The sequence below is a fragment of the Hyperoodon ampullatus genome (assembly GCF_949752795.1).
Source record: "Hyperoodon ampullatus genome assembly, chromosome: 13".
Taxonomy (NCBI): Eukaryota; Metazoa; Chordata; class Mammalia; order Artiodactyla; family Ziphiidae; genus Hyperoodon; species Hyperoodon ampullatus.
In genome coordinates this window covers 25,983,974-26,128,152 of record NC_136926.1, presented here as the reverse complement: position 1 = coordinate 26,128,152, position 144,179 = coordinate 25,983,974, and the positions used below count along the sequence as shown (strand labels likewise).

The following is a 144,179-nucleotide window of genomic DNA, read 5'->3' as shown; positions in this document are numbered from 1 at the left end:
CTGATTACAGTTCATCTTTTCCTCTTTTCCACTGCCACCAATAGACTTGAAATTCCATGAGAACATGGACCACGTCTGTCTAGGTTCACCATCATATCTCTAACACCAAGCCTGGTAACGTAGTAGGTGCTCAAAAAGTATTTGTTGAAGGAATGGATGAATGAATATATCACCTTGTTTTATAGATGAAGAAGCAGAGTCCCAAAGAGGTTGGGCTTCTTAGTGACAAGGCTGGGACAAGAAGTCAGGTCTCCTGCGTCCCAAGTGGGTTAGCATCCTTTCTCTTGGGTTGGCCAAAAAGTTCGTTCGGGTTTTTCTGTAACATCTGATGGGAAAACCCAAATGAACTTTTTGGCTGACCTAATATTTTCCTTTGCGTTCTGTCAGTATTGGAGTCTAGTCCAGCCCTTTTGTTTCCAAATGGGAAACTGAGGCCCAGAGAGGGGAAGGACTCACCCAAGGTCACAGAAGCAGGCACCGGCAGAGCCAGGCCTAGAACTCAGTTCTCCTGACTCCTAAGCTAGTGCTCTTTCTTTGTAAAGGCGTAGAAAAAACAAAGCTGGATCGGGCTTATTGCCAAGCCCCTGTAGGAGGTCACATAGCCGAGCAGCTCTCAGAGTTCCTTGTCTATTCTTAGCCTGAACTTTTAGTGACTCTGGTCTTCAGCAGCCTTTTCCCCCGTTTTCCTTTGCATTTGGTTTTTTGTGTATATGTGGTATGTGTTTTAAATAAATGTGCTACGTGTAGGAAATGGGCTTCAGCACCGTCCTGCTACAGAGGCCCTGAAAAGAATGAACGTGAGAGAGGGGACCTGAGAAAACAATTAGCGTCCCTCTTCTGAAGTGACCCCAGTGCCCCAGAGCCACCCTCTGTGTTGCCTCTCACAACTGCCAACATAAGGCTAAGCTCCTCACACAATAAGAAGGAAATTGCCAGAAAGAATTTTCAAGGAGGACTGACTGTTAGTATTAGCCGCTGATGCATCACATAGGTGAAGTCCAAAAATTAGCTCTTCCCAAGCTATAGTCCCTTTTCTAACTTCCATGTCAGTTTCCCACCTCCAAGTCATTTATCCGTCAGCCACCAGATATGAACTAAAAGCCCATTTCTGCACAAAATTCTAGCCTCTCAAAACCTCTTTCTCTACTTTGCCAAATACTTGCTCTGAACAGGGACACACAAGAAATTTAAGCAGCTAGTGATCTTGGGTTACTTGGAATGGACCAGAAACACAGAGGATAGAAGGTAAGTAATGTTGCAAAGGTATAAAATGACCAGTGAGAGCAGCTCTACAAGTTCAAAGGAGGTAGAAGTTGCTTTGGGCTAGGCTAGGTGAAAGAAACCTCAGGGGGTAGTTTGAACCAGGTCTGTGTGTTAGTTGTCTGTTGCTGTGTAACAAATTACCTCAAAACTTAGTGGCTTAGAGCAAAAACATATATTATCTCACAGTTTCTGTGGGTTAAGGATTGGGTCCAGCTTAGCAGGGCGACTCTGGCTCAAGGTCTTTTGTGAGGTTGTGGTCCAGCTCCCAGCCTAAAGTCTCAACAGGACATAGAGGGGAACCCAGTTTCAAGCTCACTGAATTGGTCGTTGGCAGGCCTCAGTCCCTTGTGACACAGCCTCTCCACACGCTTCTTCAAGCCTTGGTGCTGGCTTCCCCCAGGGTGAGAGATTTAAGAGAGAGCAAGAGTGACCAAGATAGACACCACAGCCCTTTTGTAACCCAATCTCAGAAGTGATGTCCCATCATTTTTGCTCACTCAGTGGACGCAAGTCACTAGGTTCAGCCCACATACAAGGGTGTGAATACCAAGAGGCAGAGGTCATTGGGAGCCATCTTAGAGGCTGCCTACCACTCCTTGCTGGATGGATAGGATTTAAATAAGGTATAAAAAGCATTCCAGGTAGGGAATAAGCGTGAAAGCACAGAGGTTAGAAAGGTTTGACTGGGGTGATTTGGTTGGCGCAAGGCATTTCAGTAGGAGTGTAGGCGGTACCTGGAGAGGTTGTCTGGGCCCAAATTAAACTGGGTTTTCAAATGCCAGGCCACAGAGTTTTATTTCTATCCTCTGGCTCTTGTCTCTATTCTCCCACTCAACTGTAAGCTCTGTAAGTACAGGAACTATGTCTATTTTATTCTTTTTTTTTTGTGGTACGCGGGCCTCTCACTGTTGTGGCCTCTCCCGTTGCGAAGCACAGGCTCCAGACGTGCAGGCTCAGCGGCCATGGCTCACGGGCCTAGCCGCTCCGCGGCATGTGGGATCCTCCCAGACCGGGTCACGAACCCGTGTCCCCTGCATCGGCAGGTGGACTCTCAACAACTGCGCCACCAGGGAAGCCCCTATTTTATTCTTAGTATATCTCTGAGATTTACAATAGAAGTTGGCATGTAGTAGGTGATCAAGAAAATTTGTTGAATGAATAAACCTGTGAAGTCAGTGTGTAAGGAGAATACAGAGTGCCAGATTTGTCATTTTCATTCTGACAGGATTCAACATAATTACTTGTGGAGCTCCCAATCAAGATTCAAACATTGTCCCTTATTTCTAAGGTACCACTATTCAAATTGCATAGCACACAACAAAGAGGAAAGTTGAGCTTTAATCGTGTGCTACATCCTTCCCTTGGACTAAAAGCTCTTTAAACAGCTTATTCTGTTGAGTCTCAGAATCTTGGTACATAGGCAGAAGAAGACAAACTTGGTATCTAAGAGCAGACAAAGATGGTTTCACTCACTCAGCAGTTCAGGGACATAACCCACAAGTAGACTGGGCAAGCTCCTAACACCTGGTCCTGACTACTTGCCATGCTGCCTCCTCCCTCTGCTGGCTTGCTGGAATGCCTCTAGGAACCACTTTTGTGTATTACCCTTCAGTGTGAAGGGAGAATCTGTTCTGGGGAAAGTAGTAAAGGCAGCAAAACTATTAGGTGGAGTGTTAGTTTGCTCAGGCTGCCATAATAAAATGCCACAGCCTGAGGGGCTTAAACAATAGAAACTCATTTCTCATAGTTCTGGAGGCTGGAAATCCAAGATCAAAGTGTCGGCAAGTTTGCTTTCTCCTGAGGCCTCTCTCTGTGCTTTACAGGTGGTTGTCCTCCCGCTGTGTCCTCACATGGCCGTTTCTCTGTGTGCGTACATCCCTGGTGTCTTTTCCTCATCTTACAAGGACAGCAGTCCTGTTGGATTAGTACCCCATCCTTATGACCTCATTTAACCTTAATAACCTCTTTAAAGGTCCTATCTCCAAATACAATCACATTGGGGGTTAGGGCTTCCTCATATGAACCTGGGGGGACACAATTCAGTCCATAACAGTGGGCAAGGTTTATTATACATGTGCCTTATATCCTGTCATCCATGTTCTTCTAAAGGAATGATAAACTCCCATTTGCAGAGATGGTGATCAATGATTCTTAAAGGTTCTTCACAGCCACCATCTCACATGATGTTACAGGAGTCTCCAAGTTAGTAGAGGTGGTATTATCTCTCCTCTACAGAAGGGGAAACCCACCAGGAGGGTTCACAGGTCCCCCCAGTCATGAAGTCTAGAAACCGGTTTCCAGATCATGGGCCAGCTCTCCCTATGCCCTACCTTGGTGTAATCTGCTCTTGACCACTCAGGACCAGCCCCTGCAGCACCACCACCTAGATTCTAACTGCCCACTTCTTCCTACTGCCCCCTCCATCAGAACTTACCCCCCTTCAAGGTCCTTACATTTGATTTTCAAAGTGACAATTAGCTGGCTGAAGAAAACTGTCATTAATAATCCATGTTGATTTGTTAGTGTGAGATACTCAGGAGGGATCCTAGCCAAACAGGTTAACAATCTGTGATACTTTATAGCTTGTAAAATATTTTCTTCATATACCATATCTAACTTACTTTCACTCTAACAAGAATTCTCTAAAGCAGATGCTATTATTATCCATACTTTTTAGACTCAGATAAGGTAGTTAGCCCCAAATCACACAGGTGAGTGGCAGAGGTGGGACTTGAACCAGATACTGTGTGCTCTTTTTACTCTATCTTACTTCACTGCCCAACTTTACTAGTTAGTTCAGAATAGTATTTTGTTACACTGATGTTTTCCTCTAAATATTCCAATATGTGGCTCTTTCCCTTCCCTGTCTATCTGTCCTGATCTACCCTCTATTGAGCTCCCACAGGGTTGGGACTTGAGACTCAGCTCCATTCTTGCTAAGCTGGGGTGACCACAAACACATGTGTTCCCTTCTCACTAGGCTTTTGTTTCTTCATCTGTGATGAATTTCATTGACTGGGGTCATTTTCCAGTTTTAAGACTCTAATAAACTGATTCTCTTTACCTTCCATTTCATTCATTCTATAGTTATCGAATATCTGGTATGTGTCAGGCATTGTGCTACGTGCTTTTTTCCATTTCTTTTAAAAATAAACTTGGATCTTTGGGTGTGTCCTGCCAACAGAAAACAGAGCAACAAAAGAGAAAACCCAAAAGAATAAAAAATAAAGAAAGAAAAAAAAGAAAAAAAACTTCTGCAACAAGTTCTTCCCCCTCCCCCTTCCCCCTTCCCCACCATACGAATGTGTAGACCTGGGGACTACAGCAGGTTTACAGAATGCAGTATACAATCCACCATAACAAGACAGACACGGACCCTGCCGCAGGGTGTGTACTTTCTTACATGCCAGGATTGCCCCTTGAAAGCATCTAGTCAAGTACTTTTACAGAAAAGAAAAGTTGAGCCATGTGTATGAGCAACTTATAAAGCAAAGAAAGGGCACAAAGCAAGAAGTGGCAGAGAGGAAGTCTGGGAAGCTGGGTCTTTTCATTCCTAGTTTGGGTGTTTTTCTTCCACTCGTATTGTGAGTTCTCCCTTCTCAGCTTGCTAATGACACTGTGGCCTCTCTGATGGGTGTTTTTGCCTGAGATCTGGCCCTATGCTGCTGCTGATGGTGGTAGCTGACAACAGGACTCATGGGGTCACCATTTCAACATCCTAAAGGAGAAACTCTCCAGTTTCCACTGAAATTTAAGACACAAGAGTATAAGAAACAAAGCCTGATGCTCAGGGTATGAGACAACTCATAAACAGGGCTTCCTTCTTGTTCTTTTCACGCTGCTGGGGCCAGTCTGTTAACTACTAGAGGATGGCACGTTTTTCTGTCCCACTCACCACATTTCTACCCACTGCTCTTCTCCAAATTAGGACCTGAAGCAGCTGGCTGTAGATCTAGGCTCTGCTCACTCTGTATTCTCTAGACATTTGCTTAAAAAAACCTTCACCACTCCTTGCATCTGGTTTCTCAAGGAGACACCCTGAGATTTAGGCCAAGTAACTTACTGAGGAGGCAGTAAGCACTGTGGGATTAGCCCCCGTGTTACTTTCCAAATGGAAGCACCCTCATCCATGTGGTTTTTTTTTTTTTTTTTTTTGCGGTATGTGGGCCTCTCACTGTTGTGGCCTCTCCCGTTGCGGAGCACAGGCTCCGGACACGCAGGCTCAACGGCCATGGCTCACGGGCCCAGCCGCTCCGCAGCATGTGGGATCTTCCCAGACCGGGGCACGAACCCGTGTCCCCTGCATCGGCAGGCGGACTCTCAACCACTGCGCTACCAGGGAAGCCCCATCCATGTGTTTTTAATAAAACCATGGTGCCTACATGTGGAACACCTGTTTGCACTGCAGGCCCTCAATAATTGTGAATTTCACCACACTCATTTTTTAAGTTATTATATTTTATCAAAGTTATACAGGCATGTAATTTATGTTTTCTTATTTTATTTTTTGGCTGCGCTGCAAGGCAGTGTGGGATCTTAGTTCCCCAACCAGGGGTCGAACCTGCGCCCCCTGCAGTGGAAGCGTGGAGTCCTAACCACTGGACCTCCAGGGAATTCCCTATAGGCACATAATTTAAAAAGTCAACTTCTACAGTGCTACAAGGTTTATTAAGACAAAGAGTGGTCCTCAGCTTCCCTCCACCACCCTACCCCCACTTTTCCTTCTCTAGAGAGACCATTTTCAACTTGTTTAGCTCATTCTTTTACCTATCTATAAATAACATGTTTGTATTGCTACTTCCTGATTTTTCAGTTCAGGCATTATCTGTTGACTTCCCACCATGGGAGATGAGGATTCAGCTCCCTTTTCTCCACTCACCCCCTCTACACATGTTATACTTCCTATGCCCAATATAGTTCCCAGTATAGTTATAGTGTAATTTTGGTTAGATCAGTAATTGGTGCACTTGTCATTATGACAATGTAAATCCCGTTCACAGCTAAGCAATGGAGTCAACTATGATTGATTTTCCTTCCCAACATATCTTTTTGTTTTGATTATCTTGTTTTTTCATGCATTTAGGTTTCTAAGATCTTAGCACTAATTAACCCTAAACTCTGCCAGTTATCCAGATCTCTCAATATGTTCTTGGGACAGTCTCTTGGAGGCTTTCTTCTCTCCTGTTCTGGGGGTACTGCTGCCGTCTCGGGAACCCCTCCCCCATACTGTCATCCAAGGAATTCCAAATTCCCTTGCTTCTTTCCTGTCTTGGATCACCTGTTTCTGGATCCCATGTGTTCTCATTTTTTTGCTTCCTTCCCTCTTTTTGATGACTTATATTTTCTAGAACTTCTGAGAGTGCATGAAAGGGAAATTTTTTGAAACCTTACATGTTGATTAAGTGTAGGGCCCTAGGTAAGAGTCACTTGGTAGTGTGGCTCCACGGTCTTCTAGCTTTCAGGACTGCTGTTGAGGCCATGCTTTCTTTGCATGTGGGCTGGTAGGACTTCTTAGTCCCCAGCATAAGAAATGTCACGAGGACATACCTATGGTGCTGGCCACTTGGTGGCCCTTTCAGTCTGAAAGCTCATGTCCTTTGATTCTGGAGTGTTTTCTTGAATTATTTTATATGCTTCATTGTATTTCTAAAACTCCTGTGATTCAGCTATTGGGGTTAATTTCTCATCTGTTCTTTCCTAGTTTCTATCTTTGTCTTTTTATTCTACTCTCTGGGAAATTTCCTCAATCTGTCTTCTAATGGTTTTGTTACATTTTTATTTCTGATGTCATATTTTTCCTTTCCAAGAGCTCCCACTGGAGACTTTGCCCTAAAAAAGAATCCTTTTTAGTGGAGTTTTAGATATATTGAAATGAGACACGTGTTTAATCCACTATTTTTACTCAGTATCTCTATATACATTGGCTATTAATTCCTGCCTTCTATTTGAATCAAATCCTTTAAGCTTTTATAATGGTTTCCTATTAGTTAATATATTTGACCCTCACAGCCTAGAATGTGATATCTGGATGGAACCTTGGGGTTGTCTAGTTCGTCCCTATCAACTTACAGAGAGAATACCCAATTCTCAGAGAGATGAGGTGTCTTCTTGGAAAACACTTGTTTCTGTCAGAACTTACCAGAGGTGTGTGAGATGGGTGATTTGGCAGGCACACTGTACTCACGTAGCTTTTTTTTTTTTTTTTTTTACTCTTCCAAAAAGTGTTATTGAGGTATAACTGACATATAATAAATAAACTGCACATATATGAAGTGTGTGATTTGATAAATTTTGATCCATATATATATATACTTCTGAAACCATCATCATAATCAAGATACTGATCACTCCCCAAATTTCCCCATTTCCTTTGTCATTCCTCCCTCCTGCCTCCCCCCAACCTGCCCAGGCAACCACTGATCTGCTTTCTGTCACTGTAGATTACTTTGCATTTGCTAGATATAAATGGAATCATAGAGTGTGATCTATTTTTTTGGTCTGGCTTTTTTTTTTTTTTTTTTTTTTTTGCGGTACGCGGGCCTCTCACTGTTGTGGCCTCTCCCGTTGTGGAGCACAGGCTCCGGACACGCAGGCTCAGTGGCCATGGCTCACGGGCCCAGCCTCTCTGCGGCATGTGGGATCTTCTCGGACCGGGGCACGAACCCGTGTCCCCTGCATTGGCAGGCGGACTCTCAACCACTGCGCCACCAGGGAAGCCCGCCTGACTTTTTTTACATGTAGTTTTTCTGTGTGCTTTGGAGGCTGCACCTGACTGTCTAGGTCAAAAGGCTTCAGCAGCTCCACCCCCTCTACATCCTTTCTCTTCTGCACGCTTCCCATCTTCCCTCTTATAGCCCCAGGGGCTGCGCTGGCAATCTTCTAGCCTTCTAATCTCCATCCGAGCCTATTGTCAGGAAAGGACCAATTTATTTCATTCACAATGAGGTGACTGATACGATTTTATGTATGCTTTGTGTGATTGTACAAAAGACAAAAACTCACATTTGGCTTGTGCCAAAGAAGTAAAGCTCTAATGATGGATTTCCAAGCATGAGCAAATAAGTTTGGAAGAGATTTTTGGACAGAGGCCTCCCCTGAACCTCTGGAAGTGCACCCTGTGTAATAGAATCCCAATGTAAGACTGACCCTGCTTGCAGACAGGCAGAGTGAATTGAAATCCCCTCTGGTCCCGTTCAGAATTTTGGTTTCCTGAAATGTCAGCCATTGAGAGGCTAAGAAAAGAACTAATGTCTTGCTGGCCTTCCTTCCTTTTGGTCTGTTTGTCAGAGAAAACAATCCTGTGTAGATAAAAGGTCACTCAGGAGGGCAGCGTTCCTGTGTTTAATCCCTGTGTCTCTGGTCTGGGTGAGAGGAGGGCCACGGGCAGCCAGACCAAAGTCTAAGCTGGCAGTGGCCCGAGGATCGCAGTCGGGAGGGCCTGGCAGACCAGCCTGGCTCTGGAGATGCCTTGCCTGTCTCACTTCTCTTCTTACTTGTTTTCACATTTAATCTTTAATTCTTAATTAATTCACATTTAGTTCTTAACAGTACTGTGAAGGGAGGAGAATGGGAAATATTTCTACATTTTAAAAATGAGAAGAGAAGTAGCGTAACCTCAACTTCGAAGCATTTCTCAGTGCCAGCCCTGTCCGTGGGGAACCCCAGGCCACTGCCCTTGCCAGGGAACATGGTGGTGTGAAACCTATGGGCAGCAGCAGAGGAGTCAGGGCAGGGAGCCAAGTCCCCGGCCCATACAGTCCCTCCACTGCGCTATGTGACCATCTCCCAGGTTTATCAGTGCTCCCCACAGGCCTGTTGGAAAAAGCACAGAGCCTGGGAGGGGAGGGCAAAGGCAGTGGTTCCCAAAAGCCTGTGGGAAGGGACCCATCAGACGTCTTCCTTCTGAGCAAGAGGCCCAGCTCTGCACAATGCACCTGGTAAGGGAGGGATACACGGGCAGTACCTTGGCTCAATTCAGCATTTGCTGAATACGGACTCTGCCAAGATGGGGCCAGGCATAGTTTCCAACCTCAGGGTCCTTATACGTCTTACTTAAATAGTGGGAAACCTAACGGTGGGTAGAAGGGGAGGAGGTGGAACCAGCAGCCCTCCCTCAGTAACCCAGGAAAGATGTAGTGAAGCCTAGACCAGGAGAAAGGGCACAGGGAAGAGATTTTGAAGACCAACTTGGCTAACTTCAATATTTTGTCAGGGCTGGCTGGCCCTGCCTCCAGGAGCCCCAGACTGCCTGCTAGTCTCCTGTGCAAGAGAGCTGAGTGGCACAGAGGTGACAAGGCAGATGAGGTGGGGAAAGGGAGTAGAGCTTCCAGAGTCCTGCTTCAGGTATAAGGCCAGCACCCTCCACTCCACTACCATGCTTCACGGCAAAATGCTCTACATCAAATCTCTTTACAAATTGGAAATCCCATGATCTCTGTAGCAAGAGGGCAGGCATTTATGAATCCTGAGAATAGTAAAAAGTTATTTATTTCATTTATTTCACACATTTATTGCTTCTTATCCTTTATTTAACTTGATGCTGTTAATGAGGTCATGTGACAGCCAGGCAGAGATTATTGGCATCTAACATGAGAAAACTGAGTCACAGAGAGATTGACTTAACTGAGTCACACGGTGATTGAAAGGTGAAGCTAGATCTAAACACTTCATTAGCTAGAAGTTGTAGCAGCTGAGACCAGGGCTATCCAGGGATGTTGAAAGGATGGAGTGCCCCAGGCTGGGAGGTGGGATAGATGCTGCATTTACCATTCTCTGAGATTATCTGCAGCCTTACTTGAGATGAGGAGTCAGAAGGCTAGAGTTCTGGTTCTGCTTCCGGTTCCACTGCTCATCTGCCATGTGAAGTTAGCACGACTCAGCCTCTGTGGATCTTGGTTTTCCCATCTGTAGTGTCAGGATTAAAGGACTCAGGGATTTGTTGGGCTAAAAGTGAGGGGAAGGACAATAGCCATGAGCACTGGCACATAAGGCGAAATTCAAGGCTTAGTTTGGAAATTGCTAGATAAATTTAACTTAGAGTACAGAATAAGTGTTGATAGGTCGAGTTCATTCATTTTGTCTTCTGTATGACAGTTCCCTGTAGGAACAAACTACAGTTTATGTATCCATTTCACCTCTGAGGGTTGCTTCAGCTTTTTAGTATTGCATTGTAATGAATGTCCATATGCATGGTTTTATATATATGTGTGTGTCTTTATTGAAGATTGAGGCCTAGAGTGGAAAATGATAGGATATTCACATCTCCAACTGTACTAGGTTATTACATATTCCTGTCTTTTCACATCCCCACCAACACTTTTTTTTTAAACTTACAGTTTTATAATAGCAAAAAGAATACAAATCAGGACCAGCCAAAAGAAGAGATGTATAGGGCAAGGTCTGGGAGGGTCCTAAATTCAAAGCTTCTGTGTTGTCTCCCTGTGGAGTGAGGACACACCACTCTCCTGGCACATCAGTGTATGACAATATGCACTGAGTATGTTAACTAGGGAAGCTCACCCGTACTTTGTTGTCCAGAGTTTTGCTTTTATTGGGGTTTTATTACATAGGCATGATTGAATCACTGGCCATGATGTTGAATTCAATCTCTAGTCCTCTCCCCTCCCTGAAGTTCCCTTAAAGCCCCAACCCTCTAATCACATGAATGGGCCCCATTGACACTTTCAAATGGTTGCCAATTGGCTGACCATGAATGGCCAGAAAATACATTTTAATTTGCCTTTCCCTAATTACTAGTGAGATTGAATTTTTTTTTTTTGCGGTAACGCGGGCCTCTCACCACTGTGGCCTCTCCAGCTGCGGAGCACAGGCTCCGGACGTGCAGGCCCAGCGGCCACAGCTTACGGGCCCAGCCACTCCACGGCACGCGGGATCCCCCCGGACCGGGGCACGAACCCCCATCCCCTGCATCGGCAGGCGGACTCTCAACCACTGCGCCACCAGGGAAGCCCTGAATTTTTTTTTAATTTTTAAAACTTTTCAAAAAATTGAATAAAGTTAACATGTAATATTGTGTAAGTTTAGGGTATACAGTGTTACTTTGATACATTTATATATTGTAATATGATTGCCAATGCAACAATATTTATCACATTACATAATTATATTTGTTAAGGCAAATTATTGTCTATATTCATCATATTGTACATTAGAACTCTATGGCTTATATACTACTCATTACAAGTTTGTACCCTTAAACACCATCAATCTTACCGCCCCCCCCCCCACACATAAACACACACACACACGCACACACGCACACACACACCCATCCCCTCGTACCACCATTTTACTCTGTTTTTTAACAGGTTAAACTTTCTTAGATTGCACATGTAAGTGATATCATACAGTGCTTGTCTTTCTCTGTGTGGCTTATCTCGCTTAACTCAAGGTCCACCTGTACTGCAAATGGCAGGATAATCTCCTTTTCCATTGTGTATATGTACCACATCTTTTTTATCCATTCATCCATTGATGGGCATTTGAGTTGTTTCCATATTTTGGCTATTGTGAATAATGCTGCGATAAACATGGGAGTGCAGATACCTCGTTGAAATCCTGTTTTCATTTCCTTTGGGTATATACCCCGGAGTGGGATTGCTGGATCATATGGTAAATCTATTTTTACTTTTTTGAGGAACCTCCATATTGTTTTCCCATATTGTTTTCCATAGAGGTTGGACCAGTTTACTTTCCCACCAATAATGTATAAGGAGATTGAACTTATTTTCACATGTTTATTGATCATTTAGACTTCTTCATCTAAATTGGTTATAACTTCACCCATTTATCTAATAGGTTGTTATTTATTTATTATAAATTTATTTTATTTGTTTACTTTTGGCTGCTTTTGTTCTTTGTTGCTGTGCGTGGCTTTCTCTAGTTGCGGCGAGTGGGGGCTACTCTCCGTTGCGGTGCACGGGCTTCTCATTGTGGTGGCTTCTCTTGTTGCGGAGCACATGCTCTAGGTGCGTGGGCTTCAGTAGTTGTGGCACACGGGCTCAGTAGTTGTGGCTCGCAGGCTCTAGAGTGCAGGCTTAGTAATTGTGGCACATGGGCTTAGTTGCTCCGTGGCATGTGGGATCTTCCCGTACCAGGGCTCGAACCTGTGTCCCCTGCATTGGCAGGTGGATTCTTAACCACTGCACCACCAGGGAAGCCCTCTAATAGGTTGTTTATTTTCATAGGAGTTATATATTATGGACACTAATCCTTTATTGATTATATGCACTATAGTTACTTTCTCCTAGTTTGTGGCTTTTCTTTGTACTTTTTGAATGATTTTTTGTGGGAAAAGTTAAAAATTTTTAATAAGTCGATTTAGCAGCATTTTCTCTTAAAGTTTTTGCTTTGTGTTTTAAAAAATCCATCTTCAGAGATCATAAAGATATTTTCTTATGTTTGCTTTTAGAAAGCAAACTTTTGCTTTGTGTTTTAAAAAATCCATCTTAAAGCTTTTGCTTTGTGTTTTAAAAAATCCATCTTTCTTCAGAGATCATAAAGATATTTTCTTATGTTTGCTTTTAGAAGAGTTAGTTTTTTTGTTTTACCACCTTTATTTTGTTTTCAATTTTATTTCTCCATGAAGAAACTCTGTTGTCTTAGAACCATTTAGGGAACACTCTGTCCTTTTTCTGTGATTTGTAATGTGACCTCTACTATATAACACATGCCCATACAAGATAAATTTGCTTCTAACCTTTATATCCCATTCACTTCATCTATTTGCCTGTTTGCCTATTGTAATGACTTGAACTTTATACTTTAGATATGTTAAGGCAAATTTTCACCTTCTTCCAAAGGAAGAAAAATATTTTAGCTCTTCTTGACCCTGCCTTTTTTTTTCCACATGATTTTTTTTGGATCCAAATTGTCAAATTTCATAAAAACCCTTTTGGGATTTTTAAGGGAATTGTACTTGATATCAAATTAATTTGGGGATAATTTCCAGTTTTATAATAGCAACTCTTCCCATCCATGAACATGGCACGTCTCTTCATCAATTTGAGTCTTCTCTTTTGTGCATATTTGTTAGATTTATTCTTAGGTACCCTCTAGTTTTTGTTGCTATTGTAAATAATGTATTTGTAAATTACTTCTTATAATAGTTTTTGCTGATATATAGGAATGCTATTGATTTTTTATATTGACCATATACCCAGCAGCCTTGATGAACTCTCATTAGTACAATAATCTCTAAAGAAATTTTTTTGAATTTTTCAATACAGACAATTAATGCAAATAATATCACTTTATTTCCTTTCCCAGTCTTGTATCTTTTTCGTGTCTTACTGTGATCTCTCAGACCTTTAGTACAATATTGAATAGCATAGTGAGTTTGGTCTTTACTAGAAAGAGAAGGCTTCTAACATTTCACCACTGAGTATCATGTCTGCTGTAGGTTTTTGAAAAATACTGTTTATTGGGTTAAGAAAATACCTTCATATTTCTAGTTTGCTAAGAGTTTTTAATATGAATGGATGTTGAATTTTTAAAATCATAATCATTTTCTGTGTCTATTGAGATATGTTTATTAATATGAATAATATTGATTGATTATCTAATGTTAAGCCACCGTTGCATTCCTGGGATAAACTCTAATGGGTCATGATTTATATTATTTTTATACATTGCTGTATATGGTTTGCTAATATTGAGTATTTTATACCTAAATTCATGAATAATATTGGCCTCAAATTTTCCTTTCTCATGCTTTACTTACAGTGTATACAAGTGTAAACAAGCTATTTTTATAAGGATTAGAATCATTAGGATTAGAAGGGAATTTAAAGAGCGTCCCATTTGATCTTATTACTTTATAGTAGGAAAAACTGGAACCCAGAGAAAGGAAATAGCCTTTCCAAAATCATATAGAGTTTGTTAGAAACAGAGTTAGGACTAAAGTACTTGGCAGACCACTTACAAATTTCCAGTTACTTTCCCATTCATGATCTTACTTTATCTTCACAACAGCCTTGCAGGGAGAGTATTGCTTATTGCCCCCATTTATGGATGGGCTGAGGACCAGAGAAATCATATCATGAATTATGTGACCCAGTAGAGCTGGGACTAGAAGCCAGGCATCTGACTCTAGACCAGAGCCCCCTCCCAAGTTTCTTTTGTTCTGTGCCCAACCCCCTGACAGATCCACTTTTTAGCCTGAAAGAAGGGAACCCTGAGACCTGCATCCAAAATTATTATTTTATAAGAGTCCAGCAATATTTTCACAGGCATGTCAAACAAATGGCCCATCTGCAGATAAACCTCAGTGGGCAGGGATGAGGGCTTCATGATCCCTATGGGTGATCTTGGTGGAGGGATACCCTCAAGGCCAGAGTAAGTCCAGGGTCTCTAAGAATGTCCCCTAAAGTGGAAATGGGTCCAAGGCCCCTAAATGGAATCTTTGTTACAGATTCAGAGCACAGGGTCCCTAAGGGCCTGTCCTTAATGTCCCCCACAGAATGGGGGCTTCAGTTTCCCTTCCATCCCCCTCCCCCACCCCCTAACCACCACAACACCTCCCCCATATCTCTCAGCAAGCTGCTTCCTGCACCAGCACCCTTGTTTTGCTTGTGCTATTTGTGTCTGCTTCTAACAGCTGGCCCCAGCCTGGCAGCCCCTCGCTCTGAGGATTATCCAATTATCCCATTAGCCCAGCATGTCCTTCCTTCCTCCAGAGCTATTAGCTCCGCATCTCCCTCTCCCTTGGTCCCTCCAAGGGCTGTTCCATAGCTCCCCTTGCTCCTTCCCTAGCCAGGCCTAGGGCTGGGTCAGTCCGCAGTCACACAGACTTGGGGAGCACCAGAGCTGGAAGGGACGTTTTGCATTGTCCCTGTGCTTCATCATTTTGCAGGGAAAGAAGCTTGCCACCATACTTAAAGTCATGTGACCTGTTAGGACTGCAAAGGGCTAAGAGCCAGGTCTCTCAACTTCATGGCCATGCTCTTTCCCACCATGTCTGGTCACCACGCCTTATCAGGTGCTCACTATGCTTAGCCCTGGGTTGGAGGAGATGCCATTCCCACTCCACTCTCTGGAAGTCTATGGTTAGGATTAGAACTTATGGTCTATGTAGGGAGACAGAACACACACTGGTGAAACCAGCACATTATCCAGGAGCTAAGTCCTACCTTAGCAGAAGAGATGTTACCAGAAGTAGGTGACAAACTTCCAGTGCACAGGACAGGCACTAAGTGCTAAAGGAACTGGGAAGAGGGAGAAGAGGCTTCCAGCAGAGGGTTCAGGAGGGCCTCCTGGAGGAGGTGGCTCTTCAGCTGGTTGTGAAGCATGGGATGTGTTGAAAATAGGAGAGATTCAGAGAGTCAGCATTCCTAGCAGAGGCCTCCCTGAAAGGGAGAGGCAGGGAATGGGTTAGGAGGGAGGAGGGTGGGAGCTGTTCAGTTTGGCTTAGCTGGGGAGGCTGGGGGCGTGGGTGGAGGCAAGGCTGGAGAGCAGAGCTGTGGCCTGACTGCCATTCTAGAGGGAGGCTTGATGTGATATACACTGAAGTTCTGAGCAAGGAGGGGCATAATTGGAGGTGCTGTGGGAAGGCTAATCTGATGCAGGGGCTGAATCGATTATGGTAAAAAGAGAAATGCAGAGAGGTTGGTTTGGAGCTTGTCCAGGTGGGTGAGAGATGGTGAGGCCTCAGCTAACACCATGACTTTTGGGGGTTCCTAGGAGTAGGATGGATTGAACAGATTCAGAAGACATCTGGAAAGAGGAATTAGCAGGATACAGTAGATTGGACTTGGGGAGATAAGGAAAGGATTAGGGCAGTTAGGAGTGGCAGTGGGAAGTATGGGGGTAGGGAGGAGGTGGGTGAGGACCCTCCCATACTTCACCCTCGGGCACTCATTGGGTAGAGCACTTCATAACTGGCAAAGTTTGTTTAACCCTGTGCTGCGTGAAACCTTATCTACCCCATGTCCCAGCTCCTCAAGCTTCTCCACCAGATGTCCACATGCTAACCTGATAAATTACATGTTGCCCCCACCAGACAGCAGTGCACTTCAGCTGTCACCACCTGCTGTCACTGCAGGTGGTTCTGGTGGGAAGAATTTTAGGTCTTGGGTATATTCCGTCGATACAGGGCACTGGGCCCTTTTGATTCCTTTCAGTTCACACCTGGTCATCGCCCCTCACCTATACCTATAAACTTGAGTCAGGTGATGGTTTTATTTTGTTTATACTTTGTCATTCCCTCTTCCTTATCACCTATCTTATCCCCCATTCCTGCTTCGGGCTTCCAGGATCCTGAGACAATTCTGGGCAAGAAAGAAGAGCCATCCTTATCTGGCCTTATGCCCTCGTGGCTCGGGGGAGGCTCCTCAAAGACTCACAAAGATGCCCAGGCCCCTTGCAGTCCAGTGAGGCCTGAGTGTCTTTGGAGGGGTTTCCATTTGCTGCAGGCTGATAGCCTCAAACATGAACTATAGTTGTTCCACCAGAGTTGCTGTGAGCCCCAGAACTCCTGTAGGTTGTCCTACTAAGCCTAGTTGTGCCCTTTGGGACAGCACATGACAAGCTGCTTCCCTATTCTGGTCTGCTCACCTGGTGTCATGGCTCTGCCTCAGTCATCTCCAGCCTTCTTTCCTCCAACCGTTTTCAGTTTCTGGTTTGCAGACACACCCCGCCTCCGCCCCCAGTCTTGAGTGCCTTCCTTTGGTTACTTGTTAATCCTGCCAGGTGTCACTGAGAGACTACCTTCTCTGGGTGGGCACGTCTTCATAGGGTACTTCAGTTTGTTGATGATCAGCTGTGGTGTTGGGAACTGAACACCAGCCTCCTGCCTTGAGCCAGGACCTTGACCCTGAGACCTCTTCCCGCCTGGGGCTCCTGTTAACGGCAGTGCAATGCAGCTTGCGGCTGCAGCCATTTCTTTCTCTGGCATTTTGCACAAAGTTGGCCACTGCTGACCTTAGCAACTGAAGTGTTCATTGTCATGATGTGAACTAATGGTAGCTGGGTTCTCTCTTCCCACTTCTCCCTGCACATTTGCTTTTTCAAACTCAGTACAGGACTTTACACTGATCTTTGCTCAGTTTTCTCTGTCTGGTGTCCCTGAGGTCATTTTGAATCCTGATTCTGTCAGCTCAGACATTTATAATATCTTCTCTGTTGCATCTTTGATAAGCCTTAACTCCCCTGGACTTGAGGTGTTAAATGTATGGGACAGGATTGGGCTGCAGACAGCAAGTGATCCATAGTCTGTGTCCCTTGCCTCAGTTGTCAGCCAGTGTCCACACCCAGCTCCTGGCCCCACAGACACGAGAGGCTTCCAGGTACCTGGTTTAAATTCACACTAGCCATGTTTCTTTATCTCATATACCTTCCAGAGTGCTTTCACATTTATTATCTGCTTTATCTAAAAGCAGGCATGGCAGTTCAAAGAGGGGCTTGCCCACAGTCAGAGAAGAAGTCAGTGGCAAGGCCGTTTGAACCTGGTACTGACCCCCATTCAGAGCTCGGCGAAGCAGGGTGGTGGTTTTAGGAGCAAGCGGAGGGATTTTTTGGCATCTCTGAATGAGGCAGGAAAGAGAGTCAAGCTGAAACCCCAGAGGTAGTCATCTGAGGGTGACTGCAGAAGGCCTGGTCTGGTCTCTCTAGTCCCCCTAAAGATTCTGCAGCAGACAACAGTTGTGATGTATGTTGGGTTCTGGGCCTAAATTTTCCCAAGAGAAAACTACATAATTTTTAAAGTCCCATCTAACATTTCCAAAAATCTGAATCTAAACCAGGTTTTATCCCCCTCACTCTCCTTTCTAAACCAACTAGAAAATGTGGGTGGATTGAGAAAGAACAGAAAAGAAAGATCAAAACTGTGACAACCCTCTGACAACATTTTAACTTGAAAATTGCCTGCAAATGGGTGGCATAATCCTGTGTGGGCAGATGTAAATCAGGTGCACGTCTACTCAGCTCCTTCTCCTTCACATCTCCTAACAAACACCTGGAAAACACAGCCCTGGACTTGACCGCTGGCCTTGGGAAGACTAACTCACTTCAATCTGCCTGATTCCCCAGTTGGGTGAGACCTGCTCCTCCACTGCACTCCCAGAGCCTGTGTCCTGCTGGTGGCCTCATCTCCTGCTGCCCCTATTGGTGGCACCTGTACACCCCGTGCACCCCCCTCCCTGCTGCCCCAGGCCCAGCATCACCAGCAGGTTCTCATTAAGTGGTTGAGAGGAACAAAAAGTCAGAAGATGGGACTCTAGTTCTAGTCTGCTTCTTCCTACCCAAGCCCTCTCTGAGAGCTTACTGGTCATTAGGTGCCAGTCCAGAGGCTGATTCTGCAAAATCAATCCCTCTTTCTCCCCCCGCCCCCAACACACACATACACACACACTTCCCTGGGCAAGGCAGAGAAGTGTGGATGGTTCTGCACCAAGCCTTTTCCTACTGGTGGGAAAAAATTCTTCGCTCAGAGGACACTGGGTCATCACACCTGTCACCTGCCTAGCCTTGTGCTGACACCCTGGCCTGGCCTCTCCCTGAGCCCAGCCCCTCTCTAAGCCTGACTAGTGGCAGGGCAGGGGGGCTTGTGGGGAAGCTCTGCTGAGTTGCCCTTTCTCCTCTGGCAAAAGAAAGGGTGGAGCCAGAGCACCTAGGAAGGTGCCTCTGCACCCAGGCTCTGTGTTGTGTGTGTCCAGCCTTCTCCTTTAAGGCTGTGAGTCATCTGACATTCTCCCGCCCCCCTCCCGGCTCTGCAGCCTGACAGGGGCTATCCCAACAGTGACAGTTACTGCTAGTGATGAGTGACAGTGCAGTGAGGGGTGCCTTAGGACAGAGGAGGGGAGGAGAGGGCTGTGGTCATCAGACGTTCCGATAGAGTGCTCTCCACTTTGCAGAGCGCTTTTTCATTCCCTGAGGGAGTGACTTGCCTCACAGCAGATCTCAGGTCTCCCCAAGTTCCTTCCCCCTAGCGTAACCTCCCATCAGTAGAGGGGTGTCCCAGCATGCTCAGGAAGCGCTTTGGGAGCTTAGGGGAAGAGTGTTCACCATGGCAGCAGCCCACAGGACTGGCCGGGAGCCTGTGTGACATGACAGGATAGGGGTGCGTTCTAGGCACAGAGTGCCATCCTGACGTGCCTTTATTTAGGCCCTGGGCATCAGGGCAGGCTGCACGGAACCATTCCTACTCCCTAAGCAGTTGGCTTCTGCGAGTCCCCGGGTTCCTGTTTCTCTACCACGGTTGCAAAGAAGGCCCACTTCCAGCTCTGGGTTACCAAGACCCAGCCCAGTAGATCCAGGGGGCAGCCTCTCATTTCCTCTTACTTCCCAGGCTGCCCTTCATCCCTGAACTGCCTTGATTTGTCTCCAGAGCTTGTCCCCTGGTCAGTATGTGCAAAACTGAGGCTGGCCCACCCCACCCACCAGGAGCCCAAAGTGTTTTATGTAAGTCCTCCCAGAGGAAAGGACCTTAACACAAATGGGGAGGCTTGCAAAGGTAGGGGTCCTGTCTCTCATGGGGCGAGTGATGAGCCAGGACGTGGCCTGAGCCAGGCCTCTGCTCACAGGCTTCCCTGGGGACCGTGGCCACAACCGCCATGGAGAGGGGCTGGGGCCACCACATGGACAGGCTCTGTGATGGAACTCTTGTGCTTGGGACAGGCTTGCATGAGGCATGTGGTCCATCCCCAGCCCTTTGGGAAGAGCAAGGAGAGAGCAGAGGGGCCCTAGGACAGAGCTTTAGGGCTTAGAGCAGCCCTGGTATTGCCCCCGGCACTTTGGCCCCGGGCAGACACACATCTGCAGCCCCAGGGCTGGGCCAGGCCTTATGTCTCACTGCTGCTGCTGCTGTTGAGGTGGGCTTTGCCCACATGTATGTTTGCGTGCGTACATGTGTATTCTCTCATGGTCAGGGAATGACACATGCATCTGTTCGTGTCTGTGTACGTGCACTTACACATGAGCCTGGCTCACAGTGGGAGCTTGTACAGGGTGTGTGTGGTGATGGGACACTGGGCCCCCTGGGGACCCGAGGAAGCATGATCATGTGGGCCTGGGCTCCAGAGCTGGCCTAGGGGCTGGTCCTGCGAGGGTCTAGGGCTCAGTTGTATCCAGAGTGTTTCCTAAGACCCTGTCCCTGTTCTTCCCCAACCCAAAGCCTGCACCATGTAGCCCAGCACCCAAAGCTCTGTTCCCAAGAGACCTCAAAAAGGATGGAGAGACGATATTTCTTCTTTACCCACCTTTGTGGTTCTCTTAGTGGCCTCTTCCCACCAATTGGTCATGAGGACTGACAGCATCTGTGCGCTTGGCCGCCTCAGGCACAAAACAGGCCACTGTTCTGCCCTCAGCCCGCAGCAAGCACAGGCCAAAGTGTGTAGGTGGGTGGAGGGAGCTGGCGTGGATGGGGCGGGTTGTGCGTTTGTGTCAGTGGTTCTGACCCTGACTGTCCATGAGAACCCCTGGGGAATTGCTGCTGCCTGGGTCCACCCAGCATCTCTGGGGTAAGGGCTCAGGCACTCTTTAGAGCATCCTAGGTCTCTTCTGTGCAGCCAGTCCAGAGGACCTCTGATAGATACGACAGTGAAATATTACTAAAATAAACCTGTGTTGGTTTAGGGATACTTACATATACATCTGTCTAGTAGAAGTATAAAGATGTGCAGTGGAACAAAATGAAACCCAGGAAAGTGGTTGTTTCCAGGTGCATGAAGCAGGGTGATAATATGGGGAGGGGTTGGTTGTCATGTTTCGTTTCTTGAGCAGAGTAGTGGGAACATGGTATTATTTCATATTTTTCGGTTTGGTTGAAATAGTTCATCGTTAAGTTAATGGGAAAAAAATCATGGATTTTTTGGTCAGATAAACCTTGGGTTTTAAGTTCACTTCTGCCATTTACTAGCTGTGTGACTGGGGCAAGTACTTAACCTCTCTGTTCAAGAGAGGTGGTTTAATCTCTCTGTTGTTTAGTCATCTGTAAAATGGGGCTCCCAGGGCTGCGTGAGGATTACCTGTGAAGTTCTAACATTCCTGCCCGTCTTCACCCTGAGTGCGCCTGCGAGACTTGAGACCAAGACTGGTCCTCCAGCTGGGGCAGGCTGCTCACTTCCCCTGGGCCTCAGACTTCTCAAGCACAGAAGGGTGGCACCCCCTCCTTAGGCAGGGGGCCCCAGAGACGGCGTTAGAGCAGGAAACACCCGTTCCTTGTATGTTTCTTTGTGGGAGTAGGAGGAGGGATGACTCCAGGGGAAGGCAGTTTAGCCCCCCACCCCACCCCCTCATCATTTCTAGATCCCCTCTCAGCTGAGGGGTGGAGCAGGGCAGTGGAGAGTGAAGGAAACAGCTCTGAGAAGGTAACATAGGAGGAGACCTACAAAGGACATTAGGAAGGTAATGAGGGAGGGAGGAGCCTGGTCCCCACACCGAGGGAATGCCTAGGGCTGGATGGGTCTGTGGCTTCTGGAGGGAGAGCAGCTAGAGAAAGGGCCCCCTCCTTTCACATCCTCTTCTCACAGGAATGCAGGTTTGGGGCTGCACATGGGCATTTGCATTTTGGTGCATCCAGGAAGCCTCTTCCCTAGGAAGATGGGAGCCTGGGAGCCCCACCACAGCCCCAGGCAGGCAGGCTGTCTGCACATATGTGCACACTCTCTCACACCTGCAACACATACCCATATGTGTGTGCCAGGCCTGGCTGTGGAGTAGGGAAAGGAACTCAGACACCATTCTCATTGGACAAGCTTAAAACACAACGTGGCTCATTTTTATTGTATCTCAGAAAAAAAAAAAAAACATTCCCTTCAGAAGGAAAGGCAGTTAGATAGGGCCTCTACCTGGGCAGCTCTGAGCTCCCCAGGCTCACCCATGCTGGCCAGCCCCGACATCCTCCCCTGCGCCCACGCTCTGGCACGGCTCCATTACAACTCGCCGTCCTCGAAGGAGACGTGCATGGCAGCTCATGGCAGCGGGAGAGGGCTGCCTGGGTCTCCCTGGGCCAACTCCTGGTGCCAGGTTAGCAGCAGGGCTGAAACAGAGCCAGCAACCAGGGAGGGAAGATAAAAAGGGTTTCCTCACGCTTACATTTTCTCCTGGAAAAAATAGTCAAACGCCACCTCTGAGCACAATAGCTCCTGAATCCTTGGAAAGTCTGGGGAGGGTGGTGTGTGTGGCAGGGGGCCTTTTGGAACCACTCTCCAGCCTCAGGCCAGCCAACCTGCTCTGCCACAGCTGCTCTGCGGAGACAAGGTGGCACTTCTAGGTGCTTCTGGAGTTGGGGACCAGCCCTGGCCAACCGAGATGCTCTCGTGCTGGGGCTCTGGCCTGATGCAGGGCCTCCCAGCATGAAACGTCCACTTCTTTGGACTCCAAACCCTTCCTTCTGGGCCTCATGCTGCTCCAGCCGGGGATCCCTCCTCAGTCCAAAGTGGAAACCGGCCATGAGAAGGGTCTCGGCACATGCACTCTTCTCTCAACGTGACTGGTTCCACCAACCAGGAAGAGAAAGATTTCCTTCCCTTAGGAAGGGGCAGACTCGGTGGATCATCAGGACACTCCTGCTCCATCCTGGGCTTGGGGACCCTCGAGGCCCAGGGACTCTGGGCGCTCTCCCTTGAGCTCCTGTCTGAGGAGCTCCACGTCTGGGAGGCCCGTGTCCCTGTGGGACTCATGGGCACTCCCTCCACTCACCAGCCCCAGGGTGTAGCCATTGGGTCGCCGCTCAGGCTGGGGGGCACTGCCATTGGCCCACACCCCGGGAGGGTGGCCATTGAGGCGGAGGCTGATCTGCTCTGCGTCGCTGCTGTGAGCTGCCAGGGCCCGGGCACTGGTGCCACCTGCTTTGAAGGGCTCCCGCTGCCTCAGGATGTGGCTGCGAATGATCTTGCGGAAGGTCTGGCGGAACTCGCGGATGCGGTAGGCATAGATGAAGGGATTCACCACGGAATTGGTGTGGGAGAGGATGATGGCCAGGTACATGAGCCAGGGTGGGGCATGGCTGCACTTGGGACAGAAGAAGGTGAAGCAGTTGATGATGTGCAGGGGCAGCCAGCAGAGGGCGAAGAGCCCCACAATGATGGCCAGCGACTTGGCAGCGTGGACCTCCTTCTGCAGCGTGGACCGGGCTCGCTCCCCCGGCAGAGGCTGGCTCTCCATCTGCTTCAACTGTCGCCGGGCCGCCAGGAAGATCCGCAAGTAGACACCCAGCATGAGCAGCAGGGGCACCAGGACACAAGCAAAGAAGTTGTAGTACACCATGTAGTTCATGGGGACCACGTCCTCAAAGAGACAGGCCACCTGGCCCACCCTGCAGCCCTGCGAGTGGTTTCTGCCCTCCTGCTGACTGCAGTTGTTCCAGCCTAGCATGGGAGTCAGGCCGATGGCAAACGATAGCACCCAGCAGACTGCAATGATGCCCTTGGCCCTCGTGCCTGTCACCAAGCCATTGTACCTGGGGAGAGGAGACCAGCGTCAGAGGCCTGGGAAACTAGGGCTAGGAAGGGCCAAGAGCCAGAAACCCAGAGCAGCAACCTGTACCTCATCCACTGGCTGTGGGGTCTTGGACCAGTCACTTCCTGCCTCCTAGCCTCAGTATCCTCTTCTGTTCAGGGGACGGCCAAGCCTGGCCTTTTCTCACAGGAGGTAACAGGAGAGCAGGCACCCTGGAAAGGGAGACCACTGCACGGACATCCAGATGATTTTTGAATAGTATTACGAGTAGTCCTGGGATTTAATTAGTTTGGTTTGAAGGAATTAATAAGTGATTCTGGGGGGCGAGGAGGGGAGAAGTTATAACCTCCATGTTGATCTCAGTCGATGCTACAGTGGGTGTCCCTTTATTTAGAGTGGGAACGGGTCAGGAGGGTACTCGCTCGCTGGGGACCGAACCAGCCAGATCAAACCTGTAGGTGGTTCACATCTCTTGTGCTTATGCTCTTCCTTCCCCACTTGACTTAGGGTCTCCAGAAGCCCCTAAGGAGAGGCGGCACAGGTGGGAAAAGGAGGGGTGGAGGTCCTGGGCCAAATGAGCTACCCCCTCTCCCTTCCAAATTCACCCACAGCCCTCTGGAGAGAGATGAGATCAGTATGTCTTAACATTTATATAAGCCTTAACATTCAAGAGGAAAGAGTTGCATGAGATTCTAAGGTCCAGAGAGGAGAAGTAGTCTGCCCCAAATCACTCAGTACTCTAGAGCACCAGACTCAGTTCCAGACTCGGGGAGTGGCCTGATCTGCTGGCTCAGAAGCTGACCTCAGGCCAACAAAAAAGGGTGGTATAGATTATATTAAAGGAAAGGGCAATCAAAAACTCATCTCCCTGACTGAGGAAGGTGACCTCAGTAATCTCTGAGGGATGACTTTGCGTTTAACGGTTTTTGTTTTGTTTGGTTTTTTTTTTTGTGCGGTGCGCAGGCCTCTCACTGTTGTGGCCTCTCCTGTTGTGGAGCAACAGGCTCGGGACGTGCAGGTTCAGTGGCCACGGCTCACAGGCCCAGCCGCTTTGCGGCATGTGGGATCTTCCCGGACCGGGGCACGAACCCGTGTCCCCTGCTTCGGCAGGCGGACTCTCAACCACTGCGCCACCAGGGAAGCCCCCGTTTAACGGTTTTGATTTCAGCAACACCAGACTGCATTCCTCTGTACCTAGTAAACCCTACCCATCCTTTCTACGTTCATGTTAGATAGATCTCAGAGAAGTTTCCTACCCAAGCTCAACTAATCCCTACCCAATCTGGGCTCCCAAGGCTGGGGGCCCCTTGGGTCCCTACATCCATCTCTGCATTACCATCACTGAGACAGGACATAGTAGGTGTCAAGGAAAAACACACTTAATTCCAGAGTTGGAAGTATCCTTAGAAACTAGTCCATGGGGTAGCAAACACAGGGGCCTAGAGGTCACAAACCTGTGAGGCAGGCAGGCTGGTGGGTATTTACCCTGTGTGCAGGAGGCAGCTGATACCACTCAGCCACCCCCCTCCCCCATCCCCAACATGCAAACTTGCCCAGTGCTGCCAGATCTCAGCAGGGTCTGGGAGCTGATTTTTCTGGGTAAAATCTCCCATGGTTTAAATTTTGTCAACTGATTCAAATTAAGGGAAAAAAAAACACGGTGGCCTCTGACCTCTTGTCTATTCCAACCCTCTCATGTTATAGGTAGAGAAACTGAGGCCCAAGGAGAGGAATGGACTTGCCTGGACATTCCAGGAATCCAGAGGCAACTCGGGCCAAGGTAACTTCCTCATTTCTGAACCCAAACGGTAACCTAGCAGGACCGTTCTCCCGAGCTCTGCAGCCCCATTCGCTGGGGGCTTGGGTGCCTGCAGCAGGAAGAGGGTCATGGACTTGCCCATTTCTGTCAAGCCACAGAGAGCCTACACTGCCCTATTTCCTGTTCTGGAGCTTCAAACTTGAGGTCACAGGGTTTTTTTCCCATTTATTACTTATATAGCACTTGCCAGTGCCAGGCACTGTTTTTAGTACTCTACAAATAGTAATTTATATGATCTGATTGAATAGGAGGCTATTTTAATTTTTTAAATATTTATTTATTTATTTGGCTGCACTGGGTCTTAGTTGCGGCATGTGGCAGCTTCATTGTGGCATGCGGGCTCTTAGTTGTGGCAAATGGGATCTAGTTCCCTGACCAGGGATCGAACCTGGGCCTCCTGCATTGTGAGCTCGGAGTTTTAACCGCTGGGCACCAGGGAAGTCCCAGGAGGCTATTTTAATGTTGATATTTTTCTGAAGAAAAGTATATTCCCTCTCTGGGTTCTAGCGATGGTGCATTCTTGTTTAGCCATGTTGTCACTGTGCCTCTCTGAGCCTCAGTTTGCCCATCTGTAAAATGGGACTAAGAATCTGGGGCTTGTGAGCACTGTCCCATGAGGGCAGATTGTAGAATTGTTGGGTGAAAATTATAGGGAGATGGATTGTGGCTCAGGGTAAATGAGCTATTCACAGGAGAAATGGACTGCCTCAGGCAGTGGTGAAGCTCCTGTCATTTGAGGCAGTCAAGCAGAAGCAAGCAGTAATAGGGATGGTGTAGAAGATCCTGGAGGCCACGGGCTTTGGGGATTTTCAAATTGTTCTCCAGCAGCAACCCTTCTCACCAGCATTCCCAGGCAATCACAGAATTGGAGCTGCCGAGGAAGAGAGGAGGCTTAATAATATTCACTGAATGAATGAACTGGGGGGGAAGCCAGGGCCCAGCCTGAAGGCTTCTGGGGACACGGTTTGAAAATTCCTGTTTTGTCCACTTGTCTACATTTAGATGAGGAAACCCAGGAGAGGAAGTCTGCCACTGCATTCTGAAAAGAAAGCCCCTCCTGTCCTGGGGACAGAAACAGAAACACATTGATAGCACTTGTCTGTGTGTGCAAAGGCTGTCTGGGAGGATTCCCAACACTGCCTTCCAGGAAGGGAGGTGAGGTGGGGCAAGGGGGACAATCCTTACGTATATGCTGTTGTTCTTGTTTGATGTTGTAATACGTGCAGGTATTATTTATTTTAAAAAGATACCAAACAGATTAATTTTGTTATTCGAAAGAAAGCCTCTTAGGCTGAGAGCCCTGGACCCAAGCTCCCAGGGGACTGGATCAACATTAGGGCCCAGATGGAGCCATGGCCAAGCCACAGCCTGGCCCAGCAGCATCTCCCATCCCCTGACCTGTGTCTGTGACTAAGGCAGTCACATCTTGCCCTCCTGGGCCTCAGACGTAGACTGCCTGCCTGGTGGAGGGGGTGCCAAGGCCATCCAGGGTCATGCTCTGCTGTTCTGGGGAGTCCAGAAGTGTCATAGGAAGCCGGTGCCAGAACCACAGCCCCCGTGTTTAGAGGTGCTTCTGCACCCCTGTGTCCTCCAGGCTGCCCCTTCCTGGGGGCTCCCCATTACTCACATTGGGGGCTTACCCTATGATCCAATAGTACCCCCCACAATTCAGGTCAGGGCTTCCCGTGCATTTGCCCTTCAGTCAAGAGAAGGCGGAGCTTTCCTAAGTTGTCCAAAGGAGCCACTGACCAAGAACTGAAGAGCCACTGACCTACAGCTAAAACCCAAACTCCCTCCCAGGCACGGGCAGGCCTAAGCCAGCCTCACAGCCTCCCTGTAGGCCTGTTCTCCTCTCTGTCACCACTCCCTGGCCCAGAGCCCATATGCTAATTCCTTCCCTGTGACCTTTGTCCAGGCTTGGCCCCCTTCTGTTACCCCTTCCCCCACACATGCCAATGCCCTTTCCAATGCATCCCCAGCAACCCATGGCATCACCTCCTGCAGGGAGTCCTCTCTCCCAATCCTGCCCCCTTAGAAGCCAGGGTACTCAGGTTTTGTTCCCTGGGGCAATTCACCACACAGGACTCTGCTGCCCCATAAGAAGGCCTGTTTCCCGAAGGGAGCGAGCAGTCAGAAGGGGCTAAAGTGAGAGATGGGAGACAAGGGGTGTGGGATTCCCCTGGGAAAAGAAAGCCTTTGTCACCCTGGGAATTCTTCCCTCTGGGGACACGGAGAGCTCCCATCCCTGCCTCTGTCCAGGCCCTGCCCTAGCCCAGTAGGGTCCGTGCACTTGGGAAGGAGCACATAAGATTTTTCTGAAACTGAATTCTTTTTAAAAAAAAAGAAAAATTAATGGTGAACGGTGCAGGCCTGGAGCTAGGCATCCAGAGCATCGGTCAGAGGCTAGACTTCAGGGTAGCCAAATGGACTTACTGAGTGGATCAGGAAACAGCACACAGGAGAGACTGGATTCCAGCTGGAAGGGGACAGAGGAAGGGGGGCAGGAATGGGCACCCTGAGCCAGGCAGCAGTCCCAGAGCTGCCCCGGGTTACCATCTGCCTCCATCTAGTCCCCACTCATGCCCAGCTTGCTCTCAGGAGCCCCACACGGACAACTTTACGCACCTCGTTCTCCCAGCCCTCGTCAGCCCAGTACCCTTGAGGAAGAGGAAAGTGGAGGGACCCAAGGGGACCTGGAGCAGCGTGAAGGGCCCTGGAGTCCCCGCGTCAGGAGACACTTTTCCTTCTCTGGCCTCCCCACGAGTAACAGGAGGGTCATAACATCCGCCCGGCCACAATGCCGGCCGAGAACATCAAAGGAGACGCTGAGCCAACATCCTCTGGCAACCGTGGCGCTCTGCCCCAAGGGGTGTTAAGCATCATCACCACTGTCATCCCATTGGCTCCCTGACCCAAGACAGCCAGGCTGACCCTTCTAAGCCCTATCAAGTGGAGCTCAAATGGCCAAGGCCTGGGTGGAACTAGGTCCCGCTCTGGAAGATTGTGGGAGTCGGGCAGGCAGATGGGGTTGGGGGGGGCAGGTCCATGGCTCTGAACCTCCAGCAGCTTCAGAAAGACCTGAATCTCCATCCACCCCACCCTGCCATCCTTCCTCAGGGACCCATCACTCCAGTCCACTCACTGGGCCCTCAGAACACCTTTGTGAGCTCAGAGGGATAGAGACCTGACCCCTTTTATAGATGAAAAATGGCCCCAGAGAGAGGCAGCTGACTTCCCAGTCACACAGCATGTCCCATCCTCTTGCATCAGGGAGGATGGGACTTTTGACTCTTGAAAAACAGAGACAAGAAAAAGAAGCCAAGGAAGGCCCTTTTGATTGAGACCAGCAGCCCTGATCTCTCCCTCGAATCCACTGCTCCTTGAATCAGGGAAGAAAGAACGACACCTCTGCTCCCCACTGAACACTCCGCCAGGGCCGGCCCGGCCCAGCCCACACTGGCCTGGCCCCGAAGTGGACACCAATCAATCAGCCTAGGAGCCCTTAGGCCTCTGTGTCCTGGACGAGCCTGGACTCTGGCTCTGCCCGTTTAGGCTGGTCCTCCATTAGGACCAGCCAGAGTCCCCTTTTCTTTTGACAAGAGTCGTAGGCTGTCCCGAGACAAAGTATTCTGGGAGGGCCACATGGGGCCCAGGCTCCTTCCTTCATTTGAGCAGCATGATGAGGGTGTCTGCTTTTCCCTTAGAGCCCAGGTGGCCCAGGTTCTGGGAGACTGGGGCCATCCTATGACCAGCTCCCAAAAGACTGAAGTCACCGAGGGTGGCAGTCATGTTTCTTCCCAGGCCCAGTCCTGACTGTGCTACCAACTCATTGTGTAGCCCTGGGGGCTGACTCCCTTCTCTGAGCCTCATTTTCCCATCCATGAGAGGAAATGACCTCTAAGGGTGCTCCTGGGTTTGACACTCTATATTTCCATTTGCTCATTGAGCCTATTCCCTGTCCTGGCTGGGACACCCTCAGCCCAGCGAGGGGCTGGTGGGACTACTCTGGTTCAGAGAATTCGCCACTGGATGGGGGCACACCATCCTCTGAGACCTCCCTCAGGGCCTGCAGCCATCTAGGCTGTGGAACCCAGCTCCAGGGTGGAGGGGCGAGGAGGTAGGGCAGAAGGCCCCCAGTCCGGCCCCCAGATGGGGAGGGACACACTTCCTAGCCCTGTCCATGGGTCGGTGGTGGTAGGTGGAGGCTGCGTTTAAGTGAACTGAGCCTCGGGGAAAGTCTTCGTTTACACAATGCATGGCTGAAGTCATTTCACAAAAGTTTCACCATAAAAACCCCAATCCACCAGCCAGCCCCCGTCCCCCATGAACACTTGGTGACTGAGCAAAACAGAATTTGCATAGAGGTCCAAGTGACTCACGAAGGCATTTGACCAAGTCACTTCCCCTCTCTGGGTCATTTTCCTAATGTGCAAGCTGCAGGCCGGCCTGGAGGAGCTGGAGGAAGGCAGGCGGGTGGGTGGGCGGGTTTCTAGCTCTCAGGTCCTGTGGTTTCCCGTGGTGCCCACCCTGCCCCACTGTCATGCTGTGTGAAGAACGGCCCAGATGCATCCACCCAGGCCTGGGCTGCACATATCTGCCAACAGCCAAAACACGGGAGCCTCACCCATGTAGCCCAGGGGAGCCTGGGAAGGGCCAGCCTGCCTTGTGCCCACAGGGATCAGCTGGTGTGGCAAAAGTGCTGGCCATGTGCCAAGCCCTGGGCAGCCCCAGACTGAGCCCAATGGCCCTGTCCTCAGCTCAACACACTGACCCCAGACCAAATCCTGACCCCAAGTTCACCCTGACCCCTGGTTCACCCTGATCCTGGCACAGACCAGACCCTGACACAGGGAGCCTTTTCACAGATGTAGCCGCCAGTATGAGGTGTACCAGGGAAGAGAACGTGGCTCACCGGAGTGGGATGCGGATGGCGATGTAGCGGTCAATGGCGATGGCCAGGAGGCTGAAGATGGAGCTCTGCGTGAGGACTAGCACGAAGCAGGCGAAGAAGAGGCAGCTGTGGCAGGCGGCACAGAACCCCGTGCTGATGGTTATGGCAAAAGGGATGGCAAGGACCCCCACGGCGATGTCGGCCGCCGCCAGGGATACCACAAAGTAGTTGGTGACGTTCTGCAGATTGCTGTTCAGCCACACAGCCCAGCACACCAGCACGTTGCCCAGGATGGCCAGCACGGCAATGGCCAGCTCCACCATGATGTACACCGAGGAGCCCATGTTGGGCGCAGCTACAGATGGGCAGGGTCAGCAAGGACGCAGGCCAGGCCAGCTCACGGTCCATAGCTGCAGCACAGCTGGCCTGCCCAGGCCCTGAGCCCCTTCACAGGAGCCAGGAGCGTCCCTGCCGTTGGGGGGGCCTCCCCAAGGGCTTTTCACAGCCAACTCCGAGTCTTCAGAAACCAGGCCCTCTCCAGGGGCTCTGGCGGCATCTTGGCTCAGCTTAGCTTCAGAATTCCTGTGGCACCTGTCAAGGGAGAAGCCGCGTGAAGAGGTGGACCACTGGCAGGGGCACAGCTGAAGATTCCCAGGGGCAGCCCTCAGCCCCGGCTCCCCAACGCCCTCCCCACAGGCCAGGCATCAGCCTGAGGACGACCTACCGTGCCCTGCCTCTCCCACCTGAAACAGAGGGCCAGGGATCAACCCCAGTCTGTTTTTCTTCCAGAGAAGCCGAGAACTTTCAGAGTTGAGTCACTTGTGTTGGCCCCCAGGCTCAGCTTCTCAAGCCTTCTGTGGCAGCTCTGCCAGTTTCCTGGGTCCCTGAGCTCACCACCAACTACCCCACGACCCTCCCTCCTGGAAAGGCCTCCTTAACCCCTGGATCTCCCAGGGCCACCCACCTTCTCTCTCAGCCAGCTTCAGTCTGCTCCATCCCCCTGAGAGCGCTCCCTGGGGACTACCAGCACCTACCTATGCTGCCTTCATAAGGAACAGGCCCAGAGACCCCAGAGCTCTGATCTGGGAGGATCTGGTGGCCCTCTGGTCCTGTCTCCCACTGCTGGCAGGTAAGCCCTCTTGCCCTCACTGGTGGTGCTGCACAGGGTGTTGGAGCAGGCACAAAGGGAGCCCGCCCCTCAGCAGCCCCCGCCAGCTGACTGCACATCTGGGAGGGGCGGCCGCCTCGCCTCCCCCCTCACTCCCTCCTCCCGCACCTGCTCCCCAGCCTGCTTCTCTGCCTGGCTGGTGCGCTCAGGGACGGGGGACTGCGGGCAACAATGTTTTTCCTTTCTGGGCCTCAGTTTCCCCACTGATACAGTGGGGAGGTTGGACCCCAATAGCTTCTGGGGGCTATTTCAGCTCTCACCCATGATTCTATGAGAAGGGAGTGAACACATTTGAAAGGGCACCTCCAGTCAAAATGTCATAGAAATGTAAAGAATTGGTGAAACCCAGTAGAAGCAGAGGTCTTAGTCTCTCCAGCCCAAACCCCCAGGGATCCCCCTTGAGCTTGTGAAACAGTCTCCACTGCCCCTGCCAGTCCAGGGGCCTCTCCCCATCACCTCTACCTCCCCCTTGTCACACTCACTTGTGCTGCCCAGCAGTGTCCTCCATGCCCAATCCACCCCCTCCTCCAGTCCTGGGCTCTCATGGGGTCCAGCTGCACATGGATAGTGGCTGCCGCCTGCCCGGGAACAAGAAGCCTGAAGCTGCCTTTCAGGCTCACGTGTGGGCTCGGGGCTGCATCCCCCCGTCTCTCTTCCAGGATACGAGGGATCAAGAGGACCGGCAGGGCTTCCCTGGTGGTCCAGTGGTTAAGACTCGGCGCTCCAATGCAGGGGGCCTGGGTTCGATCCCTGGTCAGGGAACTAGATCCCACATGCTGCAACTAAGACCCAGAGCAGCCAAATAAATAAATAAATATTAAAAAAAAAAAAAAGGACTGGCAACATTGGGAGAAGTTTGCTCATTGTCCCTGCCTGTATTCCAAGGGCCAGGCTCCCCCCACCCTGTCCAGGAGGTGATTTAGAGCTGCAATAGATGACCCCAAGTTTCCTTCTAACTCCGATCTGCCTCAGGTGGCAGGAGCTGGGTGGGCATGGAGAGGTGCACCAGAGAGGCGTCCCCCATGCCCATTGGGAGGCTTGGAGGGGAGTGCCCAGCCCCAGGAAGCCGGAGAGAGAAGAGGAGGCCGAGCTCCTGAGAACCCAAGGGGTTCCTGCAGCCCACGGCTTCTCCCAGGCCTGGCAGGAGCCTGCCTCCAAGGGGCCACGGACAAGTCCCACCGAGCCCCTGCTGTGCACAGGGCACTTGCCAGCCAGCTGCTTACAAAGCATGTCACTAGCAGAGGTGGGGCAGACCAAGTCTCCTGGTGCCATCTCTGGCCACACAGTGTACCTTGGTGCTCCCGGCCTGCAGCCCAGAGTAGCATTCACCAGGGGCACCCTGACTGCAGAGGCTATGTGTCCAGGGTCTCGTCCTCATTCTGCAGGAGTGAAGTGACAGCCCCAGAGCTGCCTCCCATCTGGTGGCCTCCCAGGTTCAGCACCACCAGCAGCGGGCCACTGTCCAGTCAGGCCCAGCGAGCCCCAGGGACCCTGCCTCCTACCACCAGTGAGCCACCCACCCACCTTCCTGGCCTTCTGACAACCCCCTGCCATCCTTCTTACCCTGGCCTCAGCCTCTCCTGGGGAATCTGCATTGACAGAGACACAGCCTCTGCCAGTCCAACCAGCCCAGGCTAGAAACCTGACTTGGCCCTAGGCCATCATCCAGATTCAGAGGGTCCTGCCCAGGGTCAGATAAGGTGGGGCCACCAGTGATCCACCTGACCCAGATAAGTACCACGTTTTTGTGGAGCTGAACGTGGGCTGTCTGGCCCCACTGCCTGGAGCCCTACTGATGGGGTCACATCATTAGCATCTGCCCTGGATGTTGGGCTGACTCCATGTGGGCTGGGATGCCAAGCATGGAAGGGTCTTTGGGGACCCTAACCCAAGCCCTCTGTTTGGTGAGTTTCTCCTGGCAGACTCGGGACCCCTAAATCCTCGGGGTTTCCCCATCACCTTCTGTACTGTGGGCTCTCAGGCCTCACAGCACCTGGTACCAGCACCCTTCCTGATTAAGCTGAAGGCACCTTCCTACTGTCCAGCAGTCCTGGGGTGCCTTTCCAGTCTCACTGGATACAACAGACCCTCCAGCCCAGGTCAGCCCTGCAAGGAGCCAGACACACCCCTGCCAGCTGGGTCTGGAAGGCTGCCTCCCTGCACACTGGGCTCCCCATCTGCCTTCTACAGCTTTCCTGCAGGCCCTCCGGCAGCTGCCAGCACATCCCGGGTTGAAGCTTGCCTGGCCACACGGCAACCTGGTTATCTGCCAGACTAGAATCTCCCAGCCCCAAGCACAGCACATCAGTGGAGCCCAAGGCACCGCAGGGTGGGCAGAGCACGGAGGTAGCTGGGAGGAGGTTGGAGCTTCCCAGCTGCCAGACCACAAGTCAGCCCAGGATTGGGGGTGCCCTAACTTGGGGCCTTTGCCAGAGTTCTGTAGTAAAATGCTCCCATGATGGCCTGTTTCAACCTACTAATGAGTCACTGACAGGAACTGGGAATCAACGTACACAGTCAGCTGGGGAAAACCAGGCTCCAGCCACCACTGAGCCACCAAGCCCTGTGCTCTCCCAGGGCCCACCTGCCTGGACTCCACTCCAGACCCTCTACAATAGTTTGTACGGCCTGCTTGGGAGCTCAGGAAATGAGGGTGCAGAGGCCTGTGGGTCATCTGTGTCCTCACTGGCCGGCCCCATGAACCTCACTCTACAGATGAGGAAGCTAAGGCCCAAAGAGGCTAATGCCCTCCCAGCTTTACCATGAGCATAAAAGGGTGGAACAGCTGGGGGAATGCCCATGAAAAACAGCAGCAGGAAGATTTCCTAGGGCCTCCTGGCCCCTCTCTGCTTTCCTCCCTTCAGAGGCCTCCTAGAGCAAGAGTGACAGGAAGGTTGGAGGCCCAGGGGGAGGGGGCTGGGGGCAGGGCCAGGATCTGGCAATTTCCTATTCCTCTCTGTTGGCTCTAATTAATCCTTGAGTCATCTGTTGCTAGCCAAGAGGGGAAATGAAATATTAATAATGTAATATTTCCTTGTAATTGTCCCTTGTTGGGGACAGGGCAGAGGGCAGAAGCCATCCCATACAGATCAGAGTTACATGCTGGGGAAGGTGCATGATAAGCCTCAAAAGGACAACCCCACAGGATTCCCCAGCAGTTAGACTCAAAACTGCCTCTTCTTCCCACCTTCCTCCTTACCCTCACCAGCCTGGCCACTTTAATTAAAACTCCATTTAATCAAAACCCGCACATTTCCTGGCCCCTTGTACATCAGACTAGCAAGGCTTTCTGTACACATGCCCACATGGTGGCTGTACCCCCCAGAGCCTGCTGGATAGAAGTGCCCGCCAACTTCCAGGCAGGACCCTGCACACCTGCTCCTGAGTGCAGCTAAGGGCAATGTACCAAGGCCAGCCTAGCGCCTTGGGCCTGTTGCAGCCACACTGGGCCTGTTCCTGGGCTCCAGAATCCCAGCCTGAGAATCCTCCACTACTTTCTCACAGCAGATGTTTCCAAGTACCTACTCTGTGCCAGACAGCATCCCAGTTGCTACAGCACAGGGAGCTTTGTGCCACCTGCTGCTGAGCCTGACCCCAACAGGCCCTGAGCCCACAGTGGGGGGCCTTAAGGCAGAGTTGTCCCAGGAGACTGTCCTGAGAGCTGGCTACTACCCAGGTGTGCAGGTCACTCCCCACTTCCAAGACCTCAGCTCCCACTAAGATGAGCCTGCAAACCACAGTTTCAAAGCACAGGAGGAAAATTAAGGGTAAGAAAGATAAGCAACAGCAGCCAAAATACGGAGATTAATTCATTCCAGAAGAGATAAAGATAATATAGTAATCTAATAATGATTTTCAAAGACATTTATGATCTTCAGAGAGATAAAGGAGTAGTATCCATATACAAGAATGAGAATTATTGGCAGAACCAAAACAAGAACAGGCAAATATGAACGAGAAATAATATAAAAATCCTGGAAATGAAAAACAGGGATTGAGGTGAACACAATTGATGTGTCGTCATGTGCATACAGTTTGAGGAGACAGTTGGGGATCTGAAGACCGCACTGTGGAATTCTCACCCAAACCTCAGAGCAGGTAGTTGAAAGAAATGGAAGGTAGATTGAGCAGCAGCACCTCAATGGGAAGGGAACTCAGTGGGAGAGTGGAGAGGTCAACAAGCAAAGGAGAAATAGCTAGACAGGCAGCTCAGCTCTGCTCCAACCACAAGCCCTCCAGTGGCCTTTGGAGTGGCCCAGGCCTGGGCACAAGCCTCCCAAACCCCAGGACCCTGGGGCCGGCCAGGCCCCTCTCCAAACCCATCAACGAGAGCAGGGCCGTCTCCAGTGTTGCCTGGAGGTGAGCATCCACTGTGTCATGGCACCTCTTCCCTCCCTCTCTCCCTCCCTGCAGGGTTGCTAGCAGCTCCAACTTCAGGAACCTTGTGAGGGCTGGGCCCCAGGTACCCTGGCAGGCACCAGTGGTGTCCCTTCCCCCACGGCCCCTGGGGTGTGCAGCTGCTGCTTTCAGAGCCTGGGGGCAGGATGTGGGCAGGACTGGGGCTGAGAGCCTGCTCCCTGCACTGAGCCCAGCCCCCAGAGCAGCCTCCACATCAGCAGCGCCTGGAGCCGCAGGGCCTTTCTCCCTGCTGGGGGCCCAGAATCCCCCTTCCACCCCTTCGTGTTCACACCAGATGCCAGAGAGGCCACAGGCCCTGCCTCTTCCCAGCCTGACATGGCCACTCACCCCCATGGGCAGCCTCACCTGACTCCCCGCTCCAAGGGGGGCCACTCCACACACAAAGTGCTATGTGCCCACCCTGCGTTGCAAGGAACCCAGATGGGGTCCCACTCCTGCCCCATCCCACACTCCCTGAGACCCTGAGTAAGAGGCTTCCCCTCTACACTGTGGCCCCTCTGGTACAGCAGGCCATAGTGAGACAACCTCCCGACCCACATGGCTCAGCACCCACACCTCTCTCAAGTGAATCTTCTACTGGCGGGATGACAGGCACTACCATGCCTGAAGAGGTTAAGATGGGGGGGGCAGCTTTCTAAATGGCCCTGAGAACATAGATCCTAGTGGGCCCGGGGTGGGACCCTGACAGAAGGCTGGCCTGCTGAAGGGGCAGTGCCAGGTGCACAGCCTCAGGAGCTCCCAGAGGGTGGGTATGCTGAGGATGGGAGGCAGGCAGACCCTCTTCTGGGGTCCCTGGGACGAAGCTGTGATGATGCAGCCCTGGAGGCTGAAAGGAGAGAGCAAGAGGGTCAGCCAGACCAATTCCAGCACGGCCCTGCCACTGCTCCCTGGTTACTCAGTGGCCCCTGGTACCCAGGTCACGGTTTGCAGAGGCCACTGAGGGGCCAGAGGTGAATGCTCTGTGACAGATGGGCAAACACATACCAGCCCTGGGGGCCTCTGGGCAGAAACCACTACCCTGACAGCAGGGAGGCACCAGAGTGGCACTGACTGCCTCTCCATGGCATACAGCTGGGCTTTCACGAGCAGCAACAGAGGTGGGAACCACAGAAAGACCCTGCCCAGCAACTTCTGAAACAGGCTTGTCCTATGGAAGGGGTTGTGGGCCAGAGGAGTCTGGAAGGGCTCTCAGAGGAGGGGGCATTCATGCTGGATTTGAAGGGTCAGGGAAGAGAGGAAAGGAGATTCCAGGCAAAGGCAACAGTCTGTGCAAGGCCCAGAGGCATGCCAGAGAAGGCCTGCGGGGGTCCTGGAAAGCTGAAGCATCCTGCCTTCACTTCCCCATCTCCCCCCGCCCCCAACCCTGCTCCCCCAGCTAGAGTGAGGGCAGCTGAGCTTCTCCTCCAGTCCCCATCAGGAGTCAGGATCCCATGGCTTCCACACTCCAGGGGCCCCTTGCATGATTCTGTGGGCAAGGGCTGGGGGACCTCTGCCACTAAACTGCTCCTTCCCACCACCCAGAGCTCCCAGCCCTGTCCAGGAGGTGAGCAGTCTCTTGGGAGGGCTCCCTGCATCCCAGCTCTGAACTCCTGCCATTCCTCACTTCCCTTACCCCATCTGGACCCAGCACAGACTTCCAGGGGCCCACCTTTAGCACTGCACTCCCACTGCTCCCTTCAACCTCCAGACCATGGGGCAAACCCTCCCTTCTGTGGCCGCCAACATTTCCCAGGCCCAGATCCTTCCCTAGGGGCCAGAGCTCATCCTTTTGTCAACTTAGCACCTGACACCAGTGATCTCCTCAGGGTCCCCTGACACACACACCCAAACTTCTTCTCAGCCCATCCTTCAAGCCCTTGCCTTCCCTCTGGCTGTGCTCGCCTTGGCTCTCATGTATACACATCTTTCAGCAGACAAGACTGACCCCCACAAGACACTTGGGGTGGCAGTTTCAGCTCACTCAGTCAGGTGGCTCAGGAGTCAGGCAGGTTAAATGGGAGCAGGAGTTGCTGAGGGATTTCAGGTCACTGCTGAGGGCCACCAGGAGCTGTGGTCCTACACAGCAGACACTGCCCAGAGCCACCTAGAGGCCCTACATTTTGCAGGGTGTGATGCCAGGTGCTTGCTCCCAATCCAACTCCAGTCCACATGTCCCTCGGCCAACAGCGATCTCTTGTGGTGTCCCCCCAACCCCATAAGGCTAACAGCCTCCCTCCCAGGTTCCCCAGCTCAAGCACAGACCCCAATCTGTCCCCCACAACCAATGCCTGTCTCTCATTTACTCTCCACCACAACCCTGAACGTTAAGCATTGCTCGCACCATCGTGCTTGTTTTACAGATGAGAAGATGGGTTTGCTGGGGTAATGACTGGCCCAGGGCTGCTCAGCAAGTGAATCAAGACTAGAACCCAGGTTTGGGCATGGAAGTCTCTGGTCTGTTGGGTTGCCCCTGAAGCCAGCCATTGCCCTCTTAGGCTGTGGACTCCTGGGGGCAGGACCAGTGTGTGGTCAGAGACCTGCACTTCCCAGGCCAGTGTGAGGAAGGCAACACACACGTCCACCAAAACCCACCTGGCCCAAAGCCTGTCTCCTGCCAGCCATGTCTGGGCTGCCCTCAGCCTCCCTGAGGCGATGAACAGAGAAGCCAGCTTAGCCCAGAATCTGGTCTGCAGTGAGGGGATAGGGAGGGAGGGGCAGTGGCCCAAGAGACACCAAGACCTGGGAGAGCCAGGGAAACCCCAAAGGGCAAGGGTAGAGCAAGGAGGTGTGGACAAGCCTCAGCGAGGAGCTCCTGCCATGGACCAGAGCCTGGGAGGGGGCCTGGCCCATAGGGCAGAGCCTTTCCAGCCCACCCAAGGCATCTAGGACCAGCCCCCGCAGGACTAAGGAGGCAGCCCCTGATGACACACAGCCTCCCTAGCCCACTGTGCTCCCAAGAACTCTCCATCATGGCCCCCAGGGCCAGGACACGCAGGGGCAGCCCTAGCGGCATAGAGGTGACATGGAGTGTCTTCTGAGGGTGCAGAGGCTGGGAGTCTACGGAAGCTGGATAGCAGAGGCCAAGGAGAGGGCAGCCTGAGCTCCAGGTGGGAAAGGAGCACAGGCCCTGTGGGTGGAAGCGGGCCTAGGTGCCGCCTGAGATGGGGAGAACCGGCACAAGGGGCCGCCCTAGTCCTCCCCCAGGGGTCAGCTCCAGTCCAGAGAAAAGGGGGTGGGGACCTGCCCTCCCGCCCTCCCGCCTCTCTCTTCTCTTTTCTCCCCTGCGGAGCCCTCGGCCTCCGCCTTCCTCCCATTGTACAGTCGGGGAAATTGAAGTCTAAAGCGCGGTGGCCGCGCCCGCAACGCAGACATCTCTGCTCCGCTGGCCCCGGCCCCTCCTTGATCCCCTGAGCATCCTGCGCCAAGTCCCTCGAGGGTCGCCACCATTCCCGCAATTCCTACGTCGGCTCAGGGCAGCCCGGCGGACGGCCAGGACAGTCCAAGGCGCGCCTCCAACACCGGCCTCTCCTGGGACCCCTAAGTCCGGTTCCCGCCACCAATGCCCACCGGACGCGCCCGCGCTCGGCCGGCGTTCGACTCCCCCTTTCTCGCCGCGCCCCAGGCGCTCGGACGCCGTCTGCTCACCCAGCCTCCCGGGAACACCTGGACATTCGGCAGCTCCACCTGTGGAAGTTCTCGTCTGCGGGGTCCGGCCCGCCCTGCTCAGGCCGGCCTCTGTGCCTCGAGCCCAGCCAGGCCAGGGCGCGCCCTGAGGGCTCAATGAGTACCCGGGCGGCCCTTGGCCCGGACGCACCGGCGAGGTTCCCGCCCCTGCCGCTGGGGCCGCGCTCTCTCGCCCCTTCCCCTCCCCGCTTACCCTGCGCACCTTCCGGTCCATTTCAGGGCGGCCCAGAGGGTCTGCGCACCGTCCCCGGACCGGGCTTAGGGCGACAGCCGCACTCGAGCCACCCCTGCACCCGCTGTTCCCGCCGCCGCCGCGGGCAGGGCTCGGACCCCGGCCCACGAACTCGCTCTCAGGTCGGCAGGAAGAGACGGAGCGGCGGGGCACCTGAAGGAGGGGACCCGCGCCTCCCGCCCTCCCAATCCAGCAGCCTCCGACGGCCCCACGCTGCCCGGCCGCCCGCCCGCCCGGGACCCTGGGGAACCCGGACGCGGGACCCCGCTGACCTGCTGCTAGCGCGCCGGCTCCCGCCGTCTCGGCGGCCGCTGGGTCTCCCAGCTCCGGCCGCGCCGCCCGCGGGCGCCCCCTGCAGGGCGGCTTCCAGACCCGCGCGGTTCTCGCTCCGCCCCGCCGCGTGGGGAAACCGAGGCCAGGTGGCCCCGCCAGGGCGGCCAGCCCACAAGTCCGGCTGATGCCCGCCTCCTGCTCCGGCGCGCCTTCCCAGCTCCCGCGTCCGTTCAGGCCACTTCCCTCCGGACCACACCCCCTCCCCTTCGATGATTCTCTCACCCCTGGGGCCCAGAGCCACACTCCCTCCCCTCCTCCAAGAAGCCCCAGGCTGCCCCTGCCGCTTGGGTCCTCACGGAGCCCTGCTGTCCCTCATCATCGGAGCTGAGCGGGTCGGTACCCCTGTGTCATCCCGGGAAGCGTCCTGTGCCTGCTTCTCCTCAAATCTTTCCATGGATCCCCAGTTCCTGAAGGAGAAAATTCGGCCTCATACCAGGGACCTCAGGGACACGCCTGCCAGTAGGGTCCACAGCCTTGCTCTCCCTCCCTAAGTCTGGTCCCGTGCTGGTGGGGTTGGAGGGCTGGTACCTCAGCTCAAAGATGCCTGTAAGAAGTCAGCCCCAATTCCAGTGATCCCTCCAAGAACTCAGCTCTGGTGCCTGGTCAGTTCCTTCCCCCTCCCCAACTGCTCTGAGCAAAGAGAGGGAGAGTCACCTCCTGCATTCCTGACTAACCTGGAATCTCAGACCCTTGCGCTGGGATTTCATCTTCCTCCCACCCCACAGATCCATGTTGTGGTGATTCCAAATTGGAAACGACCTCACATCCATCCAGCCCCAGTCCAGGCACACAAGGGGACTCCCTTCGACCCTTGAATCTGGACAGAAGTGGAGTAACCCCAGTCTTGTGCACAGCAGGACGAGCCACTCAGAGGCCAGGGTGTTGGTGGCCAAGGGTTTGCAGGAACCTTGCATTCTCAAACCTCCTGGGACCAGCAGGGTCACGGTGGGGTGGGGCAGAGAGGGGGTGTTGCTGGCCCCCAGGGTGGAGGTCAGTGGGAGCAGAGGCTGGAGGGAAGGGCAGGTGGGAAGTGAGAGCCTGCACAGGTACTTGGCCAGCTCCTCCATCCCAGGAGCAGAGCCCAAGGTACCAGCCTCCACTGCCTGGCAGCCTCCCCAGCTTGTTGCCAGCCCCATTCAGCCAGCTTGGATCCCCTGCTTCCCGCTTCCCCTGATGTCCAGTGGGCCCCTGTCTTCAGGCACAGCGAGGCAGAAAAGGGCATGCTGGGAGGGGCTGGGACTCTGACATGAGAAAAACCTGAGACCTCATGGGAAGAGGCAAGTGAGAATGTTCAAATTGGGAACCTCCCCGTCCTGATTTCCAACCTCATCAGCTGCCTTGCCCCCACCCCCAAGTCCAGGCTGTGGTCCAGCCCCAGCTGGCTCTGCCGTCCTCCCGCGCACTCACCTCCACTGAGGGGAATCAAGGCCTCGGCTGGGGTTGCCTTGGTTGCCTTACCTGTAAGATGGGACTATCGCCTTCCTGCCCTGCCTCCTCCTTAGCTGTGCCAGTCAGACCATGAGGAACCTGGGGAGGTGCTGTCCCACTGGGGGACCCTCCCCACCCAGGCCCTTGGCTTCCCTCCCTTGCTTCTGGGCCATTACACGGGACAAACTCCTACAGCTGGGACAAAACCCTCCTGCCAACATCTGTTGGGCCCGTATTCACTCAAGTCTTCACTCAACAGACATGTAGGGAACAGCTTGAGAGCCACCTGGGGCCCAGACGGGACTATGGGGGTTCATAGGGCAGAGACCATCACTCAGCCAATACTGGGGTCACTCTTGTCCCCTAGTCCCCAGCATGGGTCCCCATGAAGCTCTCCCCTGCCATTTCCATTCTGGGGCCCAGTGGCCGTCCTGCCGAGACCTCCCCAGGTGTGGCCTGGCCATGCACACACCTGCCTCCACACTGGCTACATCCAGCGCCCAGGGGCTGAAGGCTTCATTTCTGTAGCTGGCCCTCACGGCCAGGGTGCCAAAGCCCTTAGAGTTCACTCGTGGGGCCCAATGGGAAGCCCCTCCTCGGTGTGGGTGCCCCAGGCCTAGGGTTGGCAGCAGGGCCTGGCTTGGCTCCAGCCCTGGAGCCCGCTCCCTAGGCCCTGGAACCTACCTGGCCTCGAAGCAGCATGGTCCCCAGCCTTGCTCTACAGCAGCCCTTGTTAGAGATGCGACGGGGTGGGGAGTTTGCTCCAATGGTCTTGTGTCATTTGCCAGGTGCCTTTGTCCAGGTCCCCAGTGAAGCCATTGCCCAGAGAGCACATGACAGGAAGCAGGCGCATGGGAGGGCTGTTCACGAACTCTGCCTCCCCCATGGAGTGGATGTGCTCCTCCAGGCCCTCCTGGGGGACCCCCTGATGCCCCGCCCCACAAGCCAGCGAGCCCCTTGCCCTTGGCCTTGAGAGTCCTCCTCAGGTGCCAGGCTCAGGGAGCCCTGCAGGCCTGAGGCAGCACCGAGGGTGATGGGCTCAGGGATGCCCTGGCCGGCCCCATCTACTACCTCCGGGCCCTTGGTTTCCCTGCCCAGCCTCAAGACAAACTGTGAAGGCTGTGGGCACCCACCCTTCCTTCCCTCAAGGCCCGGCTCGGCAGGGGGCCAGCTGGGCTCTCCCGCTCCAGAATTCCATTCTCAGACTCCCACCCCCAACCTACTCCCGCGGGCTCTTTGTTCCTATCCAGGATGCACCTGGGTGGCCTCTGGCCCGATTGTTTGCTCTGGGGCCAGCTGGGCCAGAGAAAGAGGGCCAGACCCAGGATGAAGCACCCAGTGGGTGCCGGGGCCAGTGTCCCCGGGAACCACCAGGCCACCCTGAGGTACTCACCAACTTCTCCTCTAAAGGAGCAGGCACCACACACTTCCTGGGGCTCTGGGATTGAGGAAGTGGGGGGACCTCACGGGACTCCAGTTTATGCTCAGACTAAGGCCCCAAAAAAGCAGAATCACATGAGGAAGCTCTCCAGCCGCCCGCAGCCAGGCAGCTGCAGGACCACCCCATCCTCCAGCCCAGTCCTGGGAGGATGCTTCAGCCCACGATGACTTCTGCTGTCACATGGCAACCCTGCTGGGAACCCTGTGCCTCTGAGCTGATCTGGGTGCATCCCTGTGGATATGGAAACTGAGGCCCAGATGGGAGTGGGGCCTTGTCCTGGACAATGGTGGCAGGGACAGCCCCTGGCATGCGAGACTTGTCACTCACCAACCTAAGAATGGCCCTAAGCCAGGGCCCCAGGCACCCACACAGCAGCAGCTGCCAGAATATGAAAGCCACCCCTCACCACTCTCCCAGGACCCCCACCTCAGACCTCACCAGGTACCTCCCACCCCGCTTCACAGAGAGCCTGGGAGCACGGTCCAAGGGGGACCCTTCCTGGGGTGACCATATTGCAGAGGTGGGAAGAGCCCCAGCCCCTCACAGGTGTTGGTGGCAGACCTGGGGGAGACCTGGGTGTCCCTGCTTCCTGCCTGATGGGTGCTGGTAATGTTCCACCCCGTACTCCTCCCCAGCCCTTCTGGTTCTGCCACCTAAGATTCCAGACCTTGTGGTGTCTCCTTCTTTGGAACCCTGGATCCCCGCCCCCCCACCCCAATAACGCAGACATCACCAACCAAGGGCTCCTGGGGCCTGCCCTTGCCCTGGGCCTGGCACAGCTGGGGTGGCACAGACTGCAGGCCATGTCCAGTCACCCTCTGCCCCTCCCCACAAGCCCCCCAGCTCTCAGCCCTTCCTGCACACCCAGCCTGCTCTCCCAAGTGCTCCCCACCAAGGGAGCGGGTCAAGCCCAGGGAGCGTGGAGCCCTGTCCTCTGTGCACCCATGCTGCCTCCTGCACCAATGACCCGGGCAGCCCAGCGAAGTCCTGGCCTGCTGGGGCTGGCACTCTGGCCAGCGCTTTCCCAGCAACCTGGGGCCTGACGAGAACCCACCCCTCACCCCGACACAGCATGGGGCCTGCAGGCACCAGAGCCCTGATGTCTGTCCCTGTCCCCCGCTAAGGGACCACCTCAGACAAAACCCGGCCAACCCTGGGCCGCAGGAGTGCTGTGCCGTGGGAAGCCAGGCCTCCCCAAGCCCAAGAGGACGCTCCCTAGTCTGCCCAACCGCGCCGGAGAGGCTCTGGAGATGAGGAGTCGGTCTGCTACTGAGGCAGCTGGCACAGCAGGCAGGAGTGTTCTGGGGAGGGACCCCACCCTGTGGGGCAGCAGCTAAGACAGCAGAGCTTCCACCACTGCCCAGGGTGCCGGGTGGGGTCCCCCACTCCTGCCGCCACATGCAGGGCCCACAGGCCCGTGTCTCAGAGCCTGGGGCCTTGGCTGGACGACTTCCCTGCAGCAGCCAAGGGAGGGAGCTCAGTGTCTTCGGCCCCGGCCACATAGCCCTGGCCACACAGCTGCTGAGTGGGGAGAAGCCGGGCCACCGCTCTCGGACACACACACCACCACTCAGCTGGCGGCTCTGGGCCTCCTGGGGAGCGAATCAGTTACCAGATGAAACCCTGACCCTGGGGAGGGGGTCGCAGGCCTGGGAGGAGTGCCCAGGTCTGCCAGTGTGAACAGGAGGGGACGCCACGGCCTCTGCACGTGACCTGTGTCATGTGCAACGTGACGAGGTGCAGCAATGTTCCCGGCTGTGCTCTGTGGAGTCACTGTCATTCCACACAAGATGCCCAGGAAGAAAAGCTTGATTGGTTGGGTGCCTGTGAGTGGTATAATTATTGATTTTTTTCTCTATAATTTTATACGTCCTCAAAATTATCTCCAAGAAGACACATTTCTAAAAAACCCCAGAAAACCTCAAGGCACCCTTCCCAACCCAGAGCAGCACATGTCTGGGCCACAGGTGGGGGTTGTGGGGGCAGCTCAGGTGGTGCTTCTGGGGCCTGGTGCCCGTTACAGAACCTCCGCGGTCACAAGGCTGCCCAGGCCGCATGGCTCACCTGGGTCATCCCACCCCAGACGCAGGCAGATGGCCAAAGCCTCCCCTGCCACACCCCACTCAGGCCCCCCGGCGACGTCTCCTGGCCTGTGGGCTCAGGCGCCCTCCCTGCCACAGCCAGTCCCCGGAGGTGGCGAGGGTCCTGTTCACAGCGACCCAGAAAAGCCCAAGCCTGATGTGTCACAACAATTTTAATACATTCAAGAACATTTAATAGAACAAAAACTTAACAGTATCATCAGTCAGCAGAAGCTTATGGTCAAGAGAAAACCAACACTGGTCCTTTTGCAGTAAAGCTTGTGCTTGAAGGGAGGAGGCAGGATGTCTTCCTGGAGACTTCGCAGCAACTGCCACTGGACCCAAAGCACATCACAGCACCACTTCTAGGAACAAAGGACCATCCAGGGTCACCCCTTAAAGCCAACAGTACAAGGATCCTACCAGGAAAAGCGAAATGTCTTGCTTCTGGAACCTTGTCAGCCATGGATCCATGTGGAAATCGTGGGCAGCTCGGCCACACAGCCTGTTGTCAGAGAGGCGGCTGGGCACCCAGGAAGCCCTCTCCCTGCAGCCCCCTCTGCCCCGTCACCAACCCCGGGGGCCGAGGCCGGGCAACACCAGCCCATCAGCAGTGGCCACGCTCCTCCAGAGGACACCGGCGACCCCACCACCCCCAGGCCCTGCAGCAGGAGCCGCCAGGGACAGCGGTGTGAACTGCGGACCCAGGAAAGTCTCCATTGGCCAAAACAGCCGCCTCACATAATAAATAGGCAAAAATGTGGCCGCAGATCAGGTACACAGGCCACCATAAGGGCAGATGAGAGAAAACCCAAGAGGAGAGACACTGAAAAGCAACAACTCTCCCCTGACAGTCACTCAGCTGACAGCACAGGTGCCCAGCAGGGCAGCAGATGCAATGACAGAGCCTGTCAGGGAGGAGGGGTCTCCTGTGTGCTCTGGGCTGGGCGCTGCTCTGCAGCTGAAAACAGGTGTTTCACCAGGAGCCTCCCCGGGGGTGGCAGCCGGTGACCTGGGCCAGCGGGCTGCATGTACAGCCCATCTCACAGTCGCCCTGTCCTGGGCTGTCGACTCGTCCAACCCGATCTTGAACCTCCTGCTCCCACATGGAGCCGCAGCCCCCAGGCTGGCTGGGCAGCCTCCCCGAGCCTCCGTCTCACATTCTGTGGGGCAACGGCCGCTCTTCCTCCTGCTTATTTGTGTTCTGGAAGTGCAGGTCTCAAGACTGTTTGACCAACAGCCGCTCCCCGTTCCCAAGAAGGGCTGAGGGTTGTCATCTGGATGGCGGCGGCAGCCTCGCCTGCAGAGCTAAGGCACTTTCTTCCACCCCAGCCAGGAGGGTCACTTCCGAGCGACTCAGGGACTGAAATCGCACCATCTGGGCCCCATGACTTGTTCAGCTTTTCCTCCTGTTTCTTGCGACGTTGGTTCTGGCTTTCATCACCTTATGTCCAGATTTTGTGTTTTATCGCTACACTTACCAAAACAATTTAACTTTGGTACTAAGAGAACAAGAGCCATTTCCCCCCAGTATTGCTCATAAGAAAAAAAGAGAACTCCTTAGGAAAGATTCCTTTGTCTGGAACCCTGAGGTTGGTGCTGGGTTTCCGAGCCCCTGGAGCTGAAGATTGGCAGAGCCTGAGGGCGGGGGGCACGGTCCATATCGCCGGCGAGGATGCCCTGTCACACAGGAGGGGAACAGGGGCCTATCAGGTACCCATTCCCCCCACCCCACCCCGGTTCTCAGGGGCGAGCAGTTGAGGTGCTGCAGGAAGCTTTCACAACCTAGGGAGCTGCCCGCGCACGAATCCCCTTCCCTAGGTTGGACTGTGAGTGAGCCTTTCCTCCCGCCCCAGTGCTAATGGTTCCCCAATCTCTCCAGCAGGTCAGCGTGTGCGCGGGGCCCTGGCCGCAGAGGCCAGGTGGAAGAGCCTGGCCCAAGCGCAGGCCACACAGGCCGAGTCCCCCGCCTGCCGGGGGCGGGGCTCACACGCTGCGGGGCGGCCAGGGGCAGAGTGAAGGGCGCTGCGTCCGGGGTGACCGTGGGGCCTCGGGTGCTCAGGTCTCAAAGTACTTGTAGATGGCCGTCACATAGAGCATCACGTTCTGCCAGTCCGGCCGCTCGGTCCCGACCATCTCGTTAATGTCCTGACAGAGGAGAAGAGGCTAGTTAGAGCCCGGGTTGCCTCCCAGCCACAGCACCAAGGGCTCTGGGGTTGGAGGCCTCCTTCATGGGACTTTTGTCTGAGTCTCACTGCACAGGTCAGCGGCCAAGTACCCAGGAAGGTCCTCGCCCTGGGCGTAGGCAATGTCCAAGCCTCCCGCCCTGCCCAGGGCTGCCCCTCAAGGCTGGAAGGGGCTGGTCTCCTCTGGGGGAGGGGGAGTTGGGCCCTCCTCCCCACCTGCCTCTCCTCGCTAACCCCTCCGGCGTCACCTCTGAGTGTGCTTCCCACCAGGTACTGCCTGCCCCACGGTGGGCAACCCCCTGAAGCTCCGGAAGCCACAGTTCTCTGTGTCCTGTGTGGGCCCCATGGTCGGGGAGACATCAGCTGATGCTGCCGGGAAGCAGGCGGGGGACCCTGGGCTCCGAGACATGCCCACGAGGCCCCCAAGAAAGACCCGCTGTCCTTGCAGGGCACTGCTCCCAGGGGTCCCATGGGTGCGAGACACAAATGAGCACCAGAGTCAATGGGATGGGGAGAAAGAACACATGTATGTCCAGTGTAAGAATCTCAACAGAAAGTTTTTAGGGTGGGGAAACTGCCTGCTTATATATCAGAATTTTACACATGGTGTAAAATATCCAGATAATGAGAAATATTTCAACGACTGTAATTTCTCTCTCTATATATACAATTGAATAGAAGCCACTCAGAAACACGTATTTCTGTGAATTCAGAAGACATATTTATGGAACTCTACACAAACACTCTTGCAGGGTAAAGATGAGTGCAAATATGTCTTCAAAGCTATTGGCTGTCACAAGGCAGGGTGATGGGTAACCTCGGGGTGGGAGGTGGCACTGGGGGTTCCTGACCTGGCCTTGTGGGGTCCTTCACACCCTGTGGACCCCCGAGATGTGCAACACCCCCGTCACGTTAATTTCATCAGCATCTCAGGGCGTGGAAGTCTCTGGCTTTGCATTTGGACGAGGTATTTTCCCCCTGGAAGTCAGACTTGGTGACGAGGCAGGAGCCCCCACGGAAACACGTCTGTCCTGAGCTACTGTAGCCCAGAGCACAGCCCTGACCCCAGGGCTCCTCCGCCTCCCTTTCCCCCCTTGAGAAGCGCTCTGGGGCCTTGCCCTGCCCTCCCCTGCCTCTACTTTGACACCCAAGGCAGATCTGCTGGAATGTGCTTTTGACAGAGAAACGTGACCACCCCCCACTCAGGGCGCTTCCCTGGGACACTTGACGGGAGGCATAAAGAGCGCCGGGCAGGGGACCATCTGCACCCCACCCGCAGGACATCTTTGCGGCTGGTGCAGGGCCCGCAGGGGCCCCAGTCCCCACCCAGCAGCCTCCTGGTCACCAGGCCTCCCAGGGGTCTCTCCTCAGGGGACGGGGGCTCACCAGTGTGGACTTGATGCCGACACTCTCGGCAGCCTGGAAGGCCAGGGTGAAGTTCCTCCGCTGGAAAAGAAACCGTGTGACGGGTGCGTGAGCGGGGCCGGGGAGGGCTGCCTGACCAGCCCGGTCCACACCCGTGCCCGCCGCCCCGCCCCTCTGGTGACCAGCTGCGGAGTGACCCCCACACACTTGTTCTTTCCTCTCCACACAGGAGGGTCACTTTTCACACATCAGCTCTGAGCCGCCCAGCACCCCCAAAACTAATAAGCAACACCTGTGAAATTGTTTCCTCCCCGTGGGGGTCTTCAAAGGTCGTCTGAAGGGCAGGAGGGGACGATGGGGGTGCACACCAGAGGGCTTGGGCCTGGGTCCTCTCCCAGTGCCCACCTGGGCAGGGCTGCACCGTGAGCCGGTCATGGCTGGACGTGGGGAAGGTGGCCTGGCGTGGGTGGCGCTGCCCAGACCACTCTCCTCAAGAAGCCCTGACCCTCAATGTCGTTCCCCAGAGAGGCCACTGGGGTGTGTGAGGAGCCAGCAGCTTGCCCCACCACCGCCACCGCCACGGAGGGCTCTCTCCCCCTCCTCGCCGCCTGCCCTCCATGGCCTCACCTTATCCTGGCTATTGAGCTCCTGGTAGGGAATGTGGGCAGGCAGGTACGTGTGCAGGAGAGCACAGAAGGCCAGCCCGTCGTTCCAGCTGCTGCTAAAGTTGGTGATGTCGATATTCTGCAGGAAAAGAAAGAAAACGTGAGCAACACACACCACGGGCTTCTCAGGAGATGGCCGAGGGGGGCGGAGGCCCCCAGGCCCAGCAGGCTGAGCCTCTGCAGGAAGCACGGCAGGCTGGGGGGCTGGGGGCCAAGCCCAGGACCAGCTGGTGTCAGTGACTGGCCCCCACCCTGCACACCAGATCGCTGCAACCACAGGAGCAGAAATTTGAGCTACCCAAACCCTGACCTGGGAGGACACAGCCCTGGGGGCTGGGGGCTCCGCCTCTGGGGCACCGGGGGGCAGCAGCGCTGTGTTAGGAAGAGCTGTGGTCCAGCCTCCTCCCCATCATTTACAGGACATCACAACCCCTGCACTCTGAGGACCAGCCGCCAGCCTGTACTCGGTGCCAATGACCGGGGGGTGGGGAGTGGGGGTGGGGCTACCACAGTGCATCTCCGAGAACCACCTTGACTCTTTGAGGGGGCACCTACTCCATATTCAAATTAAATTGTTCACAACTACAGAAGAAACACGTCATTCAGAGTATTTTATTATATGATAAAGCAATTCAGCTAGAAAGTAGCCTTTACCTTTATTTGCAAGAACCCTTTTGAAGCTGAAACTCCACAATGAAATTTGGAAATTCACACGCTTTATGAAAATGCCACAAACTGAAAAAGAGAGCACCCCAACCCCCAGCACCTCCTGCTTCATGTCTTACTGCTGTTTCATGCAGCCTTCAAATGCACGAGTCCGCTTCCTGGGTGACCGTGCTCGAGGTGGCAGTCCTCACTCCCCGGGAGCAGCGGCCAAAGAACAACAACGCTATTCACCTCCATAGGGAGTTCTACAAAGTCTGCCGGCCCGACCCCCTTACAAAACTGACACCAAGTAGGGCCCAAGGACAAGGGCGGGTGGGGAGGGTGGGGCTCTCCTGACAAAAGCAGCAGGTAAGTGTGGACACAACTCTGTCACCAAAAGGAAGCGTCTAGCCCTGACTGCAGGCACCCAGGACGCTGCCCTCTGGGGACTGCTCAACCACGACCCTCTGAAGGGTAGCAGCTCTGGGGGCAGTGATCCCAGAGGTCACTCCCTCAGTGGCCCCCAATCTGGCCTGGAGGCCTTGTCCATAAACTGTGGTGAGGAAGGTGATCAGATTAAGGTGCAAAGGGGTGCAAATCTGCTGACAGCCCCAGGGAGAGGCGGCGGTAAGGTGCGCTGGCCGTGGGCCATCTGACGCAGCCACCTAAGGGCAGTGCCAGCCACTCAGTGACATCACCGCCCCCCTAAGATGAGGCCTGGGCAGCCCCTGCCTCACTGGTCCCCACACTTGTGACCATGAAGATACCACCCCGACAGGCTGGCTGCCCTCACAGGCCTCTGCTCTGGCACAACCACAGTTACGGCCATGGCCAACCTGCCCCTTTGATGTCATCGGGATCTCAGGAAGCAGCCAGTGGGGGCGCTTCAGCCCCACCTGGGAGGAAGCTAGGACCAGGGAAGGAAGTCACCTGTCCAAGGTGTGGGGCTGGTGGGTGGGAGGACAGGGCCAGGAACCCTGGTCCCCAGCATCCTCCGGGCCGTGTGTCACTTTAATTCTCACAAACCCCAGAAGCGTTTTTCCATGAGGAGGGCTCAGGTCACAGATGATTCCTGTGGGATTATTCCTCCCAGTCATCAGGGCCAAACGCCCTGACAAAAGAGCCAGGACACTGGTCACCATCGCATGGGCAGCAGGGAATGAGCTCCTTCACAACGTGTCCCAGCTCCGTACGGGACTGAGTGTAGCTTACGGCAGCCAGAGGCTCCGACCCCTGCCCGAGGGTCACATGCACGCCTGGAGGAAAACAAATCTCTACTTCCTGCCCCTAGGCCTGATGTGGTGGAGCCGGAGCCGCCTACGTGCCTGGCCTCACCGGCCCGAGGCAAAGGCCCCGGCACCAGAGAAAGCAGCTGTGCCCCAGCTTCCAGCTGTGGGAACTCGGCCATCCAGCTTCCTCCAAACAGACCAGACCCCCAGCCTGGACCCCGCAGTCAGAGCAGCACCTCGTGAATGAGGCACCCCGAGGAGACAGTGGGCCTGGGGCCCTAGGGCAACGACGGCCAATTTCCAAATCAAAACAACTGAAACCCAGACCACTGTCCTGCCCCCTGCGAGATGGAGGGGGCCTGGCCAGTGCGGCCCCGGCCCATCCAAAGATGCTGGGGAAGCAGCCAGGCCCTGACACAGGGGTGGGCGGGGAGGCGGTGAGGCCTGCAGCCTCTGCTCCCATCTCACCATCTACTTCAGTGTTTTTCATGTTCGGGGCTGAAAAATCAAACTATTGATACTATGAAATAACACAGACGGAACACAGAAAAGCATGGAGACAGCAAGGCTGTCTCCAAAGCTGAAAAGCACAGGGAAGGTGGGATGTTCCCAGCCTCCTGTCTGTGCTCTGGGCCCCACGGCTGTCACAGCGTATTAATAAAAGGACAGGATCCATAGAAAGAAATAAATGCATGGAAAGGTACAAAAACTGTATGAAATTGCCAGAGAAATGGCCGTTCCCACGGGAGCCAACCCCTCCCACTACCGGCTGTGCCCAAACAGGGACCACAGGGAGCTCCAGGCCCCCGAGGTGAGCAGTGGGCAGGGGACCTGGGCCCCACCCCACGCGGTTTCCAAGAAGAGCGCAGATAACAAGCTCTCGCAAAATCATTCAACACCCAAGGCGGGAGGGACATCGGCTCTACGACCGCTCATCGCAAAGCAACTCAAATGCCACAGGGGCGTGCATGGACCGTCTCTGCAGGCCTGTGAGGACACCAGAGCCGCAGCCCTCCAGGGTGGTGCAGGAGACCTTGGCCTTGGAGGGAGCCAGAGTGCTGACCCCCAGCGAGACACCCACAGGCCTGCAGGCAGGGGCCTGGGTATGAGTCTTCTGGGGCTGAGCTGGGAGCAGGGGACATCAGGGTGGCGAGTAGGGAGGAGAAATGAGGGCTACAGAGGCTCCGGAGAAAAGCAAACTGGACTTGGGGACTGACTGGCCGTGAGGAAGGAGAGAGCCTGCAGTCTGTGCTGGCAGAACTGGACAGCAGGGTCCTCCAGTGACGCACGGCTCACTGGGGGGAGGTACTCCCGACAATTACGTCTGTGGCACCCAGGGAGGTGCCTGGTGCTGACACGAGGGTCTGCAGCTGGGGACGCAGCGTAGGGGGGTGGCCGGGGGTGGCCGGAGCGGACAGTGCGCAGGAGGGAGGCCTCAGACCAAGCCCCTCAGTATAAGGGCCAGGCAGAGGAGAACCGCCTTCAACGGGACACAGGGGAAGGTCTGACAGGCGGGGCAAACCAGAAGCCAAAGGAGGAAGCATCAGAACTGGGAGGGGTCAACAGCATCAGTGCTGCCAGAAAGCCCGCTGAACAAGGCAGTGCTCGGGGTGCCACTGGTCCCAGTGAGCAGGTCGCCAGAGGAGGAGCACCACAAACCACAGCACAGGGCACATCATCTGCACAGCCTCGCAACTCTCACAGATAGACTTCTTCACGTATTTCCTTCACAAAGTTGTCTAGAAATGGAATTTCTGTTTTCAGAAAGTGGTACTTCCAGTGAAGAGGAAGGTCCTTGACTATGAGACCTGTCTTCCAGTGTGTTTCTCTCTGAAGCAGCTGCAGGGTCAAGGACCTTCCGCCCTACGGGCCCTGACACCGCAGCTCTGCAGGTGGCCGGCTGACCCCTTTACAAAAAATACTCGTAGAGCCAAAACTGGTGCTTTTTGAGGGGAACATGCACACTAACGAGAGGACTTTCTTCGCACTATTCACAGGCAGTGCCAAGCTCTCTAAGAATGAAACAGTTTTCTTTTAAAATAGAGATATAGTAATTATAATACAAGTTGCTAATTAATGAATTCAGATTTCGCATTTAGCTTTCAGGTGTCTTCAGGGCTTTCCTACTGCACAAGATAAGTCCAAGTTTGGACAAAAACAAAAGCGTTACGGGACGAGCCAGAGCAAAAGTTCAAAAAAAGCCTTGAGGGACTTCCCTGGTGGCGCAGTGGTTAAGAATCCATCTCCCAATGCAGGGGACACCGGTTCGAGCCCTGGTCCAGAAAGATCCCACATGCCGCGGAGCAACTAAGCCCGTGCGCCACAACTACTGAGCCTGCGCTCTAGAGCCCACAAGCCACAACTACTGAGCCCACATGCCTAGAGCCTGTGCTCTGCAATAAAGAGAAGCCACCACAGTGAGAAGCCCGCTCACTGCAACAAAGAGTAGCCCCCTCTCGCTGCAACTAGGGAAAGCCTGCGCACAGCAACAAAGACCCAACGCAGCCAAAAAATAAATAAATAAATAAATAAATAAATTTACATGAAAAAAAAAAGCTTTGAGCACAGACTCAAATGAGGTGCTTCACCCCATTTTCCTTCCATCCAGGAAGGGCTGACGGTGATCTGTAGGCAGATGGCTGTGGCCTGTGTGCAGGGCCCTCAGCTGCCCTCTTCATCTCACCAGAGCTCAGACTCCCCTGGCCCCCGCTGCCCTCGGCGGGCAGCTCCCCGAACTGGGACATGTGCCCTCCCTGATCCTGCGCCCTTAGATGCACCCTGTCCCTGCCTGTGGCGGCAGGTGAGTCCCACCTCTGTGCATAAAGGGTTGAGGGCTGGAGTCTGAGAGCCAAGAAGTTACAGAAATTTCCACAAAAAAAGATTAAGAATAGGTCATAAAGCATCTTAAAATGTTTTAATGTGTCTGAAGTTTAATTAAGGGCCATAAAATGTACCCCCAAATACCATATAGTTGTTAAGGTTCTGATCTATTTAAGGAAATGCCATTTTTGGGGGCATAAGGCAAAGGGCCAAAACCCATGATTAATCTCTGCAACACTCATGGCACCACCTCCTTGGCTGTCTCAGCTGCCGTGGTGGGATCCCCCCGTGACCGTGACCATGGCCGAGTACACCGCCCGCCTTCGGGAGGCAGGACAGAGCCACAGACAAACCCCTGTCCACGGGGCCTCGAGGCCTCAGCCCTGGGCTGAGGGACAGGGTTTGGAGGGTGTTAGGGAATCTGGGTGAGGAGGGTGGGAGATCCAGTGCCTAGAAGAGAGGGAAAAGCCACCAGGAGGCGGGTTTTAGTGCTCCAGGAGCGACTGTTAGCGGGAGGCCCCAGAGGCCCCGGGAGGAACACGCAGTAGCCTGCTGATGCTGGGGTGCCCGCGCTGGCTGCACATCTGAGGTGCTGCCTGGGGCCTCCATGCTGTCTCCTGTTTGAAGTTGAGCCAGGCTCTGCTCCAGGTCAGGGGAGGGGAGAGGAGAGGAGGGGGGAGGTGGCAGGGGTCTGGGAAATCTGAGGCCCGCTCGTCACGATGTCCATGTCGGGACGTGTGTAAAGTGGGAGGAAGGAAGGAAGGACGCCAGGGCAGGCAGCCCAGGGGGCCAGCGACCCCGGAGACAGGCCTGCATCTTGTGCCCTGTGCGGGGAGGGATTCCAATAAAGGCCTCAGAATCACGGGCAAAACCTTTTCAAGGTGACACCTCTCAGCCGTCCGCCAGAGAGGCTGATCCGGCTGGTCTGGGCACCATTCTCCATGAAGTTCCCCAGATGCCCTGAGCGTGCAGCCAGGAGACAGGACCACCGACCCGAAGACCAAAGGCAGCTGGAAACATGATGGACGGGACATCCCAGCACGAGGCCTGGCCGGGCCAGCTGGACCTCACTCAGGACGCTGTGTGCTAGGGAACCAGGCCAGGATCAAGCACTGGACGGAACCTTCCTGACCAGACTCGACATAAGGCAACCAAACAGCCGATGGAGGAGCCTATCTGAAAAGAGGAATTACTGGGACAGACGGAGCGAGGCCAGCACTGTTGGGCGACCGTGATCAGCAGCGGTAGCGAGCTGGCCCCCCTCTCCTCTACCCGGACGGACGGACACAACTCCACCTGAGGGGCTTCTGCTGGAAATCTGAGCTGGAATCAGATCCAGCCTCGAATCTACGACCAGTTTACACCAGGGACAGCACTGCAGGGCTGTCAACACCAAACCTAAAATGCAGATGCTCCACAGGACACAGTCCAGTTCCTTCCAAAGACAAACTGAAAGGAAACAAAAAGAGGGATGGGAGTTTTAAGATTAAAACAGACTTAAAAGAGGCATATTATCCAAATGCAATGTGTGAACCTTATTTGGATCTTAAGTCAAGGAAATCAACGGTAAAACTGACCATGATTCAGTTGGGAAGTCTGACCTCTGTCCAAATATGTGGTGACATTAAATGGCTGGGACCTGCTTTGGAATCACCAGGCAGGGGTGGGACAGCGAGGACTGTGCGCTGACCACCTGGGCCTGGGCGGTGTACTGAGTGTCCTTTTACTATTCTCACAGCTTTAGTGTGTATTTGAAAATTTCCATGAAAACCAAACAAACCTACAACTCAATGACAGACAAACAACCCAATGGCCCAAATATGAAAATGGGCAGAGGATCTGAACAGACATTTCTCCAAAGTCGAGGGACAGTGGCCAGCAGCACAAGAGAAGACGCTCAACGCTGTTGGTCACCAGGGAATTGCAAATCAGAACTAGGCTGAGCCACCACCTCACGCCGCCAGGATGCACAGTACTCAGAAAACTGAAAACAACAGATGCTGGTGAGGATGTGGAGAAACCAGAGGCCCTGTACTTGCTGCTGGGAACGTAAGACAGTGCAGCTGCTGGGAACGTAAGACAGTGCAGCTGCTGCGGAGCAATGTGACGATTCCTGGTCACTTACACGTAGAATCACTGTGCGCCCCAGTGAGGCCACTCCCTGGGGACAAACCGAGAAGACCTGAAGATGGCGTGGACACAAATCCCCCACACGAGTGTCCACAGCAGCACAGGAGTCCGAAGGTGAAAGCAACACAAATGTCTACCAACCGGAAAATGGATAAACAAAACGGGGAGCATCCCCATGATGGGGTGTTTTCGAGCCACAGAAAGGAACGACACATGGTACAAAGTGGATGAATCTGGAAACATTACGCTGAGTGAAGGTGAGACACAAAGGCCACAAATTATATGACTCCATTTATATGAAACACCCAAAATAGTGAAATCCAGAGACAGAAAGCAGATGTGTGGCTGTCAGGGGCTGCGGCCGGGAAACAGTTCCAGATGAGAAGTTCTGGAACTAGAAGGTGCTGACAGACACACAAGAGTGCGAATGTACTTAATGCCACTCAACTGTAGACGTAAAAATGGCTAAGATGGTACGCTTTACATTATGTGTATTTTACTACAATTTTAGAAATTGTCTGACGTTCGGAAGTAGTTTATGCTCAGTAAGTCTGTACACCAGGTAGGCCTCACAAGCAACTAACTACCCACAAGCGTTTACTGAAGAAGTTACGGCTCACATGCAATGACTCACGAGTGCATTTTATGGGAATTTACTACGGCCCTGGCCCTGCTCTAAAATTTTTTAATTTCTTAAAAACAAGCAGTTAAAGGTAGAAGCAGGGTATCAGTCTGCTTCCTTTACCACCAGGATACACCAAGCACTCTGCCAACTCAAAAGGGACCTGACCCACCACCCATCCTGGGGATGGCTGTCCAGCGTCCTGGGAGGGAAGGGGCTGCACTGACCTGCAGTGACGCGGCCTGACGTGCTCAGGGTGCGAGCACACATCCAGGAAGCAGCTCTAACTATGCTGAAGTTCCACAGAGCCCGAGGTAGAACCATGCACCACAGGCTTAATGTGCTGTAATAACTCTTTTCAGTCAAATGAACCTATTTTGAGGGGACACTTCATGTCACCCTAAGGGACCAGATTGATGTCCCCATATTTCCCATAAACCCCTCCCAAAGGAAACTTTTTGTGTTGGAGCACACAGGACCCATGAGGTCTGCTGTCTGAAAATTCAGGAAATGGCCACCAGGCAGGGACGGTCAGCAAGAGCCCCTGGTGAGGTGAGTTAAGTCACGAGCACTGGGCAAGTCCTAGCAGTTTTATTAGCAGCTTAGGAACTAACTCTGCCTTTTCTAGACTGCGTCTAGCTCTGGCAGGGTTATTACTCACTAAAATGCAATTTCAACCGAAGGAGACAGTACTCCCAGCTGTACCTTCCCTGTGTGTGCTCTGGGGGGGCGTGGGCATAGAGGGAGAAGGGTGGCTGGTCCCAGCCCCAGCGGCCCGGGGAAGTGTTTGAGGAGGAGAAGGAGCACTCCCGAACTTCCCAGGATGGCCTCTTTCAGGGTATTCTTGGGACAGAGGTCACCAATCTTGTACTCAGGCTCTGAAACATGGATGCAGTGCACTCTGGGTGCTGCAGCCTCGAGGGCCGCCCAGCATGAGCAGCTCCGACTCGTGGGAGCCCCTGTTCAAATGCCTTCTCCGAGGAAGGGCCCTCAGTCTAGCTGGAGCTCCTGGGGCAGCTCTCAAGGCTCACTCTCCCCCGGCTTATGTCTCAGTTGATGCCTTCTACCGAGCTGAAGGCTCCCTCTCTGCACAGTAGGAGGCATCGTGGGTTTAGGGTCCCAGGGACCTGGGGCCACTCCTTACAAGCTACAGGGCTGTGGGCATACAGTTTAACTTGGAGGAGTCTCAACTTTCTCATACACAAAATGGGGAAAAGACCCAATTACGAGGATTTAATAAAGTGCCGGCTAGAGCTCGCAGGTCTCGCTCGGCCCCTCATCTGGCCTCCTGAGGCAGTGCTGACCACCTTCCATGACACAGACGGGCGCAGGCCAGGGAGGTCCCGCTGGGTCCGAGTCCCTCTCCTCTAGTCAACACTCAGCCCCTGGGGACCCCTATTTGGGCCGGACATGAAAACTGACGGCTCCGTGAGCGGCCCGTCTCTGTCGTGGGACCACAGTGCCTATGGCCCGAACAGCACCAAGCAACCGGTTTTCCGCTCGGGCTGCAGCTCCGCGAGCGGCTGTTCTCCACCAAGCACCGAGCAGAACCCTGGGCTGCTCTCAAGGCCCTCCGCAGAGGCTGCTCCAGAGCTGGCTTAAGAGCAGTCTGAAGGGAAAGAGAGAAAATCAAGGAAAAAACGCCTGAGGATCTGAAAGCTTCAGTGTAGCAATGGGCTTTAAAAAAAAAGTTTCAGCTTCTAAACATGAGGGCTGCTGAAAATAAGACAACACTTTATAAAGCATAAAGGACAGACACAGAGTGCATCTAGACTCGTTCAAACACCTTACACTTGAAAAATATAATTTATGCAGAAAAGGAAACTACCACACAGAGACTGCAGCACAGTATTAATCCATCAGAGCAAAGGCGTGGACACAGCCCTGCTGGGACCCCGGCAGGGAGGGTGCCCATGGGGACGCGCCGCCACCCTCCCAGCCCTCAGAACACCTTCGGAGGCGCTGAGACAGAAGGAGAGCCTAGCCTGGCAGGACCACGGACAAGTCTTCCCATTTCTGAAATCGCAGGGAACGCGTCTGTCTGACCCAGGATACCAGGACGCCCAGGGGCCAGGCAGCCCGCACGTGAAGGGGCCGTGAGGGAAGGAAATGATCCTGGGACAGAGCCGCTCAACACAGCACGCTCACCTCAAGATGAACTCACTTCACTGCCTCCAGCAGGAACTGCTGCTTTCAAATCTGTCAGTGGATTTGTTTCTACACCTACCAGGTACCGTTCTGGCAGAGGGAAAATGGCAAAACATCTAAAATAGGGAACACAGACAGCTGTGGCACCACCCTCTTGTATTTCTCTCCAAAGCCCCAGCTCAATGGTTTACTTACCTGCCCTTGAGGGCAACAAGCAGAGGCAAGTGGGAAAACGCTTCTCTCTGGACCCCGTGGTGGAGCGTGACTACCCCTTGTCCGTCCTGCTGGGGCCCTGTGCATGGCGCTGGGCTCCTAAACTCCCGGTTCCTTACTTTTCTGGTTTTCTTTTGCATACAAGTTGGTTTCTTGGTATAAAACATGTTAGGATGCAGCCAGAGAGAGAGAGTTGAGGGCCACGAGGAGGGATACGGTGTCGGTAAAAGTCTAAAGGTCTCTCACGCCTGGAGCCTTCGTGGCACAGTAGTGCACGCTTGTGATCACAAATCTGAGTCATACAAAAGGCAGTCTTATGCCTAGGAAAAGGCATAATTTTAAAAGGCTTGGAAATATTATGTTTCAAAAATAATGTTGGAAGTTCCTTGAAGGCAAAGGTCATGCTCTAGATGGCATTACATCCCTCCTTGTATTCAATGACCTTGTGACGGACACTTCACCAAGAAGGTACATGAACGTATCACAAATAAGCACATGGAAAGACACCCAACACCATTAGTTCACTGGCACCTGCAAAAAACCAAAACCAAAACCATACACCTACGAGAGGACAGAGGCCGACCGTGCCCAGTCCTGGCCAGGACAGGAAGGAATGAGGGCCCTTGTGCATGTGGGGGAGCGGAGTGGGTGCAGCCACTTGGGAAGACAGTCTGGCAGCTTCTTAAAGAGTTAAACCTATACCGACCTCATGACCCAGCCAACCACTTTCAGATGCCTCTACAAATGCCTGCACCAAATGTTCACGGGAGCTTTCCTCACCACAAGCAACAACTGGAACCAGACAAATGTCCACCAACAGCCAAATGGATAACAAATTGATATATACAACAATATAAATGAATCTCAAAATAATTATGCTCAGTGAGAAAAGCCAGACCCCTCCCCAAATTGCACACACTATGATTCCATTTATACAAAATTATAAAAAATGCAAACCCTGCAGGGACAGCAGATGAGTGGTTGCCTAGGGACAGTGGCAGGGGTGGGGCGGGACGACCGGCATGCAAAGGCGTCTGAGGAAGCTTCTGAGGAGGTGGAGATGCTCATCTCACATGGGGACGGTTTCACAGGTGTGTTTCATCAACTTGTAAAATGTAAATATGTGCAGCAGTAGTGTCCATTTTGTACTGTACAGAAACTCCAAACCACTGTGTTATGCATCACAGTGCTGTGGGTCTACTATACTTCAAAAACGAACAAACAAACGCACAGAAAAGCAGATCAGATTTGTGGTCACCAGCGGTGAGGGTGGGGGAGGGGGAACTGGAGGGTACAAACTTCCAGTTTCAAGATAAATACTAGGGACGGAACATAAACATGATAAATAGAATTAACATTGCTGTATGTTATATATGAAAGTTGAGAGAGTAAGTCCTAAGAGTTCTCAACACAAAAATATTTTTCTCTTTTATTTTGTATCTATACAAGACGATGGACGTTCACTAAATTTATTGTGGTCGTGGTTTCATGATGTACGTAAGTCAAATCATTATGCTCTACACCTTCAATCTATACAGTGCTGTATGTCAATTCTACCTCAATAAAACTGGAAGAAAAAACATACGTAGTAATAACATATGTCAATTCTACCTCAATACATTTGTTTAAAAAAAAGGGCATCCCAAAGCCACAAACACATTCAGATTTAGGTACTACACAGGCTCTCTCAGTTTTTAAGCTTTTCCTCTTATTCCTGGTGTTTTGGAGTTTTATAACTGAATGCAGTGCAGGGTTAAACCATGGCAGAACCCGCCCCAGGCCAGCGACTTATGGGAGGTGCTGTCTGCTGGACACCCAGGGTGGGCTCCAGTGAACCCCGGGGCACCTCTGCTTGCACAGCGGGAATCCTTCACCTCTTCACTGACTGTCACTGCTCCACCCAGGCTGCCTCTCACCTGTGAGCCAGTGTTTTTAAAAATCATTACCAGGTTCTGACAAGGTTCACGTCACATTATTAGCGTCTCTACTTCCTTAAATAAGACAAAGCCATCTCTGTGGCAGCCTGGACTCTTGAGAAATAGCCTGATGGTATTTCTGCCCTGTATCCTCTTCAGAGCCTCACTGCCCATCAGGAGGTGGGGTCTACTTCCCTCCCCTGGAGCCAGGCAGGCCTCTGCCCCCAGGTCATGAAAGGCGAGGGGCCGTTACCTGTCCCTCTCTTGGGACATCTGCCCTTGGATCACGGCCAGCACGCTGTGAGGAAGCCCTGGCCACAGGGAGAGGCTGCACGGAGGTTTCCGGTCACAGCCCCAGTGAAAGTCTCAACCACCAGAGGCGTGAGGGCGGGAGCCTGCGATGGAGCAGAGGTGAACCGCGCCTACTGTGCCCTACCCACCTCCACCGGACCTGTATAAGCCAAGTCAACGCCATGCTTACTGTAAGTCACCCACTCTTGGCGTGGTGCCTGTTACACAGCAGATTACAGGCCAGCCTCCTTCCTCCTGGGTCTGAAGAGTCCAGCTGGAAAGGAAACCAGGTTCTCTTTCCTCTTCCCTACAGAATCTAATGGTTAATTACCCTTTCTATAGTTATTATGTGTACCATGAGGCAGCAATGGAGCATCTTCACAAATAAACTGCTTCTACAAATGAAGAGGTACCCTAAATTTCCCAAATGACCTCAGGCTAAACTCATTTGTGAAAACGCAGAGCATCATGTACATAATGAAATTAACCCGTCAAATCTCAACTCCTCTGTGGACTTCACATCATTATGCTGGCACCCCATCCAAAGTCAATGAAGCACAAGAAGGAAAAAAAGGCTTCTCACGATGTAAGGGAGTAAGGACTATGCATGCTACCAGAGATGATACATAAAGATTATGTGACCCAGACAATTTAATGATTCTGCTTTTAGCAAAATAATTAAGCAGCTGTTGAAAATGTTACTTTTCTGATTTGTCTTCTATTTCTCAGCATTACTCATAAAATAAAAAGACCTACTTACTGGAAACTTACTGGAGTCTGGGGCACTGCTGGGGAAGCAGGACAGCTTGGTAGGAAGAGCCTGGGGCTGGGTGTCGGGAGACCCTACAGCAAGAGCTCAGGCTGCAAGCACCCCGCTGGCTTGCAGCTTCCTCCCTATGGAATGGAAGCCCCATCCTCACGATTTCTAGGGGCTGTCTCAAGTCTGACTTTCTCCAACTTCTGAGAATGGAATTTTGGATGCTGATTCCGATGAAGCACTTCAAACTTTATCTAAGCAAATGCACTCCTGAGACAAGTATCTTAAAGCTAAGAGCGCTTGGTGACCAAACCGTCGACCACACTCAGCAGGTTTCTCTCTGTCCTCATGGGAGTTACACGGGAAGAAGGAAGGGCAGAGGAGCAGGACCCCGAGTCACAGAGTCTGTGACTCCGCGGAAACTGTGGAAACTCCGTGGACCCCTCCCACCTCTGCACTTGCACAAGCCCATCCTGTTGGTGAGGTCACAGCAGGCATATCTGAGAGGCTGCTGCTTCTGTGTACTGACCACAGCTCCGCCCGGCAGCTGGAAGGTCAGCTCTACTGAACATCTTCCGGAATGTATGGACCCCGAATGTGGCTCTGAAAGACGCTCCCAATCAGAAAGGCGAGAATCAGTGTTTAAGAACCAGCGCTGTGTGTGATTCCCACACCCTCTCACCTGTGTAGGAAAACCTAACTGGTGTCACAGGGGGAAACCTGACTTACTGTCACCTACCTCACACTAAAACAATGATCACACTAATTTATCTCAATGTTACTAAGCAATTAATTTAAAAATTATAGCCCTGACATTTCTGGAAATAGAGGTTAACAGTTGCTGTCAAATCATGTTTAAACAGAACACAAGAAGTACATCGTGATTCTGGGAAAACTCTGTTTCCCAGCTGCTATGTTTGGCACTAAGAGGAATCCCTGAAAACAGGAAGCCGTTCTCTCTCTCCACCGTGACCGCAGTGCGGAGTCCAGCCCAAGCCGCGCGCGCTCTGCTACCAGGGGCGCCTGGTGGGCAAGTGACCTTGCTCGGCTGCTGCAAGCTTTCTGGATGGAGACGGCGTGCCATCAGGTCAGAGGACAATTAGACTAGCAGCTTTAATCGCTTCACTGGAGAGAACCTGTGAGTGTATGCAAGTCCACATAAAGAACGGGTGGGACCACAAATCTGGCCATTCTTTTCCCCTTTGTTCAAGTATTTTAAACCCCTGGAACACAGTGATATTTACAAACAATAAGATCTTTCTGTATGGGAACTTAGTTTCCATGCAAAGTGACAATGTAAAACAAAAAAATTTAGACTTCCAACCTAGATCTGATTCAGATCAAAATCCTTATCTACTGCCTGCACCTTTTTTATTTTTAACTCTGGGAAGCCGTCCCTGTGGCCTGAGACTCCAGATACAGCAGAGGAAATCAAACCAACTCTTAAGCTTTGCTCTGAGCTTCAGGGATCCTGAATGCATTCTTCCAACTGTACCCTATCCACTGGCAGAGCCCCTAGCTTTCCTAACCTCCCGTTCTGCCCTCCCCAACCCGAGCACTAACTCCAATCACAAAGAGAGGATGTTAGGAAGGTGGAAGGGGAGAGAGAGAAGGGAGGATGGGGAAAGTGGCACTTTTGGCGTCTTCCTGAGAGAGACTGAAGACCTCCTTAAAAAGGGAGGGGAGTATCCACAGCAGTAACGTTCCACCCGCACTCTCAGACAGGCCAGGGGAGGAGGGGTTGTGTGTAGAGGAGCTGCTCTCTTCCCCGGCCCCTCCCAGCATGCAGTGACCAAGAAGCATCAAAAGGAACCTGGGTCTCTGGGGCCAATCTCTCCCAGGGATAAAAGCTGCCTTTACAGCTTCCAAGCAGTGGCCTGGGGAGGGTGCAGCACTGGCGCCCGGGCCGTATAGGCAGACACCAGCACGCTCCCCGTGGACACGGCACACGGCCCAAGGAGGGAACTTCCTTTCTCCTACTTTCTACAGACCATCTACTATTTCAAAGGAGCTGGAAAGGACCAAGCTATTTTTATCTGGCCATTCATTCTCACTCTACTCTCTTCAACCCACAGGGACACACAATTCTGGGAGAATTTGTTGCTGCTTACTGAAAAAGGGTCAGGAAATAAAGAAGAATCCCAAAAGGAAGCATGCTAGGAGACTTCCAGCTGTGGTGGAGCAGAGGCCGACAAATCCTCTCCTAAAAAAACATGAAACTGGACAAACTGGTCAAAAATAATCATTTCAGGACTCTGGACATCAATCAAAGGAAATAAATTAAGAAGCATTATTCATGAAAAGGGACTAAAACTTCCGGTAAGAACAGAAAGTCTGTGGCTCTCTCACCAGAAACTGCCCTCATTACTGTTCTTCTTTTAGGTTTTTTTAAAAATAGCATTGTATAAAGGAATAATTATAACACTGTACTATTGGGTTTATAACACAAATCTAATATATATTGACAATCACAGCACAAATGAAGAGCGAGGAAATGGGGCTACACTGGAGCTATATTTTACCAAATTAAGTCAGAAAAACCTTAAGTAAACTCTGGTAAGATGTACATTGTAATCCCTAGAGTAATCGTTAGGAAAATAACTTAAAAAACAGCAATATGCTAATACTCAGCTATATGCTACCTATCAGAAACACACTAGAAAAATATACAACGTGCTAAACTGTAATCAAAATAATCAAAATAATAATATTTTGTAATCAAAATAAAGCCAGAGTGGGTGTATCAGACAAAGAAGACTTCAGAGCAAAGAATATTATCAGGGATAAAGAAGGTCATTTCATAATGACAGAGGTCAATTTCTCATCCTTAACATTTATGTACCCAATAACAGTTTCAAAATACACAAAGCAGAAACTATTAGCACTGCAAGGAGACAGAAAATCCACAACTTCAAGTCAAGACATTCCAATACCCCTCACTCAACAGCTGACAGAGCAAGGACACAAAGCAGCTGAAGATACAGAACATGTTGACAACACTCTCAACCAACAGGCTCTAACTGACATTTAAAGAACATTTTTTCCAACAACAGAAGAATAGTATTTTTAAAAACTATATACCATGTTCTGGGCCACAAAATGAGTCTCAAAAAATTTAAAAGAGATTCAAGTCACAGAGAGTACGTTCTCTGACCACAATGGATTGAAGTCAGAAATCAATAATAGAAAGATCTCTGGAAAATCCCTAAGTGTTTGGAAACTAAATAACATACTTCTATATAACCCATGGGTCAAAGAAGAAATCAAAAGGGAAATTAAATTAGTAAGTATTTTGAACTGAATGAAAAAGAATATACCATATATCAAAGTTTGTGGGATACCATTAAAGTAATAAGTACTTTGGCGGAAATTTCTAGCAGTAAGCATCTATAGCAGAAAAAACCCTTCAAATCAAGACAACTTCTACCTTAAGAAACTAAAGAAGAGCAAATAAAACCCAAGGTAAGCAGAAGAAAATAAAAAGACCAGAGTACAGATCAATGAAACAGAAAAACAAAAACATTAAAGAAAATAAATAAAATTAGGGACTTCCCTGGTGGTGCAGTGGTTAAGAATCCACCTGCCAGAGAGGGGGACATGGGTTCAAGCCCTAGTCTGGGAAGATCCCACATGCGGCGGAGCAACTAAGCCTGTGCACCACAGCTACTGAGCCTGTGCTCTAGAGTCTGTGAGCCACAACTACTGAGCCTGCATGCCTAGAGCATGTGCTCTGCAACAAGAGAAGCCGCCACAATGAGAAGCCCACGCACCGCAACAAAGAGTAGCCCCTGCTCGCCACAACTAGAGAAAGCCTGCGTGCAGCAACGAAGACCCAATGCAGCCAAAAAACAAAACAAAGCAGAACAAAAAACTGGTTCATTGAGAAGGTAAATTTGATAAACCTTTAGCTAAATTAATCAGGAAACAAGAGAGAATATACAAACTGCAATATCAGGGATCAGAGCAGATACAACACTTCAGATTCTACAAATATCTAAAAGATAATAAGGGAATATTATGACCAACTTTATGGCAATAAATTCAACAACTCAGATGAAATGGACAGATTCCTTGAAAGACTCAAACAACCAAAGCTCACTCAAGAAGAAACAGATAACCTGAACAACCCTAGAGTTACTAAAGAAATTGGATTTGTCGTTAAAAACTTTCCCATGAAGAAAACACCCGACCCAGGTGGCTTCACTGGGGAATTCTACCAAACATTTAAGTAGGAAATAATACCGATTGTACATAAACTTTTCCAGAAAAATAAAGAAGAGAGACTTCTTAACAACTCATTCCATGAGGTCAACATTACCCTGGTACCAAATCCTGCTAAAGACATAAAGAAAACTGCAGACCAATATCCTCATAAACATAGATGCAAAAATTCTAAACAAAATTTTAACAAATCAACAAGACAGAAAAAGGATAATACATCATAACCAAGTGGAATCCCAGGAATACAAGGTTGGTTTACTACTTTTTAAAAAATAAATCACCTTAAACAACTGGAAGATCAAAGAAGTCACAAGGAAAATCAGAAAATAATTAAAGACAATTGAGGGACTTCCCTGGTGGTGCAGTGGATAAGACTCCACGCTCCCAATGCAGGGGGCCCAGGTTCGATCCCTGGTCAGGGAACTAGATCCCACATGCATGTGCAACTAAGAGATCACATGCCACAACTAAGGAGCCTGCGAGCTGCAACTAAGGAGCCTGCCCACCACAACTAAGACCCGGTGCAACTAAATAAATAAATTAATTAAAAGACTCAGTTAAAAAAAAAAAAAGGAAACTCTGGCCCCCAGATTAGATTAAAAAAAAAGACAATTGAAAATTAAAACACAACATACTAAAACGAAAACTTATGGGACACAGCAAAAGCAGTGTTGGGGGAAAATTTATAGCTATAAACTCTTAAATGTTCAGAAATAAGAACTCAAATCAACAAACTAACTAACTTTACATCTTAAGGAACTAGAAAAAGAACAAATTAAACCCAAAAGCTAACAGAAGGAAGGAAATAATAAAGATTAGAACAGAGGTAAACAAAATAAAGAGTAGATAACAGAGAAAAATCAGTAAAACCAAAAGTTGGTTCTTTGAAAAGATGAACAAAATTGATAAACCTTTAGCTAGAAAGACTAAGAAAAGGAGAGAAAACTCAAATTACTAAGATGAGAAAGTAGGGGCATTACTATTGATTCTATAAAAACAAAAAGGATTATAAGAGAGTACTATGAATAAGTGTTCACCAGTAAATTGGATAACCCAGATGAAATAGACAAACTCCTAGAAACACAAAACCTATCAAGACTGAATTATGAAGGAACAGGAAATCTGAACAGACCTTTAACTAGTAAGAAGATTGAATCAGTAATCAAAAACCCCCCAACAAAAAAAGCCTTGGAATGGATGGCTTCACAGGTGAATTCTACCAAACATTTAAAGAAGAAATAACACCAATCCTCCTCAAAACTTTTCCAAAAATTGAAGAGGAGGAAACACTTCCTAACTCATTCTATGGGGCCAACACTACTCTGATACCAAAGCCAGACAGAGACACTGTAAGAAAACAAAACTACAGAGAAATATCCCTTATGAACAATGATGTAAAAATCCTCAACAAAATACTAGCAAACCAAATTCAGTAGCATATTAAAAGGATCATACGCCATGACCAAGTGGGATTTATTTTTGGAATTCAAGGATAGTTCAACACATGAAAATCAATGAATGAAATATACCATATGGACAGAATGAAGGAAAAAAAACACATGATCATCTCAATTGATGCCGAAATGGCATTTGACAAAATCTGGCATCTAATCCTGACTAAAAAACAAAAACAAACAAAAAAACCTTTCAGCAACCGAGGAATAGAAGGGAGCTTTCTCAACCTGATTAAGGCCATCAACAAAACCTGGAGCTAATGGTACACTTAATGGTAAAAGACTGAATGCCTTCCCCCTAAGATAGGTATCAGCAAACTATGACCCTCTTGCCTATTTTGACTAAAATTTAGGCACGCCTATTTATTTATGTATTGACTTATGGCTAATTTCAAGGTACAATGGCAGAGTTGAATAGTTGCAACAGAGACCTATGACCCACAGAGTCTAAAATATTTACTGTTAGGCCTTTAAGTAAAACTCTACTGACCCCTGCCTAAGACCAGTAACAAGACAGGGATATCTGCTTCTATTCAATAATGTACTGTAGTTTCTAGCCAGTACAATAAGGAAAGAAAAAGGAATAAAAGGCATCTAGATTATAAAGGAAGAATTAAAACTGTCTTTAGTCGCAGATGGCAAAATTGTCTATGTAGAAAATATGATGGAATTCATATTTTTTCCATTTTTCATTAAGTACTAGTTACCTAGTACTTATAACCCAGAAAGCCTCCTGTGACCTCCTAAAAGGTTAACCATTATTGTGACACATATTAGACTAATCTTGCCAACTTCTGGGGTTTCAAGCAACCCAAGATTGTTAACAACCTCATACATGTCTTTTGATGAATGCACGTACACACTCTGGTTGAGATATACCTGAGAGTGAAACTGCTTGCTCATATGATATATGAATAGTCAACTTCAGCAAACACTTCCAAATAGTTCTCCAAAATGGCTGGAACATTTTCCAACCCCATCAGCAAGGTCTAAGTGTTCTTATTCTGCTTCTTTCCCAACACTAGGCATTATCAGCTTTTTGAATTAGGCATTCTGTGTCTAATCTGCTGTAGCATCACCTCATTGTGGTTTTAATTTGTATTTCCCTGATGATTAATGACGCTGGGCATTTTTTCAGCTGTTTATTACCGGCCATTGGATATCCTTTTTTATGAAGTGCTTGTGAAGTCTTCCTATTGGGTAGTACAAGTCCTCCAGCTTTGTTTTCCAAGACTGCCCGGGCTATCTATCCAAGTGGGTTTCCATATAAATGTTAATCAGCTGGTCAATTTCCATTAAAAAAAATAAAGAAAACCCTGCTGATATTCTGATTGGGATTACATTTACTTTATAGATTATCTGCTCTTCCAATCAATGAACTTATTAGCACATCATGCCATTTACTTAGGTCTTCTTTAACTTCTTACAATGATATTTTATATTCTTCTGTTCTATACATCTTGCATTAGATTCATTCCTATGTACTTGAATTTTAAAATGTTAATAAAAATGAAATCTTTAAAAAATTTTTGTTTGATTCTTATGTTTATATCTGCATCTTTGTTAGATTTTCTATATCATAATTGTGTCTGTAAATAAACAGTTTTCTATCTTTCTTTCCAATCATTACACTTTTTATTTCTTTTTCTGCCTTACTGCCCTAGCTAGGACTTTCAGTACAACATTGAAGAGAAGTGAGAGCAGTCTTCTTGCTTTCCTCGTTTCTGACAAAAAGCTCTTGATGTCACAATTAAGACTGATGTCTTGTCTACTATTTTTTTCTAGATACCTTTTATCAGAGTAAGGAAAGCAGCTTCTATTCCTAACTTGTTAGTAATTTGTTCCTTTAAAAAAAAATTAAACAGTGAAACAGCTGCTGAATTTTATCAAATGCTTTTTCTGCATCTACTGATCATACCTATCCTTTCATTTTGAGACCTTACTCTGAAGGATTTTAATTCTTTGAAATTTTTTGAGACTTGCTACATAAGGCTCAGCATATGGCCCATTTTGATCAACATTCTGTGGCCAACTGGAAGGAATGGGTAATCTGCAGTTGTCTGGTGCAGCATTTTATAGCTGTCAGTCAGGACAAATTGGTTAACTGTGTTACTCCAATCTTCTATAGCTTTACGAAATTTCTGTTTGCTTCTACTAGTTACTGAGAGAGGTGTGTTAAAACCTCCAAATATGACTGAGAGACTGTCTTTCTCTCCTTTCAGTTCTGTCAGTTTTGCTTTATGTTCTTTGGGGCTATGTTATCAGGCACATATGAGTTTAGGATATGTCTTTCCCAAGACTGCCTTGACCACTGCAGTTGTTGTTATTTTTGTTTTGATCCTTTTATCATAATGAAGTGCCATCTTATCTTTAGTAATATTTCCTTTTTAAAAAAAAATTTATTTATTTATTTACTTTTGGCTGCTCTGGGTCTTCGTTGCTGCGCACGGGCTTTCTCTAGTTGCAGTGAGAGGGGGCTACTCTCTTCGTTGCGGTGCGTGGCTTCTCATTGCGGTGGCTTCTCTTGTTGCGGAGCATAGGCTCTAGGTGCACAGGCTTCAGTAGTTGTAGCATGCAGGCTCAGTAGTTGTGGCTGGTGGGCTCTAGAGTGCAGGCTCAGTAGTTGTGGTGCACAGGCTTAGTTGCTCCACGACATGTGGGATCTTTCTGGACCAGGGCTTGAACCCCTGTCTGTTGCATTGGCAGGCGGATTCTTAACCACTGCACCACCAGGGAAATCCCTAGTAATATTTCTTTCTGTGACAAGTACTTTGTCTGATGTTAGTATAGATCTCCCAACTTTGATTAGTGCTTGCATAGTATCTTTCCCATTCTTTCATCTTCTTCAGTCTTTCCAGTTAAAGGATGGTTCTTATATGCAAAACAGCATTGGGTTTGTTTTTTATAATCTGAAAATCTTGGTCTTTTAACTGTAATACTCAGTCCATGTATGTATAATGCAATTGTAATATACCTGGGTTTAAATTTACTTCTGTACCCTTATGCTTTGTTCCTTTTCTCTCCTTTCCTGCCTTCTTTTGGATTGAGTATTTATTATTACTCCTTTCCCCCTCTATTAGCCTCTTAATTTTCCATTTTTTATTATTGTTTTAGTTGTTACCAATATATAATTTCTAGCAGTCACATTAAAACAGTAAGACATATAATATTAATATATTTTATTCAATCTAATATATTAAAATATGATCATTTCAATATGTATCAATATTTTTAAATGGGTTGTTTTACATCCTTTTTCCCCCATACTAAGTCTTCAAAATCTGATGTGTGTTTTATAATCACAGCACATCTCAATTTGGACTGGCCACATTTGAAGTGCTTGATAATCACATGCAGCCAATGGCCACTGTATCAGACAGTGCAGCCCTAGAGACTTATGGTAGGTGACCCTTAACTCACTAATATATACCATAAATTCAGAATTTTATAACTTTCTGGACAATACAAGGACCTTACAACATGTTAATGACATTTACCTTTCTACCAACCTCTGGAGCCATTTTTGTTTTATATTTTAAAACTAAATACATCATTAAACAAGACATTTTTATTATACTGCAGTCAATATTCATTTATACTTACCCATATACTTATTTCTCCCACTGCTCTTTATGCCTTCCTATAATTTTGTTTCCCTATGGGATTATTTTCTTTCTGCTCAAAGAATTTCCTTTTTTCTTTCAGAGTGGGCCTGTTGGTGATAAATTATGTTTTTGTCCATCTATGGAGAAGTTGCCAGTCTTATCAGTACTCTTTTGAAGCTAATACCTTTTCTCTCTATTTTATGATTTTTCTCATTGACTTTCATTTGTGGCAGTTTTAGTAGGACACTCCTGTCCTTCCCTCTCCTCCTAGGGCTCCAACTACACACGTGTTAAATCTTCTACTGTGTCCCACATCTATGACACCTTCTTACGTACTTTTTCAACCTTTCATCTCTCAGTGCTTCATTGTGGATATTTTTAACTGATCAACCCTACAGTTCACAAATTTGTATTGTATCTAGTGTGCTGTTAAATGCATGTATTGGAATTCCTAATTTCAGCTGTTGTATTTTTTTAATTCTAAAATTTCCATCTGATTCTATTTTATAGATTCCATTTCTCTGGTAAAATTTTCTTTCTCTTCATCTATTTTCTTGAACACATTAATCAGTTATTTTAAAGGCCTAATCTAAGTATCTGGATCACCTGAAGTTTCTCCCTATATTACTTATTATTTCCCTTGATTTTCAGTCATTTGATCATGTTTACTGGCACGACGTATTTCTGATGGACTGAGAGACACTGGGTATCAGAATATAAGGGGCTGGATGGTGCCATCTCCCTGCAGAAAGGTTTTAAGTTTCTTCTGGCAGCTGAACACCTCGATGTAGCAGGTGAAAGTTCTGATGCTGAATTTCAAGCTGGCCTTTTCCAGTTAACCTTTATCTGTAAGGCACAGTTCTTTTGAGGGCTCTACTGAACTCCCAGGATGTCTGCCAGGGTCACTCCTCCTTGGCTGGTCTTGAACTCTTGGTTTTTTTCTTCCTGGTACCAGGAGAACAAAAGCCATGCTGAAGTCTCTATCCTCTCAGCAGCAGATTTCTGCTGAAGTTCTCCAGGTCCACCTCCACGCATCTTAGCATGCGACAAATACCTTGAGGACAAGAGCTAAGTCAAATGTTGAGTTCACTACTCTGAGACTGTCTTCTCCCTGGGATTTAGGACTCTTAAATCTCTGTTGCCTTAGTAGCTCCAAATTCAGATTTTAGTTTCCCTCCTCAGTGACTCTGAAACAAGCTCTGGACCACTGCTTTCTGTTTGGTCTCTGACGCATGCCAGGAGCTGGCAAATGCTCCAAGGGTTGAAAAAGGCAGTGTAAACAGAAGCTCAACTCAGTGTGATCTCTTTCTCCCTGCAATCTTGGCTCCTGCCAAATTTGTCCCAGCTGCCTTCATTAGTCCCCAGTGCCTTCACAGACATATATATATATATTTGCATTTTAAACAAAATAGTTCTCAGCAGAGTTTGATCTGATAACCTATCATAACCATACACAGAAGTCCATATTGAGTTTTAATTACTAATGCATATTTCACTGACTAGTCCACAAGCTTCCAGAAACAGGAACTCCTTTCTATTTCCTGATTTCTCCTTCAATGCCCAGCACACTACCTGACACAGAACTTAGTATGTATTTGATAAATTAATTTCTATATTAGGAAATATTGCTAGAAAGCAAGTAAAGCATAGCACATAAAAACATCACTTTTAAACCATTCAAGTCCATCAATTCTTCTGATTCCATTAACCTCCACTAAGAAATGTACAATCTTTCCTCCTTTGGCCCAAGCACTAATGAGCAAATCCCTCAATAAAACTGTGCATTCTTAATGTTATTTGAGATTACATTACCTCAGGCAGTACTAAAAGCTTTTGCCCATTTATTAAAACTATTTTGTACTAGATTAAGTGATTTCATTATCCTTTGGATTAACTAATCCATCTCTAGGCCTGGTATTTTATCAGAAAACAATGAGATTTCAAAGTAAAGCTCTCTTAAATTAACCTTTAGAGGCTCCTTGATTGTGTTCAGTTAGGTTTTCCCAGAGCAAGAAAACAACAGTACAACAGAAGCTGTTAAATATAAAATTTAGAACCAAAGAAAAGTATACTGAAAGTACGAGTTATTTTCCTTATTACCTGGTTAGTCTCATACCATCAATCTTACATTGTTAATCCCTAAAGAAACAGTCAAAGAACTGGAGTAGCTGCCTCTGGGAAGCAGAATTTACAGAGGTGATGGTATAGGACAGCGGAGCGTCACTTCTCTCCATAAGCACTAAAGAACTATTAGAGGTATCTATATATTTGAATTAATTAAAAAACACAATTATAGGGCTTCCCTGGTGGCTCAGTGGTTAAGAATCCGCCTGCCAATGCAGGGGACATGGATTCAAGCCCCGGTCTGGGAAGATCCCACATGCTGTGGAGCAACTAAGCCCACACGCCACAACTACTGAGCCTGTGGTCTAGAGTCTGCGAGCCACAACTACTGAGCCCATGTGCCACAACTACTTAAGCCCGTGTGCTTAGAGCCCATGCTCCGCAACAAGAGAGGCCACAACAGTGAGAAGCCCACACACCACAACGAAGAGTAGTCCCTGCTCGCCACAACTAGAGAATGCCCGCGTGCAGCAACGAAGACCCAATGCAGCCAAAAATAAACAAATAAAAAAAAATTAAAAAAACCCCACAATTGTATACAAGCTGAGGCACTGATTAAAAAAGAAGAAAGACTCAATCCTTAAAGCAATAGTTCTGAAGGCTGTCTGTGATGTCACAGACTCATGGCTCAGCCTTGAGGGAGTCACTGATCCTGGCAGGGGTTCAGGCCCACATCTGTAAACCTGACAGTTAACTTAGATCGTCAAGTCCCCTTCAAAGGTAATATTCTAGTATTCTAAAACTTCAGTGAATAATTGGTGGCAGGGCGCAATTTAAAAGAGAAAAATGTATTTGTCAGATAAAAGGCCAACTCACAAGGGCTTGTTTTATAATGGATGGTTAATGAAATTACAGTGATTAGTACAATTATTTTAGGATGACTCTTAAGAGAGTTAGCGGAAGATGATATGAGTATTAGGGAATCTATCTCTGTTGATTAGACAGTTCCTACGACATAAAGCACGCGCAGTCCCAGCACTAACGATGCACTTGGGGCCTGAGAGTGCAGAATGTGCTAAGTGTCACGTAACAGCTCCTGCTCTAGTGAGCCAGTCCAGTGTCACAGCCTGCCCTCTCCTGCTGATTGTGGGAAGTCAGAGACCAAAGACTGGTCCCACACTGCTGGCTTCAAGGAGGGGTACGCACATCCATACTTACAGCTAGATAAGGAAAGGGCTCTGGCACTTCTTACGTGGCTCTTGACAAATTAAGAGCTCTATCAGATATATCTTTCAGCTTAAAAAGATTATGCATATAAAATTATGTCCAATTTTAACTCACAGACCTTGAAATAAAAGAACCAGCATCCTATCTACTTTTAAACAGCAAAACAGATACCAGTCTCACAGGAAACAAAAGCCAGACAAACAAAAAAGCCATACATAGACATCATTACAAAAGTGTCCACAGGAAGTAAGGAAGGGGGGAAATGAGTTTGTAGCACAGACCGCCCAATGTATAAAAAGGTTTTTCTTTATGAATGGCTAACCATTCTGTTTTGCATTATATTTCCTCTTGCATTTTATGTACCCAGTAAACAAAAAAAAAATTAAAATTATTAATTGAGCATCTTAAGGAATTGATTTGTGTGTGTGTTTTTTTAACTTAATACAATGTACCTTAAAATCACAGAATCAGAGAATTTAAGTGGAGGGAACCAAGAGACATTAGTTAAATCATTGATTTAATGCTTAAATTACCTCAATCAACTTGGTTACTTAATTTTTTTTTTTTTTGCGCGGTACGCGGACCTCTCACCGTTGTGGCCTCTCCCGTTGCGGAGCACAGCCTCCGGACGCGCAGGCTCAGCGGCCATGGCTCACGGGCCCAGCCGCCCTGCGGCATGTGGGATCTTCCCGGACCGGGGCACGAACCTGTGTCCCCTGCATCGGCAGGCGGACTCTCAACCACTGCGCCACCAGGGAAGCCCTGGTTACTTAATTTTTAATCAACTTGCTACATGGCAAAATTCCATAATCAAGGGGGAGGTACTTTCTAATTATCTAAAATTACTCAATTTAAGGGTAATGGTCTAGGAAAATTTAAAGCTTATGTTACAAGATGACATGCAATAACATAGAAAAATAATACTTTTAAAATCCGTTAAACACATAGCATATGCTAGAAATGTGCACAACTGCCTCACTTAAGCTTCCATTTTACAGAGGAGGAAACTGAGGCCCAGAGAGTCTAAGTAATTTGCAAAAGGTCACACGTAAGAGGCAGAGCTGACATTCAAACCTTATCTGACACTCAAGTCCAAGGTCTTAATCACGACTCTATGTGTGATTCTCACAGCATGGTCTATGGATCAAGTGCAATGCCTGTAAAAACGCAGATTCCAGAGTCTCCCAATGCACCTCTCAAATTATAAATCTTGAGGGTTGGTTCTCAGGAATCTGCACTTTTCCCACAATCTTCACAGGTTTTTGTATACAAGCCTGCGAACCACTGTTCTAAAAATGAACCTCCAAGGTATCCCATGACATTCAACATATAGGTTCAGACAGTCATTCAGCTCTGCCACGTGCAGGGCCTTCTGCTGGACGCTGGGAGGCAAAGACAGGCCCTTCTAAGGAGCTCACAGTCTAGAAAGGAAGACACACACACAAACTGACAACTTCAGTATCCTTGGGATATACCATGTGGGGTTCTGTAACACAGGGAAAATGAATTACAGCTACAAAGACACACCCTCCCCTAAAAAAAAAACATGCCTTGATATACAGAAAGCACTCTGCCCTGGACTGGGTTCAAGTCAAGGAAGAACTAGGCTCCCGGGGCTCTGGGAGGAGGGGGTGCACATTAGGGATGAACCCTTGCGGGGGCGGAGCAGAGCAAAGGCAACGTTGCACAGATGCTGACTTCGAAGCTGAAGGAGCAGACACTCCCCAGATGGAGGGGGTGAAGTGACAGGATGGGGGGCACCAGTGGCCAAGGTGTGATTGTGGAGAAGCTGATAAGACTACACAGGGGCCAGATCAACTGTAAGGGGTCTTGTTCTCCACACCAAGGATTTGAGGCTTTAACCAAACGGCAAAGGAGAAGCAGCTTAAAGAGAAATAACCAGATCACAATTTCAAACCACTTTGGCAGCCAAGTAAAAGACAGACAGGAGGGTGAGAAAATTACTTATGTCCATGTAAAGACTTCGTACGCAGTGTGCACAGCAGCATCGTATGTAATGGCCACGACGACCAGACGGCGTCAGCAGATGATGGGACGACAACAGGTGGTCCACAAGGTGGAATACTGTTCAGTCGTAAAAGGAGTGACACGTGGAGAACATGCTACAACATGGGTGAACCGTGAAAACATTATGCTCAATGAAAGAGGAAGCCACAGAGAACCACACGCTGTATAATTCCAGTGCCATGAAATGCCCAGAACAGGCACGTCTATGGAGACAGGAAGTAGATCCGTGGCTACCTACAGCAAATGGGGAGGGATTGCTAACAGGTACAAGATTTCTTTTCAGATTGATGAAAATTCTCTAAAACTAATTGTGGTGATGGTTGCACAACTCTGTGAAGACACTAAAACGTACATTTTTAAATGGGTGAACTGTATCTTATGTGCAGTATAGCCCAATAAAAAATGATGTTAAAGAAAAAAATGTAAAGGGTTGGGCAATACTGATTTATGCTCGAGATTTCAGTCCTCGATCAAATTAGGAGCCACAGCATTGATATTCTTGCTACTTGGCAAAGCTGAGAGCATCAGTTTTACCCCTGCTTTCAGGTATGGAGGACTGAAGTCTTTTAGGATGGAGTTTTATGTCTGGCATCTTTCACTTAGCATAATATTTTTAAGATTCATCCACGTTGTAGCATGTATCAAAACTTCTAATCCATGAACAAAGGATCTTTCCATTTACTTAGATTTTAATTTCTTTCACAATGTTTGTAGTTTCCAGTGTACAAGCCTTGTATCCCCTTGGTTAAATTTATTTCTAAGTCTTTTATTCTTTATTTTTATTTTATAGTGGAGTATAGTTGATTAACAATGTTGTGTTAGTTTCAGGTGTAAAGTGATTCAGTTATACATATAAATGCATCTATTCTTTTTCAAATTCTTTTCCCATTTAGGTTATTACAGAATATTGAGCAGGGGTCCCTGTGCTATACAGTAGGTCCTTGCTGGTTATCTATTTTAAATATAGCAGTGTTTACATGTCAATCCCAAACTCCCAGTCTATCTCTCCCTCCCACCCTTCCCCCCTGGTAACGTAGGTTTGTTTTCTAAGTCTGTGAGTCTGTTTCTGTTTTGTAGTAAGTTCATTTGTATCATTTTTTAAGATTCCACATATAAGCGACACCATATATTTGTCTTCCTCTGACTTACTTCACTAAGTATGATAACCTCCAGGTCCATCCATGTTGCTGCAAACAGCATTATTTCACTCTTTTTAATGGCTGATAACATGCAATCGTACATACGTACCACATCTTCTTTACCCGCTCATCTGTTGATGGACACCTAGGTTGCCTCCATGTCTCAGCAACTGTAAACAGCGCTGCAATGAACACTGGGGTGCATGTATCCTTTCAAACCATGCTTTTCTCCGGATATGTTAATATTATGTTATTATTATTTTTGGCCGCACCTCGCAGAACACAGGATCTTAGTTCCCCCACCAGGGACCAGGGATCAAACCCATGCCCCCTGCAGTGGAAGTGAGGAGTCTTAACCACTGGACCACCAGGGAATTCCCCCAGATATATTATTCTTTATGATGCTATTATAAATGGAAATGTTGTCTTAATTTCATTTTCAGAGTTTCATTGCTAGTATAGAGAAATTCAACTGATTTTTATATTGACCTTGTATCCTGAAACTCTGCTGGATTTGTTTAGTAGCTCCAAAGGTTTTTATGTGAATTCTTGAAGGTTTTCTAGATAGCAATCATGTCATCTGCAAATAGACACAGTTTTACTTCTTTTCTTTTTTTTGCGGTACGTGGGCCTCTCACTGTTGTGGCCTCTCCCGTTGCAGAGCACAGGCTCCGGACACGCAGGCTCAGTGGTCATGGCTCACGGGCCCAGCCGCTCCGTGGCATGTGGGATCCTCCCGGACCGGGGCACGAACTCGTGTCCCCTGCATCGGCAGGCAGACTCTCAACCACTGCGCCACCAGGGAAGCCCCCTACTTCTTCCTCTTCAATGCCTTTTTTTCTTTCTCTTGCCCAGCTGCCCTAGCGAGAACTTCCAATAAAATGTCAATAGAGGGCTTCCCTGGTGGTGCAGTGGTTGAGAGTCTGCAAAAAAAAAAAAAAAAAAAATGTCAATAGAAATGGTGAGAGTGGGCATCCTTTCCTGTTCCTGATCTTGGGGGACAAGCACCTAGTCTTACCATTAAGTATGATGGTAGCTGTGGGTTTTCACAGATACCCTTTATCAGCTTGAGAAAGTTCCCTTCTATTCCTAGTTTGTTGAGTGTTTTTTTTTTTTTATCATGAATGGGTTTTGAATTTTGTCAAACACTTTTTCTGCACCGAGATGATATTGTGTTTTTTTCCCTTTATTCCACAACATGGTGTATTACTTTAATTTTCATATGTTGAACCAACTTTGCATTCCTGGGATAAATCCAACTTGGTCATGGTGCACAATTCCTTTTATTTGCTGCTGGATTCTGTTTCTCTGTATATTTTATTGAGGATTTTTGCATAAGAAATATTGGTCTGTAGATTTCTTGTGATGTCTTTTTCTGGCTTTGTTATCAGGGTATTACTGGACTCACAGAATGAATTAGGAAATGTTCTCTATTCTATTTTTGGAAGAGTTTGAGAAAGACTGCTGTTAATTCTTCTTTTAAACATCTGGTAGAATTTACCAGTGAAGCCATCAGGCCCTGGGCTTTTCTTTGTTGAAAGTTTTTTTTTTTTTTTTTTGCGGTACGCGGGCCTCTCACTGTTGTGGCCTCTCCCATTGCGGAGCACAGGCTCCGGACATGCAGGCTCAGTGGTCATGGCTCACAGGCCCAGCCGCTCCCCGGCATGTGGGATCTTCCCGGACCGGGGCACAAACCTGTGTCCCCTGCATTGGCAGGCGGACTCTCAACCACTGCGCCACCAGGGAAGCCCCGTTGAAAGTTTTTTGATCACTAATTCTGTTTCTTTAGTTGCTATACGTCTACTCAGATTTTCTTTCTTTTTAAAGATTTTTTTTTGATGTGGACCATTTTTAAAGTCTTTATTGAATTTTTTGGTTACAATATTGCTTCTGTTTTATGTTTTGTTTTTATGGCGGCGAGGAATATGGGATCTTAGCTCCCTGACCAGGGATCGAAACCGTACCCCCTGCGCTGGAAGGTGAAGTCTTTAACCACTGGACCACCAGGGAAGTCCCAGATTTTCCTTCTTCTTGAGTTAATTTTTTAAATTAATTAATTAATATTTTTGGCTGCATTGGGTCTTCGTTGCTGCGCACCTGCTTTCTCTAGTTGCAGCAAGTGGGTGGGCTTGCTGTGGTGGGCTGGCTTCTCATTTCAGTGGCTTCTCTTGTTGCAGAGCACGGGTTCTAGGCATGCGGGCTTCAGTAATTGCGGCGCATGGGCTCAGTAGTTGTGGCGCACGGGCTTAGTTGCTCCAAGGCATGTGGGATCTTCTGGACCAGGGCTCAAACCCGTGTCCCCTGCATTGGCACGTGGATTCTTAACCACTGTGCCACCAGGCAAGTCCTTGAGTTAATTTTTATAGTTTGTGTATTTCGAGGTATTTGTCAAATTCATCTACGTTAAACAATTTGTTGGTATACTGTTCACAGTATTCCCTTTTAATCCCTTTCATTTCTATAAGGTCATTAGTAATGTCCTCTCCTTTATTCCTGATTCTAGTAATTTTAGTCTCCTCTTTTTTTTTTTCCTTTGTCAATCTAGGTAAAGATTTGTAGATTTGCTGATCTTTTCAAAGAACAAACTTCTGGTGTCACTGATGTTCTCTACTGATTCTTCTATCTCCTTTATTTCTGCTCTGACCTTTATTATTTCCTTCCTCTGACTGCTTTAGGCTTAGTCTGCTCTTCTTTTTCTACTTTCTTCAGGTTGACGGTTAGATCATTGATTTGAGATTTTTCTTCTTCTTTTTTCTTTTTATCTTTTGGCCACACCGCACAGCATGTGGGATCTTAGTACCCCGACCAGGGATCAAACCCACACCCCCTGCACTGGAAGAGCGGGGTCTTAACCACTGGACCGCGAGGGAAGTCCTGAGATTCTTCTTCTTTATAAAGGTAGGTGTTCACAGCTATAAATTTCCCTGAGAGCTGCTTTTCAGCATCTCCCATAGTTTTGTTATGTTATGTTGTGAATTTTCCTTCAGTTATTAACTTCTAATTTCATTCCATTGTGACCAGAAAAGATACTTTGTGCAATTTCAATCTTTTAAAATTTATGAAGATTTGTTTTATTCCTCAACATACAGCCTATCCTGAATGTTCTACGTGCACCTGAGAAGAATACATACTTTGCTGTTGTTGGATAGAGTGTTCAACAGATGTCTCACAGGTCTAATTAGTATATAGTTCATGTATATAGTATATGGTTCAAATCTTCTATGTCCTTGCTAGGTTCTTCTATCTAGCTGTATCCCAATCATTTACTTCTTTTTTCTTTTTTTTTTTTGGGCTAAGCAATTATTTTATAAGTGTACAGTTCAGTGGCATTAAGTACATTCACATGGTTGTGCAACCATCACCGGCATCCATTTCCAGAACTTTCTTCATCTTGAAAACTGAAACTCTGTACCCTTTAAACAATAAATCCCCATTACTCCCTGCCCCCAGCCCCTGGCAACCACCATTCTACTTTCAGTCTCTATGAATGTGACTATTCTACGGAGTTCATATAAGTGGAATCCTATAATATTTGTACTTCTGTGTATGGCCCATTTCATTTAGCATAATGTCATGGAAGCAACCTAAATGTCCATCGACAGATGAATGGATAAAGATGCGGTACATATATATGATAGAATACTACTCAGCCATAAAAAAGAATGAAATAATGCTATTTGCAGCAACATGGACATAAGAGATTATCATATTAAGTGAAGTACGTCACAGACAAGTATCATGATATCACTTATGTGTGGAATCTAAAAAAATGATACAAATGAACTTATTTACAAAACAGAAACAGACTCACAGACATATAAAAACAAACTTACTGTTACCAGAAGGGATACAGTATGTGTGTGTTGTGGGGGGGGGATAAATTAGGAGTTTGGGATTAGCAGATACTAACTACTATATATAAAATAGATAAACAACAAGGTCCTGCTACATAGCAAGGGGAACCATATTCAATGTCTCATAGTGACCTATAATGGAAAAGAATCTGAAAAAGAATAGAAATATATATATATATGTATAAATGAATCACTTTGTTATACACCTAAAACTAACACATCATAAATTAACTACACTTCAGTTCTTAAAAAAGGGTTAATAAAAAAAAGAGAGAGAGAAAGAGAGAGAGACTGACAGGGCAAGAAAGGAGAGGCTATAAAACAGTCCAGATGTGAAATGACAGGGCACAAAGACAGCCCAGTGGGAAGGGGAAAAAGCTAAGAGAAAACTTTAAACATATCAATGATAAGTAAAATCTTAATTTAAAGTAAAATAAATATATTTTCACTCTTAGTCCAGATGAGGCCTTAACAAAAGCAATTAACTGGGACTTAAATAAAGTGCTACAACAGCTGAACAAGAATATTATAAAGGTTAGCTACTCTGGAAAGGTAAGAAACTTATTTCATCCAAGGGATACTCCACCACGTTCAGGGTAGACCTGGAACCCAGTGCAGGACTCGTCACTGCTCAGGTGAGCTGCGCCATCAGCACCTGGCGTGGCAGCTGCTCCCCTGGGACAAAAGAACCATGGGGCTACCTGATAGCCTTCGGTTTTCTTCTGACACCACTTCAGCAAGGCGTTCCTCTTGGATCCTCCATATTCTCTTGCCAATGCCGAGAGAGGGTCCTTCCTTTCTTCCCTGATAAGTGAAAATAAGGAACCCAAGTTGAAATATTTCTTATTTGAGCACCCTTCTAAACCAGAAATCCAACAAACACAACAGAACATTTGAACAGAACAAACGCACACTCGGAGGCATCCAATGGCATGATGTACCTTCACCCGTTGGATTTTGCCTGTCAATTTTTATGGGTCCCACAGACCCACCACCATCAGGGGGCTCTGCCATCTGTAGGGGGCTCTACTCATCAGCCACATGGAAACTGGCAAAGATTCAGCACCACTGCATCTTGGGTTCCTTATTTTCACTTAGGGAAGAAAGGAAGGACCCTCTCTTGGCACAGCACCACTGTGCCAGGCCATGTGCATGTGCTGGGCAGGGCGCAGTGAGCAACACAGAGACCCTGCCTCTCAAGGAACTTCAGAGTTTACTACAGGACAGACCAACTACAGAAGCTTGGCGGGGGGAGGAAATCAATGGCTATACATTACTCATTTCTTAAAATTATATGGAGGGAACTTTAGAGCACTGTCAACTGCCTTGGAGGCAGAATAAATATCCTGCCCCAGACCAGACACTGAATCAAAAAAGATTTTGTGATCACCCTGGCAATGGAGCAGGGGAGGCATACAACCCACTCCTCCAGTACCCAATCCTTCCTTCCAGAAACTATTCTAGAAGCAGAACAGAATACCAAGGAGCACTCTGTAAAACAACCTGTTCCTTGACAAGCAGCACACTCTTAAAAGCCTGGTCTAATTTTTAGTGATGACTGCACAAGTGGAGATTCTAGCCCTACGACCCATACACTTAACAGTCCAGTAACTGTCCGAGAGGTTATGATGTTATAGGTGGCTTACTATTATTCTGTCCATATTCATCCTACAAAGTATGGTAGGAAATCAAAGAGCACACATGTAGAACTGAAGCTTTTCCAAGTGAGAGGTGCACTGAAATAGCACCAATTTTTATTTAGAACCAAAAGTAAAATATGAAAATATTTCAACTTGCAGTTAGACTGCTGTCTTGAAGAAATATACTTTTATGTTCGTGTACCTGCCCACCAGATTGCTGCCCTGATTTAAAGGGTTCAAAGAAGTTTGTTTTAACACCACTGATAGCAGGAAATGAGAACGAAGATAAGGTGAGATATGTGAATGAAAACAAAAGGGCAAGCCAAAAAAAGCCCTAAAAACCTCTATTATGCTCAAAATAAAAGTAACTACTACAATCACTGTAAAAGGTTTCCTCTAGTTCACACAGGCCATTTTGTTATAGAAACAGCTTAAAAAGCATCAAAGACGAGTAAAGTCTATGGGCACAATGAGAAGCTGCAGCAAAGAGCCTCCTAGAGCAGAGGGTGCTCTCCTGTAACACCTTCACTGTAAGGTAAGGAAGCTAAGGCCAGGAGACACCTTGTGGAGGCTCACAACTTCTAAGAGGGGTACCAGGAAGAGTGGGGGCCCTGCCCACCAGCACGGACAAGGCTCCCCCAGGCTTGGCCAGGGCGGCATGAGCCGCACTCTCCACTGCACCCGACCTGCCTGACCCGCACTGAGTACGGGACCACTCTTCTAAGAGGCGGTCCCCGAGAGGCAGGGTTTTTAAAGTGAGCATATAATTTGAGTCTGAGACACCAAATATTCCACTTTTACTCAAACTTGTAAGTCAGTATACAGTAAAGTTCTGAAACCCACTCCCATCCCTCCTTCAGTTCGTGTTCAGCCTTCCTGCCCACTCACTGGAGTCACTGACCCTGCCAGTAACGCTCACCTTCCTCCCGGTCCACCACCCTCAAGGCCTCGCTCGAGTTCCCCTCTTCCAGCCTCCCCAACACTCCATCAACACCCTATTTTCACTAAACTTACTTTTGTACTCAGCTGTTCTCTACTTGAAAAAACCAAAACCAAAAAACCCCACAAAAAACAAAAACACCAGCTGCTTGGGGAAAATAATTATCTCTTTTACTTTGCTTTACTTTTTTACTTTCAAATCATCTTTCCCAATTCTAGGCATAGAAGACTAGATCAGAAAACACTAAGTAACACATAAAGAATGAAAATACATCAGTGCTCGAATGTCATTACTTTATAACCTGATCATTTAATTTCAAAAGGCCAGGAACAGCAGGCATGAAATGCACCAATACTAACTGTCCTCTACCTTATCCGACTTCGAGTGGTGGGGGTCACGGAGGCCGTGGGGGAGGAGGACAGGGACAGCTGTGGCGACGTGGCACCAATGGCCATGAGCGAGGCAGGAGACGCGCCCTCAGGTGCAGAGACATCTCGCTTCATCTCTTCACTGCTTCGTCTGGACACTGAGTGTGAGAAACAGCCATTATGCAATTTATAGCAAAAACATTTTAAGCTGAGTTCTTGAGACATCTTCTTCAGCAGGTCCCCAAAAGAGCAGAAATTATCATACAGGAGGAAAACCTAACATTCTCTTTAACTTACTGATAACTTGAAAGGTTTTTTTTTTCCATTTTAAAAAACTGTAGGGGGCTTCCCTGGTGGCGCAGTGGTTGAGAATCTGCCTGCCAATGCAGGGGACACGGGTTCGAGCCCTGGTCTGGGAAGATCCCACATGCCGCGGAGCAACTAGGCCCGTGAGCCACAACTACTGAGCTTGCGCGTCTGGAGCCTGTGCTCCGCAATAAGAGAGGCCGCGACAGTGAGAGGTCCGCGCACCGCGATGAAGAGTGGCCCCCGCTCTCCACAACTAGAGAAAGCCCTCGCACAGAAACGAAGACCCAACACAGCCAAAAATAAAAATAAATTAAAACAAACAAACAAACAAAACAAAAAAAACTGTAAAAAAGGTACAGTTGTTGAAATATGCACAGAAGCCCACATTCCCTGAAGGCAAGGAGTGTGTCTCATCCACCCTTAACACTCAAAGCACCCACCTGGCTCACAGTGAGTCCCCCGCAAACCTGCGTTCAACTACAAACACGACCAAAGCCAAAGGCTAATGAAAGCAACATTCACTCTCAACCAAAATCAACACAACCCTTCTGAACATGGCCAAAAACACTGTTGAAGAGACAGAAAGGAAGGATACTTTGTTACAGGGCCACACTTAATTCTGGGTCAAGATTTTTTTTTTGGCTGCCTTGGGTCTTTGGTGCTGCGCGTGGGCTTTCTCTAGTTGCGGCGAGCGGGGGCTACTCTTTGTTGTGGTGCACAGGCTTCTCATTGCAATGGCTTCTCTTGTTGCAGAGCAAGGGTTCTAGGCGTGCGGGCTTCAGTAGTTGAGGCGCATGGGCTTAGCTGCTCCACGGCATGTGGGATCTTCCCGGACCAGGGATAGAACCCATGTCCCATGCATTAGCAGGCGGATTCTTAACCACTGCGCCACCAGGGAAGTCCCAAGCCACGTTTTAAAAAACATGAATCAACGAAACAGAAAAGCAAAAGGTGTCGTGTCAAGTCAACTACCGAGAGATAAGAACAATCAGGAAAGTCCTATTTTGAAAGCGTAAGGCACTACGCCTTGCTGGAATTACGAAAGTCCTGAGAACTGGGAGGTGGAAGCAGCCATTGCAGCCGTTGAAAACGGAGCCACAATAGAAGCGGCTTTCTGGCCACGATGACGTGAGACGCGGGACAAGGTTCCTGACCTCAGAGTCTCTCACCTCAGATGATGCTGGATGCGAGGGAGCCATTACTGCATCATCCTGGGCTGGCTGTAATGCAATCGTGCCAAACACCAGTAATTTCCCCCGGATGACTGGAACTGCACCCTTTCATTGGCTAAACGTCTCTTGATGATTTTAGGATAGCCACAGCAGACTATAACTCGGCAACAGCTAAGAGGTGTGTTTAAAGATCGAGAGGAGACATGCTTTCTCCTATTACAAGATCTTATCAGAATGATCCACTTGCGTATTTGACATAATTTTATAATTATTCTGCCTTTTCCTTTCAATGTCAGATCTCTGTTTGCCTTAAATCGGCAGTTTCTTTTAAGTGGTATGCTAGGAAATTGGATGAGAACACCTTTGATAATTTTATATCAAACAGAGGGAACAGACTGAGAAAGAATTGGAAGAACTCTGTTACAGGAAAAGGCTCTGGATCTGGGCTTTGGGGGTGGTGATTTTGGCTGGACTTCCCACTGATTTAAAGACCCAGCTAAGATGTATAAAAACTGTACTAACTTAAATCCACATACAAGTGGGACATTAACCACAGGAGGCAGGGTTATAGGAATCTCTCCTTTCCTAGTCCAATTTCTAGTTGAGCTATTAAGGGTTAAAAAAAAAGGCCACAAGGGGAAAATAATATGAACACTGATAAATTGAAGAGTTAGCTCTAGGAGACCGAAAAAGTAAGCCCATCAAATTCATCATTGTAAAATGGCTATAACACTGGAAAAATCTGGCTTCTGGAGAACTTTTGGTGTGCTCTGAAATAACCCTTCAAAAACAGTCATGACACATCTTGGGATACATATTTTAACCTTTCACAGTTACGCAACTTTGTATGAACCTATATTTTCAGTATATCTTCTAACCCACTCTAGGCACTTAATGAACACCTGTTAAGTGAATGGAACTATCTAGCTCTTATTTTTTATTTTTTAAATCAGGGCCACGACATGTGATTTCTATGAAATGTGTAAGATACAATAGGGGAAATTCAGAGTGAAAAACAATCAACGAAAGAGGCAAGTAAGGTTAAATAAACCTAAAGAGAAAGTACTTGGTACCATCACTAAAACTTCTGGAAGAATCTTTTTAAAAGAAATTTCAGATAAAAAGTATTACCTGAGATGGTCTTGGCACTTTCCATGGCAGGTACTCTCGGCAGAGAAGCAGGTCGGCTGGTTGAAGATGTTCTTAGTAGATGCTCTGCACAGGATGGAAAGTGTCACAGTAAAGAGACCTGACCCTGAACTTCAAGAGGCAAAGGCAGCAGGAAGATGAGTTTTGCTCCCTATGCCCCTGAGGCTCGTCTGTCCCTCCTTCCCATCCAGGGCACCTCAACGGCTCCCCACAGAGTCCCTTATACAAAACAACTCCCATAGACAAGGACCAAGGGAAAACATCTCATTCAACTTTTATTTCTAGGGATGAGACATGCAACACATATGAACACTTCTAAACCACCGACTGCTACTTACCTCTGATGCAATTCAACCAAAATTCCAAGATCCCCCACTGCATCTAGGTCTAAAAGTACAAACTAAATCAAAGCCTTGCCCTGTGTGCCTACAGTTAGTGGAGGAGCCATACGTGTCTACAACCAGAGACAAGTCAGGATGGAAACTGGAATAAGAGAATGATAAAGCACTATCAAGCCACAGAGAGGGATTTCCCTGGTGGCACAGTGGTTAAGACTCTGTGCTCCCAATGCAGGGGGCCCGGGTTCGATCCTTGGCCCGGGAACTAGATCCCACTTGCATGCTGCAACTAAGAGTTCACAACTAAGGAGCCGGCAAGCTGCAACTAAGACCCGGTTCAACCAACCAAATAAATAAATAAATAAAAAGAAAAGAGCTATCAAGCCACAGAGGCAGAAGCCATTTGCTTCGACTTCAGGCATCGGGAAGCCTTCAGCAGCATAATGACATGGATTTGTCTGTCAGACGGCTGGCTTCACTAGTGGAGAACAGGGCTGGGGAACAGTATTCAGCCAGACGACATTCAGAGCAGAGGTAGAAGGACATTCAAGTTAGAGGACAATAAATCCCAGCGTGGCTGAACCACGGGGCAGGTGGGGAACAGAGAGGGCAGCAGGGGGATAGCTCTAAAGCGGGGATGTGGCTAACTGACAAGAGCCTCACTGCCTGGCATGTGGACTTCAGTCTGAGGGCAGCGAGGACCCTCAGGAGGGACACAACCAGATCCTGCCTCCCCGTTAAGGGCACAGCTCTGCCTGTTCTCGCTGAACACAGGCTGGGTTGGAGTCTCTGCGGTTCCCCGAGCCCTGGCACAGTGGTTCCCTCGCCCCCTCAGCCCGGCCAAATTCACCAGCCTTTGGGCCCAGTCTGACACCCCTTCCTCAGCACCTGCTCCCCACAATGGGTGCCCCAGACACAGGCCAGCCCACCTCTGACCTCGGTGACGAGCCCAGCGAGGCTGTCACCAGGCCAGGACGACAGGCAAGGAAGGCTGGACATGTTCCGCCTGGTCCGGTGTGTCAGGGACATGTGATGGGGCTGGGCTGAGTGAAGACAGTTAGTCCTATCTGAGAGCAAACACACTCGACGGGGAAAGGCGGGATCAACCAGACACCAGTCAAACAGCCCCGTCAGCACTTCGTTTTAAGAATTAACAATTTAAAAACTACTCCCTCTCAGAATATCATGATGTCAAAAGTAATGGCCTATCACAGTATCTTTCAAGGAGAGCACATCTTTCATGCCAAAATGTGTTTTCTAAGCGTGTGAGGACTGTGTGGTTGTGATCACACAGCACTCTGGAGGGATGCTCCAGAAGACAGGACTCACACAGCCCATAGCTACTATGCCTTTCTTATCCTGAACCAACAAAGCCTCGGTGCAGAGCCCACCAGCAAGCATCGGTCAAAATTCTGAACCCTGTGGTGCTTACACTCGTCTTCACAGGAAGAGCACATTATGCACAAAGACTGACTGACAAAGCAAAGTTCGTGGAACATGGAAAGAGTAGGAAATAGGAGTCAACATTTTAAATTTAGTCCAAATGTCCACTTCACAGTTACGAAACTGGTCATGTCCCTGAAGCCTTCATCTCCCAAAGAACACGGCACATGAGGAGGGACGGGTTATAGAGACACACGGGTCAGAACAAGGAGGGTGCCAGCCGAGAGCAAGCGAGAGGCGCTCCATCTCCGTCTCTGCCACTGGGCACATGGAAGGCGCGCGACTGAGGCACGGTGCACGGACCTGTCGCCCACCCAGTGCAGCCTGCTCTCACTGCATGTCTAAGGATCCAAATCTGTCTCAACTCAGTAGACAGTCCCTGGCACAGGCCAATGCTGCCCTTCTGAGAAGGTACAAAAAGGCACTGTTCAGAGGCACCTTCTAATGGGCAAAGTGCTGCCTGCTGCTCCGGGTGGTGTTCTCACTGCTGCCCGCGACACCAGCCACGGAACGAGCACATGCCCCTCTGCTGCTGCAGCAGCGGCTAGATTACAGCTTCACGTCAAACTGCCGGTGAATCCCTCTTTGGGAAATAAGATTAGTGTGTCACAATCAGATGTGGCAGGCAGGAGAGAGCTGACGTTACAGTAATCAGGTCTACTCTATTGCCATATGGAGCTATTCTTGTCTTTAATCCATTCATTAAACAAAAACCACTTGGGTGTCCATGACTTGCCAGGCAAAGGTCAGAGAAAGGAGGAAAGAAGGCAGCAACTTGCCCTCCTGGAACTCGGAGTCTACGGCGAAAGCCAGACATTTCAAAAATCGCTGTGCGTGAGGGATGCAGGAAAGAAGCAGTACAAGGGGCTCTGGGAACACAGCAGGGGACGTGACCTGCTCTTGAGAGGAGGTCCGGAAAGGCCTCCTCGGGAAACAACATCTCAGTTAAGACTAGAAGGATAATTAATAGCTTTTATACGGGCAAAGGAGAGCGTGTTCCCAGCACAGTGTTCAGCAGACACCAAAGGAAATCTAGGACAGCAGTGCTGTGAGGGCTGGCGAGGCTGGAAGGCCAAAGCAGGCCAGGCTGAAGAGTGTGGCCTTCACCCACTGGCAACATGGAGACAGTGACGGTGTCTCGGGTGGACATCCTTCCAGCTGCAGGGTGTGGGAGGGCAACAGTGCATGCAGGGTGATGAGTTATACCCAGAGCAGAGAGCAGACAGCCTGGACGCAGGTGGTACCAGGGGAGATGGGAGAAGTACATGGATTCAAGGGCTCTTCAATGAGGCAGAATCAACCCACTTGCTGACCACCTGGAAATGGTGGAGATAGAAAGGAGGTTCCACATACAGAGATAAGAGAGAAGAAGAGGACTCTGGGAGGGAAAGAGATGAGGACACATGCAATTTGAGGACCCGATGAGATATCCAGGGAAAGATGTGGAGTGCAGGTTTGATCCCTAGTTGGGGAGCTAAGATTCCACATGTCTCGGGGCCAAAAAATCAAAGCATAAAAAGGAAGCAATATTGTAACAAATAAAGACTTTAAAAATGGTCCACATCAAAAAATCTTTTATAAATAAATAAATAAAGTAAAAATAAAAATAAAAATAGGAGCCTAAGGATTTCCCCGGCAGTCCAGTGGTCAGGACTCTGCGCTTCCACTACAAGGGGCATGGGTTCGATCCCCGGTCGGGGAACTAAGATCCTGCAAGCTGCGTGGTGTGGCCAAAAAAAATACAATAAAAAAAAAAATTTTTTTTTTAAAGACTCTTTAAAAAAGTAAAAATATGAGCCTAAATACCCAACTTCTGCTCATTGAGGAGTAGTTCCAAATGGACCAATGTTCCTGCTAGAAATAACTGTGACATCTTGAAAACATACAAACATCAACTACTTAAAAGCAGTGAAGAGAAACTAAAAGCAGGCAGAAAACGAAAGAAATCTGCATCTGGAAGGAACTGGCACTGGGTGAGTTTCCTAGTTTTATGACTATAGGTGTGAGTGTAGGCCCCAGCTGAGGCCATACAGGGCAGCTGAAATTTGGTAGAAAACCCAGGGTCTTATCATTGCCTCGAAGAAGCAGAGGAGATATCTCAGGACCACCAAAGCTGCTGGAAAGCATGGGGGTTGGGGAAATACCAGAAAGGAAAGAGTCACAAATTTTGTATATAAACTCTGCTCGTATCCCACTGACCTCTGAAATCCACAAGCACTCAGATTCTAAGGAGTTGAATTAAGGAAAAATATTTGAACAGGTATTTCAACTGAAGGAAAGAGGTTAGAGTTTGAGGTGAACCAAGTTAACTGCTTGCTAACAAAAACCAATTTTCTGCAGAGAAAAAAGACAGAATTCAGAATCTCTACAATGTATGATTCACACTGCCCAGAATAGAATCCAAAATCACTAGACATACAAAGAAAAAGAAAAAAGTGACTCATACTCAAAAAAGAAATGGAAACCCACCCAAAGATGACTTATATGTTAGAATTAGCAGAAAAGCATTTAAAGCAGCTACTGCAAATATGTTCAACATTATAAAGGAAAATATGTTCTCAACAAATGAATAGGAAATCTCAGCTGAAACTGCTGAGACCGTATGAGACATGCCCTTCCTGAGACGCAATACAAAGGACAGCCTAAAGCTGAAATTAGGGCAGACACAGAAAAATCCTCTGGAGCACCCGCCCCACTCTAAACACAAAGTATCACCAGAGCAACTGGAAGCCTGCTGTGCACTGAGGACATCACAGCAACAAAACTCAAACCCAGGGCTTCCCTGGTGGTGCAGTGGTTGAGAGTCCACGTGCTGATGCAGGGGACACGGGTTCGTGCCCCAGTCCGGGAAGATCCCACATGCCGCGGAGCGGCTAGGCCCGGGAGCCATGGCCGCTGAGCCTGCGCGTCCGGAGCCTGTGCTCCGCAACGGGAGAGGCCACAACAGTGAGAGGCCCGCGTACCGCAAAAAAAACAAAAACAAAATAAAAAAAACCTCAAACCCAGCCCAGCTCCTGAGCAGATTAACTCAAACTCCCACATTAAACACCTAGAAGGAAAGAGGTGCCCATGTCAAGGCATAAAACTGCTGTCCTACACAAGATTCCCAGCTTTCGACAATCATAAAATATACAAAACACAAGAAAAAACAATACATCCAGCTCACTGCATCAAGACAGCAAGTAATCAATAAACCAGACTTGGACATGGCACAGATGCTGCAACTATCTGACAGGTCATTTAAAATAACTATGATTAATTATGTTAAAGCCTTGGTGGAAACAGCAGACAACATGCAACAGTTAACAATTTCCTATTTGATTTTCACTTATAGTTTCCACTTCTCTGCTGAAATTAGACAAATAAAACTGTGAGAACCACATCTCTGGTTCTCAACTGGGGCAGTTTTGCCAACATACCAATGTCTTGAGGCATTTTTGGTTGTCACAACTAGGGGAGTGGGGTGCTACTAGGACCTTACCAGCTACGGGGTAGAGGCCAGGGATGCTACCAAACATCCCACAATGCAGCAAACAGAGAATGAATTTTATGCATATACTTTAAAAAAGAAAAATCAACCGGAATTGTGGGTGGGGGGGAATGAAATGCAAACTGTGATAAAACTAATCTAACTGTATTACAAAAGCTTGACCTAAAACCACAACGAGAGAGAGGTGAAAAAAGGAGATGACCTAAGTAACTGTGAGAAGAATGTTGTTTCGAGTGGAGACTCTCAGGCTAAACACAAAAAGAACTGTACACAAACACTGGACTCTGGTACATTTGCTTCTCACAGGGTACGGTTTAGCAATTTTGAAACTACTGTACATGTATAAACTCATGATTTTTGATAGAGAAATAATCATCACGTGTGTACGTATGGGTTGGTACACATACATACAGTCTTCCTGGCTCTGTCCAGAGAGGAGCTGGAGGAGCTGAAACCTCAGTAGTAATGGGTACGCCTCGCACCCAGATCTCGTTTTCTAAATACTACTGATTCCACAGCTGGTGCAGGGGAAAAAACAAGCCTGGATCATCTGTGGTGCCCCAAAGTAAGAAAGTGCTTTGGCACTTTGGTGGGGTGGGGGATGAAAAGAGCTCCCAATGATCAAAGTTGGAATAACATGAGCAGCAAAATAAATAATAGTAATAGACTAACCCAAAGAATAAAATAAACATCCACGAGTCCATACTAATACAAATAAGGGCTATAAATACAACAATAAGTATAATAATATAACACAAATGATTCCTTACAGGAAGAATGAGGAAATAGAAAATCACCACTAGAGCACAGTACTAACTACCGCAGGCAAAATGCACAAACAGATGCTAAAATCAGTGAGAGGAAGTTTAAGCAGGAATAGGATATTTATTATTCACTAGCAGACAACCACTTCAACCAAGTGATCCAGGTCACGTCACCAGTAACAGGACACATCAACATCACGTGCCCCTGACGTGATGCACGTAGACGGGCACATCACCTTGTGCTGCCCTTCCCAGCAGTACGTAACCTCAGCCTAAGCAGGAGAAAACATCAGACAAGCCCATCGTGAGAGACATTTTAAAAAATAACTGACCAGTACTCTTTAAAGTGTCAAGGTTCTAAAAGACAGGAAGAGGGACAAGCTGCTGCAAAAGGGTGGAGACTCAGGAGGTAAGACAACTCAGTGCAAACTGGGGTCCTGCGTTTGATCCTGGAACAGAAAAGGGAGAGCAGTGGAACAGTCGGTGAGATCCAGAGACTGCACTTCAGTTAATAACATTTCCACGATATTGCTTTCCTACTTTTGATAACTGTTCTATGGTTATGTAGGTTGTCCACAAAAGGGAAGCTGGGTGAAGTATTTTTTTTTTTTTTGGCCTTGTGGCTTGTGGGATCTTAGTTCCCTGACCAGGGATCGAACCTGTGCCCCGTGCAATGGAAGTGTGGAGTCTTAACCACTGGACCGCCAGGGAAGTCCCTGCGTGAAGGATTTAAGAGAAGTCTAACACTTTTGTAACTCTTCTGCAAGTCTAAACTTATCTCAAAACAAAGAGTTGAGAGACAGAGAGAACACCTTAAACAAATAGTGCAATGCATGCTTATTGCAACAAGGTACTGACTGCAACTTACCTTGAAACGCATTTAAAAAAGATGAACTGAAGGAAAGATAGAAGGATGGATAAATATGTGATAAAGCGAATATAGCAAAGTGCCACAGAATCGAGGTAGTGAGATGCGGATATGTGACTTCTTTCCACTTTTCTGTATGCTTGAAATTTTACATAATAATATGGAGAAAATATGGGAGCCTAGACGGTTTGGTTTATCAAGACAAACACTAAGAACTACAGGGAACGAAAGACCTTCGGAAGTGAACAGATACCCATTAGGCTATGAATACAGGAGGGTAGGATTTCTATCTGAATTTCTCCTCGAAATTCCCCAGCTAGGGCTGGATCTAGGGCTGGGCCAGAATCTGACTTAGATCTACCCTTTGGAGAATGCAAATTGCTGTGAAACTTTTTAATAAAAGGTTCTTTTTATTTTAATTTAAAACAAAGATTTGGCTTTCTAGTAAAACCTCCTAACTTTGTATCACATTTATTACATGTACCTTCACCATACATCAATTTTTTCAAAATACTGAATTTTTAAAAAGGTTTACATCTCTATCCTCAACACAATTTAGACAGATGATCACAACAAAAATCTCTTTACAGAACATGACTATCCTTGGACTAATCAGCTTTCTCGGATCCCTGTACATCTGAGCTGATGACACCAACACGACACTCAGGTCCCACTGACGTTGGGCAACCCCAGGCTCCCTAACCATCTGCATCGCCCAGCCGAGGTCTCTGCTTGCACTGGGCCTTCTAAGATCACTGTGCAAGGGGACAGTGGGGACGGTGAAGACCCTCCCAACTGCCTGTATCCATGTACCTGCTTAGGCTACAAACACCAACTCACATCCTATCTACAAAGATTCACCTGTCATGACCCAGACCACTAAATTCAACTGCCAACAATACCAACAAAAGAGCATTTGATTAGTCCATTTATAATAAGATCTCTGGTCTAAAACATTTTCCTGCAACTGACATACAAGCATGATGAAAAACAGAAAAAAACCACACCTTTTATAAAATACTTAACTGGAAAAACCAACAAATTATCCAATTTAAGTATAGTAGAACAAGAGGCAGCACTTTTCAAGTTTTCAGGAATGAAGCCATTGAAATTTTCAACCTGAAAATCACAGGCTGTGTTGTGTGACTTCGGCCAGGACAGAAGAGACAATCGGGAGAAAAGCACCTCCAGCAGAGCTCAGAACTACTCTCTTAACCAGCATGGAGAACCACGGTGGCTTTTTATGACCTAGAATCATTTGGTTGTTCTTAGTTTTGTAAGTGGTTTCTTTCCCTAGTGACTGTTTAAGATAAAAGGTTACACTATCAACATATTCTCAGATACAAATTCACCCAAGTGTATTTCCCTCTCTCTTGTATTTGCAGTTTCAACTAAGCCCAGTTAAGGCACCAGAACAGACAGAAGTGGAGAATGTGGCCGGCACTTGCAGGCAGACTGCACACACAATGTGCCCAATGGTGTTATCATATGACCATTACCAGTAATAAAAAGAAGAGAGCCAAAAAGAGGTTTAATTCGGCAGAGCCTCAGAGACACCTAACACATTTTGTCTGTGTCTTCAATAACCTTGGCCCGCAGACCTTCCACACCCACTTTCCACCCACAAAGCCAGGGTAAGAGCAAAACTAAATGGTAATCTCTGCCCAGTTTCCCAAACTTGTCCCTTCCTAAGAATCACTTGGGGTGCTTGTGAAAATGAAGTTTCCAAGCTCCCTTCCTGGAGAGTCCATGTCAGCAGATCTGAGACGAGGCCCAGGATTCCACATTTTACCAAGTGACTCAGGTAAATCTTATCAACAGGTAAGTTTGAGAAACACCACTGGTGCTGGCAAGGTTTCCCCAGTAAACCTTGTGCTGCTGTGGGCCAATCAAGATGAGTGGGGAAGGTAGCCTTGAAAGGGGAGAAGCCCCCTTCGGACGTAGTAACAGAGTGAGTAGAGACAGGAGAGAGAGGCCCCGGGCACAGCACCCCTCACAGGCCAGGCAGGAGGACCGAGCACAGGAGACGGAGGAGGAGATGCAGAGTGGGCGTGAAGGACACCAGAAAGAACATCCAGGGGTGGGCAGGCTCAACACAGCCAGATGCTGCCCACAGCCACTAACACCGTGGGCCACAGCAGCTCGGGTGGACAGGAGAGGGTACAAAGCTGACCACAGGGGTAAGAGAGCCTTGGGAGAGGGAGCCAAGGCCCTGAGCTAGATGTTCACGATGACCCCGACTTACACAAGGAAATAGCATCCAAGAGGTCAGCAGCAGGACCCATGACCACACACACAATCCCCAGATCCATCTGGGGGCCAGGGCGGGAACTCGGCACAGATGTAAAGGGAGACTTTAAACCATCCACACTTGTTCCCTTAGCAGGAGCACCTTCCGAGGAGAGAAAAGAGCTCAGGCCACAGCTAACACAGGAACCAGAAGCTGAAGCCGGGATGGAAGGCAAGTCTGCAGGGGCAGTGGCAACAGCACCGTCCTGGGCTCCACCGTCCCCCTTGTACACAAACTGCCCACTGAACCGCATGCCTGGCACCCCGCCGGAGCCCACAGAGCCAATCCTCTGCTTCTCTCTCCCCCACACCCGTCCAAACTGCACAGTCTCAGCCCCAGAGCCCAACTCCCACACCAGGAGTGCAGGAGGGGCCCAGCCTGCCCAGCCAGGAGGGGCCTGGGCTCCGGAAGGTGTCACACCTGCCGGGTGTCTCCACACCCACCCCAACCAAGTGTGCCTTTCCCAGCACCTGGTCCAACGCCCAAAACCGTTTTTCCAAAGCACTTCAGCACCACACGTAGGGAGGCAGTGGGGGAGGAGGAGGACCCCTGACCTCAAAAGGCAGAAGCCTTGGGCTTGGGTGCAGGGGCCGCCATAAAGAGCCGCGTGGAAATGGCCCTCACTGAACCCCAGCTTTCAGAGGCTCACTTTCCTTTCACAAGTGACGCAGAGCACAAAGACCAAAGGAATGGGCTCTGGAGCCAGGCTGTCCGGGTCTACTGTTCCTTAACTTCAATGTCAACCTGTGTTTATGAGTTATTTAACTGTTTGAAGCCTCATTTTTCGCATCTATAAAATGGGGATAACTATACACGCCCCACGAAGAACTGTAAAAACAGGGCCTGGCAACAGTGTGGACTCCCTGTCACCCTCATGACACTATGAGAGTCATCTTCCAAGATGCATCTATTAACAACCAGTCTCCTCATCTGTAATTAAGACGTGTTATTAGTAAACCTGTGATAAAGATGTATATCAGACTGGTAGAAATAATGTCAAGAACAAAAGAAAAACAAGTTAGTTAGCCCCAAAAGTCAGATGAATAAAAAAATTAACAACAAAAGTGAAATACTGCACACGAGATGTACCTTGAACAGGAATTTCCCCGTAGTTTGGTCTCTTATCTGACAGGGCTGTCAGGGGTTTGGATGTAGAGATTGGTCCACTTATGGAATGTCTCTGAAATCATAAGACAAACAGTGTCCAAATTAGGTTAAATTAGAGTTGGGTTTCACAGAGTAAATGTTGCAGAGAGTAAATATTTAGTTACAAATTTGCATAATTCCTTCCACACTGTTACAGTAAGACTGAAAAAAACACACACACTCCCAGAGGCATATAATGTGATCAGTATACAGTATACTATTTTTAAATGGACACAGAAAGATCCCAAATGCCCCTCACTCGCCATCAGCAAAATCCGGATGTGCTCCTTTAGTCTTGGATTGGCCATTCGTGCCCCAGTACCAAATGGATCTCACTCTGTCACCTCCTCACGAAGTCTCCAACACTGCTGCCGGGCACAACCTGGCACCTTAACTCAGCACCAGCTTGGTCACCAGCCTCCTCCCCTCCAGTCTCATACATACACATACCTACCAAATACTTGAACCCTCTCGGCTCTCCTGAGCCACTTCCCACCACCTCTGTGTGATGCCCCAACACCACCAACTACTCACTCCCGCCCACACGGACACGCTGTTCACCAGCTCTGGGCTTGTTCTCATGCTTCTTTCCTCAGCCCTCCCAGCCCTTTTTTATCCAGCTGAATTCTGACTACTCATTCCATAGTCCCAGCAGCAATGTGTGAGACGGCCAGCCTCCCCACACCCTCACCAACACTTGATACTGGCAGTCTTCATTTTAGCCATCCCGAAGGTGCGTACTGAGATATGATGGATTTAACTTGCATTTCCCTGATGACTATGATGTTGAGCAACTTCTCATGTGTTTATTGGCCATCTGTGTATCTTCTCTTGGGAAGGGACATTTCAACTCTTTTGTCCGTTATTTATTGGGTTGTCTTGAACCAAGATGACAAACGAGTCTTCTCTGAATACAAGATTTTGACAGATAAATGAATTGCAAATATATTCTCCCCAGTCTTGTCTGTCATGTTCTTAATATCAGAGAAGTTTTAAATTTTGATGCCCAAGCTATTAATTTTCTTTTATAGTTCATTTTTTTGTGTCTTAAGTAAATCTTTGCCTTGTCGAAGGTCATGAAGACTTTCTCTAATGTTTTCACATAGAAGTTCTGTAGTTTTAGCTTTTACATTTAAGTCTATAGCCAATTTCAATTTTTATGAATGCCGTGAGGTAAAGGTGTTTTTTTTTTCCCATATGGATATCTAGTTGCTCTGGAATCCTGTTGAAAAGATTATCCCTCTCCCACTGAATTACCCTGGCACCTTTGTTGAAAATCAGCTGACCTACTTCTGGATTCTCTATCTATTCTACTGATCTAAACTTATGTCAGAACCACACTGTCTTGATTACTCTAAGTGCTAACATCAAGTAGTGGAAGTCCTCCAAATTTGTTCCTTTTTTCCCCCCCAGATACTTTGGATATTCAGGGTCTTTTAAATTTCCACATAAATTTTACATTATACTATCAATTTCTACAAAACAGCATGCTGGGATTGTAAGTTGGATGAGTTGAATCTACAGCTCGACGTGAGGGAGAACTGCAAGATCCTAACAAGACTGAGTCTTCCAACGCATGAACATGATGTATCTTCCCATTTATTACGCCTTTAACTTCTCTCAGCATTATTTTATAGTTTTCACTACAAGGTCTTGCACAATATTTTATTCAATGTATCGCTAAGTATTTCAATTTCCAATTGTTCACTGGACTGACTGAATCTAGGAGATAGCAAGAGGAATCCTCCAGACAGAAGTGAGTTTTCTCACCACCTTATCTTGTAAGGGACAGTTCATCACTTCTGCCACATTCTGTTCATGAGAAGCAAGTCACGAAGCCCAGCCAACCCTCAGAAGGAGCAGATGACACAAGAGCACAGCAGCAGGAGGCATGGATCACTGGTAAGCAGTGCAGAGACTGCCTATCCCGTTACTAATGGATCTCCTTGGATCTTTTGAGGTCATTTTTAAGGTCATTTAGGGAAGATCTAGAATAGTGTTTACTCTAGGGCTATTTAGTTCCACTTCACAGAGTGGCCACTGAGGTCTCTAATGAATGCTCCAAGTATTCAAAGAGGTTTTTCCACGGTGGTCAGTAGGAACTCAAATGATCCCTGCTCTGTGTAAACTATGGGAAGCATCTATCTGCCAGATTCCCGGTAACTGATCTTTCCTGAAGAATCGTTCTTGCCCAGCCTTGCGGGATTCAACCCATGTCTATGCATGTGCAGACTGGCACTCAGCAAGGACTCAAAGGGAGTCCTATGCAGAGCTCTATACCTTTCCTGCGTGGCTCTCTCCTCCCAGGCACCCTGCCCCCAAATTCCAGCCCTTGTTCTCCCTGTACATTGATCTGTGTCTCCTCGGATCCAGCTGGCATTCCCTTTCCTGCTCCATGTGGGTTCATCCTCCCTGCTCACCATCTGGAAAAGCGTGGGCCGCAGTAAGACTCGGCTTTCTTAACTTTTCTCCAAAGATTTCAGTCCTGCACCACCTGTCCTACCACGTATGAATGTAACTGCTTCCTACATTTTGTCCAGCCTTCTAGCTGTCTGTGGTGGCAGAATAATCCAGCCCTTGACTCCCTCACAGCCAGAAGTGGAATTCCCACTCAGGGAGTTTTGAAAAACTAACAATCCTAATCTTAGGCCCCATTCCCCAGGGATTCTTGTTCACTGGGATGAGGCCTGGGAATCTATGTGTTTAAAAATTCCACATGGGGGCTTCCCTGGTGGCGCAGTGGTTGAGAGTCCGCCTGCCGATGCAGGGGACACGGGTTCGTGCCCCAGTCCGGGAAGATCCCACATGCCGCGGAGCGGCTGGGCCCGTGAGCCATGGCCGCTGGGCCTGCGCGTCCGGAGCCTGTGCTCCGCAATGGGAGAGGCCACAAGAGTGAGAGGCCCACGTACCGCAAAAAAAAAAAAAAAAAAAAAAAAAAAAAAAAAAAAAATTCTACATGACTTTTGTGCACAATTAGGTTTGAGAAGCACTGTGCTAACTAATCAAGTACTAAAAAGCTATTGAGTGTGGCTTATAATTACTAGTTTTTTTTCCAAGTTAGAGAGATGACATTTTTTACCTCTTATCTTTACAAAAGTTTACAGAGTGATGCCATGAACATTAAATTTCAACTAACAAACACTATTTAGAGAAACTTCACCTTAAATCTTGCACCCTCATCTGCTTTCATTTATATCTTCAACTTTTTTTTTGCGGTACGCGGGCCTCTCACTGTTGTGGCCTCTCCGGTTGCGGAGCACAGGCTCCGGATGCGCAGGCTCAGCGGCCATGGCTCATGGGCCCAGCCTCTCCGTGGCATGTGGGATCTTCCCGGACCGGGGCATGAACCCGTTTCCCCTGCATCGGCAGGCGGACTCTCAACCACTGCGCCACCAGGGAAGCCCCAACTTTTTTTTTTTAAATGTTATTTTTGATTCTGTTTTTCTTTCTTTTATTAAATATTTATTTATTTATTTGGTTGTGCCGGGTCTTAGTTGCGGCAGGCAGGCTCCTTAGTTGCAACATGCATGTGGTATCTAGTTCCCTGACCAGGGATTGAACCCGGGCCCCCTGCACTGGGAGCGTGGAGCCTTATCCACTGCACCACTGGGGAAGTCCCTATTTTTTTTTAAATTAATTAATTTGGCTGCGTTGGGTCTTCATTGCTGTGCGTGGGCTTTCTCTAGCTGCGTCGAGCAGGTGCTACTCTTCGTTGCGGTGCGTGGGCTTCTCACTGTGGTGGCTTCTCATGTTGAGGAGTATGGGCTCTAGGTGCGTGGGCTTCAGTACTTGTGGCACATGGGCTCAGTAGTTGTGGCTCACGGGCTTAGGTGCTCCCTGGCATGCAGGATCTTTCCAGACCAGGCATCGAACCTGCGTCCCCTGCATTGGCAGGTGGATTCTAACCACTGCGCCAGCAGGGAAGTCCCTCTTCATGTCTCTAGAAAGTTTGATTAATCGAGTATATAAAAAGCTCATTATAGACAGAATATGGAATTCCCTTTGCTTTCCTTTCAAATTAAGAGTATAACATCTTCGGGCTTCCCTGGTGGCGCAGTGGTTGAGAGTCCGCCTGCCGATGCAGGGGACACGGGTTCGTGCCCCGGTCTGGGAAGATCCCACATGCCGCGGAGCGGCTGGGCCCGTGAGCCATGGCCGCTGCGCCTGCGCATCCGGAGCCTGTGCTCCGCAACGGGAGAGGCCACAACAGTGAGAGGCCCGCGTACCACAAAAAAAAAAAAAAAAAAAGAGTATAACATCTTCTACATAAACGTAAATGCAAAGCCACAACTTGTAACATTACAAACGCAGAGGGAGAGCACTTCTACCCTAAACTTTACAAGGGAAAAGGTTAAAAAGTTCACTCACAAAATACACAGCCAGTAGTTAACACCTACAAAAGTCTCCGCTCAGATAAAATGTTCTCAAATCCAATCTTTTAGGGAAGAGGTGCAGCCAAGGCTACCCTAGATCACAGGGGACTGGGTTTTAGGCTACTCTCACCTACGTGGAGAAACTTCACCTCAGCTACTGTCCCCAAAGTGGCTCACAGCAAGGGCATAGTGAGAGGGCCTCCTGAGCTTGACAGTCACGCCACCTGCCCTGCTTCTGGTCTGCACTCCCACAGTGGCAAGAAGGGCACCTGTGACACTTGTTCGTGATGAGTCAGCAATGCCCTTGGGCCAGCCTGCTACAAAGCGGCCCAGAAAGAGCCACACTGCTCTGGATTCATGCCTGTGGAGATCCCTCCCACTCTGACTCTGAATCTGGGCTGGCCTACAACTTGCTTAGACCAAAATAATGGGATGGAAGTGACACAGTCCAGGTTCCCAGCCAGGTCTTAAAGGGATTTGCTAACTCCTGCTTCTAGTCTCTTGGAGCCTGAGACACCAGGCCATGAAGGAGCCTGAGAGGAAGACCATGTGGAGAGGGCGGCCCAGCCACCCTGCTGAGCCCAAGCCCAGCCCACCCTCCAGCTGAGTGCAGCTGCAGGGGTGAGCCCAGGCAAAGCCAGAGAAATGAGAAAAATAGTAAAATTGCTGTTTTAAGCCACTAAGTTTTGGGTGATCTGCAGTGCAGCAGGGGCTGAGACATGCCAACTATACAGCTGACCCTTAAACAACACGGGTTTGAACGGTGCAGGTCAACCTACATGTGTGTTTTTTCAATAGTAAATACTCCAGGTACTACACAATTTGCAGCTGGGAATCCGCAGACGTGGAAGTGCAGACACGGAGGGCCAACCATACATTATACATGGATTTCTACCTATGCAGAGGGTCAGTGCCCCTAACCCCCCGTTGTTCGAGAGTTGACTGTATATTCTGCTTAGAAAGTTATCTTAGTGTAGGGGTTAAAAACATCGTGTCTGAAGTCATGCCGCCCAGGCTCAAATCCCAGCTTGAACACTTCATTGTATGACCCTCAGCAAGCTGCTTAGCCCTTCTGGGCCTCAGTTTCCAGATATGAAAACTAGGGATAAGAATAATACCTAATAGGGCTTCCCTGGTGACACAGTGGTTGACAGTTCGCCTGCTGATTCAGGGGACACGGGTTGGTGCCCTGGTCCGGGAAGATCCCACGTGCCGTGGAGCGGCTTGGCCCGTGAGCCATGGCCGCTAAGCCTGCAGGTCCGGAGCCTGTGCCCCGCAACGGGAGAGGCCACAACAGTGAGAGGCCCACGTACCACAAAAAAAAATAAAATAAAAATAAAGAATAATACCTGATAGCCAATAGAGGTGTCATGAGGATTAAATGAGTTAACATTATAAAGCATTGGGAACAGTGTAGAATGTATAATAAGTGTTCAGTAGTTGTTAGCTATCACTATTATTAGTGAATTTTAGAAGAATAACATACTTGACATTAACATAATTTATCTTAACTAGGAAATTTCACAGCATCCTAGGAAAACAATCGCAACTGTATCCCTCAAGAGGCAGCCATTTGCCCCCCGTGCCATAGTGTAGGTGACTTTGAAGAGGACAAGCTTTCAGAAGCTGGGACCCCCAGAGTCTCCATGGTCACAGGCACTTACCTGCATGGGGGAGACGGCTGCCGCAGGGGGTGTTTTCATGGGACTTGGACTCAGAGGCGTTCGAGGAATTGCAGCTGTAGCAGGGCTGGGGACTAGAAAAACAACACACACACAAGTAAATAATGAACACGACAAGGTGCAGTGCAAGCTTTCATAACTGCTCTCCCCTTAAGGGTTCACCTCATGAACCAGCGCTCGTGGCTCCCCTGGGAACGGAGACGCCTCACCTCCTCAACACTCACGGCTGCTCCCTGCAGCCGTCCTGCCGTCAGGCGGACTGTCTGTTCCTGAGACTATTTGTGTTTATTTCCAACCCTGACTATGCCAGTCATTTCACTTTTGCTATTTAATTACGTGGTTAAGTGCTCCATAAACCAAGGAAATCAAAGTACAAAAGCCCCAGGATGAGTGTTTCTGCAACTGCATCAGATGAGAAGCCTGGCGTGCAGTTCACGGCATACTAAATGAAGGAATGCCGGGCTCTGCTCATCTTTCCTCACCTCCTCCTAAGGAGCTCGTCACTTCCCTCCACACGGATTTTCACACGTATTTCATTTAGTGCAATTAAATGTGTGTAATTGTCCGCTCACATGTCAGTCTCCCTCTCTAGACTGAACTGTTCAAAAGTAGGATCCTGGGAATTCCCTGGCAGTCCAGTGATTAGGACTCAGCACCTTTGCTGCTGGGGCCGGATTGGATCCCTGGTTAGGGAACTAAGATCCTGCAAGCCTCATGGCGCAGCCAGAAAAAAAAAATTAAATTAAAAAATAAAGAGGAGGCCACTGAATGAGCAGTGGATGGTGTGCCCCCAGTGATGGAGAGCAGAGCAGGTGTGGGTGCGGGAGGCCAGACCAAGAGGCCTTGCTAATGGGTCAATGTCAAGGTAAGGAAGGAGGATTGAAGGAAGAGGGAAGATTCCGAGATTTCTGGCTTACGTGACTGGGTGGAATGGTGCTGCCATTCACATGGGGAAAGATGGAAGTTAAGGGACAAGATCTGGTTTCGGACGTGAGAAGATGTCTGGGAGACACCTGGGTGTCAGTGTCAAGTAGCATCTGAATACACTGGGCCTGAGGAGTTCAGAGCAAGGGAGAGGGCTGAAGTCCCACATCTGGAAGTTCTCAGGCATGGAGAAGACACACATGCATGGGGGTAAGGCCCAAGTCTGACTCCGAGATCTCTGAGGCTGAACAGATCCCAAATCTCCTGTTAAAATCCACCTTGCAGGAAGACTAACTCACTAACATCATATGAAATGTGATGAGACTCAGAGTAAGATGGTAAAGAACATCAACTAGAACAGAGAACATGTGGTACATGAACACGACCGCCCGCTAGGGCATGACTGGTGTTACCTTGAGACGCACTGTCGAACGACTTTATGAGGGTTTTCACCGTAGGGGTCGGCTCGGAGGAAGTCGAGGACCTTCTACTCAGCCCCATCCCCTGCCTCAGGGCTGCCAAGTCTCTCTCAACAGCATTCATGTAGTTATACACCCGGCCACGCTCCTCCTCTTGCCTGAAAACAATACTGAAATCAGGGCATTTCTGTATACATACTAGAAAATACACATTTCCCCTTCTCAACTGAGAAGTATTAAAAAGTATCAGTTAAAAACAAGAAAATAGTATCAGTTGAGCTGAGTAAATTACCTGGTCTAATATTCTTATCTGCTTGGTGAATTCCAGGAAATGATACTAAAATTTTTATATCAGGTTATCCTAACTAGGTTAAGTAACCATTAGTTTCCATTTTCATTTGTGTAAGTGTAAGGTGAGAACATCAGTAATCAATTAGCAGTAAAATGGGAGGTGGGCTCAGAACTGGGGACTGTAAGGTTCTGTGCTGTGGAGAAGGCCCTTCCCAGGAGAGTGAGTCTGGGAATTCACAGCACATGCAGACAATTGATACCTGCTCTATCTAACATGCCATGCACAGGCGTGGAAATAAAAAGAAATGAAATCAAAGCCCATACTCTTAAATTTTTTTAAAAAATGGTATAGTCACCAAATAGAATTTCTACAAAGGGAGAGGGGGGAAAGCCTGGACCCATATTGGTAACATGAATCTCCGACATGTTCAGTGTGAGTGAACTAAAAAAATCAATTCCATTTCATCTCTAGAAAGCTCTCTCTCATTCACTAAGCAAACACTAAAGTTTACATCTGGAAAGAGATTTCAGCTGCAGAGTTTGCATGTGTCATATAACTACAAGCCAGTTCATACTGTACAAAAATTAAGCCAGTCCTTAGGAAAATTAGTCTTTGGTGGCCATTTGGCTCTTATGACAGAGTTTTTTTTTGCCAAAATGCCTCATGCTTGGAAGTTTTTTTTTTTTTTTTTTTTTTTTGCGGTACGCGGGCCTCTCACTGTTGTGGCCTCTCCCGTTGCGGAGCACAGGCTCCGGACGCGCAGGCTCAGCAGCCATGGCTCACAGGCCCAGCCGCTCCGCGGCCTGTGGGATCCTCCCGGACCAGGGCATGAACCCGTGTCCCCTGCATCGGCAGGCGGACTCTTAACCACTGCGCCACCAGGGAAGCCCATGCTTGGAAGTTTTAATAAAGAATGTACAATAGCCGTTATCCAACTTTTTGGTCTTAGAGCCCTTTTCCACTCTTAAAAACTATTGAGGACCCCAAAGAGCTTTTGTTTATGTGGGTTACAGAGATTGACGTTTACCATATTAAATATTTTAAATATTTAACTCATCTAAAAATAAAAATAAACTCAGGGCTTATTAACATAATTAACATATTTTTATGAAAAACAACTGTTTTCCAAAACAAAAAAATTAATAAGAAGAATAGTAATGTTTTTATTTAAAAAAATTTTTTAAAAAAAAATTTATTTACTTATTTGGCTGCACTGGGTCTTAGTTGCGGTATGTGGGATCTAGTTCCCTGACCAGGGATCGAACCTGGGCCCCCTGCATTGGGAGCGCGGAGTCTTAGCCACTGGACCAGCAGGGAAGTCCTTAAAATAGCAGTGTTTTAACATTTCTGTACATCTCTTTAATGTTTGGCTTAATAGAAGACTGTCAGATTCTCATTTCTTCTGTATTCAATCTATTGTGACATGAAAAAAAGCAGGCCTCACACAGATGTGTAGTTGGAAAAGGGAATTATATATATATATATATTTGTTTTCTTTTAATAAATTTAATTAATTAATTTATTTTTTTGGCTGCACTGGGTCTTCGTTGCTGCACGCGGGCTTTCTCTAGTTGCGGCAAGCAGGGGCTACTCTTCATTGCGGTGCGCATGCTTCTCATTGCAGTGGCTTCTCTTGTTGCAGAGCACAGGCTCTAGGCACACGGGCTTCATTAGGTGTGGCTCACAGGCTCTAGAGCACAGGCTCAGCAGTTGTGGCGCACGGGCTTAGTTGCTCCGCGGCATGTGGGATCTTCCCGGACCAAGGATCAAACCCGTGTCTCCTGCATCAGCAGGTGGATTCCTAACCACCGCGCCACCAAGGAAGTCCAGGGAAGTATATTTTAATGATATTAAAACAGATAACTATGGCTATTCTTCTTTGATAAACATTAAAACACAGTAAGTGGTAGTAACTTATAAGTTAGTTAAAATGTGGAATCTGAAACCATATGAATGAATGAAATTTTCCTACTCTGTCTACCTTGCACTTTTAACGCATATGGATCCTTTACCCACACAGGACTGGGTGACATCATGCCCTGGTCATACGGAAAATACTGGTTCACAGAGTTACACGGATTTTCCAAGTGTCGATGCCTGTCATTAAACAATTCATTCTTTAAAAATCTCTTGTTAATATCACTAGGGATCTCATCAGGAAACTCTTTATGGGAAGCTGCTGAACTTGCAATGGCAGATACAAGTCTTCCAAAATCCTAACATTCACTTAAAAGCCCATGTTTTATCATTGGTACCAAACACTGTTAGTTGCTTTCCTTGAAGTGACAGGCTCCCTTAATCATTTTCAAGAAATATCCACCAAACACTAAAGTCTGAATACCAATAGCTTGTGTCAGTCATTCTCAAGTAAAAATCTTCACTCCATGAAAAAGGAAAACAGCACAAACTACAGTGACACGCAGTGCTCTCTTCCAGACTGCCGCACACCTGGGCACACAGCTGCAGATGCAGCAGCAGCTCCTTACGCAACTTCCCACCCATCTCATAGGACCTTAAAAAGAATACAATAGGGGGAGCTTCCCTGGTGGCGCAGTGGTTAAGAATCCACCTGCCAAGGCAGGGGACACGGGTTTGAGCCCTGGTCCGGGAAGATCCTACACATCGCGGAGCAACGAAGCCCGTGCGCCACAACTACTGATCCTGCGCTCTAGAGCCCGCGTGCCGCAACTGCTGAAGCCCGCGCGCCTACAGCCCCGTGCTCTGCAACAAGAGAAGCCACCGCAATGAGAAGCCCGCGCACCGCAATGAAGAGTAGCCCCCGCTCGCCACAACCAGAGGAAAGCCCGCGTGCAGCAACAAAGACCCAACACAGCCAAAAAAAAAAAAAAAAAGAATACAATAGGGGACTTCCCTGGCAGTCCAGTGGTTAAGACTTTGCCCTCCAATGCAGGGGCTGAGGGTTCAATCCCTGGTCAGGGAGCTAAGATCCCATATGCCTCACGGCCAAAAAACCAAAACATAAAACAGAAGCAATATTGTAACAAATTTGATAAAGACTTTCAAAAAAAAATTGATCCACATCAAAAAGAAATATTAAAAAAAAAAAAGAATATACTCAAGGACCAAGACAGAGTGATGTTACTAATTTACTGCTTCACCAAGGACATCTGTAAGGGAAACCTGCATTTTGAAAATGCGAGGGGCTCGTGGGGAAGAGCACAATGACCACGAGTACCATCTGGTGCAAAGGCCTTGATCCATCAACAATTGCTGTCCACCATCTGTGCAAAAAGTCAACACAGTGAAGAGGGCAAACAGCACATCAGCATTATTATGAAAACAGTTTGACCTCGAAGAGCCCCTGAAAGGGCCCTGGGGACCCCTGGGTCTGCAGACCTCACTCTGAGAACTGCTGCTCTACACAATGCTACTTCTCTCGGGGGCACATCCTTTAAGTATGTGTCTCAAACACTGACAGGCTCTCGGGAGCCAGTGGAACAAGTCTCTCAGAGTAGAATTTCAGTCACTTGGGCTACCTTTCGAATGGAGCATTTCTATTCATTCAGTGGTACAAAGGAGGAAGGGTAATGTACTAGTGGAGAAATAATAATCTTCCAACTCATTCCTCCGTGTTCTGCTTATTAAAGAAGCAAAAGAAAAATGGTTTAACAATACTTCCCACTGGGCATCCACTAGACCTAGGCAACAATAAAATAAGACAGCTTTTCCAAGTTGGCCTGTTAAATATTTTTCTAAATTTTTTACCTAGGGCTGCTTAAGAATTGTTCAAAGTAATGGATAATCAAATTCTTCACAATAACCTCAAACTCTACTGATACTTAATAAAAATCTCAAAAACCACTCTCCTCTGCTCACAGATAGAATCTCACTAGGAACTCAGAGCACATCATCTAAGACTTTTTACGGGTTTCCAAAGAGCTGTATGTTAAATGGGAAAATACCTGTGTGTATTAAGCATAAGACAACTCCTCAAGCAAGCGGTGGAGAGAAATCAGCCTGCATTCTTCACTCGGGTGTCTAAGATACCCACTAATGGACATTGGCCGTGGCCCTGAGCGCCATCCAGGGGTGTCTCACTTCAGCCCTACAACAACTCTGTGACACAAGCAGGACTGTGTCCACTGCAGAGACAAGCAAACTAAGGGCCTGAGCGAGCCCTCACACCCAGCAGAGGCAGAGCTGCACGGGGCTGAGTCTGTCTGCCTCCAGGGTCCACGTCTTCCGGGAGGAGTACAACCCAAAGAATAGCAACGGGCTGGGACGGAGGACAGAAGACTGGCGGGAACCACAATGGACCACATGCCAGCGGCCACTCCAACCCCTCTAGTTGTTGACTATGGACACTGACAACAGCTCTGAAAGGCCACAGAGACCACACTACTTTACAGGGGTCACAGAGTGAGGCCAGAAAAGGTGAGTAACTTCCACTGGACCCAAACTCAATCACACCAGTGTCAAGCCTATGTTCTTTCCATAAAACCACATCACAGAACCGTGACTCAAGTGCTCCCTATTGAAACATAAGTACAGAGCTGGTTTCTCAAAACATACTTGCGTGACTTTATTTCCTCCAATTCTTTTGTGAGTTTCTCATTTTTTTCTTGAGCCTCATGTAATCGGCGCTTCAGATCACCAATCTCCTCTTGGGCTTCAGATTTAATGTCATTTGCGATGACCACCGCCGTCTGGAGATCAGCCTGAAACTGCCGCCATTCTGCTGATTCTTCCTACATTAAAAAACTAAACTTTTATTTCCAAAAGAGAGCAGTAAAGACTTATTTTAAAGCAATAAAATGTGTTTATGATTAGATTGCTGTAATGCACTATCTCAAATGATGACTAATTTCTTTTAAATCCCAGAGAATTGCTATTACCTATTTATAACAGAAAACGTAATTATTTTTGGTGAACGTGTTCTTAGTGAGGAAAAGAGTTTCCAGTTGATCTGCCTACTGAGGCATCAGGCACTCAGGGTGCTCAGTATTAACAATGATAATGTCAAGCCTACCTTCCTCATGGCAGGTATCAAAGTCAGTCTTATGAAAATAAACACAGCATCCCAAATGTATCTCTGAAAAGCTCTATAAGGTAGATAAATGGTGTGTGAACCATACTGAAAGATTTTACAGGGAAAAACTATAAATATCCTGACACCAAAAACTAACAGGAAAAAAAAAAATCAAAAGTAAAGGAAAAGGAAGAGGAAGCCAGAAGAAAAACACTGAATTTAATGTAGGCAGACAAAAAATCACACAAAGAGAGGAGCTGAGGACCTGTACAGCCTGCTGCTTCCCGCAGCCTCCGTGGCCGGGCATGCTCCCCAGGGCATCCCCTCTCCCAGAGCTACAGCTGCTGGCTGGGCCCAGTGCCCACCACCCCAAGGCAGCCTGAGCAACTGAGGCACAACCCAAACTACAAGTCCAGCTTCCCTGACCCTCTGCATCAGAGCATTGCTGCCGTCGGCAGGCTGATCAAATTCACAGAAGACAGAAAACTCACAAGAAAAGCAGCTTAGTTTGGGAGGCTTCATAATCCAGAGCTAATAAACTTTCTTTCCAAAATATAATACTCACTTCCTAAATCCCTCTTTCTGAAGTTACCACTCATCAATTACTAGTACAATCTTGCAACCAGAATCTACTACCAGTCCCACTCTGAAGTGAGGGCAGTAGCTTTCTGCCCAAAGCCCAGTGGGCTCAGTATTGTAACAGTATCTGAAGCTTCAGATGAAGGAGAGTGGGGTCAACGACACCAAAGTGCTCAACTTTCAGAAAACTGTGCTTTCTAATGAGATAATGTGAAGATTTATCTTACCCGAAGTCGCCTGTGGAGTGTCTTGATTTCTCTTTCCATGTCATGTTTTTGGTCCTGGAGTTTTTTAACTGTATCTGTTCGAAAGGAATAATATAAAGGGAGGAGGTACTTAAATATGACATTCAGAAAGTCATCCTGCCCAAAGACTTTTTATTTTTAATACAAAACTTTAAAAGGAAAAAGGAATGTCCAATCCAAGTATAAACTAGTATTACTTTGTAAGGAACATATCAAATTTAAATCACAACTTCTGGATGACTTCCTTCCTCAGCGTCTTAATTCTGAAACAAAAAGTTAAGTAAAATCAATTGTTAGAAACACACACAGATTGTTGGCTCATAACCAATCAAAACAACACTGACTGCAATTAAAATGGGAGATTTTAATCAAAAGGGTTATTAATCTAAAGTATTTTTGTAAGCATCACTTACTTTACATGCTGGAATAAATTCCAGAAAAGTGGTGAATTAGTAAAATGTTTACAAACTTAATTATTTAGTAACTTGGGGGAGGTGCTATTTAATTCTACGCAGCGTCTTTCACAAAATAAAGGATTAAGTAAATCAATTTCTCAAATTATTTCTAGCATAATATGAATTTCCTTCCAACAATGTCATGCACTGTGAACATCTGATGAGCACCACTAATATGCAAAGGCTGATCTAGACAGAGTGGGGCTGCAAAGATGAAGACACAGCCAAGGCCAGTCCTCTGGGATCCAGAAATGTACAAGGAAGTCCCCTTCTATTTGGAGGTTCTGCTCAAAAACCCCTGCATCAGGGGAAATGCCTGGGGAGGGCGCCATGCTGGTGCTGCTGCCCAGCGCCTCCCCACGGCTGGTCACTCTGACAGCTCAGGAACCCATCACTGTCTCTCTGGTTAAGCACCAGAGCAGGCACTTACACCTGGTGACAAACCCTCTGACTTCACTGACGCCCCCTTGCAGCAGAGCCCTGTCCTTTCTGTGTTCCGACTCTGCCTTACACAGCCTTGTTGCTGCCACTGCCAACAGGGGTGCGTTTCTTCACCCAGAGGCTGAGCACACCTCAGAGCCAGGAGCCACATGCCGAGGTCGCAGCCCCAGCACAGGTAGGCCTGTAGAGTAGAGCAAGTGTATAAGTACACAAGCTACTGGAAGCAGAAGAGAAAGCAATCCTAAGGTCATTACCTAGCATCAAGTGTTTCAATATTCCATTGCCAGAACTTAACTGTTTATTGTCAGGGATGTCAAACCATGGACACTGGTGTTTCTGAGTAAACATTCCCCCTACTCCTTACACATAGCAGAGGGAACCCAGGCACAGCCAACACCTGTGTGCAACAACATGTACCCAAAACACTTCTTAGGCTGTTAGCTTCCAATAAAGACCCTGAAGTATGAGCAGGCTGATGCTTTTTCTGAGACTGCTCCACGTCTTCCTCCTCCGAATTCCTGAGAAATCTGCTCTGCTGAAACCTCTGAAACCTTAATTCAATGTTGATACATTTGTGTTCTGACATTTTTAAAAGGCATGAATTCACTTCAGTAACAATATAAAGTCTAGAATATTTATAACAATTATACGTGTAATGATTACTATAAATACATAATAATGGTATGTTTTCTAAAGCTGAATAAAAATAAATGAGGGGCTTCCTTGGTGGTGCAGTGGTTAAGAATCCGCCTGCCAATGCAGGGGTCACAGGTTCGATCCCTGGTCCAGGAAGATCCCACATGGGCGGAGCAACTAAGCCCGTGTGCCACAACTACTGAGCCTGAGCTCTAGAGCCCACAACTCGCAGCTACTGAGCCCGAGTGCTGCAACTACTGGAGCCCGCGAGCCTAGAGCCCGTGCTCCGCAACAAGAGAAGCCACCACGATGAGAAGCCCGAGCACTGCAATGAGGAGTAGCCTCTGCTCGCTGCAACTTGAGAGCCCGCGTGCAGCAACGAAGACCCAAAAGCAGCCAAAAATAAAATAAATAATAAATAAAATTTAAAAATAAATAAATGAGGACTTCCCTGGTGGCACAGTGGTTAAGAATTCGCCTGCCAATGCAGGGGACATGGGTTTGAGCCCTGGTCCAGGAAGATCCCACAAGCTGCGGAGCAACTAAGCCCCTGTGCCACAACTACTGAGCCTGCGCTCTAGAGCCCACGAGCCACAACTACTGAGCCCGCGTGCTGCAGCTACTGAAGCCCGTGAGCCTAGAGCCTGTGCTCCGCAACAAGAGAAGCCACCGCAATGAGAAGCCCATGCACCACGATGAAGAGCAGCCCCCACTCACTGAAGCTAGAGAAAGCCCACACGCAGCAATGAAGACCCAATGCAGCCAAAATAATAATAATAATACATAAATTTTAAAAAGATTAAAAAAATTTTTTTAATTAAAAAATGAGATAAAACATGGGTGGAAAAAAATGGCCATTTTTGGTAGCTAGTAGTCAATTTTCTCCCATTCATCACCCCAAAATTATTCCAAAAAGTTAGGGCCTATGAAATAAAAAGTTAATTACTTTTCCTCAGTAATTCAACAAACTGCTCATAAGTACCTACTTTGTATCAGACTTTTTTACAAGCTGCATGAGATATAAGGGAAAGGAAAAAAGGTACAGTTCCTACCCTTTTAGAGACAGAAAAGAGGATGTTTTCATATGCAAAGGATTAAACTTTAAAAGTCTGTCTCGGGCTTCCCTGGTGGCGCAGTGGTTTAGAGTCCGCCTGCCGATGCAGGGGACACGGGTTCGTGCCCCGGTCTGGGAAGATCCCGCATGCCGCGGAGCGGCTGGGCCTGTGAGCCATGGCCGCTGAGCCTGCGCGTCCGGAGCCTGTGCTCTGCAGGGGGAGGGGCCACAACAGTGAGAGGCCCGCGTACCGCAAAAAACAAAAACAAAAACAAAAAAGTCTGTCTCTACACAAGCTGCTTCAGACCTCATTTAACCTGGAAACTTAACGGGCAAACGGGCCACCCAATTTGGCTGAGGGCAAAGTGGACAAGCAGGTGAGTGAGTGAGTCCAATATCCTGACCCGAACCTCCAGAGGAAAGGATGACTCTGGAACCAGCAGGGAACTTGGCTCCGTATGACCTACATGTAGATGAAATCAGGGTCTTGGGGATATTACCAGACATAGACAAGGAATAAGGACAGAAGGTAAAATATTTCTAGTGTGGAAAACACTAGGGGTTACACCTTTCATTTACACTATATTTATGTACAAAAAATATTTTATTATTAAAACAAGCAAACAAAAAAATGTGTAATTTCTCCTCTGCTGAAAATTCTTTGCCTTTTCTTCTGGTCACAAAGGACCTATCTAGGTAACTTACATGAGACAGATGACAGCAAATCTCGCTGCAGCCCACTTTAACATCTGGTGCCTTGATTCCCAGGTGACATTTTAAGCCACATGGCCACCTTAGACTGATCATAAAATCCCAAATTTCATTCATTTATTTTGTTCTTATCCTTTTCTCACCAACCTCTACATTCATGGCCACAGAATTCACAAGATCACTACTCTTAAAGGACATTCTTTTACCCTCAGCACTACGTATTTATTGTTGGCATGTCTTCTTTTAAACAGAAGGGAAGCTGGCAGCCAGTGGACATATTCAGGCTGAATAAAGTGCACTTCAAGCGTCTCCAGGGAATTTGATTTAAACTTTACAAAAGCATTAAAAGTGACAACAAGCTTTTCCTCCCTGGAAACAAAGACGTCTATGCTCCAGTTCTCGCTGTGAAGAGGCTTAGCAAACAGCCGCCTCTCCCAGTGACCAGTCACACAGGGCAGCTTAGCCTGCAACTCTGGGGCCTCTAAATGCAGTTTCCTTCCTCAAAGTCTTAAGTGTGAGAGACACTGCCATCTACTGTCTTCAACTCAAATGCAACATTAAATTCTATCAAAGAACAGAAGAACTACTATGACCTCATTTTTTAAATTATAAATTATAACTCAATTTTACAATGTTACCTTTATTCTAGAAATCAGGTAAATTTCTATTCTCATTGTTATTAGTCCAACTTTGCTCTGAACAATTCTGGGCACTGCCCTGCCCATTTAATAATGAGGTTCATAATCTTTTTCACCACCAAGACCTATCATCACCAACAAAACCAGAACCATCAACCAGGCCTCCATGCTGGTTCCAGTTCCAGGCCAATCACTCCTGAGGGTGTCACTGGGCAGCTACCATGGCACAGGATCTACCTACGACCCTTGGGGTATAAAGTAATGAAAGTTCCACCAATCTTCCCTGCCCTCTGAATCCCAGAAAACCCTTAGGGTACAGATACCCGAGTACTCAAGTCAGACTCCTGCATCTAGTCAAGCACCTCCAACTGCCATCAGGTACAATTTTTAGAGGAAGGGAAAGGACCAGAGGAACCTATCAGTTAAAGCTCCACACCTCAGGGGCAGGGGAACAAGGCAGGTGGTGTATCCAACAACCAGACCACAGCTTTACTCCCAAACCAGAACTCCTGATGCAGGAAGAGGACACACATGAGTTTCAAATAAACCATTTACTATTTTTATTTGTCTTTTTTTTTTTTTTAAATTTTTGGGCCGCACCGCGTGGCATGCAGGGGATCTTAGTTCCCAGACCAGGGATCAAACCCGTGCCCCCCTGCAGTGGAAGCAGAGTCTTAACCACTGGACCGCCAGGGAAGTCCCTGTCTCTGTTTTTTAATTTTTATTTTACTCATTTTTATCCCCCTCCAAAAAAGTGAATATAACTTTTACCCCTTGATTCTAAAAGCAGTGCACGCTCACAGTAACAAGTCTGGAAAACAGAAAATAGTGACAAAAATAAGATTACCTAGCATTTATATTTGGCATATATCTTTCCAGATTCCATATATGTGTGTATTATTTTTAAAGAAAAATGAAATTATACTATTTATACTGCTTCACAAGCCCTTCCACTAAGCAGTAGATAGTGGACACCTTTATCAATAAATACAGACCTGCAGCACCATTTTGATGGCCATGATAGATGGCCATCAATTGGTTGGCCATCAATGGCTATCAATTGGATATATCATGATTTGTCTCAGCAACCTCCTATTAATGAACAGCCAGAAGGGTTCCAATTTTTGTTATAAACACTGTAAGTGTCTTTACAGTTTTTCAGATGTTACTTGAAGACACATTTCTAGAAGTAGAAGTGAAGGACCATTTGAAACTATCAACAGGATCCAAGTCAATCCATTAGAAGGTTCTAGCTCAAGAATACAGAATTTTTTTTGAGAAGTCACCAAGTTACAGAATTTACGGTACAGAATACACTGAAAGCGGTATTTCTTAGGGAACACCATTATGCCTGGCTACAATTTCAGTGTAATGTTGTATTTAAAACTTTTATGGTTTTAATTACAGAAGTAATATACTCAGCTCATCCTCTATGCGACTTGCCTTATTTTGTGCACACATTTCTCCGTGCCTTGTTTATCTTGGCTGATGAAAAAGCAGCCACAGTAGGGATGTGCTGGGCACATGGGTTATTAACTAGATCTCGACTTCTGAAAATACAGGTAGCTTCCAAGTTTCTGTGGTAACCAGCAACTCTGCAGCAAGCATCCACATCTATGTATACGTTTGCAAACTTGTAAGAATGTTTCTGAAGAGCAGGTTTCTGGAAGTGGATTGCTAAATTACTGTTGTACTTGAAAAATTATGATCAATACTCCAAAAAAGCTGCAGTATATGAGAGGACCCTTTCTCCTCTCTTACACCTTAGCAATCTTTTGAATTTTTCACTCCTGAGTCTTGTTCTGAGTTTCTTTGCTTTTTTAAAAGTCAAGCATCTTTTTGTGTCTTTTTCTGACTTATCCATTCATAAACTTAATTTAGCTAATGGGTTATTCTAGTCTTACTGATGTACAGAATCTCTTTACATATTTGACATGCATTATAAATATTTCTCTCAATGTCATTTATTTCTGGCAATTTGCTGAATTGAAAATTTCAATTATACATAGTCAAATATGAGACTTTTTTCCATTAAGGCTTCCAAGTATTCTACCTTCCAGGCTTTTCTCATCACAGAATTACACAGCTTTCCTCTATTTCCTTCTGCTCCTTCTCTAATCTCAAGCCACCTTTGCTCACCACTGTCGCTAATGTTCCATGTATCAGGATGTCAGGCCCTAGCCCCAATCTTGGGAACTACAGAGGGCAGGAAAAGGGCAGGACTTAACTGCAAGCATGCACAGAGCATTACTATGTAGACACTAAGTGGTTGATAAGGTCGCAACTGAGCCAGACCTGAGGTCTCGCTGGTGTCACTACTCGTAATACCAGTCAGCTTTGGTTTGCTGGGCAAGTTATTACCTTTATTTTTGGGGATTCAGTTGAGCTGCTTCTTTCTGCTGTTTCTCCCTTAAGCTCTTCTAAGGTGTTAAATGTCTAATAAGTCCTGGCTGGTCTTTCTTACTTGCAAAGAATGATTAGCATCAGTGACTCCTGCATGCTTCTCAACAGAACAAACGGCTAAAGGCTCTGCTGATGACACGAGCCTGCAGGGTGGGTGAGGCCCTCTGGATGTACAAGATGGAAGGGTGGCTTCTGCTGAGGCAACAGGTGTATGTGTGTGTATCAGTTTCACTGCCGGGCCAAGCTGCCTTTCCCTCTGGGTGGTCTTCTCTTTAAGACAACAGGGCAGGCTGCAGTTACTTCTGGCACAGTGTGAAGGTCGTGCTGAGAGTCCCTGGCACCATATTCCCACCTTACTTAGAGGTGAGCGCAGCAGCAGCCTGGGGGCAAACACCAGAGACAGCCCCGACAGAGGAGGGGGCGGTACAGCGCAGCAATCCCTTACACTGTGGCCTGAGACCGCTGCTGGCCCTGGGGCCCTACGATCCCTGACGTGGAGGTTTCAGTGTCCCCATTCCCAGGGCTCTGCTGGGAACATTATTATTCAGAGCTTTAGTGTTCTCCTAAACTGCAGAATGTTCTATTCTGATTGATTTCTCCGCAGCCAATTCCATCAGCTTTATATAAAGTATTCCAGAAATTACCCCAAATTGCTGACCTACTGATAGGACTCTTCCCCTGTTTTCTATCTTTGCTCAAGCTCATTGTAATTTTTATATCTCTCCCGCCATGTCACTTGGACTTTGGAAGGGAAAGGAAGTATGTATGATCTCAGGCCATCATCTTGAACTGGAAGTCTTAACAGTAGTTACTGAGTGACTTTTTACATCAAATCTTTCCAGCTCAGATGCTGTTGAGAAGTACCGCAGGCCAGATCTACGCAGTACAGCACTGATGTTCTCTGGGAGGCCGCCTGGACTCCCAACTACATGATACACCTGTGATACTGTCCCACAGATATCACTGATACTCTACTCATTTTTTCCAATCTTTTTTCTCTCTGGATAATGTCTACTGATTGGTTTTCAAGTTCACTGGCTCTTCTGTATCTCTAATTTGTTGTTTAAATGACTCTGTAACTTGTTATATTAGCTGTTTAATTTTCTAGTTCCAGAATACCTACTAGGTTCTTTTTTTTTTTTTTTTTTTACAGTTTTTATTTCTCTGTGGAGATCTGCTATTTGTTTGTCATGACGAGCATATTTTCCTCTACGCCCTGAGTACAGTTACAGTAGCTGTTTTAAAATCCTGTCCATTAATACCAAAGTCAGAGTCGCTTTGGGGTAAATGAGGAGTGACTGCCGATGGGTGCAGGATTTCTTTAGGGGATGATAAAAAAGTTCTAAAATTGACTATGGTGATGGTTTCATCCACAGAAGAAAATCTCAATTTCCCAATTAATAGTATTCCCTGTCATCGAGTCCCCTATACCAAGTGTTGACTTAGCATCAATCCCAAATGCTAGAATTCTCTAGGAAAAAAATTAACTCCTATCAGACTATGGAGATGTAACAAATTATAACGCATGAAACTTGTTTGGATCCCAGTCCCTATGAAAAACTATAAAGGACATTTTGGGGACAGCTGGGAAAATCTTCACATGGGGTATTAGATGATGCTAAGAAATTACGACTAATTTTACTAGATGTGATAACGGCATTGTGGTTTCGAGGAGGATGTTTAGAAGGTGCATGCTGAAATATTTAGAAGTTAAGTATCATGAAGTTCACAGCTTACTGCCAACTAGTTCAGTTAAACACACACATACAGAAGGCAAACACTGCAAAATGCTACCAACTGTCACATCCAGGTAGGAGGTGCTAACTACCACACTACTCTCACACTATTTCTATACATTTCAACTTTTCATTTCAAAAAACTGGGGAGAGAAACTACATGGCTAAAAAAAAATTTATTAAGGCTTTTCAGCCTTTTTTTTTTTTTTTGCAGTACATGGACCTCTCACTGCTGTGGCCTCTCCCGCTGCGGAGCACAGGCTCCGGACGCGCAGGCTCAGGGGCCATGGCTCACGGGCCCAGCTGCTCCGCGGCATGTGGGATTCCCCCGGACCGGGGCACGAACCCGTGTCCCCTGCATCGGCAGGCGGACTCTCAACCACTGCGCCACCAGGGAAGCCCTTTTCAGCCACTTTATGATTAAAAACCATACAATGTCAATGTAACTTTTATTTTGGCAATGATAAGGAAAATTTTGTCCCAGGAATCCTTATCACCTAACATTTTTCTAGCTATTACCCCAATTACCACAAGGTGTCACTCTTTCCACATTCAAATCAAAGGGTTTGCAAGGGAAAAGGCTGTTCTTATCAGTATAAAATGGAAAACACACTGAACTCCAAAGTTAATCTGAAAAACTTTAGAACCTCTTATATTTAGGAAGTAAAATTAGATAACTTGCTCAGTTCAGTGACAATGAAATACAGACTAGATATAAATGTTAAACTAAAAGTTTTTTAAAACTTTAGATGAAAAAGTTCATCACTATGTAAGAAATACAATCCCACAATCCACTACTCCAGTATCCAGATACCCTGGAATATTCCAAATGACCCTGAGGTCAACCTACAGATGCTGGGTCAACTAGCCAGCGCTCAGAACTGCCACCAGACACATTTAGGGCTCCTGCAAATGACCGTCTCTTTCTTGGAACTATCAATAGTTCAAACCTTCCCTCCACCCCACCTCTGCATCCACAGCACAGGGGCTCTGGCTACTGTATTGACACACTGTATCTGCCTGTCAATCCTCTGTCAGGGAATAAATAGTAAACCGTCAGTGCTCAAAGGAGCAGCATCATGAACCAGAAATTTTAAGAGCTTTAACCAAGGCATCCAAAAAGGTTACCTCCATTCTCCCTGTCTCCACCAGGCCATCATTAAAGTGTATTACAACTTAAAATCTGTTAACATTTGAGGAATCTAGATGAAGAACACATAAGAATTTTTTAAGTGTATTATTTGGAAATAATTTCAAACTTATAAAAAGGTACAAGAAGTAACACAAAGAACCAAACACCCATTCACCTCCTTCTCAGATTCGCCTACTGTTAATAGTTTACCATTGGTTTTATCATTTGCTATCTCCCATCCCTGTCCGTCTGCCTCTAATTGTCCCTTTTTCCTGAACCCTTAAGGATATACATCACAGTCCTTCACCCCTGAATATTCAGTGTGTGGTTCCCAAGAATACACAGACACAGCTGGGTTATCAACTTCATAAATTTATACTGACACAATACGTTTACCTAATCTCACACACATTCCAGTTCTGTCACCACACCTTTACAGCAGCTCCCGACAGCACTGGAGCCAGTGCAGGCACAGGGAGTGCACGGGTTGTCCTCCTCAGCCTCCTACAGCCTGGAATTCTCCCTCAGCCTTTGTCTTTTATGACACTGGCATTTTTGAGGATACAGCACCATTCGATCCTGGGCTTTTAGTACAACATTCCTCATTTTTTGTCTGTTTAATGTTTCTTTATGTTAACTGAAGTTATGCCTCAGCCAGAATACAGCCTAGCGATATCCATGTGCCTCTGTCACTTACATGATCACCTGGTCACCCGATCACCGGGTCACAGTGTTGCCCAATTATTCCACTGTGTAATTTCTGGTTGTTTCTTTTTCCTCACTTGTAACATAATAAACAGTCTGTGGGAAGACATTTTAAGATCATGCAAATTTCTGTTCAAATTTTCCACACAGAAATGCTTTGTACTATTTTTGCAACTTTTTTTAAAGTCTGAAATACTTAAAAAACAGTTTTTTAGAATCTTTTAAAAAACAAAGCAACTCAAAATCTGAGTTTCATGTCTACCTGATCATAAAATCTCTGTGAAAGGGAGGAATATTAAACAAATAAACAAAAACCTGTGCCTCAGGCATAAGATTATAAAGGATAAATATTTTTTGGTCTCAGTATACTTGCAACCACTAGACATCGACAACAAATGGCTTTTCCTAAGATCTAGAAAGTTAACAACCCCATTAGCTTCTCACTTAAATGATTTTCCATAATTAAGCAGTTTTAAAGAGATGCTTCCACTTAACAGTCCTTTAGGAGCCAAACAGCAGCCGGAAGACTGCCAATGGCCATGGGAAGCTCTTGCCCACACACGTATCTGCCGGCCACTGTGCTCCTGCCTTTGAACCCCTGCCCCAGGAAGAGCCACCCCCCGTCACTTTGCTACTTAGAACGCAAACTCTTCCCACACGTTAAGACGGGTGGGACCTCACTTACTCTCTAAGTCAGAGATGATGAGGTTGTCATGAAGCTTCACCGCCCGGTGCTGTTCTACTTCGTCTTCAAGTTCAAAGATCGTTTCTTTCATGTCACTCCTTTCTGTCTCTTTTTCTTCCAGCTCTGATCTTAATTTTTCTAATGTCATATTCAGATCTTCTATTTGCTTCTTAGCTTCTTCTTGGAAGGCTCTGTATTCATCTTCTACCTGTGCAAAATTGATGGTGCAGATCAGAAAAGTAAGAGTTGTTCTAAGGTAAGTCCTAGGATGGAGGCACACCTTGTCTCAGCAGGGAGCTGAGCGTGAGCTGCTCTGCGTGAGCAAGAACGACCTGTGTAATAGCTGGGTGGAAGGCGCTCTCCAGTAACATGGACTTCACACAGTATGCTTAAGCATGATCTGCTGCCACATCACTGACTGAAATTACACTGACATCTCACTGAACTTCACTATACCATTTATGAGGAAATTTTCCCTTCTCCAAAGTTTGGACTGCAGGCATGCATCTGATTAATGATTAACATGCTTTCCCACAAAAATGATGTCTGATTTGTGACAGTTTCAAAATCAAATTAAAAATGGAAACAAAAAAGTTCTCTAATATAGTCAGTGTTAGTTCATAGTGGCCCCCAACATACATGCTCTGACAAATACCACATCTCCTAAACTGTATCTATGAAAGTTGTCACTTAAAAAATTAAGGTTTAGGGGCTTCCCTGGTGGTGCAGTGGTTGAGAGTCCACCTGCCGATGCAGGGGACACGGGTTCGTGCCCCGGTCCGGGAAGATCCCACATGCCGCAGAGCAGCTGGGCCTGTGAGCCATGGCCGCTGAGCCTGCGCATCTGGAGCCTGTGCTCCACAACGGGAGAGGCCACAGCAGTGAGAGGCCCGCGTACAGCAAAAAAAAATAATAATAATAAAAAAAATAATAATAATAAACACGACATCAGCAACTGCGTGGGGCACAGAGCCCTGGCGATTGCCAGCAACCCTGGGCTGCAGTTCTGACTGAGTCCTCACTATCACACTGCGTGTAAAAAAAGGTGGCTGGACCAATGATCACTAAGGTCCCCACAAGCAACAAACCATGGGCCTCTAAGAAATAGGAGCCTTCACACTCTAAAAGTATTTTAAAATCACAACAGAACTCTACTTGAAAAACTACAACCACAAAAGGATAAGAAGAGGCAGACATTGCTGGTCCCACAGACTGGAATACTGGCTCTCCGTTTTTCTTATGCCAAACTACACTACAGAGGAGGATGTAAAACTGTATGACACACTCCCCTGGGCATACCCAGAACTAAGGACAACTTCTGTTACAACTTCAGTTAGTTGTAACTCCAGCCCCAACCTCTCACAGGCAGGAAAACAGTAACAAAGTACAAGTGAGTGGAAATGACATTATTATAAGAATACTTTTCACTCCATCCCAATACAAGAAAACCATTCTGAAGCTTAAAAAAAAATCTGATTAACAAAAGCTAATGACACACCACCAGGGCTGCTGGCTCTCAGTAAGCATGCCATGTACTGCAGCCGCATAACACTGGTCCAGAACATTTTATCTACTTAAACAGTACCTTTGCGATGGTGTCCTGCAATCGATTGGCATCATTCCGGGTGTGAGCCAGATCTTCCTGCAGGCTACTGGCCAGAGTCTCTGCTTTTTCTTTGTCCAGCCTGACACTCTCCAGGAGATCCTGAATGTCAGACTTGTCTCCGGAGTTATGGATGGAATACAGCTCCGCCACTTTCTGCTTCTCGTTCTCCAGCTGGGCCTTCAGGCGATTCATCTCGATCTGGTCACTGGCCACTGTGGCTTTGAACTCCTCCAACGTGGCTGTCAAGGCTGCCTTGCCCTTCTGCTCAGACTCAACGATTCGCTCCATGTGGTGGTTGCGCTCCTTGAGTGCCCCGATCATCTCCTGAGCTTCCTTGTTGTCTTGCTCAGCCATCTTCAAAGTATTACTTAAATGTTGCTGGACGCCAAGAAGCTGCTCCCGTTCAAAACGGGTGTTCTCAGCTAGATCCATGTAGCGTTGCTCCAGTTCCATGTAGCGTCCACTTTTTACATCTTCATCTATGACATAGGAAATGTGATGCTCATCTAGAAGGGAGCGGAAATATTCAATCTGTCGGCTGAAGTGTTCCAACTTATCGCTCTGCTGACATAACGACTCCATGAGAATCACCTTCTCCTCTCCGAGCCTTTCGTTTTCGCTGTTCAGCTCCTGGGTGATCTGCTGTAGATCAGCGAGCTCTTGCAGAGTCGCCTGAAGTTCCTCACTCGTACTGTGTTGGTTCTCCTCCATCTGGTGTATTCGTTCCGTCAAACAAGCGACGGACACTTCGCTGGCGTTCCCGCTGCTCCCCTTCCGAGAGCGCTCTATGCTCGGAATGCCTTCTGATTCCGAGGACGACGGTGCATCCAGGGCGTCATCGCTGGATGTGAGGGGCTGGTACACCTCACTGCACTCGCTGTCCAGGTTGTCCATAGAGTTACTGTGCTGATGGTCCATGAGGGTGTTTTCATCCTGGCTCAGGAGATCCTCCACTGACCCAGGGGCAGAGCCCTCCACCGAGGAAGTCAGAGTCCCCCCTCCATCGCTCTGGTTACCAGGGGTGATCTCTGGGCTCAGGGACTGATAGCCAAACAGTTTTTCAGAATGGTCTAGCCTCTGCTCCAGGGAGAAGCCCAGTGCGTTCAACCTGTCCTTTAGCATTCTGTTTTCATTTTTCAGCTGGTTGAGCTCCTCACGGATGGCAGTATTCTGTTCCTGTAACTGCAATAAAGTGGACTCGACGTCAGTGGGCTGGTGAACAATGACGGCTTCCTTCTCGGACTTCTCATCCCCCTCAGGAGGGTCCTCGTTAATGCCCAGCTGAGCACGCATGTCTCGGAGTTCATTCCGCAAATGTAAAATCTCCACGTCTTTGGTTTTTGCCAATGTGAGAAGATCCTTCACTTTGGCTTCCAGAGCAGCTTTGTCACTGATCTGATTGTCCGATTTGGACTTGCTCATACGAATGTCACATTCCGTAGCCGTGCGACTGCGGGAACGTTTAGCCAACGCCATGTCATTAGCCCCCTGACCTGCAGAAGGTAGTTTTTTGCTCTGGTTTAGTCGGGTACGTTCACGTAATCTTTCTCTAGTAGAACTGGATTCTTTATTACCTGTGGAAGTGCTCCGCTTGGTTGAAGAACTCGTGCCTACATGTTTAAGACAAAGAATATAAGGCAAAAACTTAGCAGTAGAAAGGCACATAGTGGGACTTCCCCGGTGGCGCAGTGGTTAAGAATCTGCCTGCCAATGCAGGGGACACAGGTTCGATCCCTGGTCCATGAAGATCCCACACGCCGCAAAGCAACTAAGCCTGTGCACCACAACTACTGAGCCTGCGCTCTAGAGCCCGTGAGTCACAACTACTGAAGCCCGTGCACCTAGAACCCATACTCTGCAACAAGAGAAGCCACCACAATGAGAAGCCCATGCACCGAAACGAAGAGTAGCCCCCACTCGCCGTAACTAGAGAAAGCATACACGCAGCAACAAAGATCCAATGCAGCCAAAAATAAATAAATTAATTAATCAATTAAAAGATGAAAGGCACATAGTTATGCCCCAGGTAGAATGAGATATAATCTAAGGATCTATAATCATAATCACACAGTGATTCTGACCTATACTAATTCTGCCTGAGAGTCTGGTTACTGTAAAGTTGTTTCCTCCAAACTGGAAGATCAATCATCTTTTAATTATCAATGAAAAATGAAGTTATATACTGAGTTGTATACCGCAAAGGGGTGAGTTTTATGGAATGTGAATTATACCTCAATAAAGCTTTCATAATAAAAAAAAAGCTATACACATGAACTTGAATCCCAATCCATGGCTTTCAACAGGTGGCCAGGATATCTAGGGCAAGCCAGATGAAGGTGACTCTAGGGATAGCCAGTCAGGTAGCAAACTAACTGCAGAAACAGACAGTGAAGGAAGATTACAGATGACCAGAAGTGAGAGGCAGCCTGTGGACAAACAAAAAACCTAAGCTACCTACAATAACCACAAAAACTATGATCGAAGTAAATGCAAAACATTTTTCACACCATAAAATGCCACAAAATAGTACCAATAACAAGAATTATTAGAATAGACAACATGCACTTATACTTACTACACACACATATTAACACTTCATACACATTAATTTACACAAGCTTCATTATCATCATCCTGTTTTACAGACAAAGAAACCCAAAAAGAGATGTTAAATAATCTGCTGACATCCCACAGGTAATACATGGATGAGCCAAGATTCACACACAGGCAGGCAGTCTAAGCAGTATGCCACTCTGCCTCCCTAAGTGTTAGAAAACGATGATGCATCACTGCTAAGTTATAACAGCACGTTCGTCAAATATGCTGCACAAGGCACACCATTACTTAACTGCTAAAATTTTAAACCTGTGCAAACAATTGACATGATCATGTATTTAATATAAAAAGAACAGGAGTATGTTTAAATACCGACAAACACTTAAGGAAATCATTAGACTGTTTTTTACTTTGAAAAATAAGTCCTAGACCTGACCAATAAATATTTTTAAAGAACCAACTGGTTCTTTATGTGGCAGGCACCAGGCTAACCAGGTAACAGGGAGTAAAAGGTCTACACGAGGGAAGATGATGTGGGAAGAGAGCCACTAATTCTGCCAGGGATCAGGTGTAGAGCAGGGGAGGGAATGCTGGTGGCCACACGACAGATGAGGACGAGGTAATGGAAGCAGCATCGTACACAGAAGGAAAAGTGAGGTCCTACAGTGGAAGCAGCAGGGGAAGGTTTCCATAGGGTCCTGAATGCCAGGGAGAACTTGGTGAGTTGCAGCAACAAATGTTCAATAAATTTTCTTGAGCAGGGAAGAAACACAGAGAAAGACTACTTTGATGGAAATTAAGCTAGAGGATGTGAAGTGAAACATGAGGAAGAAGGAAAAGCAGTAAAACTAAAGGAAGGCCTGCATTCGGGGAGCAAGAGCTAGATCTCCATAAGAGCAGAGAAGGGATAATAAATCTGTAATAGATTTCAAAGGCAGAAGTAACAGGATTAGGAGGAACAACTGCAAATGGAGGCCAAAAGAGGGAAAAGATGGGGCAACTGATCCGGGGAGGTGATAACTGAGTCCAGCCTTGTGAGGGCAGGAGGCACTGGTCAGCAGGGAACCACGGGTGTGCACCCAGGGAATTCTAAAGGGTAGAACCAGGAGGAGATACTGGTGGGATTAGAGTACTGAATTTCCTTCTTACCACACAAGCTACAGTGCTAAATGTGGTGACGACCCCAGGCTTGAGGGTGAAAGACTTAAGGTCCAGTCTCTGCTCCATCACCAGCTTTGAGGCCTGGTACAAAATGGGCACCCAGTAAGCATTCACTGAGCAAATGAATGCATGGCCCTGAGCAAGATACTTGAGCTTTCTAAGTGTAGATTGCCATCTCTAAAATGAGACTAATGATAGCCTCTACTTCACAGGGCTGTAGTGAGGATAAAATGGAATAACGCCTCTAAAGCAAAGTGAGGACTTCCACGTTTCCTCCTGGTGATCATATTGCACTGCTATTACAATTAACAGTGGGGCGTGACTTGGAGTGGGCGGAAGAATCCACAGAGGGTCACAGCAGGAGAGATGACAGTAAGCAAACCTGGGCTAGGAAAAATTCCAATACACACAAGAGGGGACAAGAGCCTAAATAATGATAGCAAAAGAAGGTCTGCTATAATTTCTGCCAATTTGCTTTCATACACTTTATTACAAACATATGACCTTAAGTTTATAGGAAGTTTCAAAGTTTTTTTCTGTAAGTGTAAGAAGTAAAATATGATAACATTACTCCTTGGACTACAGAATGAGATCTAGAAACAAACTGCTGCTAACGAAGGAAGAAAGAATGGTAGGACTGGAATGAATGGATCTAGGCATCAACCATCAGGCTGCTAACAACATGGAGCGGGACATGGCCAGAAACAATGGGCCTCCTGACAGACAGACAACTATTACCTAGGAAGGAATTGGTGGGGGTAAGAGGAAGGAACCTGAGTCCGTCCCATCAAGGCTCTAAATTCAATGACATTTATAGTAAACAGACAGAATAAAAGAATAAAATCAAGGACATCATAGGAATGTGACATCAAAATCCAGATCACGGGACTTCCCTGGTGGCACAGTGGTTAAGAATCCACCTGCCAATGCAGGGGACACTGGTTCGATCCCTGGTTTGGGAAGATCCCACATGCCGCAGAGCAACTAAGCCCGTGTGCCACAACTACTGAAGCCCGCACACCTAGAGCCCGTGCTCTGCAACGAAGAATGGCCCACGCTCGCTGCAACTAGAGAAAGCCCACGTGCAGCAGCAAAAACCCAATGCAGCCAAAAATAAATTAATAATTAAAAAAAAAAATCCAGATCACAGGAGGCAGTTTCATAGTGGTCCAGTGGTTAGGGCTCGGCACTTTCACTGCCAGGGCCTGGGTTCAATCCCTGGTCGAGGAACTAAGATCCCGCAAGCCACACAGCATGATCCAAGGGTGGGGGGACACCAAGATCATGGGAAACTCTACAGATCAAACAACCAGTTTCCACAAAAATTAAATTGCAAGAAAAAAGTGGGATGAACTCATAGATTTAAAATGAAGATTTAAGAGACACTTCACCAATTACTATATATGGACCTTAAGTGAATCCTGGTAAATCCTGATCCAAACAAATAACTAAATATATGTATGTAATATTTATAAGACAGTTAGAAATTTAAATACTTACTGAATAATTTATGATTTGAGAAATGATTATTAATTATTTTAAGGACTGATAATGGTATTATGAATATATTTTTAAAATAATCCTTGTCTTTCAAAGATAATTAAATATTTGTGGATGACATCTGGAATTTGCTTCAAAATAGGGGAAGGTGGGTGGTCAAGGAGCTAAGAGTGGCCATCAGGTGATAAGGGTGATGAGTATACAGAGATGAAATACCAGATACTTTTGTGCATATTTGAAATTTTCTACGATTAGATGGAATTCCCTAAATACCACTGCACTCACCTACTCAAACACAAAGGCAGTGTAACCCTCACACCGAGTGCGCGCATACCTGTGCTACTCTTGGGTCTGTTCTCCATGGTGCTCATGGCAGGGGCGGATGCTGACGGTGCTGTGGAAGGGCAGGTGCTTTTCTTCCCTTTGACACCATTCGTCACAGTCACCCCTCCAGCCATCCCAGCTAAAAGGTCATCACTGCTCTTGGTCTAGAAGCAACAGAAGATAAAAACAAATTGATTAGAAGAAGCAAGATTAAATAACATTTTGACACTAAACAAAGCCCTTGACTTTTACGCTGAGTTCAAGAACTCTACAAGGACTTTCTGACAGTTACCAAGCAGCACATCACTCTGTGCTACAGAAACAGAACTTCTTCACTGCTTCATAAATGATCACACACTTCTTTTTTTAATTAATTTTATTAAATCTTCACCCTAGTATATACTTTTTTTCTTTTATAAAGCCATTTTTAATTTAATTTTATTTAGTTATTTAGTTATTTATTTTGGCCACACTGTGCACAGCATGCAGCATCTTAGTTCCCCACCCAGGGATCAAACCTGCGCCTCCTGCATTGGAAGCACGGAGTCTTAACCACTGGACCTCCAGGGAAGTCCCCCACACACTCATTTTTAAAATATGAAAATCATAATGTACTCAGAGATGTTATGGAAGCCCACTGTGTGCCCCCACGTGCCAGATTCAGTGAGAGGTGGGAGAAAGTGCAGACATCCTCCTTGCTACCACTCATCTAGGATGTGACTCTAGGATAGCGACATCACACGTGCTATCTCAGGAAAGGTCTGTAATGCCACAGGAAACGCCACCTTGCAGTTTCTAGAGAGAAGCAGTACTGAGGGTCATGAGGAATCTTCACTGCTCTGAAGTGATGCAACGATGGAGCCAATGTCTAAAAGAAGTTATTCTGAAATTTATTTTTCTTACCTCTATTTTTTTTGTAGTCTAATTTAAGCCAAAATTGAAAGGAGGGTGGTTGTTTTTTTTAAAGCCTAAGTAATATACAAATAAAAAACTAGAGATTTTATGGTTAGAGTGAGGGTTAAATGATCATACTACTCAAGAAAGACCATTTGTAATATTTATTTATGTTTTATGAAGATGATTGAAAAAAATGTGAGCTTTTTAAAAAGAAAACAAGCACTCTGGAGAACTGGATTGGATATAAAATTGTTACTTAAGAAAAACGTGAAGAAATCTGATTTTACTTCTCCTAGAAATGAGAGAGAACAAAGAGGAGTTAAAGATCTGTGTGTGTGTGGGGGAAACCCTGCTTTTAAATAAAATAACCAAAAGTTTTGCCCACTAAGGTGAAGGCACAAGTTAACCAGCCAACTTATGTTGTTGCCCATTGAGATAATCACCCTCGGATAATCACAATGAATTCATTTCTACAAATTAAAATGGTTCAAAAACAACTCATCTCTAAATCTGAAGCCTCTCCCAGTTCTAAATGTCAGTGACTGTATATGGAGTAGTACTATTAGGTAGGTCAATCTGTCTTACTAAAAAAGAGGCAGAAAGAAAATTAATGTTTTAAATGAATTGTCAGAATTAAGCTTTGGTAATTTAGGGTTGTCACATTATGAAAAATCTAGATCACATAATAAGGGGTATATTGCATTAATCATTAAGGATTGTTCATATTCTTTTTTTTTTTTTTTTTGCGGTATGCAGGCCTCTCACCGTTGTGGCCTCTCCCGTTGCGGAGCACAGGCTCCGGACGCGCAGGCTCAGTGGCCATGGCTCACGGGCCTAGCCGCTCCGCGGCATGTGGGATCTTCCCGGACTGGGGCACGAACCCGTGTCCCCTGCATTGGCAGGTGGACTCTCAACCACTGCGCCACCAGGGAAGCCCTGTTCATATTCTTTAAGACTAGTTTCTCTTAATGAAACTGGTTATCAAGTATGATGCAAAAAAAAAATTGTAAATCAAGTTGCACTCCCTCCTTGTCAATTTGTACCTCGTCTACTAAGCAGTAAATAAACTTAGCATACTCTTACATTTTCAAATCATTTTTTATATTGTTAATAAAAGTTAAAATTATCTTTGAATTAATTTTCCTTCCTCCATAAGTTAAATATTCTTTCCTTCCATAATAATTACATCTGAAGACCACCCTACATACTCCTGTAAAAAGTGGCTGAATTGTCACAGTTCTCTGTTTACAATTTGCCTTTGGGTAATGGCAAAATTAAACATACATCAGAGCACCAAATCAAAATCTATGCAATTATCACAATAACTAGAATAATATAACATTGTCACATGAATTAACCAAACTGTATATATAGGCACTTGATTTATGACCAAAGAAGCAGTACAGAAAAAAATGGAGTTTTCAATAAATGGTGCTAGGTCAACTGTATATTCACAAAGGAAAAAAGATGAATGAGCCCTATTTCACACCATATCAAAAATAAATTCCAAGGCTTTCTATCATTCAAAATCCTGAATGATAAAACAAAAAATTGAAGAATTTGACTACATAAAAATCTTAAGAAAAAATTTAAATTTTTGCATGGCCAAAAAAAAATAAGCAAAGTTTAAAAATAAAATCCACACATGAGAAACTGGGTAAGTATACTTGCAATATCTCACAGATAAAGGGCTAATATCCCTAATACACAAAGAACTCTTAAAAACTAAGGGGAAAGAGACCAAAAAACACAAAGAATAGTGAGCAAAATGAACAATCACATACAATCAACTCACACAAATGTACGAAAGAAGGTGATTAGTCAGTCTAACTCATATTAGAAATACAAAGTAAACAACATTGAGATACCACGTCTCACCTCAGACTGGCACAAAAGGAAAAAGTATGACACACTCCTTTGGGAAGGATGTGAGGAAACAGGCACTCTCATAAGTTGTTGGCAAGAATGCAGTTTGATTGACAGAGCCTTACGGAAGGAGTCTGGTGACATCTAACAAAGCTACATACACCTTTACCTCCTGCCCAGCAATCCCACTTCTAGGAATTTAAACCTGAAGACACACTTCCAATAAGACAAAAATACACTTGCATAAAGTTACTCATTGCAGCATTGTTTTTAGTTGCAAAATACTGGAAACACCTTAAACGCCTGTACATAGGTTAGTAGCTGAATAAACTATATACATCCATACAATGAAATGTTAAACAGAATGAGAAAGACTGCTAAAAAGTGGTGTGAAGAGATTTCTAGAATACTTTAAGTGGAAAAAAGCCAAGTGCAAAAGTATATCTAATTATGTCAACTTTTGTGTAAGAAAGCAGAAATACAAAACAAACATCTGCTCATTTATGCAAAAAGAAACACAAAAAAACTAAATTAGACTGCTTACCTCTAAGCAGTGGGTGGAGACAGAGTAAGGAGGATGGGGGGGCACTTCTCTGACCACATCTCATACAGTTGTGACGCGTGGAACCACGGGAGTGCTTCACGTGTTCACAATGAATAATTATACAAACAAGGGTGGGGGGACCCTAAAGTGGAACACAATGGGAACAAATGGACACAACTCCATTTCAAATGAATCATACAACCACATGGGGTTGGAATGGGGGCAATCAAGTATCTTTTGAACACACTATTTTGACCACAAACCCTCAAACTCTCAAGCTAAATACAAAAAAGTATAAATTCTGAATTCCAGCTGGTAGAATTGTTTTTTGCAGTGGTAACAGTGAGTAAATCTGTATTTTCTGTATATTCTAGGATTGAGAAAATAAACAAATCTATTATAGATAACCAATGCCACTGTCAGTGGAAGGGATTACAATTATAGAAAGTGCAAAGGCTACTAGCAACCTTGTATAGTAACTGGAATTGGAAGTATCAGTGTGAACTCTGAGGTTTTAATGTGTATGGAGAGAAGTAGATACAGAAATTGGTACAGATATGCATGTACACATGTGTGCGCACTCCTACCTCTGTCTGCTGAAAGGGCTTAGAAACAATATGTGCAAAAGCCATGAGTACACCTAGCTTCCAGATGGTTTAAATTCTACCCCTCACTGAAAAGATCAAGGCCTCCTTGAAGACAAGGCTGATTCTAGGGCTGGGGTTGGAAAAGCAGGAAATTTATTGTGCCAGAAATTAAGAAATTGCTCAGAGAGGGGCTTTCCAGGTGGCGCAGTGGTTAAGAATCCACCTGCTAATGCAGGGGACACGGGTTCGAACCCTGGCCCGGAAGATCCCACATGCCGCAGAACTAAGCCCAGGCGCCACAACTACTGAGCCTGCGCTCTAGAGCCTGCTTGCTGCAACTACTGAGCCTGCGTGCCTAGAGCCCGTGCTCCGCAACAAGAGAAGCCACCACAGTGAGAAGCCAGCGCACCACAACGGAGAAGCCCCCGCTCGCGGCAACTAGAGAAAGCCCGCGCGCAGCAACGAAGACCCAACGCGGCCAAAAATAAATTAAAAAAAAGAAATTGCTCAGAGAATACGAGGAACATGTCAGAAGGACACGAGAGCCAGCTTGAAGGGACTCCCACTGGCCAAACTGGGGACAATCTGAGCATCAAAATAAATGATGCTAACAGTTTACAGCCCACTGAAGAAGAATCCATGAATCCACACTAATGTAAATGAATACACAAATGGGAGAAAAGTAAAAACTCTTCCTTATAGTAGAATGCTGACTAATAAATGTAGAAAGAATGATGGAATTATAAAATTACCACTTGGCAAAAATCATAGTAATAATCATAGTAATAATTGATTCTGGAAAGAATTACTAAAAATTGCTAAAACTAACGTGAAAGTTTGACGAGAGAGAGGATATTTACAGTGTCAAGTATTTTCGACAAGATACTTATTTTTACAAAAGGCGACATAGTAACCTGATAGTGGAGGAACCTAGCAGACACCACCTTCACCAAGTTATCATCACCAGGAACACTGACACCACACACCACGTGCCTCTGGAAATGCTGCACCTAGGACGCCCAGCTTCTGTGGGACTCCTGCGGGACCCTGCAGCCCCAGCCTATGGAAACACTGACAAACCCAAATGTGGATGACAGTCAGCCAAACAAACGGGACTACACACTTTAGTAAATGTCAAGGTCCTAAAAGACAAAGACTGAGGAACTATTCCAAATTTAAGGAGAATGAAGAACAGCTATATGCAATTCACGACCCCGGACTGAATCCTGGACCAGAAAAAAATTTTGCTTCTTTTTTTGCTAAAGTGGACATTAGCACAATTGGTGAAATTTAACTAAAGTCTACAGATCAGATACTAGCATTCTATCAATGTTCTTTCCAGATGTTATCATTGTACTATGGTTATAAGAGAATGGTCTTGTTTTTTAAGGAAATACACACTGAAATATTCAGCAATAAAGGAGCATTAGCTCTACAATTTACACTTAAACAGATCAAGAAAAAAATTATGTACTTCTGGGGGCTTCCCTGGCGGCTCAGTGGTTAAGAATCCGCCTGCCAATGCAGGGGACACAGGTTTGAGCCCTGGTCCAGGACGATCCCACATGCCGTGGAGCAACTAAGCCCATGTTCCACAACTACTGAGCCTGTGCTCTAAGAATCCGTGAGCCACAACTACTGAGCCTCTGTGCTACAACTACTGAAGCCCACGCACCTACAGCCCGAGCTCTACAACAAGAGAAGCCAGTGCAATGAGAAGCCTGCGCACCACAATGAAGAGTAGCCCCCACTCACTGCAACTAGAGAAAGCCTGTGCACAGCAACGAAGACCCAACGCAGCCAATTAATTAATTAATTAAAACAAAAGAAGTAGAAAGAGAAGGTACAGAGTAGGAGAATATATGTACAATGCATATAAATGACAAAGGGTTCACGTCTAGTATAGGTAAAGAACTATAAATCAGTACAAAGAAACACACTGCACCACCTCAGCCACTAGGACGGCTACTACCAAAAAACAGAAAAAACAAGTGCTTGCAAAGATTAGCAAAAGGGGAACCCTTGTGCACTGTTGATGGGAATATAAAATGGTGCAGCTGCTGTGGAAAACAGTATGGTCGTTCTTCAAAAATTAAAAATCAAACTACCATAGAACCCCACAATTCCACTTCTGGGTATATACCCAAAAGAATTGAAAGCAGGGTCTCTAAGAGATATTTGCACACCCATGTTCACAGCTATTATTCACAATAGCCAAAAGGTAGAAGCAACCCAAGTATCCGCTGATGGAAGCATGGATAAACAAAGTGTGATCTATACATACAGTGGAGTATTATTCAGCCTTAAAAAGGAAGGAAATTCTGCAATATGCTACAACGTAGATGACTCTGAAGACATTTTGCTACAGTAAATAGGCCAGTCACAAAAAGACAAATACTGTGTAATTCTACTCATATGAAGTACTCAGAGTAGTCAGACTCACAGAGACAGAGAGTGGAATGGTGGTTGCCAGGGACTGGGAGGAGGAGATGGGGAGTTAGTGTTCAATGGGGACAGACTCTCAGTCTGGGAAAATGAAAAAGTTTTGAAGATGGACGGTGGTGACAGTTACTCAGCAGTGTGAATGTACTTAATGCCACAAAACGGTACACTTAACAATGGTTAAGATGATAAATGTTATGTGTGTTTTACCACACACACACACACACACACAAAAGTTGAGGAAAAAAAGACACCACAGTAAAAATATGGGCAAGTGATTTGAACAGGCACTTCACATAAGAGAATATCTAAATGTTCACTAAACACTTAAAAATAAGACAAGAAAAGGTGCTTAATCTCATTGATAACAATGCAAATGCAAATTAAAGCCACTTTATAACATCTCTATGAATGGTTACAATGAAAAGAGTAATGTAAGTGCAGGTGAGGATGTGGGGCATCCCAGAGTAACCCCTTTGGGAAATGACTGGCCATCTACCTATGAAAGGTGAACGCCATGCACTTTACAACCCAGCAATTTCACTCCTGGTTATGGAGTCAACAGAAATGGGTGCACCTGCGTATAATAGACGTTGTGTAGGATGTTCATAACAGTACTATGACTAATAGCCCCAAAGGAAACTCCAGATAGATGTCCATCAAGGGCAGAAGAGGTGTATGGCTTGTGGACATTCCACGGTTAGTAATCAGCAAGGAGGAGCTGCTTACACATGAATGTATATACAAAACAGACAGACTCACAGGCATAGAAAACAAACTTATGGTTACCAAAGGGGAAGGTGGCAGGGGGGTGGATAAATCAGGAGTACAGGATTAACAGATACACACTACTATACATAAAATAAGATAAGCAACAAGGATTTACTACAGCACAGGGAACTATAATCAATATTTTTTTAGACCTATAATGGAAAATAATCTAAAAAAATATATAATATAGCTGAATCACTTTGTTGTACACCTGAAACTAACACAATATTGTAAATCAATTATACTTCAATTAAGAAAAAAAAAAGGGAGGAGCTGCTGCTATAGGCAACAACAGAGATGAATAACATGACCTAAACACAGTTAAGGAAACCAGACACACATAAAAAGAACTTCATGTCGAATTACCTCTATATAAAGATCCCAAACAGGCAAAATGAATCTTGGGGGCTAGAAGTTAGGGTGGTAGTTACTTCCGGAGAGGAAGGAAAAGGCAGTGATGAAGGGGGCACAGAGGGGTCGGGGGGGAGGCCACTGAGGTGCAGGCAGGCTCTGCTTCCTGACCTGGCTGGTGGCCCAGGGTACGTTCACCCCTCACTAAGCCCAACACAGACGCTTTGTGAACTTCTCTGGGTGTATGTTCTACTTTATCAGAAAAGTAAAAACAAAACAAGAAACAACTCTGCACTTTCCAACTTGCCTTTTACACGAAGGTACTTGCAGGCTCTGATACTTTTTTGTTTTAATTTTTGTTACACAGTTCTATAAATAAATGTGCATTCCCACATGTAAACATCCCCCATCAGCAACAGTCCAAAAAACCGAAACTGATGAAGGAATAGATTTTTCGCCTACTTTTTAATAACAGGTGCAAAACACAAATCATTTGGTAAAAACATACAGATACAAATAATGAAATAATACAACCAAAGAATACATGCTTCTCCAGGTAAAGTCCAAGTTTCATAGTCTGCATCTCCACCTCGTAATTTAAGATTAGTTTAAAATTTCTACCTTCCAGGTTTCAGAGATGGATTACTCAGTCACACTGTGAACTAACTTTTACACTGAAAAGGTATGATCACAAATAATCATTGAGAATCATCAATTATTTAGATAAACCCTAACTTATTAACTCTCATCTATCAAGTTTTAGAAAAAAGTATCCCCAGGACAATGAAAAAGTGTACTACTTCTAAAGGATTAAGTGCGGACAGCCAGAAAGTGCAGGCATGTAGGAGACCACCTCTACCTGGAAATAACCCTCTCTGCTGGCTGTGACAAAGAAGAATGACCCACACAAAGGCCCAAGTCAGATGTTACAACTACTCACAGAAATGGGAACAATTTCCTCCAAACATGCTGTGAACAGCCGTAGTGCTTCTTTTCATGTTTACAAAAGCTCCGTTCAGACTCAGAAAGGTCCTCCCCTACATCTCACTAGATCTAGCTGCAAACAACATTTGAAATGAGAGGTAAAGAAACACATATCCTTGGGGATTCCCTGGAGGTCCAGTGGTTAGGACTCGGCACTTTCAATGCCAGGGCTGGGTTCAATCCTTGGTTGCAGCCAAAAAAAGAAACACATATCCCTGTACCCTGCCAAGTGTAAGAAAAGTGTTGGTGTTATGTGAATCCTGCGCAGTGACAGACACCGTGTGGGTGTCCACGAGAGTGGATGTGTGGACACGGTGTCTCAATGATTAAAAGCCAAATGCTTCATTCTTCTGGTAATCATCAAGGCTCCATCAGTTACAGAACTCAAGTTGTGGGAAGTGACCATATGCTAGAGAAGCACAGTGAAATATGGAAACTTAGAAAAATAAAATAACAAGTTTGTGGGTTCCCTAGGTCCTTTCGCTTTTTCTAATTTTTCTATCATTTTCACTATTTTCTTCTTTCCTTCTTACTCTAATTTCTATTTTTAAGTAAAGCACTTGCTCCAGTTGAGGTAAAGTGTTCCCAAATAGTTTCACCTTTTCTATGACCCTCCCCACTCCACACACACACACACACACACACACACAGAATTACTTAAATCAGCCAACTCAGCAAAGCCAAAGCCATGGACAGCTGGCACAGAGCAGGGATACGGTTCTGCCTTACAATGAAGAAGTACTCACTGCTCAAGACTAGGCTGCCATCGACTCAGGATACATGCTTTGGAAGACCAGACACGCTGCTCAGGGCACGCTCCGGAGTGAACCTCAGAGACACTGCCTGCCAGTGAGGAGGAGGCAACAAGGCAGGCAGTAGTGCACACCCCGTGCCAACGCTTCAGCCTGCTCCTCCAGCCCCATAAGTCATGGGTCACCCAGGCACACAGGCGCTCCACTCTGAAAACAGGCGAGCAACTGAGTGAACAGCTGGGGCAGAAAATACCAGCTTTCTTACACGAGAGAGAGGCAGCACTGCCACCAAGGAAATTGCTCAGCGTGCTGATTCAGACTAACGGAAGTAGGGCAAAGGTCTACTCCTGGTATCACCCTCCAGGCCGCAGGATGACACCCAGCTGCTCATCAGGGATGTAGCAAGGAGAAAATCTGGTGGCATCTCCAAGCCCACAGAGTAAGTCTGCATTCAGTTTCGACAACCCTGGAATAGAAAAACCAGCATTTCCTGCTAGATCTTTCAACACATATAAGGAAGTCCCTCATCAGCTGTTCCTGTGAGGTGCTTCTTAAAATAATTAAGTCACATCTGTAAAGCCTTTCCTGGACAAAAGGCTTCTGAACAGATCGCGTTTCAGGTACTTCTTGGTTCCTCCCTATCAGATGAGCAAAAACTCTCTCCAGGTTTTCTCTATAGAGTCAAAGTTTCTACCCCAAAACACCAAACCTCAAAACAAGCAAGCAAAGAACAAATACATGAATTCTGGACTGAGAAAGACTGGAAGAAGACCATGTGCATCTCTGTCCAGTGAATCTAAGACTTGACCAGCAGAAAAATGGCCCAGAGTCATCTCAACACAGACACTGACACCGACCAAACACTAATTAAGTCCACCACACTGTGAACTCTCTTTGAAGAGGGTGAATCCATGGGAAGCCTGCTACTGTCAATCAATCCTGAGCTGCAGGAAGTGTCCAGAGCTAACCAGGAAAAACCCTACTGCCAGTCCCTTACAAAGCCCTTGCTGTGAGCCAGGCCCTGCGCCGTCCTCTTTCCTACACCCTCACTTCCATCCTGACCGCAGCCCTAGGATGCACATGCCCAGCCTGGGCCTGTCTGCTCCCAAAGCCCGGGATCTAACGTACCACTACCCTTTACTAACAAGAACTAAACTAGCCTCTAAAGAAAGGAGTGTAACAAGAAAACTAGTTATGCTCTGACTAAATTAATATCACCCAATTTTGCCTGGGATTAATACTGGATCAGTTGTCAAAAAACAAGTAACAGTTTATGCTAACAGTGTAGGGGGGTGGGTGGGAATAAAAACCCCTGTTCAGGGGTTTCAGGAATGTCATACTGGCCATCCTTTAAGACCTCACGCACATACTCTTTTCATTAAGCCTTCTCGGGCAGAAACAATATTTTTCTACTTGAAACTGTTTACGCTACCCTCCTGCTCTCCCAGGGCATCTGACTTTTTCACTTGTATTTTAGTTGTTCGTGCCAGTGACTTGCCTCCATCCTTTCCTCCAGAAGCTCCTTGAAGGCAGGCTCTCCCACACCGGCACAGCGATTTGCTCACAAGTAAGCCTGCTACTTGGTTTCGTTCGTAAAGACCGACCAAACACTAATTAAGTCCACCACACCGTGAACTCTCTTTGAAGAGGGTGAATCCTAAATAACGTTTATGTGATAAATCAAACATCATATGAAGACTCACTCCTCCTACAATTCGTCACATATTTAAACACAACCACGTAAATACCTTTGACAATGAAGCTGCTGTTCCAGGCTTTACGAGTTTGCCTCCTGCAGATGCTGAAGAGCTGTTTTCGGGTTTCGTTTTGTCTGCTGTTTGCGCTTTGCTTATCCCAGACACCTTAGGCACTGAGCCAACACTCCTGCTTGTTTTCTTCATTCTGGGCTGCCTTTTCGTGATGCATTTACAAGCAAATCTGTGGAGAGAAACGGCATTATACCGAGAACAAAACTGTAAGAAAGCTCTTTAAAAATTTGTTTTTGAAGGATCTTACCATGAACTAAATAAAAATGCTTGAAAGCTAGATGTCGCTACAGAAAATAAAGGATGAAAAATTCTTAGACTTATTAATCAGAACGCACCCTGTTTTCAAGGCTTCCTTCTTGAACACTACTAACTTGAAATTATTTTGTGCATTCTAGTTCTCTCAGTAAAAAGAATATCCTACATCTCTAACAGAACTGGCTAACACCAGTACATTTAGTGAAGCAATAATCATCCTGGCACTTGAGAATGAGCCACTTTGCAGGTCTCTAAGGTGATCACACTTTCCAAATTATCCAGCACAGTCCTAATTTCAAATATTTGTTGTGATATTTCCACATAAACCAGCAAAACAGCCCAGAAACTCCAACATTCAGGATCTAAATATATTTCCCAGTGTATCTCTTTTATCAAGAGGAAGCATCAAAATGCCTTATAAGAACATAAGCCTCAATATTTGGTTCAGAAAGTAAGGGCACTCTTTTACACCCTTAAAACCATGACAGCAAACCTTTCGCTTAAGTGGAACAGACTCAATTTCAAGCTTAGAGGACCTGGAATAACACTGGCCACACACAGAACTACGGCCAGAAAGACCCTTCAACATACCTCTATTAGCTGAGCTAGAAAAGCAGTCTCTACAGTAGTATCATGTTTGGAAAGACACATTGGCCTGGTCTGGGTAAAGTAAATAATACGACTAACAAAAATGAAAGCCTACTGTGAACGTAAGGAAGTTTATGTACGATGACGCTGAGAAACTACACTGAGCACAAAAAAGAAGTTGGTCTATTTTAGGAAGATTTCTACACACTAATAAAAATAAAGAGAAACTTACAGAATAGCCTTTTGGAAAAGAAAAGGCTCATTCCAATAGCTTCAATGAACACTTCACCTAGACTGTATTTGAACACTCCAGATTTATCTTGCCTGACGTAACACAAACTGTACCAACTGGTTTGGTGGCAGAACAGTGAGACAGGGCAAAGGGGGCTCCGCTCCACCCTCACCGTGATAAGGCCTCGGAGCAAAAAGAACACTGTTATTGACACCAAGCAAAACACAGCAAGACCTCAGTCTCCTCTCCAGCCTTCTCCCAACTTCCTGGTTCTTCCTTCCAGAAAATGCTGTACTTGGTGACAATCAAATCACCCGTCTTCTTGCCCTGAAGCCTTCTGCTTTCTACTTCCCTGTCCCATTGGAGCACTCAGCCCAGAGTTGGCACTCCCTCTAGTTTAGCTCCACCAAGCTGCTCCTTATAGGTTCCCAGAGGACACTGAAAATGACCAAGACAGACATGAGCGGCTTCCCACAACACGTGCACCACAGTTATGCTGATCCCTGCCAACCGGCAACTTTGTGCTTTTCTACCTGTAAAATTAAGGAATTAGATTGGACCCATCACTAAGTTGATTTTGTAGAAAAATCAAGTTCCTAAGAAACTTTCCTTCAACGTCTCACTTTCCCTTTGTATTTACCTTTTTTCTAAGTCTCATATCTTGTAAATGGCTCCCCAAAGTTTCTTTCTTCTCTGCTCCAAATTCCATGCCTGCACTCCTTCCTACACTACTCAGACCCTCTCCCATTCTCTGCCTACTCCTCCAGCTGCTGTCAAATTAACTTTTTCTAGACCAGCACAATCCAACAGAACTTACTGCAACTATGAAAATGTTTGGTATCCATCTGTGCTATCCGAAATACAGTAGCCACTAGCTACTTGTGGCTACTGAGCACTTGAAATGTGGCTAGTGTGAATGAGGAACTAAAATTTAAATTTTATTTAATTTTAATCTTTTTAAATTTAAAGTTACATGGTAGACACCATACTGGACAATGTAATAGACTGTCCCTTTCCTGCTGCTGTCTCTGTCCCAGAGTTAAAACCTAATGAACTACCACTTCCCTCCCACTAGGGTGGCTATAATCAAAAAGATAGATGGTAACAAATGTTAGAGAGGATGTGGAGTAATTGGAACCCTCAAGCACTGCTGGCACAAATGCAAAATGGTGCAGCCACTTTGGAAGATAGTCTGGCAGTTCCTCAAGTGGTTAAACACAGAGTTACTAGGACTTCCCTGGTGGCACAGTGGTTAAGAATCCGCCTGCTGGGCTTCCCTGGTGGCTCAGTAGTTAAGAATCCATCTGCCAATGCAGGGGACACTCAAGCCCTGGTCCAGGAAGATCCCACATGCCGCAGAGCAACTAAGCCCGTGTGCCACAACTACTGAGCCTACACTCTAGAGCCTGCGAGCCACAACTACTGAGCCCTCGTGCCACAACTACCAAAGCCCACAAGCCTAGAGCCCATGCTCCGCAACAAGAGAAGCCACTGCAATGAGGAGCCCAAGCAATGCAACGAAGAGTAGCCCCCACTCGCCACAACTAGAGAAAGCCTGCACGCAGCAATGAAGACCCAACGCAGCCAAAAATAAATAAATAAATAAATTTATAAAAAATAATAAAATAAAATAAATATGAATTTTGACACGTAACTGTTCAAGCCAGACTATACTAGGAATAAAACAGTCAGAAATGCACAGCACTAAGCTGAATCACTGTGAATCTGACAGTTACAAACAGTGTTGACTTGGGCACGAGGTCCTGGCAACTCAGATACATGCCATCTCCATGCACACTCTCCAGAATGTGATTTTCTAAAAGGGGGAACCACGCTTGGTGTGACGGCTCATCTTATGTCAACCTGACTGAGCCGCAGGGCGCCCACACATTTTGTCAAACAGTATTCTGGGTATGAGGGTGTTTCTGATTGAGATTAATGACTGAATTCATACGCTGGGTGAAGCAGGTGTTCTCCCTAATGTGGGCGGGCCTCATCCAACTAATCGAAGACCTGAATAGAACAAAAAGGCTGGAGTCCGAGGGAACTCTTCCTGACTGACTTCTTGAGTTGGGATGTCAGTCTTTTCCTGGCTTTGGACTCCAACTCTCAGACTGGAACTTACGCTAGCGGCTCTGCGGGGGCCCCAGCCTACCAACTGCAGATCTTGGGACTCCTCAGCCCCCATATGCATGTGAGCCAACTCCTTATAATAAGTTTGGTTCCGTCCTATTGGTTCCATCTCTCTGGAGAACCCTAATATACTTCATAGCTGAGAACAAAACAATTTCCCCTCAGTGTCTACAGTAACTACAACCCTGGAAAATTCCATATATACCAAAAAGTATGTTAAAAAATGCTTTCTTTGTGTAAGATGGAATAAGATTCTAGGCTCAGTCATAAACAGGTTTTTTTTCTATCCACATAAATTATTCAGCAAGATATTCCAAAGTTTTGCAGATCTCAGGATAAGTTTTCATTCTGTGGAACTGTCACTTCATTGAGTCTAGAATTCCAGGGACCCTACCTATTAAATATCAACAGTCTCCACCAACCATTGAGACAGTCAAAAAAGCTTCCACAATTTTCTAAAATGACCCCTATTAAGGACAAGGATCCTCCAAAACCGGTGGTAATTCACCAGAGATCTTGGCCCCCTGCACCAGGTTAAGAAGCAGGAATCGTTGGCCCAGACCCTCCCTGGAGCCCCAGGCCTGGGGGAGATGCGGCGTGGAGGGAGAGGACAACACAGCATGCAGCACTTCCAGGGTCTGAAAGCTGCGAAAAGGGGTGCGATGGAAGTTACTACTACGCCTCCCCGGCCTGCATGAGGGTGTCACATAGGCACCCACCACAACCTCTAGTCCAGTGAAATCAATGTGTGGGGAGGAATAAAAAGTAGCTCTCCTCACAAAAACAGGATGGATGCTGTCTCTCTACATATGCTAAGAATAATCTCAAATAACAATAATCCAAGGAGTGTGTCACATGTATTTCTCAAATAATATTTCTTAAAATATTAAATATTTCTTAAAATAAAAACATAGAAATATATGCACTGCTCCCCAAATAGGGAAAGACACTGAAGGCTGCGAGCCCCTCCCACGGACAGGCATCATGCCCCAGCTGCGCCACACTCAGCACAGGTCCCTGAATCCCCACAGGTGGGTGCTGATGATGTAACTCTCCCTGGGTCAACCATTCTTTAGTGACAGTAGTCTCAATCCAAACCCCACACCCTGCC

The 144,179-nt window shown here is 47.5% G+C and overlaps 2 protein-coding genes across 3 annotated transcripts; both read right to left on the bottom strand.

Moving 5' to 3' along the window:
• Nucleotides 1-22,776: 22,776 nt before the first annotated feature.
• On the bottom strand, nucleotides 22,777-30,733 carry ADORA2A (adenosine A2a receptor; the record flags this gene model as incomplete). The annotated part of the gene is made up of 2 exons (XM_079717359.1): nucleotides 22,777-23,680; nucleotides 30,411-30,733. 2 exons carry the CDS (start codon nucleotides 30,731-30,733, stop codon nucleotides 22,777-22,779), a joined length of 1,227 nt encoding a protein of 408 aa, XP_079573485.1.
• A 16,479-nt stretch (nucleotides 30,734-47,212) lies between these two features.
• On the bottom strand, nucleotides 47,213-139,992 carry SPECC1L (sperm antigen with calponin homology and coiled-coil domains 1 like; the record flags this gene model as incomplete). 2 transcript variants are annotated; one of them, XM_079717192.1, is made up of 15 exons in its annotated part: nucleotides 47,213-47,302; nucleotides 48,727-48,786; nucleotides 49,333-49,449; nucleotides 82,435-82,537; nucleotides 84,683-84,839; nucleotides 87,294-87,377; nucleotides 97,594-97,684; nucleotides 103,688-103,779; nucleotides 105,043-105,206; nucleotides 109,874-110,049; nucleotides 111,137-111,210; nucleotides 121,751-121,958; nucleotides 123,336-124,966; nucleotides 128,908-129,061; nucleotides 139,840-139,992. In XM_079717192.1, the coding sequence occupies 15 exons, from the start codon at nucleotides 139,990-139,992 to the stop codon at nucleotides 47,213-47,215; spliced, it is 3,354 nt and encodes a 1,117-aa protein (XP_079573318.1). The 2 variants fall into 2 exon arrangements, with proteins under 2 accessions (XP_079573318.1, XP_079573319.1); XM_079717193.1 differs by lacking the exon at nucleotides 49,333-49,449.
• Nucleotides 139,993-144,179: the final 4,187 nt, after the last annotated feature.